This window comes from Xenopus laevis, chromosome 1S (genome assembly GCF_017654675.1).
Source record: "Xenopus laevis strain J_2021 chromosome 1S, Xenopus_laevis_v10.1, whole genome shotgun sequence".
In the NCBI taxonomy this organism is placed as follows: domain Eukaryota; kingdom Metazoa; phylum Chordata; class Amphibia; order Anura; family Pipidae; genus Xenopus; species Xenopus laevis.
Genome location: NC_054372.1, coordinates 111,152,713 through 111,296,891, shown reverse-complemented (window position 1 = coordinate 111,296,891; position 144,179 = coordinate 111,152,713). Strand labels below are relative to the sequence as shown.

At 37.7% G+C, this 144,179-nt stretch overlaps 1 protein-coding gene across 18 annotated transcripts; it reads right to left on the bottom strand.

The window, feature by feature from the left end:
- Positions 1-58,831: 58,831 nt before the first annotated feature.
- Positions 58,832-125,218, bottom strand: elavl2.S (ELAV like neuron-specific RNA binding protein 2 S homeolog). Of its 18 annotated transcripts, none has more exons than XM_041580092.1 (9): positions 124,543-125,218; positions 98,098-98,188; positions 93,138-93,375; positions 87,007-87,009; positions 79,769-79,872; positions 78,771-78,924; positions 68,941-69,166; positions 63,473-63,514; positions 58,832-61,648 (listed from the first exon to the last, which is right to left on the bottom strand). In XM_041580092.1, the coding sequence occupies exons 2-9, from the start codon at positions 98,167-98,169 to the stop codon at positions 61,318-61,320; spliced, it is 1,170 nt and encodes a 389-aa protein (XP_041436026.1). In that variant the 5' UTR covers positions 98,170-98,188; positions 124,543-125,218; the 3' UTR covers positions 58,832-61,317. The 18 variants fall into 18 exon arrangements, with proteins under 18 accessions (XP_041436026.1, XP_018099266.1, XP_018099268.1 ...); XM_018243777.2 differs by having other exon boundaries at positions 93,138-93,378; positions 124,543-125,213; XM_018243779.2 differs by lacking the exon at positions 124,543-125,218 and adding an exon at positions 121,835-122,489.
- Positions 125,219-144,179: the final 18,961 nt, after the last annotated feature.

Below are 144,179 nucleotides of genomic sequence, written 5' to 3'. Positions count from 1 at the left end.
AGACAGCTGTTGGCCTGCGATGCCGCTGATACTGAAAGGAGATGTGTGATTTTTTTTGCCCTGAAGGTTCCTTGCAGACTGTCAGATATTCAGAGCCATTTATGAAGGTCAAATGACAAGGCATCCTGGTAGCCTGTCCCTTCAACAGTACAGTGGCACAGAAATCACTTTCTACAAGGAGCTTTAATAATCCTGTCTCTTTTATCCATCCAATTCCACAGGGAGGAAACAAATGAGTTTGTAAAGATTTACATTTACTGAGAAGTTCAGTGAAAGAGCCCTTCTGATTTTAGAGGAACCCGGACAAAAAAAATCAAAAGAGCGATGATATAAAACAGAAAAAATTAGCAAAGCTGCTCTTTCTGATGGTTCCCAGGTTTTTGTCACTCGCTTGACATTTAATGAGGATCCCAAGCTCACAAGTTTTTCCTTTTATTATCCACTCTTGAAAGGCAACACAAACCCACAGTTATGTTTCACAGAAGCCAAAGAGACCTGCTGCAAAACTGCTCAATTATTTTTATTTAAAATGATAAACAGTTGTGTTCAGAATAATAGCAGTGAGTGTAAAAAAGTGAATAAAACTCAAAATCCTTATAAATAGCTTTTATTTCCATACACGCAAATGCATTTGGAACATTCCAAATCAATACATGAAGAGAAATGTATCAAATTTGTGTTATTCCTTTACAGAAAGTGAAGAAAAGGGATTAGGTTGTTCGATAAAAATAGCAGTGTCTGCATTCTTCTTTACAAAGTCAAACATTCACTGTATAAACTGAAAAATGTCTCAAGATTTTGCTTTCCTTTGAATCACTGAACTAATATTTAGTTGTATAATCAGTGTTTCTGAGAACTGCTGCACATCTGTGTTGTATGGAGTCCACCAACTTCTGCACCTGTTACGTTTCACAATTGTTCTGCATTTTTTGGTTTTGCCTCAGAAACAGCATTTTTGATGTCACCTTACAAGTTTTCTATCCAGGGATTGGGCTGACCACTCCATAACGTCAATGTTGTTGCTCTGGACCTAAAATGTTGCTCATTTACTGGTGTGTTTGAGTCATTGTCTTGTTAAAACTCCCATTTCAAAGGCATTTCCTCTTTGGCATAAGGCAACATGACCTGTTCAAGTATTTTGCTGTATTGAAACTGATCCATGATCCCTGGTATGTGATAAATAGGCCCAACATCATAGTATGAGAAACATCCCCATTTCATGATGCTTGCACTACCATGCTTTACTGTCTTCACACTGTACTGTGGTTTGAATTCAGTGTTTGGGGGTCATCTGTCTGAGGCACCTAGACCCAAAATCGAACAATCTTGCTTTCATCAATCTACAAAATGTTGCACCATTTCTCTTTAGGCCAGTCAATGTGTTCTTTGGCAAATGTTAACCTCTTTTTTTCAACAATGGAACTTTGTGGGGGCTTCTTGCCAATAGCTTGACAGTAGTCACAGGTAACTTTAGACCTTCTTTGATCTTCCAGGTGCTGATCATTGGCCGAGTCTTTGCCATTTTGGCTATTCTTCTATCTATTTGAATGGTAGTTTTTCATTTTTTTTCTACATCTTTCAGGTTTTGGTTGCCATTTTAAAGCATTTGAGATAATTTAAGTTGAGCAGCCTATCATTTTCTGCATTTATGTGTTTTCCCCTCTCCAATCAATGTTTTAATCAATGTCTGCTGTTCTTCTGAACAATGTCTGGAACAACCCATTTTACTCAAATTTTCAGAGAGAAATGCCCTATAACCAGCATGCATAACATTTGCTGCCTTCCTTCCTTAAAGGAAAACTATACCCCCCCAAACAATGTAGGTCTCTATAAAAAGATATATGTGTAAAACCCTGCTTCATGTAAATAAACCATTTTCATAATAATATACTTTTCTAGTAGTATGTGCCATTGGGTAATCATAAATAGAAAATTACCATTTTAAAAAATAAGGGCCGCCCCCTGGGATCGTACGATTCACTGTACTCACAAACATACCAACAAACCATACATGTTAGGTCACATGAGCCAATTAACAGACAGAGTTGTGTCTTTTGCTTCCTCACTTCTTCCTGTTACAGTTAGAGTTGTAGTATTTCTGGTCAGGTGATCTCTGAGACAGCACACAGACCATCACAAAATGGTGGCTCAAAGCAAGAGATGTAAAAGGGCAATATTTACTTAAATATATATTCCAGCTTGGTAAGATTCTTTAATATGCCACGTAATATGATATGAACTATCTGTTGCTTAAGTGTTCATTTTGGGGGTATAGTTTTCCTTTAATAAGGGCTGTAATTGACACCTACTTTATCACAGAATGAATGACCTGACTGAACTCCACACTGCTATTATTTAGAACAGGATGTTATTATTTTGAACACTGCTAGTATTTGGAACAAACCTCAATTAATGATTCAATGACATAGAATCAGCAGCATGCACGTCATGACTGTTGGGTCTGTTGGTTTTCTATTACTCTACTACATCTACTAGTAAATTATTTGTCATGTAGAAATATAATTTCTATCAAAAAACAGGGATTGATATTGTATACAGTATATGGTTTTTGTTTTTTTAAGTCTGACATACCTGACCCAAATGAAGGAAAAGAGGAATAATCTGGTCCTGCTCTCCCTCCCACTGCAAGATGGTGCATTGCACTCTGTTTAAAGGGCTCTGTAATATTACCTGGGAGATCATTGTTTTGAGGCATGCGCCACTTCCAAGTTGTCTGTTTATATTCGGCCACATCTGACTTCATCGCGCTTAGCATGAAATTTAAATGTTTAAAGGAGCCTCATCCATTTTTTCATTGACCAACGTAGGTCTATTCCTTGGTGCTATTCTGGTTTCATTTACTTGTCCTAGGCCCTTGTCTGTCCTTGACCATTCCTGTCTGCTGCTTTAACTGACCAATTGGCTGTTTACAGACTACTCTCCCTGATCCTGAGTCTGTATTGTGCTGACTGATTGGTTATTGACCCTGGCCTGTTTCCTCGACTACGCTTTGCTCTAACCCTGTTACTCCTGTCACACGTTCTAGTTCCCTTTTCTGCACAGTCCTCTCACTTTAGGTCCTGGCAGGATCTGAGTAGTGAAGGGCACCTCTCGACATGAAAGACGGCACTTATAGACAGACGTGTGAGCCATGACCGGAAACTTGGCGTCTGTTCTTGATTATGGGATACCAAACGTGAAAGGCTCTTTTCCACTCTGCTGTCTGTCAGCCATGATAAATGGGCAGCCTGTTACACAGGCCAAAAAAAGTAGTAGTCATAGAGCAATTACTGCATATAAGGCCACTCATTTTTCATAATGTTTTGTGCAAAGCGACTCGGTTCAGTAACGAAAAAAATACCCTTTAATCTGCCACCTTGCACAGCCATTGCAGATCCTTTGAAAATGTTCTGTACTAAACATTTTTCAGCAGCTACTTGTGCTTGGCAGCATATAATTTACTAGTTGTTAAAGGATCTTGCAAAGGTACAGTATGGTGGGCAAACCAGTATAAGCTGAGACTATAACCCACCAGGAAAATCACAAGTTTGAATTGAACTCTTGACACACAGATGAGTTATTACTGTGTAGGATTAAGCAGTAAGGATCGCACATATACTCATTCAGTAACGTGGGTGTGCTGGATTTATTTGAGCTGGGTGCTTTGTTGGGACCCAGGAATAATGCATTAAAGATCTAGCTGTCAAGCTGTTCAGCAGTATGGTAACTGCCTATCAACATTCACAGGCAAAAGCGACATATCTTAAAGAAAAAACAGGTATCCACACCTGCAACAAAGCTCAACACTCAAACTGAAGTACAGAAATATGATCAGCCTGGTACCCCATCTTGTCCATATGAAAACTTTTGTTACACAATAGATGAGTAACTAGATTATTACACATGAAGCAGCTGTGTGGGAGAGAACTGCAATGATTAAAGCATCTGTGCCCACTAGCAGCTTCCTATTTGTCAAATGCAAAATATTTTTAGTGGTAAGCCTTTGCATAGGCTAACAAGGGTGTAAATTTAAGGAAGCATCCTTTCTTTTTCTTGTGCCTTTTCATAAAATGTCAGGGTGATTCATATTTTACTTTTCATTTTGTACTTTGAAAAAAGGTCCAGAGACATACGTTTTCAAAATGCGATTATCTGTTATGTTTTTCTACAGTTTCCTCCTCTTTTTTAAAAGCTCATTTTCAAACCTCTTGCCCATTCCTTTCAAATGCGTCTTATTGTTTCAGCATGTGTGCTGTAAATTAAAGATGCAATTCATGATATTCCTTAGCAACTTCCACATTGCCTTTCGCCTACATTCTTTCCACCCACATGCCCACATTATTAATATGGTAATTATACACCCAAATACAAAACACTAGATACTGATTTTTAAAGAGCAGGTTTACTATTGAACTGCTATAATGAAATGACACTCAGTGAAAACAGACAATTATACGAGCCGAATTCTTTGTGTTGAAAATTGACAAAAGCCTACAGAATAATGTTAAATTAAGCAGATAGCTATCAATATCAATCAAAGGAAAATATAACACTACATTTTTAGATATGCGACATGCTCACAATGCAGAACATACTGTGCTCAGAGGGTGCAATGAATTTAACTCTGTGGTTTTCTCATTTTCAAAGTAGAACGCTTGTACGGTACACACGAAGTTCTGCAAGCGGCCTGAAACTCAACAGGTCATAATGTTTTTTTCATTAGTTCGATATCATGCAGGCCTGTTAACAAACGTGAGTCTGCCAGTCAATTACTGTGGCACTTGCATAAATCCAAAGTCTTATTGGACTTTTTTTTACTGCAACCTGGAATGTAAAAGGATTTAATTAGGAATGACACCATTAAATCTATACAATACGGAGTAATTTTTCCCATTCTTCCAGGCAAATTTCCTCCATGTAGCTTAGGGCAGTAGGATGATTCTTGTGAATGGAAGTGTTCAAATATTACCACAGATTCTCAGCTAAAATATACACAATTAATTCTAAGGGGCAGATCCACTAACCAGCGTAAAGTCGCCATCGACCGATTCACACCCATCAGTACACTTCGCCAGGTGAAAATTCACTCAGATAACGCAAATTCACCAAAATGCAGAGTTTCATCGTGGGCACCGAACGCTGGCTACTTTTCGCTAGCATTAATTCGGCAATGGGAGCAATTCAAAGCAAAGATGTGCTGGCGTTCATTTCTGCCTAGCACAAATTTGCTAGAGATCTTGCGCTCAGGTTAATTTGCATACGGCGGGAAATTTAAAGTTAAATGGACATCTTTATGCTATGTTATCTTAAATCTATGATCCCTTCTATCTCATGTGTGTCAGCTAAAATGCGCTCCCCCCCCCACTACGAGCTAAAATCTGCATGCCTGTCCCTGCAATACTTGTTTTAGAAACTCAATTTAAAGACTCTGTGCTTTTACTGCCTTTACAAGTCTCTTGCAACCAATCAAAGAAGTTCCTTGAGGCATATATCACTTTCTACAGCTAAGCGTACGCCATTAACTGTGAGTCTGTGTAAAATGGCATACATACTGCACAGATAAAAATACCATTAGTTCTGAGGCAAGATCCTGTAGGCTCAATATGCAATACAATTATAATATACAGTTGAAGAACAGCCAGTGCTTTAGCACTATATTATTTAAATTAGGTGCCTACGGCGTGAATGTCATAAATGTTGGACGTTTTTCCCACACACATTCCCTGCAAGAGGCTGTTCTAGAGCAACCTGATCACCCTGCATCTGTGTGCTGAAAGTCCTATTAGCATGATTATAATTAAAGGTGCATTAAGTGGACATAACGGAATGCCAGGGAAATGATCAAATAATGAGTTCATGTTTCCCTGTATGCTTGGGTAACCCAGTCACATTGAGTGAAATGCACAGTATGAAGGGAGTAGGTGGATATATTTAGAAACATCCATTAATTAAAATCATTTTCTACTCACCTTAAACAAACACCTCTGAATGACAGTGATCTGTTGCATGAAAATAAGGTGAAATCCATTATCTTGCTACCAACAAAGAAGCATTTCACCAGTGACTAAAGCTTTGGAAAATAGTTCTTTTCATATGAACATTGATGCTGGAAAAGGCTGCATTAATTATTGGCGTCTTTAGAAAGAGGAAAGCGGAGTTGCAATTTTAGAAAACAACTCTTTAAGCGCTTTACGCAAAAGCAGAAGGAAAGCATGAAACAAAGAGAATAGTTAGGCACAATGAAAATGAAAGATGCTAAACAACAAGGGCCATAATAAAGTTGAGCACAGACTATAAGGGATGAAACAATATCAGCAACATATGTGCACTATAAGAGTACGAGTTTAACAAGAAAAAAAAACTACTACTGTATTAATCAATCTGAAAGAATAAAAATAAAACTTGGTACATTCATATTGAATACAGAAATGGTTATTATACTTACTATATGATTTGATAGGTCATTCCTTGGGAAAATGTTAATGGAGTGTTGGTGCCTGATTGCTAAATATAGCTTAGAGTACAATTTATACAATACAACTAATATACAATACTAGACATTAAGCCCGTTAAATTAACGGGCGCTAGAACATATGTCGTCACATACCTCCCAACATTTCAGAATGGGTAACATTAGTAGGCAGGGACCCCTTTGTAGCACTGGTGGCCAGGGGGTTAATGCTGGTGCCCAGGGGGTGTTAACATTGGTGGCCATAATAAAGTTGAGCACAGACTATAAGGGATGAAACAATAGCAGACTTTATCCAAGGTCCACAGAACATTTTGTCACTGGCAATGTGACATAATTGCAACCGTTTCTGAAATCATAAAATTACTTTCAACATCTCTATCCCTTTATTCTCTCTTTATACAGGAGTTGGATGAAGTTTGGTCTAGTATATCGGATGTATTGCAGCCTTAAATTACCAGAAATCCTGTCTCTCTACATGCTGGGTTTGTGACAAAGTCCGTTATTTTGCTAGATTTTGTTTGTGCTGTTTGAGTCAGTTGAGTGAGCTCTAAAACATCTGCTAGGAAAGGAAGCCCATCCAAAGATATATAAGATCTAAATGTCAATGAAAATCTGACAACCAACTCCTGCATGAAAAGAGAATAAAGAAATACAGATTGCTGAGAGAGGAATAGAGGAGAGTAATTTGAAAGCTATGAATATAACCTGAATATAATCAGGACAAGATTTTTTAACTGCACCCCAACATGTATCTGAACATTTTGAAGGACATATTCTTATTGTGTAAATGTATTGTAAGGAAAACTTCATTTTTGGGAGGACACAAAAAACATAAACCTAATTTTCTTGGAGGAGGTACAGCTGCTATATCCAGTTCACTACGCAGTATATTAAATCTCCTTATGAATTAAAGAAAGCTTTAAACGCAAACATGTTAGATTACTAGCACTGAAACATTTTGTGGACCTTTGACATAAGGAGACATGTTTTTGAATATTTAACAGGTACAACCCCCTAGAATCTCTGCAGCCAGATCTTCAGGAATGTTGACCTCAAGATCAACCATATTATAGAAGACAATAGCAATAGTATAATAAAAGCAACAAATTGCTTATAGAATCTATATACAGTACAATGTTCTACATTTAGCTATCATAAAATGCCTGTTGCTCACTGGGCAAGAATAGTTTATTCCCATATGCACAAGAGGTTGAGTAGCAAACCCCAAAGTTTTTATTGTTTCAAGAAACTGATGTTTCAGGGTAACAAAGTATCTCTTCCTTAAGGGCTGGGACACACTGGGTGATTTGGGGAGATTTAGTCGCCTGGCGACTAATCGCCGCGACTTTCCACGACCAATCTTCCCCGAATGCCTCCCCTCGCTCTGCGCCTGGCTAAAATGAAAAATCGCCTGCGCTAATCATACGCGGCAATTCGTTTTCTCAAGTCACCCGAAGTTTCCTCGTGAGGCAGGCGCAGAGTGAGGGGAGGCATTCGGGGAGAAAAGTCGCTGCGATTAGTCGCCAGGCGACTAAATCTCCCCAAATCGCCCAGTGTGTCCCAGCCCTAAAGGAACTGATCAGTATAAAAATTAAAAACTGGGTGAATAGATAAATAAAAAGTGTTTTCAATTTAGTTAGCTAAAATGTAATGTATACTGGATCGATATCTAACATTATAGCCAGAACCCAACTTTCTGCTTTGCAGCTCTCTTTTTATCCACTGTAACCAATCAGTGTCTTGAAGTGTGGGGGGGGGGGGCATGGGTCATAATTGTTTGCTTTTGAATCTGAGCTGCATGCTAAGGACCAATTGCAAACTCACTGAACAGTTATGTCCCATGTGGCCCCTCTTCAAGTCGCTGATGAACTCAATGTTAGAGAGCTGCAAAGCAGGAAGTTGTGTTCTGTTATGTTCGACATCAAGTTACTCCAGTCTTTATCCATTACATTTAGGCTAACTAACTATATTAAACAAATGTTTTTTATTTTGCACAGCCTTTTTTCCCAGTTTTTATTTTTACACTGAACTGTTCCTTTAAAGACTTTTGATGCAATACAGGATTATTGAAAATTTCGCTAAGTGCCCCAGGGTTTGCTATTTGAAGGTGTAACAGTGAACATAGTCCCTCCTGACCTAATATACAATATATTTATATAAGATGACCTCATGTATCTTTACTAGTGTAATCAACCTTTTCTAATAAAAGAAATCTTTTGTTTCCAATCATTAATTCTGACCTTCTGGCCTAGATTCGGACTAGTTCAATAATTTCCTCATGAATAAAAGGACAATATTGCACTCAATTACTAGCAGATTAAAAAAAGGAGTACTTAGGTATAAATTGTAGATACAATTCATCTCTCAATGATAATGCATAGAATAAAAAACTTGATTTTGTCACTGGACATTATAGAAAATGCTCTAAATTTACTTAAGCTTAGTGTTATTTTTTTTTTAAAACCTTCCATTTGTTCTGCCTGTAATCTTTATCATTCATGTCATGAATTGTGGTGGCTTAGACATAACAGTAGGAAGAAAATCTGTTATTTAAAATAAACACAGTGGGTAATGTTTTTATTTTGTGTTCTAGTTGTCTTTGTATAAGACAATATTCTGGCATGGATGCTTTCTTCTTTGGAATCTGATTATCTTGGTAGGTGTCCAGAAAACCTTTTTGTTTTGCTACTTAAGTCTATTGAACTGCAGGAATAAGAAAATTATATATGTATGCAGGCAGAGGTTTATCTACCAAGTCCCTGTTATTGTATAAATTAAGCACATCCAACTAATACAGTAAGAAATTGCTGTTTCAAAGGTCCAGTAGAAGATGGAATGTATGGATTTTCATTAAATCATACTGTGTATAAATATATGAAAAGAGCATGTATTAAACTTTTGAAAATAATCACATTTTATATCATTACAGTTAAAGCGGACCTGTCACCTCCACATAAAAAGCTGCATAATAAATCCTTTGCAAATTAAACATGGAACACAAATTATTATTTTTTCATTAAAACATGCATCCTTGCTATAAAGGTGTTTAAATATCTGAGCTGTCAATCAAATAGGATTTTTATCAAATGTTATCTGCCCCACCTCTATGCCTGAGTCAATTACTTTCACTTTCTATTCAGTAATTCCTACATGTCACTGCACTCCCCATTTCCCAACCCTCCTCAGGCTCTATAATTATGTAGGGCACTGCACATGGACATTAGGTCCCCCATTCTGATGCATACACAAGATTTTGGGGTGATACACAATTTCCCTTAATAACCGTGTCCACAAAATGGCTCCTGTCTGCTTGTGTAATTCCAAAACTGAAGGAAACAGTTTATGGTTCTGGTGTGTGCTTATGTTTTGCTATGTAAGTTTAATTTTACCTCTCAGAACAGACTTGCTGTGGTCTATAGTGGGTTAAGATTGGTTCATGTTTATGTGTTATAAGTTATTAAGTATAAACATGATATAGTAAAGCCATTGAGAAAGAGTTGCTTCTCAGCTACTGTCTGGAGCTTTATGAGCAGTAATTATATGCTTAATTGATAGCAGCCAATCGGATGGTATATTGTAACGTGATTTGTTTCTTAATACAAAAAAGGGTTCTGTGAGCAATAGCCAGTTCATATATGTGGCTTGAATTCTATACATGTTAAATATCATTTTGCACTGATGGTAACTGATGGATCCACACTGTGGAAAGATATAGTAGCCATACCTTCTAAGGGATACAATAGATATCATCCCTACATGTTAAGCAAATTATTCATACCAATACATTTGGCTGATGGGGTACTTTAAAATAAAGTCTTGTCTCCTCCTCATCACATGGAAACATTTTTTTCCAACTTTCTACAGTTTCAATGTCCCTCTATTATACTGACACACACATCTCCATACCCTTCTCCTACACCTCTGCTTGGATTCTGGCTTGCATCACTAAATACTTTTCAACTGCAAATCTATGGATATCACACTCCAACCAAAAAAGTGACCTTTCGATAAAGCACCACCCCTGTACCTGTCCTAGCCAGTCAAAAACTTGATGTTAATGTCAGGAACGCCACCCGGAGCCCCGGGCGTCGCATCCTTCCCCACCGGCGTCGCTCCCAAAATGGCAGCGCCCATGGCCGCCACGTGGGTATCGGCGCCGGCGCAATGGTGTCAACGCGGACACGTCACCAATGGTGCCAAATTTGTAACAAAAGGGCGCCCTAGCCACCTAGACACTGCCCAAGTATAGGATCTGTTTATTAGCATTCCTCGGTGCTTTAGTATTGTTATTCTGGACTTTGAACCCCTGCCTGGACTTTTTTTCTGATCCATTCTGCCTGCCTTTGAACCCTTGCCTGGACTTTGACCTTGTATTTGCCTTAACCCTTGCCGGTACCTAGAACCTGAACTTTGACCCCTAAAGGCTTCCTCCTTGGTCCTGACTCTCCTGACTCTGAGAACCTATAGGCCCCCTGACAGTTAGGGGCCGATTCACTAACTTCGAGTGAAGGATTCGAAGTAAAAAAACTTCGAATTTCGGGCTACTTCGACCTCGAATCGAACTATTCGAAGTAAAAATCGTTCGACTATTCGACCATTCGATAGTCGAAGTACTGTTTCTTTAAAAAAAACTTCGACCCCCTAGTTCGGCATCTAAAAGCTACCGAAGTCAATGTTAGCCTATGGGGAAGGTCCCCATAGGCTTGGCTAACTTTTTTCGATCGAAGGAATAATCCTTCGATCGTTCGTACTATCTGCGCTAAATCCTTCGACTTCGATATTCGAAGTCGAAGGGTTTTAGTTCCTAGTCGAATATCGAGGGATAATTAACCCTCAATATTCGACCCATAGTGAATCGGCCCCTTAATCAGCAAATCCCCCCACTACAAGTTCTTTATGTTGCATTTATAGCATTAAGAGTGAAAGTAAATCCTTAGCAGAGGCATTTCTCATAGATAAAAATATCCAAGTTACCATCTTTATAACTTTTCACATTGTTGTGTAGTTAGAGGATATTTTGATCCAATGCCTCATTATGTACATTACAGGTAACAGACAGTTTAAAGAATTACTCAAGTTCATTAAAGAAATGAAAAGGCAAATATAAACTATTACCAGCTTTCATGTTAAGTCCCTTTACAATGGAGATGGTTTTTATTTATGTTTCCTTTTCTTTTAGCATAGATAGATTATAAGCTGTTATAAAAACTTTATATGCAACAGGACTATAAAATTAATTATTTTGTAATTATATAGCAAATAGCATTAATGTGTGAAAGTATAATGAGAGCGGTGGTGATGACTTTAAACAGTCATCTTGAATAATAAGGTTTTCTTTCTTGTAGAAAAAGCAGCGGCTTTGCTTTTAGCGGAGCCACAACTGCTGGCAGAACATGAATACAAAATAAAACCGCAATAAGAAGCCAAACCTAGTCATAGATACTACTACACACAGATAGAACAAGAGTTATTGCAAAGTGATTCAGTTCACCTTACTTTTTCCTTTTGTGTAATATTTGCAATGTGTGTTTGTGTAATGGAGTCAATAAGATGAGAAAATATAATTTTTTACTCTTTTCTTTTTATTTTAAATATTTTGGTAAAGTTCAGAGTTAAGAAGGCAATATATTCTGCATAAAATAATGTTTCCATGGCTAAACATGCAATGCCCATTCTCTCTGTGTACTCTATATAGTACATAGTCATTTGAAATAGTTTGGGAACCCCTCTCAGCCTGCCTAATAATTTACTTCACTTTCAACAAAAAAGATAACAGTATGTATGTATGTATGTATGTATGTATATTTTTATTTGTAAAGCGCTCTTTGAGGGCAAAGCATTGTACAACAAAACAATAAATTAGTAGTAACAAACAAGGGGTCATTGGAATAAAAAGTAACAATAAGTGCATTATTAGAATACAATTCACATAAATATAAAATATAATTACAATGCAGATTAAGTGCTCAGTGGTAACAGTGGTATGTCTTTCATTTCCCAGGAACATTAGAGTACTGGGGAGTTTTCTGAACAAAGATTTTTAGTGAAGCAATATTCAGTTGTATGAAATGAAATCAAATGTGAAAGACTGTCTGTGCAAAAATGTGGGTACCCTTATAATTTTGCTAATTTGAATTAATGTATTGCTCAATACTGATTACTGGCAACACCAAATTGTTTGCCACTCCCTAGTGGTCCCCATAGACGCAAAGATCTTTAGTTGGTGAACGATCGATTTCATCGCAATCCGACCAATCCGTCAAATTATCGTGAAGTTAGTGGGAATGGAACGATCGCACATCTTTCGATTTTTCATACAAAATCTGTCAGAAAATCGTTTGGCCAGGTTAAAAATTTTTTATCTATCCCAGGGCAATCTATCTATGTTTGCAGGCCCAAGCAGGCAGCTACCCTCAGTTTTCCTGGCAATATCGCCTGAAATGGTATTTTTAGTTGATGGACAAATCGTACATTTAAACGATCATTTCGAGATATTCGTGGTCTCACGATAACGAAAAGATCTTTTACAAATCTTTACATCTATGGCCAGCTTAAGACTTGAACTTCATAGGCAGGTGTGTCCAATCATAAGTAAAGGTATTTAAGGTGACCAATTGCAAGTTGTGCTTCTGTTTGACTCTCCTCTGAAGAGTTACAGCATGGGATCCTCACAGCAACTCTCAAAAGATCTGAAAACAAAGATTGTTCAGGGGAAGGCTACAAAAAGCTATCTCAGAGGTTTCAACTGTAAGGAATTTAATTAGGAAATAGAAGGCCATGGGCACAGTTGTTATAAACCCCAGGTCTGGCAGGCCAAGAAAAATACAGGAGCGGCATATGGGGAGGATTTTGAGAATGGTTACAGACAACCCAAAGATCCCCTCCAAATACCTGCAAGAACATCTGTATGGCAGGGTGATGAGAAAGAAGCCCTTTCTGCACTCAGGCAACAAACAGAATCGCTTGTTGTATGCAAAAGCTCATTTAGACAAGCCACAGTCATTTTGGAGCAAAGTGCTTTGGACTGATGAGACAAAAATTATCTGGTCATAACAAAAAGCGCTTTGCACAGAGGAAGAAAAACACAGCATTCCAAGAAAAACATCTGCTACCTACTGTCAAATTTGGTGGAGGTTCCATCATGCTGTGGGGCTGTGTGACTAGTTCAGGGATTGGGGCCCTTGTTAAAGTCGAGGGTCGGATGAATTCAACCCAATATCAACAAATTCTTCAGTATAGTGGTCAAGCATCAGTCACAAAGTTGAAGTTACTCAGGGGTTAGATATTCCAACAAGACAATGACCCTAAACACACGTCAAAATCTACAAAGGCATTTATGCAGAGGGAGAAGTACAATATTCTGGAATGGCCGTCACAGTCCCCCGACTTGAATATCATCAAAAATCTATGGGATGATTTGAAGCACGCTGTCCATGCTCGGCAGCCATCAAATTTAACTGAACTGCACAGATTTGGTATGGACAAATGGTCAAAAATACCACCATCCAGAATCCAGACACTCATCAAAGGCTATAGGAGGCGTCTAGAGGCTGTTACATTTACAAAAGGAGGCTCAACTAAGTATTGATACAATATCTCTGTTGGGGTGCCCAAATTTATGCAACTGTCTAATTTTGTTATGATGCATATTTTCTGTAAATCCAATAAACTTTGGGGCCCATTTACTTAGCTTGAGTGAAGGAATAGAAGGAAAAAAAACTTTGAATTTTGAATGATTTTTTTGGCTACTTCGACCATCGAATTGGCTACTTCGACTACGACTTAGATTCGAAGGATTTAATCGTTAGATCAAACGATTATTCGAACGAATAGCGGTAAATCCTTTGACTTCGATATTAGAAGTCGAAGGATTTAACTTCGACAGTCGAATATCGAGGGTTAATTAAGTAAATGTGCCCCTTTATGTCACTGCTGAAATACTACTGTTTCCATAAGGCATGTTATATATTAAAAGAAAGTTGCTACGTTGAAAGCTCAGCCAATGATAAACAAAACTCCAAAGAATTAAGAGGGGTTCCCATCCTTTTTCATTTGACTGTAAAATAGATATTGATGGGTAAAATGGCATAACTTTTGTTGGTTAATCTAGTATAGAAAGATCACCTTGGACATTAAAGGGGTGGTTCACCTTTATGTTATCATTTAATACTTTATAGAATGGCTTATTCTAAGCATCTTTTTTTCTTTGTTTAGTTTTCGAATTATTATCCTTTGCAGCTTTCAAATGGGGGTCACTGACCCCATCTAAAAAGCAAATGCTCTGTATTTTATTGTTACTGCTAGTTTTTATTACTCATCATTCTATTAAGGTCCTCTCCTATTCCAGTCTTTTCTTCAAACCAATGTATTGTTGCGAGGGTAATTTGGACCTTCTTAATAACAGAATTCTGAATTCCCCTTGACAAAGGCTTTAGTGCCAAAACGTTGGGGTATTCTCATTTTTTATCCGTCTCTCATGGTGGTGTTCATTTTGCCGTGAAACATATTGCTAGGTGGGATTTATATCTTTGCTTATACTGCTGTATATGTATTATATTGAACATTTGTGTTCTGCTGAATGCTTTATTTTTTGAAATATAAAGAAATATTTTTTCATACCTCCTCTGGTTTGACAAAATCTTTTTGAGTGTGCATGCCCAATATATATTTTAGTTCAATAGGCAGGCAGATAAATAGCAAAGTCAAAGTTTAGGCAGGGTCAAAAGTCCAGGAATAGAATCAATATAAATTTAGGAGCACCCAGGAATGCTTAAAACAAATCCTATAATCGGGCATTGAACCCGTGACCTGGAAGTCCTTTTATTTTCAATATGCCAGGCACGTGACGTCATTGTGCCGGCATCAAGACAAGGCGTCAAACCACGTGGGTCATGGGCGCCGACATCTTGGATGTGGCACAAATGGAATCGGGAGCGCCATCGGGCGCTCCTGACACTATGCTAGTTAAATAAGCTTTTCAATTAGTCTTATAGGAACACTCACTTGTACTGGGAATGATAACTCGAATTTGGTTGCTATTACAATATACTTCCAAATGAGAATGATCTTATTTCTTATTTGAGGATTTTATTGTTGTTCGTTTTACAAGCAGGTTTGGGTATAAATAAATTGCTTTAACAGATATATATATATATATATATATGTTATGCATGGTTTATCCTATATATCTTAGTAATGTCAATAGATTTTTTCTTTCCAAACTATTATTCCTCCTCTCCTCACTCAACCTCTTTATTCTCCTAGTCTTTTATCTTTACATACTATACTCTTCCATAAATAAGCCCCTTAAAGGAGTAAGGAATGACCATGAAATAAGCCAAATGGTTAGAAGCAAGAGGACCACTGACACCTGGGCCCACTGGGAGTTTATCCCGGTGGGCCAGTCCGACACTGAGTGACATCATATCCTGTATGCCAAAAAGTCAACAAAAATTAAAATATATATATATATATATATATATATATATATATATATATATATATAACCTACAGTATATGTACCTGTCCTATTCAAATTGAGTGTAAGTGTACTAACGTAGTTTTGCTAGGCAGAAATGAACGTTAAAAGTTCGCCATGAAATGCTCACACCGACAAATTTATGATAGTTAAACTATGCCAGCGTTCGGCTGCAGAAACGCAACTTTGCATTTTGACGAATTAGCGTATGCACTCCGAATTAAAGGCTGATGAAGTGGCACGAAATGTGGCGAGCTGGGAAGAAGATATCGGCACACAAGGCATTACCATTGCAGGGAGCACCCTGCTCGTTTATTGTGCGGAAACGCAAAGTTTCGAGGAAACGCCCCTTTGTCAAGCATCTGCGAAGTGTGAAGAAGCAGGCGAAAATTCGTCCTTTAATGAATTTGCTTTCAAGCTTACTGGTGACCCCAGTAACTAGAAGGTTATACACTTTAGTGGAGCCACCTAAAGAATAAGCATTGTGGGTGAAAACAAAAATCTTCAAGATAGTCCAGTCCAGGGTGTTTTTCCATCACTGAGGTAGGAATTCAGCAGTAGCTTGGACAAGTGCTGTTGGACCCGATACAAATGCTGTTGGAACTTTATTCATCAGGTTCAAACACAGCTAACAGGCTTCATTCCAAAAATCATTATATATTGCTACTCGTAAGACTTGAGAGATGTTTAGCATTCCCTCAGGAAAGTAATATTGCGTGCAATAGAAGGCACACAGGACTGTTTGGCAAGTTACAGTTCATTTTAAAATTTAGACTGCTACATATACAGTATATAATGGCTAATACAGAAAGTTTAACATTATATATACACACACACACGTTATTTAATCAATATATATAGCAATAGAAAGACCTGCACTTAATATGCAAAAATTACTTTATTTTAGAGCGAAAGACTGATGTTTTGGTCGACGTCAGTCTTTTGCTCTAAAATAAATTAATGTCTGTATTTTAAGTTCTGTGAGTGGGGGTCTTTCTATTGCTATGGAGATTGTTTGTAGACTCTGCACCCAGGCATACGAATGACTTTATCGTGAGCGCCGGTACTTATGTGGAATGTATGTGTGTGTGTGTATATATATATATATATATCTCTCTCTCTATATATATATCTCTCTCTCGCTCTCTCTCTATATATATATATATATATATATATATATATATATATATATATATATATATATATATATATCTCTCTCGCTCTCTCTCTCTCTCTATATATATATATATATACACATACATATACACACACATACACACTTTCAAATAAAGTAAACCACAACAGAATAAATCTCATTTCTTGTTTGCACTGCAGCAACAATTTTTTTCCTTTTTCACGCATGCTTGTGGAAAGTCCTTCCAAATACTTCATATATCAGGGTTAATTGAATTTAAAATACCGGCATGGACATAAAACACTGAGTACAGTTTAATTTAGCCAATTATTTTGCCCTGTAATTCTCTTAATTGCTTACCAAGCTTGCAGTACATTTTGTTGATATTATATCAATTAGATTGCATGCCTGAATTAGAAAAAAGGTGAATCAGAAGGTCAAGCAGTTAATATATATAGCAATGTATTATGCTTAAAATCATAAAGAAGTTTATTATTATGCACAGCCATAGTTAACAATAACAGTCTTTGACGGACAACAATAGCACTGAAAACATTGCTAAGTGTATACAAAGGGGCAGATTCACTAAAGTCGCTAGAGACAATTTGCCAGAAGTCTCATCCGTAGGGGAAATGGCAATTCACAATACAGGCGTAGAGGACAATTCGTAGCAAACGAGACTACCGATATCGTTCATTTGCACCCTATCGACAGGCAACTTTTCGCTCTGGCGAGCAGTTGTTACTCCGCAAATTCACTAAGATGTGAATTTTACTGAACGTTACCTCTTTCACCAGGGTTTACTTTGTCACCTCAGACCAGGCGAACTGATAAAACGAAGCTAGATCTTCCTCAATCTTATGTCAGTGACATGTCCTGTATGCCGGAAATGCATTAAAGGCTGGTGACTTTTCTTTTATTAAAGATTTATGTGTGAGGAATTTTTTTAAACTAATTTGAGGGACATGCACATCTGTTTAAGGGTGGGCGCTTGTTGAGGGCATTAGAGGATATCTTTTGTCTTTATTATGGCTCATTGGACGTGTTTGAAAAAGTGCCCACTTCAAGCATTTGCACCAACATTACTATTAAAGATGTCCATACGATTTTTATGTACCCGCCCTATTCAAAATAACCTAAGCTCAAGAGTGCTAGAGAAGATTCGCTATGCAGAAATGAACGCTAGCGACAACTCGCTAGGAAATGCTCGTCCTGCCGAAGTAATGCTAGGAAAAATTTGACAGCGTTCAACTGCTGAGACACAACTTTGCATTTTAGAGAATTAGCATAGTGGTAACGAATTTGCGTCTGGCGAAATGGCGCTGAGTGTAGCGAAGTTGTCACTGGCAAAAATTTCGCCCTTTAGTGAATTTGCCTCAAAGTGTCTCTTCACACTTACATAATGTTGTGTTTATTCCTTTTTTATCTGTCTTTAGTTGATCAGATCTTTTTTGCATTCCGCTGCAAATAACATGGGAGGAACGCAGAAAGAAACACAATTGTTTGATAAATGGGATCATGCAAAGGGCTGTGCTTCACGTACATACAGTTGCACTCTAGCAGTTAGGGGTTGTGATAGAAGTGGATTGCATGTTATAATCCTTCAGTTTACTGACTTCTTCCCCTTAGCTAGGCAGTAAGGGATCAGTACCCTGAATAGACATGACCCTCTGCCTGTTCCACTAGCCCTGGTCATTGTTTACTAACTTTCCCTACCCTACAATGCACAGTGTGTGGAGGTTTGGTGGACCTCTACAGAGAGCCCTCCACTACACTGTGTACAAGTAGAAGGACTCTATGGGGTATATTTATCAAAGAGTGAAGTTAATAGTGAAGTTCCGCCACTTGAGTGAAATTCCGCCACTCTCCATTCATTTCTATGGGATTTTTATAGGTGTATTTATCAAAGGGTGATATTTCACTTTCACCCGTTGATAAATACGCCTTTCAAAATCCCATAGATATGAATTGAGAGCTGCGGAATTTCCCTCTAGTGGCGGAACTTCACTCTTTGATAAATTTACCCCTATGCATCCACCTCAACTGATCTGTACAACCGATATCTGGCACATAACCAAGAAGATATCAATCAGACAGGTTTCATTTTCCTGTTGGGGTGGATTGCATCAGGTCATTGACATGGTCCTATCTATCCAATGGCCTGCATTTACTTAAGCTATGGTCTGATTAGCCCGATAACCAGTTTAAAGTGGGCATATCAGGGATATAGCAATACATGTAGGTTAATGGGCAGCTTTATATAAATAAAAAGTTTTATTCTTACATAAGTGTGTAAGAAGAAGGTTAAGGTTACCCTGATCCAATGGACTCACAAGAGTCTTTACGTTATAGACCACTACTGTATTACAAATGCTGCAAGGAAAGTGATCAGTGTATTCAATATGTCCTAATTATTTCCATTTCCAAGATACAGGTATGGGATCTGTTATCTGGAATCCCATTATCCAGAAAGCTCCAAATTACAGAAAGGCTGTCTCCCGTAGACTCCATTTTATCCAAATGGAGTCTACATTTTTTTAAAATGATTGCCTTTTTCTCTGTAATAATAAAACAGTATCTTGTACTTGATTCAAACTAAGATTAAACTAAACCTTATTGGAAGCAAAACCAGCCTATTGGGTTTATTTATTATGTACATGATTTCTAGTAGACTCAAGGTATGAAGATCCAAATTACGGAAAGATCATTATCAGGAAAACCCCAGGTCCCGCGCATTCTGTATGTCCCATACCTGTAGCAATGTTTATTCCAATAAATCTGACTTTTGCACTTTTTCTCAGTACTTATATTCAATTAAAAGTAAATTTTATGCTGAAAAAATGGGGAACTCTTCAAAATGTATTCATTTAATTTCAGTTACATTACTCGACTTTGGAGACATTCTAGGCAGGATTTAATCTCAAATATGTTGTTTTTATCTCCTGTATAACCAAAACATGCAAAAGAATACTTTTTAGGTGAATGTAAATAAAAGTTGTTGAGAGAAAATGCCTGATCATGTTTTAACTTTGTACATGTTGATATTTAAATTTAGAAAATTTTGCCTAATTAAAATAAAGTAATAACGATGACATTTAATTTTCCTTTCTATGTTTCTGAATTCTGATTTTGAAGACCTTCTGCTGTCAGAATCACTACAACTGAAAAGTTTGCTGTCTTTCTGGTACCTGTGTTCGGCATGTGGTTGATGGGGTAGACAAATTATTGGGGGGGGCTGGGCATGACCCGGCTGTCTTAGTACATGTTGGTACTAAGACAAAATTAATGGTAGATGGAAAACCTTAAGAGTGATTTCAGGGGTCTAGGCTCTAAGATTAAGGGAAATGTTTTTCTGTAATTATGCCTGTGCCACATGCAAATTTAGGAAGATGGCAGGAGCTTAATGTGTGGCTTAAGTCTTGGCGTAGGATAGAAGGGTTTGGGTTCCTAGAGCACTGGGCTGATTTTTTCCTTGGGGTACAATCTATTTAGTTTTGACAGAATGCACCTCAATGGAAGGGGGTCCACTGTACTAGGGGAAAGAATGGCTAAGATGTTGGAGGAGTGTTTAAACTAGGCAAGGGGGGGGGGAGCTAAAGAATTATTTGGAAACTAGGGTAGACAGGCAGTGGGATTAGAAAGGGGTCATGGGAGAGGAGTAAGGGGGCATACAGTTTACCAGCTAAGGAGGTCCCCCTGTTAACAGGTTATTACTAATACTAATATAATTCTCCATTAAGTAATAAATTACAAATGGAAAAATAGTAATCACTGGCAAATGCACGGAGTTTGTCAGGTAAAATGGGAGACCTAAAGTCAATTGCATGTTCTAAAAATTATAATATCATTGGTATCACTGAGACCTGGTGGGATGAAACATGTTCCTGGACTGTGAATTTAAATGGTTACGCCCTTTTTAGGAGGGACAGAGGGATTAAAAACGGTGGAGGAGTGCGTGTATGTAAAGCCATGCACTAAAGAAATAACCATTGATGGCACTGGGGAGGGGGTGGAATACCTATGGGTAGAGATTTCAACTGGGCAAAAGGTTACAAAAAAATTATTATTGGTGTATGTCACAAACCACATTGTATAAGTGACAAGAATGAAGCCCAGCTACTTTAACAAATAGAAGCAGCTTCACAACTTTGTCAAGTTATTAATGGTGTCTTCCATTATCCAGACATTGACTGTAGTGTCTTGCATAAAAAGGGGCATTAAAACATAATTTTGCCTCTTTATAGGTCCCTGGTAAGGCCTCACCTGGAGTATGCAGTGCAGTTTTGGACTCCAGTCCTTAAGAGGGATATAAATGAGCTGGAGAGAGTGCAGAGACGTGCAACTAAACTGGTTAAAGGGATGGAAGACTTAAATTATGAGGGTAGACTGTCACGGTTGGGGTTGTTTTCTCTGGAAAAAAGGCGCTTGCGAGGGGACATGATTACACTTTACAAGTACAGTACATTAGAGGACATTATAGACAAATAGCAGGGGACCTTTTTACCCATAAAGTGGATCACCGTACCAGAGGCCAACCCTTTAGACTAGAAGAAAAGAACTTTCATTTGAAGCAACGTAGGGGGTTCTTCACAGTCAGGACAGTGAGGTTGTGGAATGCACTGCTGGGTGATGTTGTGATGGCTGATTCTTTTAATGCTTCTAAGAGGGGCTTGGATGATTTCATGGATACACATAATATCCAAGGCTATTGTGATACTAAAATCTATAGTTAGTGTATGAGTTTATTTAGTTTATGTGATTGTATGGAGGGGTCAGTGTGTGTGTGTGTATGGAACCTGGGATTTATTTGGAGGTGGGATTTATTTGGAGGGGTTTAGCTTGATATACTTTGGTCTTTTTTCAACCAGATCTAACTATGTAACTTACTATGTACTATGTAACAAATAATAAACAAATTTAAATTGCTGCTATTGCACTAAAAAGTTATATTAAATTGAACAGCCCCATTTTGGTTATTTAAAGGAGAATTCAACCTGTGGAGAGAAAAACCCCATACCCCCCACCCCAGGTAGACCCCCCCTCCTGCCCCCAGGCTAACTACCTCCCCAGGAAAATGGCCCATACTCCATACCTACCCCTCGCCACAAATTCTTCCATCGAAGTTTCACGTATCAATCTTCCGCGTCCTCTGTAAGCTGACTGAGATGCGCAATTGGAGCAGTTTGCCGGTTTGCGACAACTGTGCATGCGCGGAATTACATGGGAAATTGCCGATCTCCCAGTCAGATTACAGAGGACGCAGAAGATGGATGTGTGGAACTTTGCTGGAAGAATCTGCGGCGAGGAGTAAGTATGGGGCATTTCTCCTTTAAATACTCACTTAAGTACATTATTTTAAATGACAGATTCATTTTAAATACTGTTAAAATAAGGAAAGTTTATTTTGATATTGTTTGGTCTGCAGTCCTTGTGCAGAATATTTTACATTCAAGGTGTGTACAAGTTAGCTGCAATATCTATGGCACCACAAAAGCCTTATAATTTCTTCCAATAAAGTATAGAAAAGTGCAATAAAAATATCTTGAATAATTCAGGATGTATTGAAACAGTAAATTGAAAAGGCATAGCGCCTTGGAAAATAAAATCACTCCTTAAACATCAATAAATAACTAGTTATGTTTTTTTGTGGGAGGGAAAAGGCAGAAAGTGCAAGCTACTATGTATGTATTTACAAACATCACTTCTCAAGCCTATATTCTGTAATATAGGTGTGGGATCTTTTCAGTACCATAATTGGGCTCCCACGAGAAAGGTGACAACAGAAGTTATACCAAATAACTAAATTTGTGTCTCATCCGTCCAAAGCACTTGGCTTGTCCAAAATGATTGTGGCTTGTCTAAATGAGCTTTTGCATAAACAAGCAACTGTTTTTGGCGTGAGTGCAGAAAGGGCTTCTTTCTCATCACCCTGCCATACAGATGTTCTTTGTGCAAATTGCGCTGAATTGTAGAACGATGTACAGATACATCATCTGCAGCAAGATGTTCTTGTAGGTCTTTTGAGGTGATCTTTGGGATGTCTGTAACCATTCTTACAATCCTCAACATATGCCGCTCTTGTATTTTTCTTGGCCTGCCAGACCTGTGTTTTACAGCAACTGTGCCTGTGGCCTTCCATTTCCTGATTACATTTTTGTTGCCTTCCCCTAAACCAGGATACAAAACAATCTTTGTTTTTAGATCTTTGAGAGTAGCTTTGAGGACCCCATGCAGTCACTCTTCAGAGGAGAGTCAAACAGAGGTACAACTTACAATTGGTCACCTTAAATACCTTTACTTATAATTGGACACACCTGCCTATGAAGTTCAAGAATTAAACTAATCCAACCAATTTGGTGTTGCCAGTAATCCGTATTGAGCAGTTACATGCATTCAAATTAGCAAAATTTTTGCACAGCCACTTTTTCACATTTGATTTAATTTCATACAACTGCTTCACTAAAAAATCTTTGTTCTGAAAACACCCCAGTACTCAGATGTTCCTGGGAAATGAAAGACATACCACTGTTTTGTTGAAAGTTGAGTAAATTATTATGCAGGCTGAGAGGGGTTCCCAAACTTTTTCATATGACTGCAATACACATTCATACAGTATTCCTTATTTTGTGTAAAACAAAATTCCCCTAAAAAATAATGTAAAAGCTGTGTAAAATAAATGGCAAATCAAGGTGTGTGTAGTTTTACACCATGCAAACTCCAGATTTGCTGCCATTATTTTACAATGCTCCCTGCGTTATTAACATGGTGAAGCCTGGTGATGTGGGGTGTATTATCCCGACGATTTTTTCACCACATATTAAATATACCCCACAGTGTAAAGATGAAAAAAATCGAAACATTAACGCCCTCAAACCAGTATAATAACATGTTAAAACCTAGCTGGGCAGCCAATATTGTAAGTTAGGCAAAAATGTAATGTATAAAGGCTGGAGATACTGTATGTCTAACAGCCAATACTTGTCGTCAAATCTGGCGTTCGCATGGTGTAACATTACACACACCTTCACCATTTATTTTACACAGCTTTTTACATAGTTTTTTCAGCGAATTTCTTTTTACACAGCATAATAATGATGCCCCTTAGTCAGCGACTTCAAGGGGGTCACAAGGGACATAATTGTTCAGTGAGTTTGCAATTGATCCTTAACATGCAGGTCAAATTCAAAAGCAACAGATATGACCCATGTGCCCCCCCCCCTCAATTCTCTGATTGGTTACTGCCTGGTAACCAATCAGTGGAAACCAAGAAGGCTGAAAAGCAGGAAGTAGTGTTCTGGCTATTATGTTAGACATCCAGTCACTCCAGCCTTTATACATTACATTTTTGGCAAACTAACTATATTAGAAACATTTTTTATTTTGCACAGCCAATTTACCCAGTTTTATTTTTATATTGAACAATTCCTTTAAATAAAAAATCTTTAAGCCATTCCTATCAAAGCTATTAAAGGTTGTTCACCTCCCCAACACTTTTTTCAATTCAATTAACTTCAGATCCTTCACCAGAAATTAAGACTTTTTTCAGTTACTTTCCATCTTTTATTTTTTTTCCATTTTTCCAAAATCTAAGTTTAAAATTGAATGTCCCTGTCTCTGGTGTTTGAGTCTGGTAGCTCAGTAATTCAGGGGCAGACTCTAAACTGTTACAATATTTCAACATTTGGTTGATTTTTCAAAAATAGTGTAAATGGTGAAAATTATAGGCTTATTATTATATGGATTAAACAAATGTTTCATATAAAATGCGCTTCAATTTGTATAGGGAAAAAAGTGCAGCATGTCAAACAAAACAGAAGCCACAGTAATGTCGTAGCAGTTCTTCCTTGAAAAGGTAAATACGGCTTCCATAAGCAGGGTGTTACATTAATCAGATACATCTGCGACCCTGCCATTGGAATGTCACCTGTTTGCATCAGTGCTGCAATTCACATGCAAATCTATTACTGAACTGCTGACGAGCATTAGGATCTCATAAAGTTAATCTAATAAAAGCCATAGACAATCTGAGATGTTCTTTGAGTTTCTGGAGAGAACAATTTACTGGATTTATGATAATGAGAGCACAATGATTACAAATCATCAGTTTGCAGAATTGCCACTGTTAAACAACCTGCCTTGAGTAAATTGATCAATAGAAATCTGGTAATGAATACACTAGTAACTTTTTTTTTTCAATCATACTACCATTTCAGAGATGCTGCTTACCCTAAGCAGGATCACATTTCAGCACTGGCAGCTCTCTGCAACTTATTTTGTTTGGAAAATGCAAAAGTAAGACATTGCAATTGTAATTACTATGATAGGTGTCATATGGGATCCATCAACCTGGAATCCCAATATCCAGAAAGCTCTGAATTACAGAAAGTCTCCCATAGACTCCATTTTATTTAAATAATCCAAATTTGAAAAAACAATTTCCTTTTTCTCTGTAATAAGAAAACAGTACATTGTACTTGATCCAAACTAAAATATAATTAATCCTATTTGGAAGGAAAAACAGCCTATTGCGTTTATTTAATGTTTTAATTTTAGTTGACTCAAGGTATAAAGATCCATTATCCATAAAACACCAGGGTCATGAGCATTCTGGATAACAGGTCCCATACCTGTATTGGAAATTTATTCAATAATACATTTCTATATTTAACTATTCTTCAATAAGAAAATCATCCAGTGCTTTGGGCTATGAGATATGCAAGACTTAATTTACTTTACTAACTTGGATGCTAAATGTCAGCGCTTTTTGCTTTCATTCTCAAACTTGTATTAGTCTGATCAAACTGCTGCTGTTGGTAACTGCACTCATGCAACTACTTAGTAAATCAGCTCCTTTTTTAGGAGTTGAAAGAGGTTTATATTTGTGTTTAAAAAAAAAAAACAACAACAATTGAAGTTATTGTTTCTGGTTTTCAGAAAAATGCAATCATGTCTTAGAACAAGAAAATATCTATGGAAACAGTCTTTGCATTATATCAGTGCTGTCCAACTTCTATGGTACCAAGGGACGGAATTTTTCCTATCTACATGGTGAAGGCCCGATAACGGAAGCCAGTGTTAGCCACTCCCTGTTTTTAGACCACTTTAAACCACACCCATGTTACCGCAAGACCATGTCCACATTAATAGCACATTAAAAAACCAGATGGTTGGTGCTCACTGCAGGGATCAGGGCTGGAACTAGGGGTAGGCAGAGTAGGCAGCTGTCTAGGGCGCCATCATTGAGGGGCACACTTTTTCCAAGCGTTTATTTAATAATTTGTTTCAGTTATCATGGTCACCCAATTGGGTGGAATCCATCTCCTTCTCCCTCTTGTTGGCGAGTAACAGCTCCTTCTATGCGGTGCACCGCGACGTGCATACACGCGTCAATGACGTCACTGATGTGTTGAATGACAGAGAGAGGCCTGGTCTGCTTGGTGTGGCTCTCGCTGCTCTCAGCCTTGCACAGTTGCACTGAACTGAAGACTTTCTTTCTATTACTGTCAAAGTGGGAAGCTTCCTGATTCCTTCCTGTTCCCCCTTGGGCCCATATGTTTGCTGTTGCTGCTGGCCGCTGACACAGGTACATAAATACTTGGGGGCAATATGATGTGATCAGATTTATTTTTGGCTGCTGCTGGAAAAGGTAAAGATTGGGGGCAATATGATGGCTGCAGGAGGGCTTTATGATGGATGGCTGCTGAGCTTGCTGGTACAGGTACATGGGGCAGTGATATAAATGAAATATTGTTGTACATTTTCTTGCTCTCTTTATTTAAAAACCATCATGGTAAGGAGGTAAATGGTAATGCAGGACATGAGGGCACTGATTGAAGCTCTTGCCTAGGGTGCCGAACTAACTTGTGCCTGCCCTAGCAAGGATGTCACTCATATGTGAAAAAAGCTAAGTCATATTAAGACATACCCATAAATCCATATGCCTCCTCCTCCCCTGCCCCACCCCAGCATATGGTTAAACACTTTAGGGGGCACTAACAATAATTTTCAATTGCTAACAAACCCCCAGAACAAATACCAAATGCTCACACACAGGGAGGGAAGGCAGAACAGAGCAGGAGACTAGTAAAGCTATCAGTCTAAGATGTACTACATACAGTGACACAGTACTGGTGCCCCATTAGCATTTTGAATAAGTTGTGAACAGGTGAACAATGTGGGCAGTTTCAGTCTGGTCTCAGGTAGAACAGTAAAGGCTTTAGGGGAGTGAACAATAGAGGTGTCACAATGTGAACAATACAGGGGGATCACAGGTGTGAACAATACAGAGGATTCGTTTGAATTTGAGGTTTAAACAATGCAGGGGCCAGTTAATCTCTGTAGAGATACCTTTAAAAATTTACATATGGTAAACATACACAGCAGGCAGACTTTGATGTGGAGGGCCACATGAGGGGAGGGGGTCGCGGGCCGCCAGTTGGACAGCCCTGCATTATATAGTACTAAGGGGAGGAGATTTATCAATGCTTGAATTGGGATTTTTTGTCGCAAATTTAAATGATTTGCGTTAAACCTCCTGAAATCTAATTATGCTTTCAAGAACTCGTATGAACGAAATATATTGTGTAATGCAAAAAAAAAAATTTGTAAAAACTCAAATGTAAAACTTTGGCATCTAAAAGCAGTTGACTTCATGTAGCATAGGAGTGGTTTATGGTAACGTGTTTTTTCTGTGCAAGTGTTTTTGATTTTTCAAACCATTGAAAACGGTACAAATCGGAAGTTTTTTTTTATGATTTTATCCATTCAAATCTGTTATTTGTGTATTTTTCAATAAATAAGCAAACATATGAGTGTGATAAAAATTCTAATTGATAGACTTGAAAACCTCATAAACAGGCATTCCAATGTCCTACATAATAGCTAGAGGAGGTATTTTTTAACACACAAAAACCCATTATTAAGAAAAGATGCAAGAGACAACACATCAAATCAAATTACTTATTTCTTGACTTCCTACCATAGCTTCTGAAAGTCAAAATCTACTGTACCGCTTTCGTTTTGGGAAAGCATTACAAAGGTGTTCAATTTTTTTTTTTAACTACAACATCACCTGTCCCCATTTCCCTATCAGTATTGGCTTTAGGCTCCATTTCCTTTTTTAGTAATTGCTGTCATAATAAAGACTTTTCGATATTTCCATTTTTTATTAATTAATAATAATTATTTTTTATAATTTAAACTATCCTGTGGGAAAACCTTATTAGTTTGTCATTTTTTTCCTTTTAAATACAAACATTAAACTGTGAATTTTCCCCACTTTCTTACAACAGAAATGTAATTTAACATGTACCGAAATAAACAAGTGAAGAATGGTTTTTATTTAGTAAATGTCATTTTCATTAGGTGTTCCCATTATGTTGTCATTCTGTGAGTTGTTTAATAATAGTCTCAACATGTAACAGTTTTCATCAAATTGACAATTTAATGGTAGAAAGTGAGTGCAGAATACTTTAAGAGTTAACTTTAGCAACCTTATTTACACAGAGAAATGCAAATGATTTGTTATACGAGATTTAATTGTATTTCTAAGGACTGGATCCCTATTACAGTTTATAATTTCTGCCACTATATTGTCATCACAGTATTGCCACCCCAAACCCTCTCTACCGATTTCATGCCTCCAAAATCTGTCCTCTGAAGTGGGACCTCTTGGTTGAGGGCAAAATATCCTGTACTAATCCAGCATGAAATATTTTTCTAGGGTGACAAAATAACTTGCATGCTTTTACGCTAAAGCTCCTGGTTTGTAATTTATGTATGAAATTGCAAAGTAAATGGGCAAGCAAAGAAACTTGGGGCTTTGAATGGGTATTCACAAATCAAAAAGTGTAATTCTATAGCCAGTTTAGAAATGTTCTCAAATCCATATTGTATCCTAATTGTAACAATTACTGATTGTGTCTATGTTGTATTTGTGAGCTTGTTGGCTTTGCACATATTGTATTTAATAATTCCTTACACTTGAACACATAATATCTTGATGGCAATTCATAACTACTATATTATAGCAATTTTAGCTTGGCAATTAAAATACAGATTTTAGAAAAATTACATATTTAGCATGGCTGAATAAAACAACACTCCTATGAATTGAGGCTGCTATGTTCAAAAATGATTGCTTGACCAATCTGAACATGCATTCTAAAATTGTTCCTTATAATTAGCCCTCTGGGTGGCACTTTTCATTTGGGTCTCTGGATCAAGTTATCATGTAAACAAAATCTGTGTTATTTCCAATAGTATGAATTATCAAAAATATGCCAATAAAGTGCCGAACCACAGATGACCATACTTAAACATTCATAGGATAGTTATTGGAATTTTCTGGTTTCTTTGCAAGGACACAGTTTTAGTGGAGGAGGAAAGCAGATATATGGGGGGCAAAGTAATTAAGAACTAGAATGCAACCATGCCCCTTTAAATACTAAAAAATATGGAAAAAATACCTAAAAAGTATCATATAAACCTCTTCTGTAGTATATACGTTTATCAGAAAGTTTTGTATGATGTACCTTTTAGATAAATAGGCTGCTCCTAATTTGTAGTAAAATAATCAATAATATGCTGCTTACTAAATGCTTGCCATGCTAAATTGTGTGAAAAAAAAAAGGCATAAAAAAGGTACAGTGCAATCATTCAAAATACAGCATCCACTGAAAGTATATACACTGATAGTCTCCTGAAAATATATTAAATGTAATGTTAGTCAGAACATACTGTAAATATAAACATATACATAATCATGTATAATTTGCACCCAATTAAAAATCTTACAATCCATTTTTATCATGACATTGCCTTTCATTTAACCTTTGAATATGCCACATTTCAAGTACTTTGTGGCATTTAACTGAAACTTAGTAAACACCAAAAACAGGAGTGTGCACATTCAATGAATCAGCTCATTATAAATGTGCTACGTTGAAAACCCTTGCTTGATATAGGAATGAAATATATATTGAAACCTATAACTGCTGCTTGCAAAAGGAAAATAATTTGTAAAAAAATCTTCAAAGACATAAAATGTATAACAGTTACAGAGTTCCGCTTAGGGGTAAAGAGTCTCCCATTAGCCTATTAACAAAGAGTTCATTAGGACAGTGATCCCCAACCAGTGTCTCACGAGAAACAAGTTGCTCACAAACCTTTTGGATGTTGCTCACAGTGGCCTCAAAGCAGGTGTTTATTCTTACATTCCTGAATTTGTGGCAAGTTTTGGTTGAATAGAAACAAGATGTACTGCCAAACAAAGCCTCCTATAGGCTGACAATGCTCACAAGAAAGCCTTTATTTGGCACTCCAAGAACTTTTATCATGGTTGTATTGCTCCCCCAACCATTTTTACATTTGACTGTGGAAAGGTGTGTTTCTTCTGCAGAAGTGGAGGGCTAATATTTCATTACTGTCACTTGGAAGCATGTGGAATTTTCCCTGGTGCCACTCTATTGGTTACCATCTTGGAGGCCTGTTAATGTTCTTAGTTGTGCTAAATATGAGCCTTATATTCTTTTACTCTTCTAATCATTAATAATTGCTAAAAGGCCCCCATACACGAGCCGATAAAAGATGCAGACAGACCGAGTCTGCAGCTTATTGGCCCGTGTGCGGGGCAATCCGACAGGCTTTCCCAAACGATATCTGGCCGAAAGTTGGCCAGATCTGAATCGGGCAGGTTAAAAAATCCAGTATCGGACCCTAGGGCCCATGATCCAAGGAGCTTTAGTAGCTTTGTGGACATCTTTGATTGTGTCAAGCCACACTCCAATAAACCATTTATTTTCAGCAAATGGGCCCCTTGATATCCTAGAATCATGTGTATTTGCTGAGCACATTATCTCTAATGAACAATGAAAACCCTTATATTCACATTATGTCATTAAATACATCCTAGTTGCCCCAATCAAAATGCTACATAACTGTGCTACATAATTGTGCCCTTAAACAATATCAATTTATTTCTACATTGCGGTGGCCATCGCCTACATCATTCTTGGCGATTTTTATGTGTACATGCTGTCAAAAGAAACAAAAAAGTTACTGCACAGACCCAGTATCATAAGTATTGTTTTGATTAACATTGCTCTACTTTCATTAAAAACTGTATAAGAGCAAATACAGTGTGTTGATCAGAATCCCATGGGCAGATCACTGAAAATATTTCAATATAGTAGTGGTTCCTTCTCAATGATTTTTCACAGAATCTTCCACGTGAGGGTTATACTGTATGTAATCACCACGTATGTATTCTTTAGTATCTCCTTGTATAGCAAAAGCTTACCCTTTGGAATTCTGGTTGCTTTTTCTATTTTATTATCTATGACCCCAGTTAATAAAACTTTGCATGAAGTTAGTTATAATTTGTTTTGTTTTTCAAGAATAGGATACAGCTGTACCTTATGGATAAAATATAAATTATATCGTTTTTTGTGTTTAGTGTGGAAGCTTCTCCTTCTGGTGTTAAAGGGACAGTAAATTAGTTTATAAAAGTATGCCTGGAGTTGTTTTTCATGTTTTTTCCCTGTCCAGGAGGTTGATCTCTGTCTGTGAATAGCAGAACTATGTTGGAGTTGAATATAGTCAGAGGTAGCGAGGTACAGCAATACCAAGGCCGGAACTAGTGGTAGGCAGAAGAGTCACCTGCCTAGTGTGCAACGATAGGGGGTGCTGGGCAGGTACCTCTTAAATTGTCTTCCGCCTAACCCTAGTCCGTGTTTTCTTCCTTTTTTTCGTTCTCCCATCTATCCCCTCCTTTCTGTCACTTTGCCCATCTGTCTGTTAGGCATTACAGAGTAAGAGGTGGGATCAAGTGAAAATTTAAAGTGATCTTCATTGAATAAAAAGTGGTAATTTAATTTGAATAATATGCAAAATGCACATTATTAAATTACTAGTTACTGGGCATATTGGATATAGGTCTTATCTAGAGTCATCACAAACAATGCACTGATATAATCTAAAAAAAAAAACTACTAATCTCCCGAACCACTCTAATGGTGGCCCTTTATAAGAAGAAAAATCACTGCAACAAAAAAAATCTGCAATTTCCTGTAAAAAGAGGATATTTGGAAGGAGTGAGGATTGTGTTGTTATATACGACCTGTATATGAAAACAACTTTTATTACGCATACTCATCCGGTTTACAGGCTGTGGAATACTTAAAGCTGTGGGTCAAGAGCAGAACGTGGGGCACGAATTGTACCTTCTGGACTATATTAAACGCCTTAAGGCACATACAGTCACTGGCTGTACAGGTAAAAATTTAAATAGTTTGTTTGGGAAAGCTAAATTGGAAAGCTACTTGCATGATCAAATTGGCAAATCCCTTAGAAAAGCTGTGCAAAGGAACCTGCTTTACCATGTAAGGGAAAATGAAGGTAGGGATGTAGACTGCACATCAAGGAAATTATTTTAAGCAAGCTAATGATAAGTGAGAACAAACAAAGCCTTTAGGGAAAAATGCTCTGTTAATAGGCTAACTTTTCCATTAGATCAGCATGAATTCAGATGTACACTGTAATATATATGCAAATAGTTATACCCATGCTATTTAATGCTGGTAATTTGAAAAAAAATAAAAGAACGCATAGCACAGTATCAGCTTTTCTATCGCATTTGGGTAGCATGAGAAACAGATGCAAAAGCTACTTCCAGTAAATCAAAAATACAGCATTATCTCTCCCAAGACTGGCATTTAATCATTTTGCAATGTGACAAACACAATTGGTTTTCATGCTGGTGGATGACACATATCTCCAAATATTAAATCGCAAATCTGCAAACAAAACCAGCCTGCATATAACAGAATGTTCTGTGCCAACATTCTATTATCTCAGCCCGTACATCTTGCTATTAAGTTGCTGTGCTGCTCCTTGCTTATTGATCCTGTTGCAGTGCAGCAGGGCTTATTTCCCTAACTTTTCAAAACCTGATACAGTAAGAACATGCTTGAACCTAGAGAGAACAATTCAATGGGTAATACCATATAAAAAGAAAGACATATGTACATAGATATCCATTGACTCTTGACAGGCTTTCCCTGGGGGCGAGAATATTGGATAGGCCCAATAATTGGGTAGCCAAATTGTTGAACGTTCAACCAAGAACATCAGGTTGTGTATGGGTAGATATAAAGTGGTCAATCTTCATTTGCTGATTTATAACCTTCTAGTTGTTTAACAAATCACCCTTTATTGCAGTGTTTTGTGTATATATTTTTTTTTTAAAGTGTCCTGTACATGGCACTGAAACAATTGCATATTGAAAGCTGTGTTTGCTAAATGTGACTACAAAAGTGTGTGCATGGAAAACTTTGCTTTTATATATAACATTGCAAATGTTTGTACAAAGTTAAGCTTCATGAAGCACATTCTTAGAGCTCCCAGAGAAATGCACTTCCTAAAGATGCAGGCAGCCTATGTGATTGAATATTTATAGGGTAGATGCTGACCACTTGGTCAGCATAAAAGGTTACAGACTTAATTTATTAGCATTAAAAGTAACACCAAAAATTCAAGTTGTAATTAAAATATAATGTACTGTTGCCCTGCACTGGTAAAACTGGTGTTTTTACTTCAGAAACACAACATTATATTTTCACTACGTTCTAGAGCTTCAGAAGTGTGCGTGCAGATTTACATTGTTTTTCTGCATTTGCTTAAAAAAAAAAAAAAAAGAAAGGTTTTCCACTGAAGATCTGTCCGGCTACTGAACATACACTCATCCAATGAACATGCACATTAAAATATAAATGCACATTTTTTAGATCATTTTATTCACTTGAATGCATCATATACAAAAAAAATGGTCAACTAGGGGCACATTTTAATGGGTCTCCTGGTTAGTAGAAAAGCCCAAAGTAGGGTCATACTAACTAAGCAAGGTTTGGAAAGGGCAAATATTAAAACAGCCTGACAACCAGTCAGACAGTCGGTGTAGCTGCCCGGTTCATCCATGATTATGCTTATTTATACAATTAATGTATTGAGAAAAACTTACTTGAATATTTACTATAATTGTAGCTTGGGGAACCAAATTAATAAATCTAGCAAATGCTGTATAGCATTGCAATCCTTTTCCAGTATATTAAGTTCATGCAATGGTATTGCTCAACCAGGGCCGGAAATAAGATTAGGCAGTAGAGGCATGTGCCTAAGGCGCAAAGGTGGAGGGCATGTACCTCTTCCATCAATTATCCGTAGTTCTGACCGCTGTCCTCTCAGCCTGGCATTCCAGCTCTTCCTATAACATCTCGGGTCTATACATGTGTCCAGTAGTGGGGGCAAGGTGGCCAGCCAGGTTACTTAGGGAGCCCGGCCAGCTTGGACCGGCCCTTATGAAAACATTATTTCAGAACTAGGGGTGGGCATCTGCCTATGGCCCAGTCACAGAGGGGTGCATTTCTCAGGGGGGAAACATTTTCATTTTTAATTCTAGTGGTTTATTTAATAGTAAAACATACTCTTACTGTGAGTGCCAACCGCACTCCCCAACTCACTCTGGTGCACAATGTGATTAACTTCTGGGTATCCAGTTAATCTCCCCGCCTATACTTTACTCAATGCTCCCATGCTGGCGTATGTGCAGCAGGATAAGCAGCATGACATTGTGACTGTTATAAGTTATCTGAGTGAGGTGATGTGTGCCTGCTTTGACTGGGGGGCTGCTATACTGGTAATATTTGGTGAGGTGTGCTGTGACTGGGGGGGAGGGGTACAGATTTATTTTAATTTTATTCATGTGTTGAAAGGAGTTTTTTTAAAATACTTTTTTCTTTAAATATGGTAAGACACTTGTCTAGGGTGCCTAAAGACCCTGGTCCGGCCCTGTGCTCAACCATTGCATATGTTATAGTGATCTTCATATAGTAACTGAGGGATATGTGGTGCTCCACTCTGCAGGGCAATAACATGTTGGGCAGCAGCAGTTCTTCAGCAATAAACTAATAATGAAATAACATGTGGACAAACATAAAAGTGAAACTCAATAGCAGCACAATTACAAGCGCCGGAACATTTCAGCAAGATTCCTATAAACTCATTCCTACCACAGTTGGGGCCTCAGTACGGTTTGATAATCCACTGGGTTACTAACTATACTGCACTCCTTTGATCAGGTTTAGGGCTGCTTATTTCTGACACAAGTGTTACCACCATTTTATAGCTCAGACTTCCTTTTAGACACGTTTCTCAAGCTCCTTAATGGTCCTTTTTCTTTCTTGAACTTTGTATTCTTCATTGTTTCGGATATCTACTTTTCAATGTTGTTCTTATTTTTATGTAATACTCAGTATTTTGTCTTTGTCCCTTTTACTAGCTTATTTTGCAAGATCCTGCAAGATCCCGTTACCACTCATACTCACTTTCCTCACTTTTGGCCAATTTCGGTTCTTTATTCAAATGACTTGTTGGGTCTATGCTTTTCATTTTGCCGTCTTCAAGTAACAGTCTCTCATATTCCTCGTCAATCCTCCTCTCATCATTCAAGTCATTGGCAGTCTTTTGCCTTGTTTACCCTCCATTACCCCCTACTTGGGTTCCCTTTTTTCTAAGCAATCTTCTCATGCCTTCCACTTTAACCTTCTTTATTAAACTTTCAGTTTTCTTGTACATTTCCCCCTTTACCTTTCAAGCAGACTACTTTGTTTTTAATTTTATATTGTTTTGTTTTCAATGTGATGAGGCATACTGTGTAAACATCTAATTTTAGAGCAGTGTTTTCATGTACAGATAAAAATCTAGGACCTGAACTTGATTAAGTAATTAGCCTAGCATGAACAGCAAGCCCTTCCAAATGAAACATTATATAATAGTTTTTTTTTTTTTTTTTAAATGAATGGAGCACAGAATTGCAATGCTAACTAGAACATTTTCATGCTTGTCATTTAACATTGTCCACAACCTAATTTCTAGACTACAAGTAATGTATGAGTTGATATTCCAGCGGCTGAATTGCGCTTATTACAGCAGAAACCCTATGCATTGTCAGTTGCATTGTATTGCTTTCTCTACAGAATGAGAGCTTTTTGTTGCCGTCATTTGCCTACAAACCATTACTTATATCTACCGTTTTTAACTTTAAACTTATCGGTTTTTATGTCATTAAGGAATACAGAGAAAAAAAAGCTAACTGTAACAGGGAGGCCTATTTATCAAATTTGGTCATTTTAGAGGTTTTTCAACCACAACTAAACTCACATTAAAAAAATAAATAAAAAGATCAGAATATAAAAAAGCATGAATTAATCAAAATAAATATACGAAAACCCTGAAATCCTCAACTTAAAAAAAAAAAAAAAAAAGAAAGATTACAATTTGCAAAGGACAGCCTTTGACTCCCATTGACCAGCTTTTAGATGGAAAAGTTTTGCATTGAGTTTATTGTGGGTTTTTTTTACTTCATCAATATAGATTTTGTGGTTGAGAGTAATTACACAATTTTTACCAACATTTTTTTCTTACAGATAGAATTAGATAAAAAAAAGTGCACTTTTTTGCAGTCTTTTTCTTGGCGCCCGTGTCTTTTTTTCTTGAGCTAAGAAATTAGTAAATAGCCCTCCAAGTCTGCTAAAAATCATTTTAACATTAAATATACCACCCCCTTTTTGTTTGTTTTGTGCTCTTCTTCCCGATAGATTGTAAGCTCCTTGGGGCAAGAACCTCATCCAAACTGTGTATTGAAAGCTCTTAAGCATAAATGTATCTATTGTTACTGTATAACTTAATTATTACTATAACTGTTTGTGCTCACATCTTGTAAAGCACTGCGTATAATTGTGCTGCTATATATATATATAAAAAAACAAAATACATACATCCAATAGGAATGTTTTCCCACCAATGAAGATTAATTATATCTCAGTTGGGATCAAGTACAAGGTATTGTTTTATTACATTTTGTTATTAATTTCTAATGATTTAATAAAAATGGAGTCTTGTGGGGGGGCAACCCCATAATTTGGAGCTTTCTGGGTAACAGGTTTCTTACAGTGGGTATTGGGAATCCAGTAGTGGATAGGCATAAAAATGCAGAGGCATAAAAAGTCACATAACATATAGGGGCAGAATTACATAGGGTCGAATATCGAGGGTTAATTAACCCTCGATATTCGACTGCCGAATGTAAATCCTTTGACTTCGAATATCGAAGTTGAAGGATTTACCGCAAATAGTTTGATCGAACGAAAAATCGTTGGATCGAATGATTAAATCCTTCGAACCGTTCGATTCAAAGGATTTTAATCCATCGATCGAACGAATTTTCTTCGACCTAAAAATTGTTAGAAAGCCTATGGGGACCTCGGTAGGTTTTAGGTGGCAAAGTAGGGGGTCGAAGTTTTTTTTAAAGAGACAGTACTTCGACTATCGAATGGTCAAATAGTCGAACAATTTTTAGTTTGAATCATTCGAATTGAAGTCGCCAAAAAAAACATTCGAAATTCAAAGTTTTTTTTATTCTATTCCTTCACTCTAGCTAAGTAAATGGGCCCCATAGTATCCAGTATAACCCTCATTTTATGTTTTTCAGGAGACCTGAAAAAATGGTGTAAAGCCCAGGAAAATGTCAAATGAAGGAAATGCATTAAACTGGTGGGCCCTAAAAAATTGTGTAAAATAAGGCAAAACAACATCGGGGTTATGTAAAATTGAGGTTTCACTGTACATTAATAAGACAAATGTGTAATGCAAGAACAGCCCAAACACATATCCCTATGCTATTATTGTGCTTTTATAATCAGGTTTCTGTACAGACAAGATTTTTCTGTGAAACAGTTACATGGAAGATTCCTAAATAAAGCACACAATGTATTTCCCAGATAAATTGGCTGCGTGCTTGTACTGAAAAGCAAATTCAGGTTAGGATGACCATTTGACAGACACTAGTGATGAGTTGATTGAGGTTACTGAATAAAATTTACAGCATATGCGAAGACCTGCTTAGTTTAATGAATTTATAGGAGAGATCTGAGAAACTACTAAACGTACTTTTTTTTTGTACACAGCTGGAAAGAACACATTGCAACAAAGTATATGATTTAAATCACAGCTTGCCTACACTGGAAAGAGACAATTTAGACAAAAACAGCCACCTTAATTTACCATGTTCATTAACCTGCCAGAGGAAATGATGGACCTGAGCATGACATACAAAGGAAGTAATAATTGCTCAGGCATTATTTTTAGAGCAATCACAATTACATAAGATATATCACGTAATATTCCTTCCTGTACAGCTTGCGTGTGGTTTTCTAAAAGTAAAAGTAGACTGGCATATTAATGAGCCCCTTATTATAAAAATCAGACATATGGCACAAACTATGTGACTTGGGAACCCGCACCTGGGCATTTAGCAATCAAGAACAACTCAACGTGCTTGGAGGTTAAAGTTTTGCTGAAAGCCCTATTCAGATCCTGCTGCGGAGCATTTGTACAGGGGTGATCATGTTTAATTAGAATATGCTGCTCTCTTGTAATCCACATGCGAGGAGGAGACTTTAGAATAAGAGTGGCATACTGCGAGCATAAATACACCATAAGTGTGACTGCCACATCTGTTCGCAGCACATTCAGAAAACATATCCCTGTCGTGGGTCTGAAGTGCCGGCAAAGGCTGGGAGATACTTCAGGCACATGAGAGTAAGGTGCAAATTAGAAATCACACATCCTCATTTCATTTTGCCACCACCTCCTCAAGTATCTGATAAACAACACTTAGCTTCTCTGTCTTGATGCACTTTCTAAACATACGTTTTAGCAATGGATAATTACACTTTAAAAAGTGGATACAACATTCTTAAAAATAATGCTACCAATAAAGAAAATACATAGTTTACAAGAAAAAATATCGCTTACATTTTTAAAGAAAGTGCAACAGGCCAAGGTAAAATAGTGTTTAAGTTGGTCTTTATTTTTACAGAGAAGCCCTCTGTATTAATTAGGTGTTCTTTATCATATCAAATCATACACAATTTATATAAAGGGCTTCTTAATGGACGGTTAATTGGTTTTTAATCGGGCTCGTATGAATGGAAAGTAGTTCATTGAACGGATGTTGAAAAAGGTGGTACAGGTATAGGATCCCTTATCCGGAAACCCGATATCCAGAAAGCTCAGAATTACGGAATGGCTGTGTCCCATATACTCCATTTTATCCAAATTATCCAATTTTTTAAAAAAGGATTTCCTTTTTCTCTGTAATAATAAAACAGTAGCTTGTACTTGATCCCAACTAAGATATTGTTAATCCTTATTGGAAGCAAAACCAGCCTATTAGGTTTATTAATGTTTAAATGAATTTCTAGTAGACTTAAGGCATGAAGACCCAAATTACGGAAAGATCTGTTATACGGCAAACCCCAGGTCCCGAGCATTCTGGATAACAGGTCCAATACCTGTATAATGCCGTTTTAAACAGATTGTATAAGCAGCTGTACATTCATTCTCAGTTAATATATGTATTTTTTATAGCTTAGGTGTGCTATCACTTATTCAAAGGAAACCTATACCCCCAAAATGAACACTTAAGCAACAGATAGTTCATGTCATATTAAGTGGCATATTAAATAATCTTACCAAACTGGAACATATATTTAAGTAAATCTTGCCCTTTTACATCTCTTGCCTTGAGCCGCCATTTTGTGATGGTCTGTGTGCTGTCTCAGAGATCACCTGACCAGAAATACTACAACACTAACTGTAACAGGAAGAAGTGTGGAAGCAAAAGACACAATTCTGTCTGTTAATTGGCTCATGTGACCTAACATGTATGGTTTGTTGGTATGTTTGTGAATACAGTGAATCCTACGTTCCCAGGGGGCGGCCCTTATTTTTTAAAATGGCAATTTTCTATTTATGATTACCCAATGGCACATACTACTAGAAAAGTATATTATTATGAAAATGGTTTATTTACATGAAGCAGGGTTTTACATATGAGCTGTTTAATGAAATATCTTTTTATAGAGACCTACATTGTTTGGGGGGTATAGTTTTCCTTTAACCATGTCATTAAAATTGGCATGTTAGTTAGCCTGTTTGATGGCATGTTAGTATCTCTATGGCTAGTTTGGTTGAGAATAGGAACAACACTGATTTGCAGTCCCAGATATTCTAGAAAGCAAAATTTAGGAAGACCTGAGGGGTTATTTATTAAAGTCTGAATGGCAAAAACTTTTTGTTCTTTTGTACTATAAAATCCGAATTTATAGTGGAAAAAACACTTTTTCGCGATTTATTATACCCTGAGGCTGGTAAAAGTCAGAATCCGAAAATACTCCATTTCCAATCTGTCTGGGTCCTATAGAAGTCAATACAAAGGTTCCATTTCAAATTTGAAGAATCATGGTCTGCACCGAGTTTTGCCCAAAAATCTGAACAAAAATCTGGGGTTTTTAGCGATTTCACAAAAAATTCTAGCTTTTTGGGCAAAAAACAATTTTTTTTTTTTTTTTTTTTTTTTGCAAAAGCCCACATTTTTCGAGTTTTTTCAATGATAAATAAGGTCAAATCATGCATTCTAGTTTGGTCTGACTTTTGTTTCTTAAAAAATCAGAAATTTGGATTTTTGATAAATAACACCCCTAAAGTTTAAAACATGGTTTCTGTACCAGCCAAAGCCATTACTGTAGTTTAGCAGGGAAGATCTGTAGATGACACCAATAGGCACTAAATTTCATGATTATATAGAAAATCCTAGGTCCTGAGCATTCTGTATAGCAGGCCCCATACCTATACTATAAAGGGGCCTGGAACCCAAAAAGCCTTAACATAAAGAAACTATGCCCTAAGGTGTTATTGACTTATGGGTTTGATAATTTTAGAAAATTGAATTTGATGTCACTTTAATAGATTACCGCTGGGATTGATTTCTTGCTTATGCAAGCTTATGCAAGGGGAACTCCAGCTTCCAAACCAAAATTTGATAAAGAGGCACACATAACACAGAAACCCTTAAAATACCCATCACAGTTACCGGTTTCTTCAAAAAGTATGAATAAATGCCATTTTCTATGCTGAAATCCAGCTGCTTAACAGTTCTTTTTCTGCATCATTTGAAATCCTGGCAGGGAAGGAGGGACTAAACACTGATGTTACAAATTGTAACAAGGTCTCTACAGTTTACAGACAGCATGCAGGAACTACATAACCCACAATGCATTGCACTGTGTTCTGTCCCTTATTTAGATCATGTGTGCAGGAAATTGTGGGGTTTGGAGAATGCAGGCTAAGGACAGCTGGCTGTTGATACAAAGTAACAGTAGTCAACCAGCTCAGCAAAGTAGTCAGAGAGATTAACAAGAGAGCAGGGGTTTAGGGAACTGTTAGAAACCAAAAATCATGAAAAGCAATAGCTAATTGATTCTATTATATTCTGCCTGTCTGTGCTCATGTGTGTTTATAACTGCACTTCATTGCAGTAAGGTTACTGTATTTTTTTTTAAAATGCAAAATACTGCAATTTTTTTGCACTTAGATTTATAATTCAAGAGAATAGAGAGGGCTGGCAGTAAATTTCAAGAAACCATTAAGATTAGAATTTGAAGAGATTAGATGTCTTTTGCTTCATGGTATCTTCTGCTAGCATTTCTAACAAAACTTTATAGCTAATTAATTCATTAGTAAGACATCAAAGATTTACACTTTGCAATGAGACAATGACAGCAAAGGCATAGGAGACATTTCCGCTGTGGCGAGTTCATCTACATAATCACACAGGCATGTTAATAAATTAACACATTGATTAAATCTGATGCAACACTAAATATTGACAACCCTGCTATGCAAAGCACAATGTCTTTCAAACTACTTAATTAAAAATATTAAAAGTTGAGCAACACATTTCATTAAATCCATATCCAATGATTTCCCAATGATTTTCCAAGGAAAATGCTTATTCTGAAGATAAGAACTTTGTTAAGAGTCACTCTTGAGGCTCTTACACATGCATTTCTTCATGCCACAACCAGTGATCTCCAATTTCCAACCCAGACTGGCTTAAGGGCTCTTTCACATGGGTGTGTTTCCTGCATTCCCCATGCAGTGGATTTTGTATATGTCCCATTGCAAGGAAACACATGAAGTAACATAGCAATGTCTGCTACAGGGAACCAGCAAACATGGCTTCAGATAACGAGATAAACAGGGTAACCAAATTATGGAATAAAATGACACCACCACTAGCATCACACAATACAACAGTTTTGTTAAAGGGGTTGTTCACCTTCCAAACACTTGTTTCAGTTCAGTTGTATTCAGATTATTCCCCCTCCCAGAGCTGCTTCAGAAGATGAAAAATGATACGACACTTAAATATTAGAAAAACGGTCACACATAGAAAATAGTTTTCTATCTGGTCTGATCTGGTGATCTCTCTCAAAAACCAAGTAAAAAAAAAACAAAAACAAGCAGGTCTCCTCCAGCGCTTCTAAAAACAGTTGTGTTACTATATAATTTGCAAATGAGGGTAATTAAGTGATCAGTAGAAGGTGAGTAAATAGAAGGTAATGTGAACAAGTATCCTCTTTGACTGTTACTTTAAAGTATCCGTAAAACAGGAGGACTGGAAGTTTAGACCTGGTGAAAATAAAATTGCTATACAGAGCTAGTATGGACAAAGACAAGAGGTTCTCTGCACTCACCTGTTATCAATACTGTATATAGATGTTGTAATTATGTCATTTCAGCCCCAACTTTTTTTATTGATTGTAATGGACACTGATGCTGGATCCTAACTGGCACTTGGTGTTCCAGATAATCTCTAAGGTGCTCAGTTAGTATGTAGACAGGGATCTGGGTAAATCGGGTTTGTACACCCATCTCAGCAACCCACCTTAGCACAGTACTTGCTTTGGGGGTAATGGTTATCATGCTAATCCAGGAAGAGAGTTTTTCCCCAGACTTCTCACACAGTAGAAAGCATAAATTGTCAAGAATGTAAGGTTTACTCTTTACTGGAATTTAAAACCGATGGACAATGAAAACATCCCCAGACATTATATTTCTTCTACCAAACTTTATAGCTGGCCTTGCCCATTCAGCAGTTATCTTGGTATCCCCAATCTCAGATCCATAAAGAGCTATTTATATAGACAACCCATTTCTGTCTCTCCAAAATCTTTACATCACTCCTGTCAATGTATCAAAATGTTATGCTTGTGTGCGGGCTCACAATAAAAAGGAAAAAAAAAACCATGCAATATAAAGTGATCTGCTAAATACTTTTTATATTGGGCTTTGTTATGCTTACATTCTTGAAGTCAAGTTGTTTGTGTAGGGTCTTTATTATATTTTACATTGTGGGAAATTCAACATAATGCAAATCTATAAGAAAAGGTTTGGCGAAAAATTTTTGCAACCAGTCATACATCTGCTCCTTAGAGAACATATTCGTGATTAATCAGAAATAACGGACACTTTTCAGTGTAATTTTTTTTCCCCACTGGTAACATGAAGAGATACATATATGTTTCCAAATCTGCTTCCAAAAAAGTGGGAAAAAAGTTAAATAAAGATAACGTAATAAATAAGAGACAGAAAAGTAGGGAAGGAAAAAGAAAAGGGTGGCAAACCACTGCAAGCAAAACTTAATAATTATTAATATTAATGAGATGTGACCAGCTGCAGTTGAGATGTTTTGTCAATGTGAGATTTTCACACCAATTTTTGCAAAGAAAATGTCAGCTATTGTTTTATAATCAAATTTTCCATGCTCAGATAAATTTGAGTAAAGGAATGATGGCAACTAGCACTCTCTGCCAGTCTGTGAAGTACAACAGAGTATTAATAATATAAGCCATGCTATAAAATTAATACATTCTTTCTGCAGTAAAAAAAAATCCACTATTAAAGGTGACCAGTCAAACGTAAACATAATTCCAAATAGTTTTTTTATGGTGTTCGTCAAACCTATTACACTTTACTTACACTATACAAATTATTTAAATCTGGATCCCTTCAGTCTAGGAATTTTAAAGTCACAAAAGGCAGGCATCGCCATTTTTTGAACACTGTCATTAAGGCAAGTTTTGCATTTTACCCAATTCATTTCCCCAATGTTTCTGTACCAGAATGGGGGACCTGATGCCTATGCTAATGCTACACAATTATTGATGATAGTCATGTTTAAATTTGAAAAGGATTTTTGTCATTCACATTTTTAAGGCTGGGTAACAAGCCCTCTTTAAACTTTATTCAAACCTTTAGAAAGCCTGTTGGCTTTCCTCCTTAAAATTATATAAATATACCAAATGCCAAGTAAGGACAATTGCATACTGGCACATTTTAAAGGTGCGGCATATGTTACTAGCCTTGGTGCTCATCAGGCAATTCCTCCCTGAAAATATGTACAAGAGGCAATGAGTAACTGCCTAGGTAGAGCACAACTGCACACACAGTGTAGCTACACCTTTCTTATATAACACATCCTTTTTGGAAACAAATACATTCTGCTTAAAAATTTTACATAAAATTAAGAATTACATTTTGTATATTAGAAAGGGTTCTTTGTACAGAATGTACTATAATTAGTGTTTCTTGTCTAAATTGTACCTTGTATTACTGCTTTAGGGCTCTTACACACGGCCGTTCCGACCTGCGCTCCCCTGCGTTCCGTTTTTTGGCGTTCAGCCGCAGGGGAGCGCAGGAATAGACGCCACATAGAAGTCATTATTTGAAATGGGGCTGTACTCACTCAGGCGCGTGTAGGCGCCGAACGCAGGTTCAGACGCAACATGCTGCATTTTTCCTGCGTTCAGCGCCTACACGCGCCTGAGTGAGTACAGCCCCATTTCAAATAATGACTTGCGTCTATTCCTGCGCTCCCCTGCGGCTGAACGCCAAAAAACGGAACGCAGGGGAGCGCAGGTCGGAATGGCCGTGTGTAAGAGCCCTTAGTGTAAACCCCAATGACAGGAAAATTAACAGTGTAATGCTTGGGCAGCAGGTGCTATAGATTTGCTACAATCAAACTACAGAGGTGACCAAATAAGATCTCCCAACCATTTAATTTGTGTTCCATTTTTTTTTTTTGTTCTTAACTGATAGAGAAAATGCCCAAGTAAAAAAGAACCCATTAGAGTATCTGCCTGAGAATGCCTACATGCAATCACGACCTTTTCTAAGCACTGCTGGAGCAGCCTCTAACAGCTGTGCCCATTCCAGCTAATTGCTCCCGGCATTACAAAGAATGAACACAATTGCTACAGGAAGAAAATTTTTTGGCAGCTAAACACGAATGAATTTCAGAACAGCTGGTTTGCACCATGATGCTAAGCAGTTTGATCCAAAGGTAATTAATGTTGCTGGTCAGATTTTGTGTGTTGTGCGACAGGTGTAACATCTATAAAACTGCCACTTTCTTTATTGTGGGGATGGGATTGTTCCAAATAACTATATGACTAGTTGATGGGAAAATACAATTTATCACCAGATAATTGTTTTGCTTTGTGTTATAAATAGGTGGGAAAAACAATGCTAGCATTAACCATCCATAAATCTGCTTTTCTGTACTTCAGATTAGTACATTGTAAAAAGTTACACTATTAAATGGGGCAGACCAAATTTTTTTTATAGTCTGAGGGCACTGCTATACAAGAATGTACAATAAAATATTCAGTTGCTATTTTCCAACATAGATTAAAAAATGAACACAACAGAGTTTACTTAGGGTTTATGTCACACGTTGCATGTTCAGGTGTCTTTATGAACTACAGTTGCACTCTGGCTTAACACATTATCAATAAACATGTACAACTCTGATTTCACATTCTTGCATCAAATTCTTCTTAAACCAGTTTTTTTTTTGTTGTTTTGTTTTGCTGTTCTGACAATTCTAATGCATCTGAACGGATGCTTTTCATCTTTCCAGGTTTTTCTTATGACTAGTCATGGTCTGTAAATGTTGTGTTTATAGAAATCTAAAACACTAACACTACTGTGCTTTTATCCTTTGAATACTCAGAGCTTAATTTGCTGTAACACATTATATTCATTTTTAAACTTTAACATGTGGCTAAAAATGCCTGTATAAAATGGGACTTACAAAGACAGAAATACTACCAACACAAACTTAGGGCTTGTACTAACCAGTGATCAGTTGTAAAAGCCAGGAAGAAACGCATCTAATTCTTTTAAAAGGGCAATCGTGAAACGGGGTGCATGAAAGCATCTAACGCAGGTCGAACACAGCATTTTGCATCCACCTGTGTTTGGTGCTTACATGAACCTATGTCAGTACAGGGCCATTAAAAAGAGCTGTATGCTTTCATTCCTGCGCTCAACCCCCAGCTAAAATTGACATGTAATATCATGAGATATTGGCAACATTACTTTTTTTTGGTCATACAGAAATTTAAAATAAATAAATTTAAAAAAAAAAAATTAAGAATCAAACCATTTTAGGACACAAGCTACTTGAGAGCAGGCCATTTGGCCAGATTTAGAACAAATATACAGAAATGTGGTAATTTATATGAATTTATAAGCATTGATAAAGCATCATCTTAAAAAAGGGGTTTTGCCTATTTCCCACTGCATTCCTGTCTGCTGTTATTTCTCTGAATTTACACACAGTGAAGGTATAAGTAAAAGCTGGCTGGTATTCATTACAGGACTTGGCAGAACTGAGTTCCATAGTTCCAGTGCTAATGCTACTATTCTAAAAAATAAATAACACACACCATGCAGTCACAATTCAGACCCTAGACAAGTTTATTGCATAACAAACACTACACTGAAATTCTGCATTGATTTTTATTTCAAATCACCCCTGCGCAAAATTAGTTTTAATTTGACATGTCAGGAAAAACTCTGCTGCAAATAAAATGTTTCTAATATTTGAGACCCCACACTCTAAAAGCAGAGCCACATTTTAAGCAATAACAGCTTTACTTTTTTTTTTTTTTTTGGAGAAATTTTGGTTCATCCTTTAATACAGTTACTCCAGACTAAGTTGCTCAGATGACACTTGATTGGATGGAGATAAAGGCTTTCATAAGCCTATTATAGGGCATTCACCTATTTGTTTTTGCTACTCCAATGAAATATCACCATTTTAGTTGTTTATGTGAATAATACAGGCGCTACTGTTAATTACATTCCATTGTATTTTGCACTATCCATTCTCCTATTTTAACAGATGAGCAGTGCAGCATCCCCACAACATAGCACTGCCACTACCAGGATTACTATAGATATATAGTGAGGTATAGGAAATATCAGACTTGCACCGTGTTTGAATTAAACTAAACTCATCATCTTGCTTGACCATCAACCGGTTTTCCACTTTGCAAACTTAAGATGTGTTATATATGGGTTTTTGAACAATAACCTTTTCTGCAAACTTCATATAAAGGGCAGTGTTACAAAGAGATTTCTGTATAGTTAGTTCGTATTTTTTTACTTTAGTTGAAAGCTCCTGAACTTTGTGGCTCCTTAAAATAAACAAACATACATACATACATACATATGTATGTATATTTTATATACCATAGGATTATTAAATTCTGATGCAAATGGCAATGACTTCTAAACTGCCATGTAATGTGAAATCTGAATTACTTATCAGCATTTTATCATGACTTTTATACTCTTGAGTTTATCGCAAAGCTCAGGTATGGACAGAAGAACAGAGCATGTGCCATGAATCTGCAGAAGAGAACATGGGAAAGCCAGTGGCATCACTTATTGGAACCGCCAAGCTATAAACAGACCCAGCCCCCCAGCGGTTGCAAAATCGGCTTCCTCTGTAGTTACATTACTGTGGAAAGATACCAGGTTTATCTTTGGAGATACAGATCTCTTCTAAAGGGCTATGGTTGCTTTGAGCTGGTAAAGAATCTTAAAACATATTAAACAGCATTTACAGCCCATTTCTTTCTTTAGCTATCCTTTATAACTGGCATGTCTGTGGCTTCTTCCAAGTCTCCTTGTCTGTATAGAGTTTTGAGGAATTGCATTTTCTTGGCAGCTTCATCTATATTCTTTGGAATGATTTTAATCCCTTATTTCCCCAGTTGTCTAGACTCAACCTGACCTATGTTATCCAAGAGTTTAAGTATTCAAGAGACGTTGGTCAGATAGACATCGTTGCCCAGACAAAATCTCAACATTAAAGTGCTACAAAATGTTGTTGGATGTTCAATCTGAATCAAATGAAGCCTTATAGTTTGTTTCCATGCATCTATAACCAACAGTCCATGCATTTCAACAAGAAACATACATCATTCCAAGAAAGTCAGAGAAAAGTGCGGTTCCACTATTGTTCATACATGTCAAAGACCCGCAACAGCAATATTTCTCCTGTAAAAAATATCTGTGCATTTAAAACAGTATGAACAGCCAACATAAACTTGAATTCCCATCATCAAAGCCTTGAGAAAGGTCCAAATGGGGACAGAAACATTACATTGGCTGTTCATGCTGATTTAAATATATACACAATTTCATAACAAATGTGGGTGTTGCTGGACTTTTTTTGTTTAATAAAGCACTACAAAGAAAATTGCAATTATCCTGGTTTATGCTCAACTGAAGTCAGTATGATGTCCCAAACAAACAGCACTCCAAGGAATTTAAATATAAGGCAACATTAAGACCATTTATTGAGAAAGAAAGGGACCTCCTAAATTGCCTAAATATTTTAGAATATATTATTTTTAAAGTAAAAGTGCATTGACAATCTTTCGCCTTCGTGTACAAAAATTGGCTTTTTATCGTTTATAACAGCTGATCAACTCCAGATTTTGGTTGGACCAAGCACTGGCACAAGGGTGTTTCTAGAAGCTGGTCCAACACCACAGCGTTTGTTAGAACAGGCACTGGCAATTTCTTTGTGTTCATGTAATTTGGATATTGTTGGGCTAAATATTTTCCTTATTTTTAAATCCCTTGGAGAGCTGCTTGTTTGGGACTGGCAGGACTTTCTACTTAAAAGTACCAATGTTTCGGTCTCCTTTGACATCTTTTCAAGGTACCTACATACACACTCTGCCCTTCTCCCATAGACTATTTTACACAATTCAAACATTTGTAAGGATTTTCTTTTTTCTCTTTAATAATAAAACAGTACCTTGTACTTAATGGTAACGAAGCAGCAAGAACCTTTATTGGTGACAAAACAATCCTTTGGGGTTTATTTCACGTTTAAACATTTTCTTAGCAGACAATGAAAATGTATCTGGAAAACCCCCAAATCTCAAGCATTCCAGAAAATAAAAGATCCCATAGCCGTATGTTAATATATATATTATCTTGCATAATAAATCACATTCAAGTAATGTGTTATGTCTACCGCTCACCCGCTACTTCACTTTCCAGCAATTGAGATTGGTTTCTGCACCAGACCGGGGGGGGGGTGGGTGTGTGATGTAAAAGTTCACAAACTTTCACTGTGTTTGTGTATGTGTGTGGTTCCCTGCAAATAAATCCACTCTACACTGCTAAATGTAGAGTACTGTATATAGCAGTGGAAACCATCTGTATCAAAATCTGACAATTTAAACACTACTACTACTACACACATCTACTGCAACCCCACTGTCCAGGGCCAGATTTACCTTTTGTGCTCCCCTAGGCACAGCTGCTGTGGCGCCCCCCCAGATCCATGGCTCGCTCACTCCAACCTTACAAATGAGAACTGCACGACCAAGGGCGGCGTGCAGAGTGACGTTGCGCCGGTGTGTGCGCATGCGCGGCGCAGTCGCGCAATGATGTCATTACGCGCGCTAAAGGAATAAGTTGTTTGCGCTCCTTTTCCTTTTGGGTCACAGTTATATAGATGTTAGGGGCGCCTGCTTGCCGCCCCTAAACATCTTGCCGCCCTAGGCCCGGGCCTAGGGGGCCTCTCCCTAAATCCGGCCCTGCCACTGTCCAAATTCATATTTTATTATAAACCACAATTAGATATTTCCCACGATCTGTCCTTCTTGAATGTGATCTTTTAAAGGTAATATAAAGGCAAAAAACACAAAATCCCATTTTTACTTTAATGAAAAAGAACCCTATCTCCAATATATTTTAATTTAAAAAAAAAAGTACAGTTTTTATAAGAAACCTGACTGTATGCAGTGAAATTCTCCCTTCATTTACTTGCTGTGACTACTGTGGATAGGAAACTTGAGACGGTTCCTTACTGCTCTGCAGGGAAACGGATACTTTAAAACAGCAGGGGAAGCCCTTCCCACCATACTTCCCAAAACACGAGCAGCTTTGTTTGTTTCCTTGCAGCCGGCGACCATGTAGAGTTTCATATCCACAGCTGGTTATATAGTAGTAATGATTTAATATTTACACAATATCTTTAGTAGTGGAAAATATAATGCCTCTATGAACTGATGTATAGATAAGTCACTAAAACATGAATTTGTTGCTGCAGTTTAGATTTGCTTTTTGCAGCAAACATTAAGGCAATGACGCTCAAGACTACGATCGCAATCTACCAGTAGACCACTTCAATGTTCCTGGTAGACGGTGTTTAGTTTTATTTATTTATTTATTATATATATATATATATATATATATATATATATATATATATATATATATATATATATATATATATATATATATATATATATATATATATATATATATATATATATATATATATATATATATATATATATATATATATATATATATATATATATATATATATATATATATATATAGGGATTTGTAATACTCACCGATAAATCCTTTTCTCGGAGTCCTGTCAAGGCAGCACAGGGACAGATGGGTTAATGCACACTTCCCTTCAGGAGGCAGGATGGCTTTAACGAAGTGAAACATTCTGTTCTGCCCCTCAGGTCCTCCTCTTCCCTGCATTAGCCCCTCCTCTATTAGTTACGTTTAGCATAGCTGGAGACTTTTGTTATTGTTATATACTTAAATTTGTTTTTTTTTTTTTTGTTTTTTTTTGGGTGGGGCTCCCTGTGCTGCCTTGACAGGACTCCGAGAAAAGGATTTATCGGTGAGTATTACAAATCCCCTTTTCTCCGGGAGTCCTTTGGCAGCACAGGGACAGATGGGTTAGTCCCAAAGCAGATAAAAAGGGTGGGCAGAAAGTAAGCAACAGAGGTTAGTCACCAAGTTGGCCTAACATGGCAGTGACTGGTAATTTAAGAACTTTTATGAAACAACTGTTTGAAGAACTTTGCGACCAAAAGCCGCCTCAGAAGAAGAAAAAATATTGAACTTGTAAAACTTTGTGAACGTGTGGAGTGACGACCATGTGGCCGCTTTGCATAACTGTTCTGCTGATGCTTCGTTAGAGAAGGCCCAGGACGTACTAAGTGCTCGAGTTGAGTGAGCTGTGAGTTTGAAAGGAATTGGCTTTCCTTTAATTTGATACGCTTTGGTGATTGCAAGTTTAATCCACCTGGCAATAGTCTGTTTAGATGCTTTCGCACCTTTGCGTGAAGATCCATAAAGTACAAACAATGCATCAGTTTTCCTGAATTCCTGTGTTCTATGTATGTAGAACTTTAGCGCTCGAGTAACATCTAGAGAGTGCAGACTGCGTTCTGCTTCCGTCTGAGGTTTAGGGCAAAGTGAGGGCAATACTATCTCTTGGTTCATGTGGAAGGCAGAGTTAACTTTGGGTAAAAAGGTTGGCACTGTACGTAGAACCACCTTGTCCTGGTGAAAAATGCAAAAAGGTGGTTTGTGACTCAATGCCCCCAGTTCAGATACTCGTCTGGCTGAGGCAATAGCTACTAAAAAGACTACCTTCAATGTTAAAAGTTGTAGACTGGTAGTGGCTAGTGGTTCAAATGGCTTTGTCTGTAGTACTTTGAGCATAAGGTTTAGGTCCCATGGTGGTGTGGGTTGTCGAAATGGAGGATGTATGTGTGAAGCCGCTTGTAAGAAAGTTTTGACTTCTGGTTGCAATGCTAGCGGTGTTTGAAAAAACAGCGACAGTGCCGAGACTTGTACTTTGAGTGAATTGACTCCTAATCCCTGGTCCAGACCAGCTTGTAGAAATTCCAGCAGAATAGGTAAGCTGTAAGTGGTATGAGATAATGAATGACTTTGACACCAAAACATAAAAGTGCGCCAAATCCTGTAATAGGATGATGCCGTTGATGTTTTGCGAGCTTGTAAAAGGGTTTTTTGTCACTCTGTCCGAGAATCCCTTGCTCTTCCAGATGGTGCTCTCAAGAGCCACGCCGTTAGTGAGAGTTGTTTGAGATTTGGATGTCTGTACTGGTCCTGAAGAAGGAGATCCTCCCGTAGAGGTAGATGCCATGGTTGAGTGATCGACAGATTTAGAAGGTCCGAGAACCAGGCTCTTCTGGGCCAGTATGGTGTGATCACAATGGCCGTTGTGTTGAACAGCCGCAATCTCCGCAGAATCGGATGAATCATGGGAATTGGTGGGAAAATTTACACTTTGTCGAACGTCCACGGGGTTGCCATTGCGTCCAACGCAACCGCCTGATGGTCCCGGTACCTGGAGCAATATCTGGGTATCTGATGATTGAAGCGGGACGCCATTAAATCTATTTGTGGGTTTCCCCATCGCACTGTGATCTGTTGAAAAACTTCCGGATTGAGAGCCCATTCTCCTGGGTCCAAGAAGTGTCGACTTAGTCGATCTGCCTCCCAATTGAGTTGTCCGGGAATATAGACGGCTGACAGAATGCAAGTATGTAATTCTGCCCATCTTAGAACCCGCTGAACTTCTTGCCACGCTGTCACACTTCTCGTGCCCCCCTGATGATTTATATAGGCGACTGCTGTGGCATTGTCGGATTGTATTTTTATTGGACGTTGTTTGAGTAGATGAGTCCAGTGTGACAGCGACAAGTAGACTGCCCTGATCTCGAGGACATTGATGTGTAGTTTTTTCTCGGACGGTGTCCATTTGCCCTGGACTTTGTGATGCCCGTAAACTCCGCCCCAACCGATTAGGCTGGCGTCCGTGGTAACGAGGGACCAGTGTTTGACCGAACAAATTCTCCCGCTTTTGAGGTTCTGTGTTTTTAGCCACCACTTCAGGGATTGTTTGGTTGGTTGTGATAGGTTGATGTTGGCTTCTAAGTTGTGGTGAAGCCTGTCCCACTTCTGTAAGAATTCGAGTTGGAGGTAGCGCATGTGAAATCGGGCGTAAGGCACAAGTTCTATAGAGGCTGTCATCAGCCCTAGAAGATGCATAGTACGTCTTGCTGACATCTGTCTGTGAGTTATAGCGTAATTTGCGGCTGCCCTTAATTTTTTTGTTTTTTGGTCTGTTAAAGAAACTGTGTGTGTTCTGGAATTGAATTGTGCTCCTAAGAACACAATTTTTTGAGAAGGGTTTAACATACTTTTTGTCTGGTTGATCACCCAACCGTGATTTCTTAATATCTGGAGACACCTTTGGGTGTTGTAGGTAGCCATTTCGAGGGATGGTGATCGCAGTAGCAGATCGTCGAGATAGGGTAGAATGTACAGCTGTTGCAGTCTCATATGCGCTACTAGGGCCGCCATGATTTTTGTAAACACTCTTGGTGCTGTAGCGAGACCGAATGGCAGTGCTTGGAATTGGTAATGTCCCCCGAGTATTGTGAATCGCAAAAATTTTTGGTGATCCCTGTGGATTGGAATGTGCAGGTATGCGTCGGTGAGATCTATGGATGTGAAGAAGTCCCCTTCTTCTACATTGTTGATCACCGACCTGAGGGATTCCATTTTGAAGGTTGGTATGTGAAGGTACTTGTTTAGAGCTTTTAGGTCTAGTACTGGTCTTGATTTCCCTTCTTTTCTGGGAACAAGAAAAAGATTCGAGTAGAACCCCCGTTGTCTTTCTCGTAGTGGGACTGGTACAATGGCTTTGTTGGCAAGCATGTCCTCTAAAACTCGCTGTAGTATCACTCGTGCCGTGGCAGAAATTGGCGGCCTGGAACGCATAAATCTGGGAGGGGGTAACCCTGTGAACTGCATTTTGTATCCCTCTGAAATGACTTTGTGTACCCACTTGTCTGGGGTGGTATGGATCCATACTCCTTTGAACAGAGAAAGGCGCCCCCCTACCGCCATTACTCTGTCCGTAGGAGAGCAACCTTCATTGTTCTTGTGGTTTGTCGGACGCTCCTTTGAAGGAACGTTTTTGGTAAGACCAGTTTGGCCTTTTGTTGGTCCTAAACCCCTTGGAGGAGCTTGGATATGTGTTTTGGTATGTGCTCTGATACGAGCTCTGGTTCTGGGAGCGTTGAGGAATCCTGCGTCCAAAGTTAGATGTCCGAAAGGACCGTTTTTGCGATGGAAAAAATGGTTTGTTTTTCCTGTCTTGTGGGAGGAAGTTACTCTTACCCCCTGTGATTTTCGAAATTAATGAATCTAACTCGGGCCCAAATAGTGATGTTCCTTTGAAAGGCAAGGCTACTAAGTTTTTCTTGGATGCTGGATCTGCATTCCAGGTCTTCATCCATAAGGCGCGTCTAGCTGCGATGGATAGGGCTGAAGATCTAGCTAATAATTGAGTGTCCATGGAAGATTCGCAAAGAAAATGTACTGCGTTGGTAACTTTTGATAAATGAGAGTGCATATCAAAGTCTGGAGTGTCTGTCGCCGCTAATGCTTCCTCTAACCAGAGCACTAAAGTGCGGATGACACAGGCTGAAGCTACGGTGGGTTTAAAGGCTGACGTAGCACATGAGTAAACGTGTTTCATTAGGTTTTCTGCTTTCCTGTCCATTGGGTCTTTGAACGATGTCCCATCTTCAAGTGGGATGGTAGTTCTTTTAGCTAGACGTGCGACTGGTGCGTCTACTTTAGGTACAGTGTCCCATTTTTCCTTTTGGGAGTTTTCAATGGGGTATAATGTGTCTAATCTCTTGTCCTTAGAAAATCTTTTATCTGGTTTTTCCCATTCTCTCTGAATGGTTTCGGTAATTGTACTGTGAACAGGAAAACTCCTTTGTTTCTTAGACGTGGAACCGAATAGTTTATCTAAGGTTTGGATCTCTTTTTGTTCTTCCTGTATACCTAAAGAATGGAACATGTCAGACAGCAGAGCGTTGACAGCTTCGGCCTGTGACTTATAAGAGCGCTCAGTGGCTGGTGATTGTTCCGAAGCTTCGTCCTCCCAGTCACTGTCTGCCTCTTGCAGAATCCCCTCCTCTTCTGAGGAAATGTCCTGCGTATGATCTGGACAATTTGGTGACGGGGGGCAAGAAGTTGCTGTGGCTATGTGTACCCTGTCCTGAGTATGTTGGGTTGACTGCATGGCTGTCAATTTTTCAATTGATGCCGTCATGCCTAAGATTGACGACTGAAAAGCCTGAAGCCAGTCTGGTATCTGTTTTGGTGGATTGCTGGCTTCTCCCATAGCTACCGACTGTTCTGAGTCAGCTGAGGGTTTACGCTTCTTAGAGGTTTGCTCTAAGTCTTTAGTGCGTTTGTATGACCTTTTGGCTGTTGCGCCACTGGGTTCTTTGATTTTGGACCCTTCTGCATCATCTGTGAGCGGGTTCTGGGCCTTTGACTGCTCAGATGCCATGTTAGGTCAAAGAGTTAGAAAATAGGTAATACAGCAAGTGGAGATAGGTGCCCCTAATATATATATATATTGCCAATATATTTAATAGCCAATTAAAGCAATCGTAGGGTATCTCTCTGTTTCCCGGCTATGCTGTTACGATAACTAATAGGCGTGGGGAAAAACAGTTGGGGCTGTGCGTCCTGAAAGACAAATAATCACATTGTGTTGATTTGTACTCCCCCACCTGCGGAGTATATTTTACCTTCCAGCAACTGAAAAGGTTACATACCCGATGTTAGTGATTAACGGAGGTAGTACAAGGTACCGTATCTCCTCGACCACCTTTGTGCCAGCTGAGCTGCTGTGTGCACTGCGATGGCGTGTGCCGTTGATATCTCCGTTGTGCGGCTTAGTGCGTCAACTTCCTGTGTAAGGCGGAAGTGCGTTTAGCCTCAAGCGCGCCAACTGAGATGGCGCGAATTTTCAAAACAGCTGCTAAGACCATAATGTCCTGTGAGTTTGTGGATGTAATCGGCAGCGCTAAGGCATACCTTTGCAAGTGGTTACTGGCAGCGCTTTCGCATGCCTTAACCCGCAGCAGGGAATAAGACAGCGCTGAAGCATGTCTGAAGAAAGTCCTCTGCTGGACTGTGGGGATTTGTCCTCTGATTTACCATGCAGCGCTGTAGCATGCGTTTGTAAATTACCCCAGTATGGCTATAGGCAATCCTCTGATCTGTAGTTCCAGATAACTTAAAAAGATAATAACGATGTGGAGAGAAAGTAATAAATCAAATAAAATCAAAATAAAAGAAGAGAAAACTGGAGAGCGAAGCTCTCCCATATCCTACCTCCTGGGAGCAGGATGGCAAAAAACTAATAGAGGAGGGGCTAATGCAGGGAAGAGGAGGACCTGAGGGGCAGAACAGAATGTTTCACTTCGTTAAAGCCATCCTGCCTCCTGAAGGGAAGTGTGCATTAACCCATCTGTCCCTGTGCTGCCAAAGGACTCCCGGAGAAATATATATATATATATATATATATATATATATATATATATATATATATATATATAAAAATTGACAATTACATGAGTCCTCAGTACACACACAGACCTATAGATATCTATATCTCTAGATATCTATCTTTGCACATTTACTAGTATTTTATTTTTTTCTATATTCATACTATTTACGTGACCTTTTATCCTATGTTGTGTCTCATGTATTTTTTGTCCTTGATATTGTTTTTATAATTAGACACGCAATGCTTTTAAATCTGGACTAGATTTGTCATGCGTGGTCTCTTTTTTCCCCTTTCCTCCTCCCCCTCCTTTTTGATTGGTGGTTCAGCCTTTAAGTACTGTTCTATGTTTGTAAATGCTCAAGCCTATGATATAAAAGTGTCCCTTGTGACATGAAACATGTCAGGCAAGAGATTGTATAAATAAAGTATCCACTTTTTATCTACAAACCTTTGGTCTGATCTATACGCGAGTTACCTGCACCAACATTTATTATTTGCTGACTGTGACCTGCACACAGTTACCTGCACCAACATTTATTCTTTGCAGACCGTTACCTGCATACAGTGATCTCTCCGGGCTTGGAATCCTCTTCCACGTCACTACCTTTGGGAAGCCATTGCTAGGCTGCATTCTCCCTCCCCGACCCAACCCTGTCATAGCAGCTGTGGCTGTTACCGTGCTGCTCTATTCATAGTGTGGGAGAAGAGAGGAATGGGTCTTTGTATTGCTGCAGGTAGTTTCTGGTATGTGCCTGGATTTTAACCCTGTGGAGTAAGTCTGCAGGTCAGTTTATACACAGGATCTCTGTGCTGCAAGCATTACGAGTAGAAACTTTACCGCACATACACTCCAATGCATGTAAGAAATCGCTACAAACATTTAGCTACCCTACTTGTGGGTCTATGGAACATTGGAGCAGAGTTCAAATAAGTCTGGGCAACAATCACTTAATCATAATACATTGGTAATCCCAGGAAGAAATTGGAGTTGGGGTAACTATTGAATCAAAATATGTTCCAATATGGTATCTGTGTAATGCACTTACCAAAAAAAAAAAACAATGTTTGAGGCAGTATGTTACCTACATGTTTCTATGGCATAGACTTTTACCGGTGCAACCAAGCTTTTTTTTTTTTTTTTAATAATCTAATATTATGCCCACTTTTTTTTTTTTTTTTAAATTAAGGTAGGCTTTATGATGGAGGCCAGGTGGCATGAGTAGATCACAGGGTGACCAAGTCTGGGCATTAAGGGATATAGCAATAACCTCTCCAACTTAAGTGCAATATGGGCTAGTTTAGAAATGGACTAGAAAATCCCATTCACAAAGTACAACAATTAAGTTTTATCAAAAATTTGTGGTTTTGACATGTGTACAAACAGATCTAATACAATAAATTTTTTCCGCAAAAATATATTTTCTATAATTACCTTACTGTTTATTGGCTTTAAAGGGAAAGTGAAATGTTCACATTTTAACAGGAAGGTGTCATTAGGTCTATATAAACCCTAGTGCTCTATGCCTTTCTATTTGATGTACCCCCAACCCCCCCAGCTCACCACCTATTAACCTCTTTATGTACTTTGGCTTGAAGTTGAGCATATTATGGGTTTCTGTTGTGTTTTCACAGCACACTGCTTACGTCATTAAAGGGATAGTGGCAGTTTGTATTCAATATATTGATATCACTAATTAAATTGCCTTCACATATATGGTGCTTTGCACCAAAAATGTGAACAATTAGAAGATCAAAAGTTGATTTCAAGAAAATTCTCATTTTATAGATTTGCATGTAAAAGATATTTACATTTTTCACCTGAGAATGTGTACTGTACAAAAATGTCTTGGTTAGATTTTAGGGATGCACCGAATCCAGGATTCGGTTCAGTATTCGGCCATTTTCAGCAGGATTTGGACGAATCCTTGTGCCTGGCCGAACCAAATCCTTAAAATCATGTGACTGTTACGAAACAAGGAAGTAAAAAATATGTCCTCCTCCTCACTGATTTGCATATGCAAATTAGGGTTCGGATACAGTTCGCCAGAATCTTTCACGAACGATTCGTGGGTTCGGCTGAATGCAAAAAACTGGATTTGGTGCATCCAAGATTTAAACTAGAAACACAAAAGTAATCCTTGAGCTGAAAACTGTATACAAATATGTAAATAGCTATAGCAAAATCTCTGTATAATTGGTACAGGACAAATAAAACTTTAAAAAAAATAAAATTGCAAACAGTTTCCCTTCAACTTTTGTTTATTGATGTACTGAACATGGAAAAGTACAAAGGATCCAAACACAAAATAAAATGTACAGCCTGTTTAATATTCAACAGAATATATATTCTATTTCAACAGATGTGTTCATCAAGTCATATAGTACAATTCAAATAAATACCAGCCTCACATTTTGTGAAGTGCTCTGACACACACTGCAAAGCAAGGCCCAATTTCCATGCTCTTTGCACCTTACTGCTACAAGCAGTATGACTTTGTATTTGTTAAATAAAGTAAAGTAGTGCATTGGAGAAAATTTAAGTTTTAACAAATTAAACTCAAGTTTAATCATTTACTTTCCACTGCTTTACAAAGATTCTGAAAATATTTCTAACATTTCCTCAAATAAGAGGAAACAAATCTATCAGCATTTTCAAAACCATAGTGGAAAGAGCATGAAAATTTACCATAACACTTTGAAACGCACGTTTCACAGTATATGTACTGGACTACCATAGAAGGTATATATATTTGATGAGCTACAGATTAAAAAAAAATATTTTCAAAGAATTTACAAACATGTAATGCATAGCACATTGCTAATCCTGGGGAAGCCTTTTCATTTGTACAAAAAAAAAAAAGGTATGTAAATAATTACGTAAAGTAATGTAAAATAATTGAGTAAAGTGTAAAACTTCTCACTTTTTAAACTAGATGCAAATTATAAACTAGATGCAAATTAAGAATAATTTTTTCCCCCCCAACAGTGATCTATGCACCATACCAAAATTTCCAAGAGCATTCATATAGTTCAACTAAAAGGAAATCAAATCTACAGATTCTCATTTTATACCACTAACATACGGTTGGTGAAATCTGAAGCATCATAAAGTTAACATTAACTACACAAAGAATTAGGAAACGTAAAAAGTGGGAAATAAACTAGCAACAAATCTGATGCATCATAATTGGGGTGCTAAATTACAACATGAAGGAGATATAATATAATTCCATATATAAAGGGAAAAAAATAAACAAAAACCATTACACAAAACTATTAAAGTTTCAACATCACTTAGCAGAAGGAAAAACAAAGTCAGTTTGGTTAAACATAAAAAAAAAAAAAAGACCATTTGATAGGCAGAACTAAATATATGCAGTATCTGGCAGCAGTAAAACATGTAACTACCATTAAAACTGCACAATTCTATTTAGCTATGCTATTACAAAAATGATCTGGATCTTATTTACAATACATAAAGCTCAGGTGCTAGAATTAAAACAGAATCTTTTAACAGAAATTATATATCACTTTACAGATTGGCAGTACAACCATGTGCGTAACTTTGTTTCTTCGACAAAAAAACATTTTGCATTCAAAATAAAATTGTCAAACAATACTGCAAGTACATCACTAAACACCATGAGCTCCTTTTGAAGGGAATGCTTTTGGAAGAACAGATTTAGTGCTTCCCCCAAAAGTACATTTGGCAATTTACTTTGCTTGCCAGAGGCTGTTTATGTTTAAATGATTGATTTTCCTGTCCATTTAATTGGCTGAAAATTTCACAAATTGATGTGAGCACTTATCACATAATAACCAGGAAGATAAATATTAGAAATAGTTGGGCCCTATTGATAGTGACCCTTATAAATAGAGCAAGTTAAATGAAAAGAAAGGAAAATTACTCCTGTATCAGAAATGTCTTCTTTCCCTCCCACTGCTTGACTGCAGCCGCCCCTTCAGAAAATATTGATTACACACAAATATCCTGGTAAGTTTTAAAAGCTCACAAGGCTGTCATATGAAGTAGATTTTGCAAAGTATTCAAGTCAAAATATTTTGTTCCAGGACCAGTAAAAAGTTTCTTGAACATTTTTTCAATTTTTTATAAAAATAGATGCTTTTTTTCTTTTTTTAAACCTACATCAAAGAGGTTCGTATCTCTTTGGCAAGGTACTGCTTTATGAAAAGTCTCCAGTATTCTTACAATAGGCTTTTATAGTGGAGTCCCCCAATCCCCTAAATAACAGCAAAATAAAATATGGTTTTACACATTTAAAAATTATAGTAAATGAAATAACTTTCATACACTGAAACCAGTTCAACCGAACATTACAAAAATCCTTCCAAATCAATTTTTTTTTTCAGGTTTGAAGGTAAGAATGTTTAAAAAAAAAAAAAAAAAAAAAAAAAAAAAGGAACATAAATGTCTTCGCACTGCTGAAATATCTTAAAAGAACCCCCTCCTCAATAGAAGGCATAATGTAATGTGACAGGTAAAAACCCTGTTACCTAAGGTCCACAAACAAACAAAATAGAAATCCAAAACCCAACAATAAACTCACATATTGTAAAGATGCTAAATCATGTTCGCATTTTTCCTTAGCTCCCTTAAACCCACACACTTTGGTGTAACACTTACTTACAAAGACAATTTCAAAAAGTATAAAGTTTATCAACTTGCCTTTGTTGCACGTGTGTGTATAATGGGAGAAGTTAGCTTGTTAAGCTTTGTGTGTTTTGCTTGTTTTGAACGACACCTGCAAGACTCTGTCTCCCAGGCGGTACCCATTGAGGCTGGCAATAGCCATTGCAGCTTCATCATAGTTTGTCATAGTCACAAAACCAAAGCCCTTGCACTTGTTTGTATTGAAGTCTCGAATGACCTTTACATTAGTGACTGCTCCAAAGGGACCAAACATTTGCCACAGGATACTTTCATCCGCATCAGGAGCCAAGTTGTAAACAAATATGCACCATCCTGTACTAGCATGTCCAGGAAAGTTAATCCCAGCCAAACTAGTCATGCCGTCGATGGTCATCGGAGAGAATCTACTAAAAAAGTAAGACAGAATATTAGTTTCTTCAACTTGTGCCAAGTAATGGGTAGAATTTGCTTTGGTGACAAACGGATCAATGTTAGGGTTCTTGTAGCGATGAGTAGCTTAATACATAATAAAGCCCATTCACTACTGAAACGTTCAAGCCACAAACAAGAAAGCACATCAACAGAATCATAAAGAATCACAACTTAACATAAAAACAAAATTTGGATACATACAAAACATGCCATTTCACGTCATGCAAATGCACCCACAGTGTAGTACAATACACAAAACAAGACGACCAAATAGATTTAAAAAAAAAAAAAAAAAAAAAACCTGAAAGACATGCCACACAAGAGTTCAATAAATGTTACTTGGAAGGGTAGTAAACGGTTCAGTATTTTTTTATATGTAAAAATAGAACTGCATGGCATTGACAAAATCAAATGTCCAGTATCAAACAGTTTACTACTGCCATCCCACTCACTGTCAAAAATGAACATGATACAGTAAAATGATGCACATCTAAATTCATAAAGTTAAACAAGTTCAGTAAACATATCAGTAATCTGGGACTGTCAGAAATGTGCACTAAAACCAACTGATACAAACCTCAAGTGGACATGCTTTTGTGTAAGATATAAGCACCAGCATTTTAAAAAAAAACGGATTCATATCAGACCATACAAATTTAATATGAACAAGACTAAAGGCTACATATATATTGAAGAGTGTATTCACTTGCATTTGCCTCGCATCTGTTGACTTTCATAAATGGCAATGCAAACTTTTTTTTTGTTTTTTTTAAAAATTTGCTCCCACTTAATTTGTGTGTTCAGAATTGGCATCTCCCATGGGTCCAAATTGAAAACACTATGAAATGGGTATGTACCCTAAGTCCAAAGTTCCAACCTAAATTGACTATTCGCTAAAGGACTTTGGCCCAATGAAAGTATGTGGAAAGTTTCCCACAGGGGCATATATATTATATAAAGAGAATTTCTTTTCTTCCTGTAAAGAGACCCATGAAATATTGATCTGCAAGACTATTAAAATAAAATTTGATCGACTGGAAATATGCCCAGCTAGAAAGGGGTATATATTAGAGCTAAAACTAAAGATGTCACACTTGATATTCTAAGTTGTTAAATTACTTTATATTGCAGCATGTTCATTTAAAGAAAGTTTTTTAAAAATTCTAATCTCCAAAGGGGAAACTCCACCCAAAACCATTTTTGCATAAATGAAATTAATTCTAAGCAACTTTCCAATAAGTATTAAAATGCTTACATTGTTTTAAAAGTTATTTGTAAATGGAGCACTGGTAATATGCATGCATCCCTCTCTGGCTCTGAAGTTACCAACATTTACAAATAACTTTCAAGTGTCAATGATTTTACACATTTGGAAAAGGCTCTTAAAAATACTTGTTTCACACAGAGAATTGAAGGAAAAAAAAAAACCACCAAAACACAGGTTTCTGGGTGGAGTGACTCAAAATAGGCCCCTGAATGAACAAACCTTACACAGGCATTTATTTTGTGTTCCCGTGTGATGGCTTTTTTCTCCACATGAGATGCAATTTCCCACTGCACTGTGGTTCCATTGGTACAGGCCTCAGGAAAAAATAGGCTCTGTTAACTAAATTGTCCATGTTGTGAAATGCAGAAAAAAAAGCCAACACATGTAAATATGCCTGTGGATGAGGTCCTGTAGATGAACAATCATATCAGGCACACAGACATAGGATGGTGTGAAAAAAGAAAACCTTCCGAAAACAATGTAACAAGGAAATACATGGGGTGGTGGTACAGGGGAGATTACTACAGTTTACCTCTTTATTCCTCCATAAGCCATATTGAGCAGATTGTCCAACCTGCAAAACATTTAGCAGATTGTCTTAGAATATATTGCTCCCTTCATATTTAGAAAGGAACAGAAGGGTGTAAATTATTTTTATTTTAATAAAAATGTGCAGAGTGTGTCAAGGCAATATGGAATCAATATCTTGGCCTACCATCCCTAAGTATGCTTTACTTCACTTTGGATCGCTAGTTTTTTTTTTTTTGGTTTTTTTTTTTTAGACAGACAGCTAATGCATCTGAAGTCATTAACCAACAAGAAAATCTAAGGGCAATGGGACAATTAGAAGCAAAATCATGCCTTAAACTTCAGTGAGAATGAACTATAAATTTTCACTATTAGGGCCATTGGACATTTTTAGGTGTTTGGGTCACAAAATAAACAGCATTTCATATCTTGGAACAAAGGATTGTTGGTGAATGCGAAAGGGGACCGGTAACCCAGACATAAAATCTTCTTACTAAAAGTACTTTTAAATTAAATACAAAGCTGAAAATCTTTATCAAAACACACACACACACATATATATATATATATATATATATATATATATATATATATATATATATATATACATATACATATATATATATATATATATATACATATATATACATATATATATATATATACATATATACATATATATATATATATATATATATATATATATATATATATATATATTTATCTATATCTATATAATACACAAAAGCCATGAATATTCTGTAAATTATATCCTTATAAACGGTGAGTTCTGATGTCATCAGTTATAAACAGAGAGTTCTGATGTAATTTCTGTCACATGACTCATTGAAATTTGCGTATTATAATAAATAAAGTACCCCCAGTTCTAAAATATGAGGATATTAGAAGTTACCTCGGAGTTCCATGACCTGTATAAAAACACTCGGCCTTTGGCCTCGTGTTTTTATATGGTCATGAAACTCCTCGGTAACTTATAATATCCCTATATTTTACAAAAGGGGGTACTTTATTCACTATATATCTTTTATAAAAGGTATATAAAAATCTCCATTGTCAATCTTATATTGTCTGCCCCACCTCCATGCCCCCTTCCTCACAGTTTAACCGTGTTGCTAGTGCATGGGTATCAGGTCCCCCATTCTGGTGCATAAACAAGATTTTGGCATGATGCAAAGCTTGCCTTGATAAGCATTCACAAAACGGCGCCTGTCTGTTTGCTGTTATTGTGTAAACAAGGTTTAAATAATATATATAGTGTAACTTTTGCTCTTCTATTTGCCTGATTAATAGAAAATAATTTGGAAATATTTCTTAGGATGACAGGTCCCCTTTAAAGGGTCGGGGATTGGTGCCAAAATTAAGTCACTATTGTCTCCTATTTAACGCATCACATTTAGAAGAAGAAAAAAACCTAACACATTTCTGAAACAAGCCAGTCAGTAAAGACAAATTGCAGCATTCAACTATATAAACTATATATACACTTGGTTGTGTCAGCAGAGGGAAGAACACACAGAGTGTCCATTTTTGTTTAGTGCTTTTGCCAGTACAGAACATAAGACATATGTATAGGACTGCACCAAGTCTTGTTTATTAAAATGTACAGTTACATTTTCAATATTGCTGCATTATGACCTAAAATATGTCACTAGCAAAAAAGGTAGCATGCGGAAAACTAGAATTTAACAAGGAAATGTAATAAACATGCTTAGAAAGTCAGAACGACTAATCAAATGTTTCTTGAAAGACCAGTACATTTTACTTTCTGATTGGCTACTATGGGTTACTGGACCTGTAGGCAAAATTGTGCCTTTATTTCATTAGCCTTTTGAGAAGTAAACCCAATCAGTCTCAATCTTTTGTGTGTGCTGGCTCCCATAGGAACAAAGGAAGAATCTCAGGTTATTTGTTCAATACTGATCAGATGTAATTTCCACATACTGCACAAGTAAAAAGTCATTCTGCTTATTTGCAGAAGTTTGTCAGGCTTCGGCATTTGTGAATCTTGGCAATTCTCAAAACTTGCAGAAGTTGAATGGGCTACAGGACAGTTGAATAATGCAGTGTGTCTGTGGACTATCACAGAGGAAGGGTCAAGTCTTTGTCCAAAGCCAGACAGTTAAGTGAAAATTTTTATGATAGGTTCCCTGTAAGCAGGGTACACTTATATAAAGACACTCATTTGGTGAACATGGCTCTACCTTATGTCATTGGACAAAGGAGGTCTGAGTCTTGAATGAGGTTTCAAAAGTTGTCAATACTTGCTGTTGTCTGTTCTAAAGGAATATGCCTGACCCAACAATTGTTTTAGAATCAGTTATGCACCTCAGTTTGAATGAATATTTTCTATTGTAGGAGAGTTTAACTGTGTTTTTTTTGTTATTTAAAGGTGTGGTTCACTTTCACATTAACTTTTAGTATGTTATAGAATGACCAATTCTAAGCAACTTTCCAACTTAAAATTATTTTTTTATCGTTTTTGAAATATTTGCCTCTCTTCTGACTCTTTCCAACTTTCAAATGAGGGAAAATTACCCCATCTAAAAAAAACAGATGCACTATAAGGCTACACCTCTACCGTTACTACTACTTTTTATTACTCATCTTGATATTCAGGCCTCTCCTATTTATATTTCAGTCTCTTACTCAAATAAATGCATGGTATTCAGGCCTCTCCTATTTACATTTTAGTCTCTTACTCAAATCAATGCATGGTTGCTAGGGTAATTTGGACCCTAGCAACCAGTTTGCTGAAACTGCAAACTGGAGAGCTGCTAAATAAAAAGTTAAATAACTCAAAAACCACAAGTAATAAAAAATGAAAACCAATTGCAAATGGTCTCAGAATATCACTCTACTAATTATCTAATTATCTTGTTTTATAATATTTTTCCTGTATGTTCATCTTTTAATTAACACATCCATCTATAATTCAGTTATGCCTTGATAGCAGATTTATTAAAGGAGACACATAGGATAAATGAAAAAAAACAAACCAAATTTTGTAGGCAATTATGAGCAATATATGATGTTGCTTTTACATGGTGCTAAAAATGTACACCTTTAAATATAGCCTTTTTATTGGAGCTCCCTATAGATGTTCACTGGTCCCTGTTTCAAACGAGGGCTGGGCATGTCCTAACTGTCCCTGCCAGAAGCACAGTCCTGCAGTCAAACAAGCAAAGACAGGCTTCAGTTCCCCATCAGGTCCTGCTAGCTGCTGATTGTTTCATGTCCTACAGTGCAGTCGCCAGCTCCCCTGCACAGCCTGGGAATTCAGGGAGTAGGAATTGGAAGAGAAGGGAGGGATTATTAGGCTTTTTGCAGAAATATTCAATAATCAGCCTGAAACACGACTTTAAGAACAATTCTTCTATATCTAAATGAGTAGAATCCATTGTTATGTTTTTTGGGGTTTTTTGTTTTGGTTTTTTTTTTTTTTTTACACAACAACATGTCTCCTTTAGATGCAATTAGATTTTATATCAAAAACTACAGTGAAACCCATTTTATATTCCCTGATTTTAAGCTTACCCTCATTTTACATGTTTTGTGGTCCCACCTATACATTATGCATACATTTTTCTCATTTAAAATTTTCTAGGATTTTACACCATTTCAGAGGAGCTGAAATGTAAAATGGGGGTTCTACTACGCATCAATCCTTTTCAGTTTATTTTACTATGTTTAGGTGTTGTAATTTGTGGGTTTACAGCACACCATGTCTCATTTTTGCACTGAGAATGGCTAGAAAAAAAGCTGAAATGCTGGCTATGTATTCAATGCATCTTTATGAACAAGATATAATCATTTTCTTCAACACACAGGTAGCTGTATAACACGTATTAAAACATTGAATAATAAAATTATATCGATTTACACAAACATCTCCCACATAGATCTGAAGAAGTTATTGAATAAAAAGTCAGCTATGCAGAATATTTTTAACTACTTCACACTTGTCTTGAGCAGTAAAAGTAAAAAAAAAAGTAAAAAAAAGTCAACCTATAGGTGCTCCTACTTGAGCCAGTTAAATCTCAAGCAAATACAGTTCTACATGTCCACACCGATGCCACCGGACCGGTGATCCAGATTTCAGGCAACAAAAATCCAGTGCATGAGTTGCCCATGCGGACAAGTTGAGATAAAGGTATATCCGGCGTCTGAAGTCTCACACAGCAGAATTTTTTCAACCATCCTGATCGATTTCTGATTGAACTCCAATCAGATATTGGCCATAGACTCGAATTTTGGCCCAAATGCAAAGATAACTCACCACTATTTAGCTACCATATTTACTGTATGAAATACATGGCAGACAATATATACACTGCAACATACATGCGAATTTGAAAAAAGCAAAGATATATGTAATAAAAGAAAATAAAATCGCTCTACATTAGTAATCTGGTTAATGGATTTTCAATTAAAATTTTGATAACTTCAGCCTTGAAATTTTAATGGTTATTTGGTTACTATGGATTTATCACCCTAATCTTCCAGTTTGGAAAGCAGAATGAAGAAGAATAGTAGTAAAAAATCTGAACATAAAGTTTAAGTAAGAAAAGATAAAAACTGAATCAACACTGAAGCCTTAAGAGATCTAGTAATTTTGGGTGCTGGGGACCCAAGTTAGCATTTTTCAGTTACAGGAAAGGAGAACAGTTAGGCTATTAATTTAGAAAGCCGTCGACATAAACAAAGTGTTACTTAGAATAGGTCATTCTATAAAAGTTTGATAGACCAGATATTGTTTTATGGGCTCTTCCACATGAGCATTCTGGGCTGCGCTCCACTTTGTTCCGTTTCAATCCACAGGGGAGAAAAAGCCCAGGCACACTCAATTCCTCCTTAAAGGGCCCTCCTCTAGAGGACGCAACATGCTGCGTTTCAACTGCGTTTGACACTTACGCAGGTCATTGTGAGGATGAGAGAATACAGAAGAATCTGGCCCTGCACTCCCCTGCTGTTGAACGGATTGCTACGGAACGCAGGGCAATGCAGCCCAAAACCCTTGTGTGGAAGGAACCAAAATCAATAGTGTGGTGCTGTCTGAGTAGCTAAAATAATGGAGCTAAAATTGTAGTGCTTTGCATCCTTTTAAAGAGCAAGACATTTTTAAAACTTGAGATCACGTGATACAATGCATTTATTTTAAAAAATTTATTCTCTCCAACTAACGAAGTATAAATTCCCAAAACAAACAGTGGAGCCAGCCGAGGTGCTCCAAGCATTCCTGGAAGATTGGCAAGAGCAAATATCAAATATTTTTCAATTATAGAAGGAAAAGTTTTATTTTCATCCAAAAGTTGCTTTGAACTCATCTGAAACTACTGAATTAGAGATGCTATTTTAAAAGCACAGGCTTTTTAAGCTTCATTACACTTCCTCCCCCACCCCAAAACATATAAAAGAGACATTAACTTAAAATATTTTACACTGCATACTAACCTAAAACGTTGAGCCTGCTGAGCTAATGGTCCAGGGTACCTCCTGTTAGGGGACTGGTACAACTGAGATAGAATAGTGTGGTTTACTTTTTGGCTTGGATTGTTGGCAAACTTAACAGTTATTGGTTCTGTTGCTCCAGGCGGCTTTTGTCCATTCATCCCTTTGATTGCTTCTTCTGCCTCAATCCTCTTGTCAAAGCGTATAAAGCCAACCCCCCTTGAGACACCTGATTGTGCAAGATGAGATAGAATATTAAAAAAAATATCAAAATACAGATGTAGGGACACAGACAAAAAAAAAAAAAAAATCAGATAAATACAGGTCTTTCTTCAGTGTTGTATAAGCAATTAGCCATAAACGTCCACTACATATCACATACATATTCTCTTCACACGCTCAACATACCTTCGTCTGTGCTTTTAGTAATGTCAAAATGCAACTAAAGCAACTAAATTACAAAGCAATTATAGCAATTTATTAAGCATTATGACAGAGGGCTCAAAATCTGTTTGGACACATCTGGTATACAGCTTGATAGAAATGACTACACAGAACAGTCTTTTAAAGAGTATGGATGGTCTTCAAGAGTAAATGTGTAAAGAGCTTTATTATGCAAAGGGATTAATTCTTCATGTAAAAAAATTATTTTCTTAAAATATTTACAATAACTTTTTAAAGAAATTCTACCCATAATGAATTTAGAGTATATGCAAAATGTATACAAATTACACTTAAAATATTTAGGAATTTAAACAGTTGTATGCAAGGAATTGGGTGAGATAAATGCGGACAAATGCAATATTTTTAGATTTTCAGAAATTTCATAAAAACTGCTGCCTTTATTGTAGTTTTGCAGTAAGGTAGTTTGGAGTAGAAAGGCATAATTACCTATTTTTGCTTTGTCAGAATGTGTACTTTCCAAAAATATAGTTTTGGGGGTCTTTGTGCAGTTAGGTTGGTCTTGTGGCACATAATACACAGTCACGCGACTTTGATCATAGAAGGCGAATCGGCAGCGGAGAAGATTCATATGCACTATTTTTATTTGGGGGCCGTGCATGCCGGCTGCCTTGGTATATCTATGCATATTGGGCATCAAACTGTTCCATAAACCCTTGGCGTCAATATTTAGGGTGTTTTCCAGTTATATGTAAGAAATTGGGTGAGAAATGCGGCCAATTGCAATATTTTTAGGCAAATTTTAGAAATGTAAAAACTGCTGCCTTTATTGCCAGATTTAGGAAAGGTTTGCAGCTTGATGCTTTGAAGTAGAAAGTCATGCATACCCAATTTGGATTTGGGGGAATGTGTACTTACCGAAAATATATTGTATGGTTTTCTGGGATGAACACTATATTCTACTTTTGCCAACCACAAAACTATGTAAATGTGTTGATTTTGCAGTACTTGAAATGACAGACCATATGGGGTTTTTCATTTTGGGCCCCATATAGGGTAAACCTATAAATATTAGGCATAAAACAGTTCGGAGGACCCCAGGCTTTCATATTTGAGGTGATTTGTCATGCTATTTAAAAGTATATGTGGAAATACAATGCTGCAGGGTGAAAATTTTGAGGTGATTTTTGGAAATCACCACATTTAGGAAAGGTTTGTGGCTTGGTGCTTTAGAGTAGAAAGACATGCATACCCAATTTGGATTCGGGGGAACGTGTACTTTACAAAAATATATGGTTTTCTACGTTGAATATACTTTTCTCTACCTTTGTCATCCCAAAACTATGTAAATGTGTTGATTTTGCAGTATCTGGAATTACAGAACTGATAACTCAAATGGAGTGTCTACATTTTGGGGCTCCTATATGCCACATGCTAAGGTATACATACATATTGGGCATCAAACTATTTAGTGGACTCAAGGCAATCGTATTTAGGGTGTTTAACATTGGTACCAAATGATGTGTGGAAGATACAATACTATAGAATCTTTGATGTCATTTTTCAAAAAAATTAACCAATTTTTATAAAAAATTAACTTTAGGGAAGAATTGCAACTTGGTAGTTTGGTGTACATAGATATATTTACCCTTTCTGATTTGCCAGAGTCTGCTCTAATCATGCATAGTTTTCTAGGCTAAACCTTTTAGTGGAGTGTATGCCATTTTGTGGAGCAGTGCAGTGCATAGTACTTAGAAGCCTATAACTTTTTACAGAAGTGGAATTCTAGCATATTTAGAAAGCGGAGATTGTCCAGAAAAAAAAAAACACTAAAAGACCGCCCCCCCGGAAAGGCCCTTAAAGTAAAAGAGTACATAATTTCTAAAAACAGTAGATGTAGCAGTACATGTTCGCATTTAGGAAAAAATCGGTTGGCAGGAAAAGGGTTAAGTATAATATCCAAGGCTATTTCTAAAGCCATTAATAGAATCTGCTGTCATCACAACATTAGCAAACCACAGTGCCCTGTTAAGCATCAGCTTTGCTGCTACAAATGAAAGTTCAGTTTCATAAGTCTAAACACATGGTCCTAGGTTGTTTTGTTTGAAAATAAATAAAAAAAATAAAATCAATCCCCTTGTAAAACATTCATATTTAAATTATATTATTACTTTTTACCAATCTTGATGCACATCTCTGCACGCTCTCCAGCTTAATATCCTTTTTTTAGGATTGAGGCCACAAACTGCACTGCATACTAGAGGCGAGTCCTTACCAGGGTTTTCTAAAGGACAAAATTAGGTTTTTCACCTAATTTAGGTTTTTATTTAAATAAATATTTTTGAACTGTTTTTGTTCTCACTCTTTCTAGCTTTCAAATGGGAGTCATTAACCCCAGCAGCCAAAATACCATTGCTGTGAGGCAACAATGCGATTCTTAATTTTATTAATCAAACTTCCTAGGAAGTTCCTTACCTATCTAATCTCTTATTTGCAAACCACCTGCTGGGGTGCTAGCAACCAGACCCTTGATATACCAAAACGAAGAGATGCTAAACAGAAGATTAACAATTTAAAACAAACACACAATAGAAGAACTGATGTAAAGTCTCTGAATATCAAGGTTTCATTCATATTAAGGGCAGAGACAGTTTCCTCGTGAGGCAACTTCGGAAAATGAAGTGCTCAGAGTGGCATCCTGCCGGCGATTTAGATACTAGCTGGTGGGAAGGCAGTTCAGGGAGATTAGTCACACGAAGAAGAGGCGACTAAATCTCCCCAAATCTTCAAGTAGTCACTGAGTGAAACAGCCTAGAGTTACATTTATATTCTACCCATGTGCATAGCCTCGTTTCATCATCACTGAACCTCATTTCCCAATTTGTTGCCCCAGCAGTTGTAGTCAGCAATAAAATCTTGACGTTAATTAAGCCAGTAACAAACGGCACAGAGCTGTGTGAAGTACTTTATTGTCTAAGTTTATATAACTAAATGTAAGATTACCTATAACATGAAGCCTCCCTTTTCTTTCCATGTTAAAAATGTCACTTTCTACCCCAGTAACGTCAAGCGCTTGGGGTTTAGACAATCTCCCATGTCTTGGGAGTAGTGTAGTCTTTTAGTACTTGTAGATTATCATGGCGAGACGTAAAAACACAAAATAATGCTGCCACTAAACATTAATAATGTTTCCACTATTGTGATAACCATAGTTTCTTGCACAGGTTTGTCTTGGCCATTCAGTTTTATTCATCAATATGGACACTTTACATGTGCTTGGAAGCATACACTGTGTCCTCTAAAGATGGCCATAGATGTAAAAAGATCCGATCGTACGATCGGACTTTCCCATCTCCCGACCCGCCACTAACCATTCAGATCAAAAAGTCTTACCAGTCAGATTAGTTAAAGAACAGATCAGCAATGTTCTGCCCCTGACAGCAATCGTACAATATCTATGTCCAACCAAAGCTAGTGACAGTCTCCCACTGAAAATCGTACGATTGGCAATACACGCAGAGATATTATTGGCAGCCGACAAATTTTCTAACCTGTCCGATCGACCGATCTCCGCCGGACGAAAAATGTCGGGACTCTCCACACACGGTCCGAAAATCGTACGAATCCTCGATTCGTACGATTTTCGGACCGTGTGTGGAGAGTCCCGACATTTTTCGTCCGGCGGAGATCGGTCGATCGGACAGGTTAGAAAATTTGTCGATTCGTACGATTTTCGGACCGTGTGTGGAGAGTCCCGACATTTTTCATCCGGCGGAGATCGGTCGATCGGACAGGTTAGAAAATTTGTAGGCTGCCAATAATATCTCTGCGTGTATTGCCGATCGTACGATTTTCAGTGGGAGACTGTCACTAGCTTTGGTTGGACATAGATATCGTACGATTGCTGTCAGGGGCAGAACATTGCTGATCTGTTCTTTAACTAATCTGACTGGTAAGACTTTGATCTGAATGGTTAGTGGCGGGTCGGGAGATGGGAAAGTCCGATCGTACGATCGGATCTTTTTACATCTATGGCCAGCTTTAGAAGAAAAGGGGAATTTACAGATGAGATCTACTTGCATCAGTTATTGGTAGTATTGTATGTGGTCAGTGTGCGCAATGTATATATTTTTTTACAGTACTGAGGAATATGATTTTATGGTTATTAACACTACTGTATTGTGGATGCAAGGCATTATTATACCGGAGAGACTTTGTAAAGCTCGAATATAAGGGGCTGTCTCAAAGTCTGTAGGATGCAAAGAAGCTACGGTTTTGTCATTTCTTTGTTCTCTGCAATAAAACCGTATATTTGAGTTGATGGTTACAAATATGTATAAATCCATATTGAAAAAAAAAAAAAAAACCAAAACAAACATAGTAAAGTAGTCTTTCTGGAAAACCCCAGGAACCATGCAATCCAGATGAAAAAAAGATTTGTATTGATTACTCACCAAGTCTTTTCTCGAAGTCCTGTAACAGCACAGGAACATTAGGGTTAATGTGAACTACCCTCTAAGAAGCAAGCCAATTACATCATCCAAAAGACCAACAGAAGAAAGCCAAAACTTTTCCAGATGGTGGTGGGGTAACATTGGGAGGCACATTTATCAAATTATTATTTAAACTCCCTGAAATTCTAATATACTCTAAATTCGACTGGAGGGTTATTTAAGAAAAAAATCTAATATCTCAAATTCAGACTCATTTTACCGACCCGAAATCTCAAATTCAATCAAACTTGATTTGAGTTTTTTCTCTGAAAACAACTAATGTCAGGAAGACTCGAAACAGAGTTTGGATAATTCCCTAGTTGTGTTAAAAAAAAAAAAAAAATGCTTTAGTTCCTCATATTTATGGACCTAACTGTAAAACACAAGAGCCATGACTATCCTGTACATCCTTTTAAACATTGCTTAGTAATATCAGTTATAATCTGTGCTTAGCAAAGTAGTTTGTGTCACATGACAACTAAACTAGCGTAAAGTATGAGGATAACAATTCACCAGTCACGACCTGTTTAAAAGCATGAAAGTCATAGAACTTCTAAAATGCTTAGAACTTTATTTTCTATATCATTTACAATTTAGTACATAGGACAAGTGTTAGAAATCTGTTTAAGCTTCAAGTACTAAACAGGAGTGGGTTATTCTTTGGATCACGGACTAGGTTTTAAGAAGTCCACGTATAATGTTTAACGTATAGGGATTGGACAGCATTTGGCAGATCTCTCTGAAAGTCAAACTAACCAATAGTAACTATTCACATGGGGACGCAGAAACATATGCATGAGGTTAATATGCCAATCGGCTTGTTATTCACAAAAATCCAGTAGGGGCACTCAATTCAAAATGGATAAAAAGCGGGACTGTAAAACAATGTTCATGACATCAGTTATCAGACACGTTTGGTTTTCCAGACAAGAGATTTTTATTTAATTGCGGATCCTTGTGCTACCAATATGGATTTATGCAGTAAATACATGGTAAAAAAAATGCTTAAAAGTAGAGGATGCACCGAATCCACTATTTTGGATTTGGCTGAAGCCCGAATCCTAATTTGCATATGCAAATTAGTGCTGGGAAGGGGAAAACATTTTTTTACTTCGGTTTTGTGACAAAAAGTCCCGCAATTTCCCTACCCGCCCCTAATTTGCATATGCAAATTCGGATTGGCCGGGCAGAAGGATTCGGCCGAATCCCGAACCGAATCCTGGATTCGGTGCATCCTTACTTAATAGGATATGACCTTCCTTACTGAACATCACTGTTATAGCTAAACAGCAACACCAAAAAAAGAAAAAAAAAAAATATATAATATACTGTTGCCCTGCACTGGTACATCTGGTGTCTTTGCTTCAGAAACAATACTATAGGTTATATAAACAAGCTGTGTCACCATGTAGGCAACCATTCAAAGCTGAAAAAGGAGAAAAGGCACAGGTTAACAGATAAGCTCTGTAGTATACAATGGGATTCTACAGAGCTCATCTATTATCTGCTGTGTATCCTGTGCTCGTATGGTTGCCCCTATGCTTACAACAGCAGTTTTAGCAGTGTTTCTGGAACAAAACACCAGTTTTACCAGTGTAGGGCAACGGTACATCACAAAATCCACACCCCCCCCCTATATTTTCAGAACATATGACATTAGCCCAATATAGAACTAGTTTCAGGTTACATCAATTTAAATTCTACCCCCAACCAACTAATTTATCGACTATGGCACACAACTCCCAGCAAAAGTGAGCAGACACAGACAGCACTTAGAACAAAGAGCAAGTAGTTAGAAAAGAAGGGGATGCCAGAGAGATATGAGCGGTGAGGGTTGAGTGCAAGCGATACACAAATACATCAGAGCAGCAGTGGGAGTGGTGAGGAAATAGAGAGCAGGAGAGTGATGCATGGCAGCTGGCCATGCCAAACCAGCAGAAGTGTATGCTAGGAGAGCTATGCCAAATTATGTTCCATGTTTCAAAGTTATAAAAAGCTCATTCTGGAGTTCTTTCGTTAAAACATGGGGGACAGATTTATAAAAATGTGAGTGTACCACAAATTCACCCATTTTCTATGCATTCCAATGGGATTTTTTAGAAGCGTATTTATCAAATGATGACCTTAAACTTTCAGCCATTAATAAATAAGCTTCTAAACATCCCACAGGATGAATAGAAAGTGGGAATTTTTTTTGTGGTAAACTCACATTTTGATAAATTTAGCCCTTACTTTCAAAAAGCCGATACATTGGAAAATTTCCATTAATTGTTTTAGTTCTGAGAAGTATTGTAGCCAAAAAAATAAACGGAGAAAAAATAACTTCATTATGGGAAATATAACTGTAGCTTTCAATGGCTTATACCAAAGAACTGTTAAGTGAAACAGAAAGGTCAGTTAGCATTTGACATCTTTGAGTCTTCATACATGGAAAATCAGTGAAGAGTAACCAGATTTTACATGATCTTGGTTAAGTAGCTACAGCAATAGGAACTTCAAAGAAGCCAATTCTAGTGATTGCATGACATTTTCTGTGCATAGGATGATAAGAGGAATAGCTTTGCAAAAAAACCAAACAGCAACCAACCCTTTTCCTCATTTAAGACATGCCCAAAGGCTAAGACAGTGAAAAGATTTTATACAGCAAGAGTTCAATCCTAGTTATTTAAAAGAGTAGGGCATACACATAGTAGAAGCAATGTATCTTAACAGAAGCAAATACACATTGCAGTGTCTGCACTGCATAGGGGGAGGTAGGACCCTGCTCAAGAGAGTGTACAGTGCCTTCTCTTTATCCTATCATCCAACCAACTCAAGCCCTGCAAGAAACACTCCCTACTTTAGAAAAGTCAGATAAAATATCCTAAGTTTGCAGGACAGGAAAGTTGCGAGATGTTTCCAAAGGTGAGGGAAAGTAATAAAGCACCTTACATGTCGAAATTCTTGCAGATATATTCAAATGTTGCATTAAAGCAGCCCAAAAAAGACAAGACAGACTACTTGTCCCTCTCTAAGGGTTTCATACAAGTCAAGCCAACATAAATCGGTACAGTCCATTATTTTAAAGGTCCTGTAACTTTGTGTACTGGTACCCTAAGTTCTGACAAAGGCAACACCTGCAATATACCACACTAATATTCCCAACACCAATAATGTAGCCACTTAATTTTTCTGAAGCCGACCAAAGTTTCCTCTCAAGGTATGGGTTTCCTCCTCATGTGCCAGAACCCTAACAGGATATTTTCTTTTCATTGTCCTATTTGTTGTCTCCATCAATGATTCAGGCTTAGTTGAAAAAGCTGGGGCAAAAACAACATTGTTACAAAAAATTAACATGACTGAACAAAAAAAAAAAAGCCTTAGGGTAGAAGTTGACTGTGCGGCTCGAGCTCCTCCACTTCCTGTATATTCAGGACATCCGATACGCTGCATACATTTCGTCGTACTGTCGAGTCCTACCCTTAATGCTTATATTACAAGCCTGCACACTAAACGCTATATAAATCTAAAAGAATGGTAAGGGTAAAGTTTAACAATTGGTTGGCTAACTGTGCCTACTCTCAAAATGGTGATGGAGAATATGCTAGGAGAGGACACTAAACAAAAACTCTACAGAAATGGCTAGAGACACCAGGAATCAGGCAACAGTGGATTCTATGATCTGTATCACCCGCTTCAAGAGAAACAACAGCATTTTTTTAGCACAGAGTGCTGCCCTTTCAATGAAATAGAAAGCAATGTCAGAGAGCGTGAGGGGAGAATTTTGACTGCTGTGGGTCTCCTGTTAAATCACTGTACAAAAATGTTTTTATCTTTAGAATGGGTGCGCTCATGCCCTAAAGGTAACCAGTAGGGGAGGAATCCTAGTAGGTTGGCAAATCTTTGAAGAGATTCAGGTATGCACAATAATGGAATACATAATACCTAAAATTGAGTTATGCGCCTAAACTGTAAAATTACCGGCATTCAGCTCGCTATGAACACCATTAAGATGAAAAAAAATGCCGAAATGTCATAGTGAATACAATTTAAATAATCTTTATATAAAATAAGCCTCAAATCAAAATTTAAAAAAAAAATATATATTTCTTTAAAAATAGTTTTAGCTTTTTTGAATGTGCTGCACAGTATTTTTATGTAGAAGGCTTATTACTAAAACAACTGTAAATGTATTATAGCCCATAAAACTCCTTTCAAGTCTGTACCCTCCAGGGTGGAAATTACTCATATTTAGATGCCCTGACGTGCACTTGATAGACCTTAAAATAAACACTACACAAATACATTGACATTGTGTGCGCCAATATAATAAATGTGACCTTTAATGATAGATTAGAAAATACATTTCCACCAATACATGCCACTTCTTTGAGGATTAGGGCAAACTTCTGTGTGGAGCTTTGATCAGTTGCTTGCAATGTGTGAAAAACCCTTTAATAATCAATGCCCTCTGTGTTTTGAGAAATAAAGATTTCTGCTGTGGCTTAATTTAAAGGAACAGTGGTTGTGTGTGTGACCAAGCATAATTTGTTAATTAAGATTACTTACAAGAGGAATTAAGGTATGGCATTCTAAACAAACATTAAACAATGTATTTGTGACCTTTCTACTGTGTTAATTTACATTGGTTACCAGGTACTGTATCACAGAAAACCTGCAGATCAGGCAGGAATTGAGGTTCATATAAACAGTGCACCATTCAGTACAACACTTTCTGGATGCTAAATACTCATGTCAAGTTACTTCTGGCAAGCTTTATAAATGTTTAATTTAGAGTTAACAGTTATAATACGAACAGTAACAATGTAGCCGGTCATTCACAACTCTGTTTTAGAACAGTACACTTTCATACATTGGAACCAAAGCAAACTGATTACTATGGTATAAGGAAAAAATGTTGACAGACATTACTCACAACATTAACCAATACAAACTTACCAGTAACTTGGTCAACTAGAATTCGAGATGTAATAATGCGACCATATTGTGAGAAAAGCTGTTCCAACTCCTTTTGGGTCATGGTTTTTGGAAGCCCACTGACATACAAATTTGCATCCCTTATTGATGCGGAACTTGGTCTGGCATAAGATACCTATTGGATGAATGTGTTTTAAAGGTTTATCAAAAACACTGTTAATACTAAGTTACTAGTTTTAGTGTGGCACAATGAGAACAAATATCTTGTCATGAAAAGATTATGGGGGAGGGAACAGAACTGTGGGAAAAAAATGAGGCTATATCTTAAATATATATCTTGCTTTCAGATCACAGACCTTTATACAGAGACTATTTAAACTTTTATACTGTTAACCAAAATGTTTACTCTAAAAACCGTGACCTAGAGTGGCTTTACCATGAGAATATTTTTGCCACCAGTGCAGGGATATCCAGAAAAAACATTATCCAGAAAGCTTCAATTTACAGGTAGGTCATCTCCCATAGACAATTTGAATTAGTTTTTATATAGTATTTCCTTTTTTTCTGTGATAAGAAACCACCTAAAAGATAATTTAACATACACTGTTTCATATAACCAAAAAACAAAGTATTGTTTTTTGGTTACACGAGATTATAGTGCTTGTGGAATTGCTGCTATTTGTTGCGTTATACAGGTGTAACGTAATATATGTATAAATAAATAAAAGTTTGGGTTGTCAGCAGGGGGCTCTATGGTTCCTGATAAAGTGATACTAAGTCATGAAATGTGTGAAGTCTTGTGATCTTGTGATTTTAGCAAACATCAAACATGATTACATGACTAGTCCGGTGTATATACGTGACTACAGCAACATTCCTTCGTAGTTGCACATGAAAGTGTCTATGTGGTTACTTCCTCATCTTATACTTCTAATGTACAATAATCACAAGTCTTTGCCCACAAAAATGGTAAACGGGAATTTATCTAAAAATAAAGAAAAAAAATAATCTGAACCTACTTTAATTGTTTTGGTCTGGAGTCTCAGTCCATTCAGCGTACTGATAGCCTTCTCAGCATCCTTAGGGTCAATGTAGTTCACAAAGCCATAGCCCAAGCTTTGTCCTAATTTAACAAAAAAAATAAAAAAAAATTAAAATAAATAATTTGTTGCTACAAGCCATTAGAGGGAATAATGTACACTTACTATAAAATACGTAAATCTTTTTGAAAATGCACAAAGCTAGGTGTAAAGTTTAGGTCACTAAACTTTAAGGTGACCTTGAATATCTTTACTTCAAGTTAAGAGAACAATATTTCTTATGGTGTGGGACGAATTATCCAGAATGTTTAGGACCTGGTGTTCTCGAACATGGAGAGCAGAGATCTGAATAAATCATAAAAATTCAGCACATTTTGCTTGGTGAGTGCCATCTGATTTCTCTTTGTTATTGCTACATGTATGGAACTGAAGAGCAGCAAAGTTCCCAGATAGAGAACCACAGTATTTAACCCATGGAGGTAGGATTCTATTGAAGTTTGTTCTCAAACATGGAGCCTGATACCATGAGGCTAAACATATTTAAAAAAAAAAAAAAATAGAATTTTATTTTATGATAGCTAAGTAGTCATCATGTACAAATCTTATTACAGATAAATAAGTGTAAAGTAAAGGTTTGTTTAATTAGGGAACAACAGGAATTCCCATTCCCCTATTTTCTGAAAAAAGCTTTCCTGAGAAAGTCAGTTATAATGCAAAAGTCTTCAGCGACCTTGCAAAGTACCAACCGTAAATACATACTGTATAATTATTTTTTTTATACAGAGTTTAGTCACAAACATAACCAGAAGCATTACATTTGAAGCTAAACCTAGGTGGCTAATAAAACAATCAATGGTATAAGGTGCTGCACTGGAAAAAAATGGTTTAGCAATGGTAATTTGATCTAGACTTAATTTCAACAGTAAATCTGAAAACAGCTTTAGATTTGTGGTGCAGTTCCCTTACTGGCTGCTCATGGCTTGTACCAAAACTACACGGGCAGATTGTTGGTGCTCTGAACGATCATTTCAGCTTAAAGGACAGGTCAACCCAAAAAAATTTGCCTGATAAAATAATTCTAAGCAACTTCGCAATATACATGACTACCGGTACCCATTTTCTATGTTTTTTTTTAGTTATTTGTAGACGCATTGCTATTCAAAGCAATGTGTATCTGTCCCTTTCAATTCTCTGAAACAATGTAACATAAACCAACAGATTAACAGCCCTGTCTTGCTGGGGAGACTGGCTTTTGCAACATTTATATACTATAAATATAAAACTATAACCCTGAACAATGTAGGTCTCTATAAAAATATATTGCATAAAACTGATATGTAAAACCCTGCTTCATCGAAAGAAACCATTTTCATAATATACTTTTTCAGTAGTACGTGCCATTGGGTTCACTGTGCACACAAACAAGCCATACATGTTCGGTCACATGAGCAAATCAGACAGAGTTGTGTCTTTTGCTTACACACTTCTTCCTTTTACAGTTAGATCTGTAGTATTTCTGGTCAGGTGATCTCTGACGCAGCACACAGACCATCACAAAATGGTGGTTCAAGGTAAGAAGTGTAAAAGGGCAATATTTACTTATATATTATATATATACCAGTTTGCCAAGATTTTGTAATATGCCACTTGGTTTGATATAAATTGTTGTTTAAGTATTCATTTTAGGGGTATATATTTCCTTAAAAAAGTAACAACCAGGAGTTAAGCAAATGCTGTTTTCAACAGCAACTACATTTACAAATAAAGCACTAACAATAATTAAATTCATATTATAAAGTTGCTTATAATTGTGTTTTATTAGGCAAAAATTTGGATTGACATGTCCTTTTAATCATTTGAACAAATGATTCACACATCCATGGTATATGTAAGGAAATCTTGGTCATATCTACATTAAACATCAAAAAAAAAAAAAAAAAGTTAGTTAGTACACATTGAAATTTTTTTTATATCATCACATCAATCAATCAAGTCCCGGGTGCTCTTCAAAAAAGAGCATGTATAGATGTAATTAGGAGCACTCACGGGTATCGTGAAATAGAGATTTTTATTGTAGTTTTACAGACTACCCCACATCAACGCGTTTCGGTTCTCTCTGAACAGTCGTCAGTTTCCGTTCTCTCTGAACCATGGTCCGGATGCATCCTGACGACGGTTTAGAGAGAACCGAAACGCGTTGATGTGGGGTAGTCTGTAAAACTACAATAAAAATCTCTATTTCACGATACCCGTGAGTGCTCCTAATTACATACATATACACTCATATATATTGATAAAGGTCTTAGAGAAAGACCGAAACGTTGGCCGGTTCCTGTTTTAAAATTTATTTAATAAACATGAAGTTTTAATTGTGTGTGTATGTATGTATGTATATATATATATATATATATATATATATATATATATATATATATATATATATATATATATATATATATATTTATTTATTTATATTGGATAATGTACCCCCTATGGTAATTTATAAAGATATTATGTTACCGAGGAGTTATGTGACCATATAAAAGCACGAGGCCGAAGGCCGAGTGCTTTTATACAGGTCACATAACTCTGAGGTGACTTCTAATATCTTTATAAATTATAGCAGGGGGTACATTATAATCTACATTTTCTGGGTGCAGTGTCTTGATTCCTAAAGATGTCTGGCTCTGTTCTGCCCTTGCCTTCTTGCCTGCCACAGGTGATGTAATAGGAGAAAGGACTGGAGACTGAGGTAGGAGTGTAAGTTGAGAGGGAGGTTATGTGAAAATTGGGAGAGTTGGTGAGAAGGAATGGAGAGAGACCATGTGAGGGGGAGGGAGACCCAGCGAGGGGGCTAGACAGAACCGACACAGAGATACAGGGAGTCAAATGTGAGACTGTGTCAGTGCAAAACGCTTCCCATCCCTCCTGCCAGCCCCTCCCCATCGGCAATGAGTTTCAGAGCATCACCGGTTAAATGGGAAGGAGCTAGAATGAGCCTGTCAGCCAGCACGGACTGACACAGAAAACCAGCATACCTGCTGCAACCGCTCCGCTCAGCACCTCTTTGATAATTACTCCTCCCCCTCCCCAATGAATTTCCCCGCACTAATAACAAGGGGAGGGAGATAAGAGCAGACATGGATCAGCAGGGGGAGCACATGAGACGGAAGCTATGAGGGGCCATATCTGAGAGGGAGTCAGAGGAAAGGAGCGCACTGTGCTGTAAGTAAAATCTGAGCCTGCGAGTCAGACTGGAGGGGGGAAGCGTGTAGGGAGAGCTGCAGGGAGAGAGCAGCGGCGGAAGTGATGTAACATATAAACGGCGCGTTCTGATGTCAGAGCGCGCCGTTTATAGGGATATAATTTACAGTCTGGTCCCATAGGGAAATGACCAGACTGTATAAAATAAGGAGCGGAAGAGCAAGTTATTTCTAAGACTTTGCGATTTTCCAGTTTAATTTGTCTTGGTGTTTTTTATTTCAAAGTATACCATGGATTTTATTTTTTAAAAGAAATTTATGTTACTGGTCCTTTAACCGATTACCGACTTGCTCAAAAAATTAATAGTTAATTTCACACATGAAATCTGCCCATAAATGGCCTTCCACTTTTTATATACCCATTTAAAAATGTTCAAAGATCTCTGCACATATATATTCCTATTTACTATTTTGTCCTTTTGACACAAATTAAATTAGAATATATGGGAATTTTCTTTGTGGCACCTTTTTTCTGCTTTGGGGCTACCAATAAAACATGCTTTCCCTCAATTTCAAGTCAAATGCTGGTTCTAAAAAAAAGCCATAAGAATGTATAGAAAGTGTTTAGTTTGTGGTTAGCTCTAATTTCACGCTTTAATAAATCTGTCCCGTAATTTATAGGCGCTCACAAAAGTTAAAATTTAACTCATATTTTTAAACTTAAATTTTGTAAGAACAGCAAAAGAAGAAAAAAAAAAGTCTACTCTTAAAATTTTTTTAATGTCCAAATCACCAGACATTTGACACAGGTATTCTGTTGTGTTTCCATGACTGGTGTGCCATACTATTCTGGGGACTTCTCATGCAGTTTTGTAATCTAATCCACATTAAGCCCTCTAACTCAATTTCTCTCTTTACCAAGGGACATGAGAGGAAGATACTATAATGTGCAAGTTTTGAGCAGATTTGCAGCTTGGTCTCTGTATGCTGCATAGTTGGTAATACTGTTCATACAGATTAATGATTCACAAGATGTCCAGCATTTACTTTGCTCCCAGAAAGAAACATGTGGCACAAACTACTTTGAAGTGGAAATTTCTAGTCAATCTTCAGAAATCCTGCAAAAATTTGAAGCTTGATCGTTTGAAGTAGAAAAGACCTTTTCCAGTTTTCCAAATAAAAGCTTTGTTTCCACTGCATGAATGGTACAGCTTTTCTAGTCAAACCAAGAGCTCCCCCAAGAAATACCACTAAAGCTAAAGAGCAGGCATATTATTAAATAATAGCTTGGAAGTTAAAGTAACAAATGTCAGCTAGTAACTGTTGAAATGTATTTATTTGACCAACAATATCTGGAGAAATAAGTTATTTTGTAAATCATTATGTAAAAATGAAAATAAAACGTGCCAACAGAAAGATTGCTTACAGGTAACCGACCAAAAAAACTGGAGGAAAATGACTTGAGGGGGAGGAGAAATTGTATTCAATATTAATTCTTAAATCAGGAATTGCCTCAAAGATTTAAAACATGGAGCATGCTTTATGTTGAAGGGTTAGGCAGGCTTCCTTTCTGCCGTTGGGTTTAGCTTCAGTGATGTCATGTGGATAACCCTTGTTAAACTTTATATAACATTATCCCCTTGTCTTTAAAACCGGTAACAAAGTCAAAGTTGACATGGGTTAAACACATGATCAGCACAACACTGATGTCACCTCTCTGAAGAGTTGCAATATACCATTGTGATTGGATTAGTGGAAGAATTTATACGCGGAGGACTTCCCATACCAGTCAGTTGAACAGAAGACCGTGCTCAGATGAGTAATTAAAACATCTACAATGATTACTTTGCAAGTAGAGTTGCTCTAGAATCACTTATACTAGATATTTGTCACTTAATAGGTCACTGCTTAAAATGTTGCTTCTAACTTATTGTAGATTTTTTTTAAAACATTTTTTATATAAAAATGCATCATTTAAAGTTAAAAGCATACTTCCTTTTTAACACTGCCTAGACAGTCTCTAGAATACTCATGCAAGCACTGTTTTAGTGTATCATATTGAGCATATTTGGGCAAGGCATGTGACAATATGACAACTGCTATTCTGTGTCCAACCCAGCATAGGTTACAAACAAAATACTGCAATTAGCTCAACAATCATTCTGAAATCAAGCACTATAAGTCACTTGAAGAGAGAATATACTCACCCAAATGTTTATGCCATTCCTTTATTGGATGGGTAGTTAATTACACAGCATGGTGGAATAGCAACAACATTTAACTATGGACCTCTTTTCAAATAGATTAATTCACAGGGGGAAGTTGCACTGGGATCTTGTACTAACTGTATAGGCTATAATACAATTACTGAATTTAGCACAGCTTTTAAAGGAGAACTAAACCGCCACTATGTTAAGTCCCCACTGGCCCCCCTCCATTGGCCCAGCCTCCCCTCTGCACAGTCTTACACCAGAATTCTGTCCCCTCTTGAAATAGTGACTGCACATGCAGAGTGAGTGCAGCGGAGCTGACAGGCACCATCTTCTCTTTAGTAATCTTTGTAAAGTGATCGGTGTAATGGCACAGTTGGAGGACTCTTTCGGTTCACGACAACTGCGCATGCGCCGAAAGACAGAATTTGCTAAAGGGGATGGAGAGGACACAAATTTTACACCCATGAGCTGGGGACTTAGAGATACTGACACCAATTTTGCCATAAAGTATTGCTTTTTCATTACCTATCCGACTCCCTGTGTTTGTCTATGAGGGGGCTGCCATATTTGTGCAGCAGGAGTCAGTTAACATTAAAAACTTTAACAGACAGGCCGAGATGGGACAGTCAGGTTGGTAAAACAGTCAGGTGTAGGAACTTCAACTAACAATTACTTACAAAAACAGAACTCTCGGCAAGAAACTATCAACATGACCTATAGGTAACTTTACATGTACATTCATATTTTAAAAAGTAGTTTTTTTTAGTGTCCGTATCACTAACATTGCGGGGGTTTAGTTAGTTAGGGGCATTTCCCCGGGGGGAGGGGAAGGAGGGTTTTTTTAGGTAAAGTGTTAGTTTCTCCTTTAAGGATATACAGGTATGGCACCTGTTTTCCAAAATGCTCAGGACCTGGGGTTTTCTGGATAATGAATCTGTAATTTGGATCGCCAAATAAGGATTCATTAAATCTTTAGTTTTGATCAAATACAAGGCACTCCTATTAGTACAGAAAAAGGAATTTTTTTTAGAAATTTGGATTACTTGATTATAATGGAGTCTATGGGAGGCAGCATTTCTGTAATTCAAGCTTTCTGGATAATGGGTTTCTAGATAACCGATCTTATACCTGTAACCAGCACTCCTGCTACTTTTCACCACAAAATAATATTTCTTTGTGCACTCAGATGGTATCTTAATTTGGCACCACCGTTGGCTCTGCTGGCTGTCTCCAGTACTATTAATGCTGTTAAATATATATAATGTATCATTAGTTGATTATTGTTGCAGTTAACAGTGCAATATATAGACTTTTGGATTGACGAGGTCATTGCATATAGCAATGATTGCCATCCAGTGTCTTGTGAGCAACATGTTGCTCACAAAGCCCTTGGCTGTTGCTCCTAGTGGCCAAAAAGACCTTCCTTTAGTCTGCCAGTGCACATAGACACTACCAAATAGCCAACCACAGTCCTTAGTTTTTTACATCCCCAGAGCATGCTTGTGTTGCTCCCAAACTCTTTTTACAATTGAAAAAAAAAAAAGTTGTGCAGTGTGAGGACAAACCATTTTTATATAAATATTTTATTATAAATTTATTTATTATATAGGAGGGAATGGAACTGTATAAAGATGGGGGCCAAAGTCAAATATCTATACAAGAACTAAAGAAGCATGCTAGTTCAAAAGTAAAATATTTTTGGTTTTGTTAAAATATACAGGTACACAGGGGTAATGTGACAGTTAAAGAAAAGGAGCAGTTCAGGGGAACAGTAGTGTGCAAATATTTGATAACCACATACCTTCTATTTTAGTGATTGCCAGTGTTTGTAAGTCCGCAAAGCATGGCAGAAAAGAAAATGCAGGTGAATCAGCAGGGGTGGACAATGAAAAGGGGGGCACACATTCACAAGGGCAGCATGCACTTTAATGTATAGGCATTAAAGTATTTTTACTTTAAGTTGACCACAAAATAAGCTCTGACCTGTGCAGATAAACCTCTGCACACAGGACAGCCCCTTTGAAAGTTAATGTCAGCTTAGGTCTTACTTAAAGATGCTGTGAGGACGAAAGAGAAACATACAATCAATTCTTAAATTTTTCAATTAAAATACAATTAAGACATGACAGCCCTTTAAGCATATTTTACATTACATTTTATGAAAAATTGGACATATTTTCCTAATACTGTTTAAATTAAAATGGAACAATATAGCAGCAGCTTTATATGGCTTTTAAAAAAATACTTTCCCATTTGAGCGAAATTCTTAAAATTTTAAAACATACCTATAAATATACACAGTGCTAAGAAAATCCAACATTATAAAAGAAAAAAAAAATATTGGAATAGCAGAAACAAGTAGTGGAATGGGCATGAAATACAGTTCTCTGTAACATATTCCTTCTCTAGACTGCATACCATAGGCCAAGAAGATAAAGGGTACACATACACACTAGTGTGCTTTGGAATGCTAGGTTTACATTACTTTAAAAGAATCATTTAGACAGAGCTAGGAATGTCAAATTCACAGAGCTTATCAGATATTCCTATGGCACATTTCAGTACAAATTATGAGCAGCAACTGCAGAAGTTAAGCTTTTTTTGCAGGCTAAGAGAAGCAGTTCTACTTCCTTCCTCAGCTTCCTTCCTCAGCTTCCTTCCTCAGCTTGTTTATCTCAGTAATCCCCAAACAGTGGCTCATGAGGAACATTTTGCTCACCAACCCCTAGGATGTTGCTTCCAGTTGCCTTTCTGGCTTGGAGGCAAGTTTTGATTGCATAAAGCCAGATGTACTGCCAAACAGAGCTTCCTTTAGACTGCCTGTGATAGGGGCTACCAAATCAACAACAGAACTTGGCACCCCCAGGAACATTTTTTTCATGATGGTGTTGCTCCCTAACTTTTTACAATTGAATGCGTCTCCTGGGTAAAAAAAAAAAAAAAAAAAAAAAAAAAAAAGGTTGGGGACTGAACTGGCTCTGTGCATGCCTTCCTTCTCCTGTTTCATTTGCATATCTGGTGGGATTGGCTGGCAAGTTTTAGCCAATAGCATCAGTGAAATGCAAATGAAGCAGGAGAGGGGAGGCATGTAACCAGATCAGTGTCAGCTTCCTGTAGGGGCAGAATGTAGAGTGTCTGCAATCCCTAGCGGAGAGGCAGAAGAGATCAGAGGAGAGAGACTTAGCATCCGCGATCCACATCTTATATGATCTGTAGCTCAAAACTAACCATTTTAAATAATAAAAATAAATTACAAAAATATTTCTTCTGATTGGGGCAATTTCAAGGTGAACCTCCCCTTTTATGACCTGACTCAGGACAATCAAAAAGCTTGTCGCTTTATGGATATTTTGGGTGAATAACTCAACAGGAGTGTTGGCTTCAAAGGATTCTGAAATTTGGTATGGAGCTTGACAGTTTCCCAAGTGCCCTCAGTCATGTGACTTGTGATCTGATAAACTTTCGTCACGCTTTACTGCTGCACTGCAAAGTTGGAGTGATATCACAACCCTCCCCCTGCCCCCCCAGCCTATCAACAGAACAATGGGCAGCTAATCAGACAGCTACTTGATACCACTGCTGAAATACTTAGCTGCCTGAACGGATAGTGTACTGCTACTGTCCTTAATTTTAGCAAGTGGGTAAACAGAAAACTTCCCAATTTAGGCTTCTAATAACTCCAGATCCTATAAAATGGGGGGGGGCACCCAAAATACATTGCAGACAATGAGAAGCAGTAGAAACTTTAGCCCCACATACAATTAATACAGAGGCATTGGGAAATTTAGGCCATCAATTTAAGACATCAATGCAGGGAGAGGCAATGATTTTTGCCGCTCAGACGCCCTTACCCTTTCAAAAAACAAGTTTCCTGAAGGCTACAGAAGATTAGAGCATTGTAGAGATCAAATTAAGTCATATCTTTTGGAAAAACTCCCTAGTGGTAAACATGAGAATAGCACCCAAGCAGGAAAAACTCTGCTTTGTTATTGCATGATTTGGGTCTTAATGAAGTACAAGTTCTGAGAAAGTGAGAAATAATAGCTGCCTCATAAGTTCTATTGTGTAGCACTGGCTCATTCTCAAAGCTCAGAATCTGGCCCCAATGCACCAAAATGGCTGCCACCACACCAATATTACAGCTAAAAAAAAATTATTTTTTGCAATGTAAACAGTGTAGTTTAGAAATAAAAAGTAAACCATAAAAATCAAGACTCCCTAATTTATCATATATTTAAGTTCTCATTTTCTCCAATAGAATGCTTCAGAAAATCTGGGAATCTTAATAATTGCCACATTTATCAAACCAAATACCTGTATTTAGTTACTAACTAATGTGAACTTGTGCTTAAACTATAAAACTGAAAAAGTAACCACTAACATGTCTAAATGTTGCCTTTCTTACATTGTATTTTTATTTTATAATACATAAATGGTCATTTCTGTCCTACTGCAAAAACAAGGATTCTTTTAAAGGAGACGGAAAGGTTAAAACTAAGTAAGCCTGATCAGAAAGGTCCACCTAAATATACCAGTAAACCCTCAAAGTAGTGCTGCTCCGAGTCCTCTGTCAAAAGAAACACTATTTCTTTCCTTCTATTGTGTACACATGGGCTGCGTTCGGCTTAAACCTCCTTGCCCCAGGCGTGAGCATGCTCAATTTGCTCCTCTCCCCACCCCTCCCTTCTGTGCTGCAATCTGAACCCAGAGCTATAAGTGAGCAGGGAGAGACTCAGACAGGTGATGTTACACCAAGCTAATACTGCAACTGCTATCCTAAACAAAGCTTCTAAAAGCTTTTTACTCGGGTATCTTAAAACATTCTACAGAATAAATATTGCATTCTAGCTTGCACTATTGCAGCTAATCTATTGGCAATAAAATGCCTAAGTAGCTTTCCTTCTCCTTTAAAGGAAGAAAAGTGCTCAGGCCCGTCACAGTTCCTAGAAAACAGCAAAAGTAGTGGCATGAGTACAAGTGGCAGGCCTTTAAGATAAGTAGGTTTTTGATTTACTGGCTGAAATATGTATGCAGACCATAAGAGAACAAGCAGACCACTTTTGGCTATCCTGCACAATTTTTGGGTTATCAGCTTATGTCGAAATACTCATATTTTAAACTAGCATTATGTTTTGTGCTTTGCAGTGCATACCTGTTTTTAATCAAAGGAAAATGGCAACCAAAATGTGTGGTGTTTAATGGGCATACCCCTGGAAGCATGGTCTCCTCTCGAGTGCAAACAGACGTGGCGAAATTTGGCAGAAAAACGCTGGAGTTCACATTTAACAGCCGATCTCTGCCATGTCTGACTATACCTGGGTACAGGCAATGCTTCCAGATGCAGAAGTTCACAACTTCTGGCCCTACCCTAAAACAGATTGAAAGACCTCGAGGAGATCTGACCAGTTACATTGAGACTTAAAATTCCATTTTCTTTCATTGAAAAAAATAAAAAAATAAACACTTTTTGGGTGCACTCCCCTTTAATTGTCTTACATTTACTTTTAACAGCCCTTCAGTACCTATAGAGCCGGTGCATGAAAGTAGTTGACTATCTTCCTTTGATGATGTTTCATGATATACTTTAACCCATTGAAAGATTGAGATTGTCTGGGGAATTTAAGTCACACTGTCCACAATATAAATAGTAGCTTTACCTTTTTGTTTTAGTATGAAAATAAAAGCCAGAGAGGTTTCCTCACACTCAATTTCCCCAAGAACAATAATAAAATCACTAAATATGGGATCCAGAGTACCAAACAAAAATACATGTATATGTGAATATATAGAGTTGGATGAAAAAGCTTAGGCACCCCTTACAAAAATGTACATATTTAGTTAATTTTTTAAGTGAAAAAGTAAACAATTGCTGCAATTATCCATAGTTAGAATAAAAATACAGGTATAGGACCTTTTATTGGGATCTGGGGTTTTCCGGATAAGGGCTCTTTTTAATTTGGATCACTATACCTTGTATATTATATATAATTTAAACACTAAATACACCCAACATGATTGTTTTGCCTCCAATACGGATTACTTATACCTTAGTCGGGATAAAGTACAAGGTAATGTTTTATCGATATAGAAAAAGGAAATCATTTTTAAAATATTTAATTGTTTGATAGAACATATCTATGGGAGACTGCCTTCCTGTATTTTGGAGCTTTCTGGATAACTAGTTTCCAGATAATGGATCCCATACCTGTATTTGCCAATGTTACTGCAACATTTTATTGAACAAACTTTAAAAACATTGAAAAAGAAAACAGTCCTTGTGCATTTAGTAACACTCAGTACATAGCCATCTTCTGTATTGCTTTTAAGATACCTAAACGTTCAGCTTTCTTTTCTTTAAGTAGCACATGGTAGCTTTTGAGGTATGTTTAGAATCCTTGTTTTGTTGTAGGACTAGGAACCACCCCCTTTTCAGTTTATTGGCTGACTGTTTCGCTCTGCAATCCAGAACTGCAGAATTTTAGTGGTTTCAGTTCTTCCTTTTACATAAAAAATAATGTTTCTTGTACCAAGAGCTGCCATAAAATCCCAAAGCATAATGATCTACCCCTGTGTTGACAAGGGGTCTTTTTCATCAAATGGCAATTGTAATCAGATTTACTTTTACTTCATCTGTCCTGAGCACTTGCTTCCAAAACACCTCTAGCAAGTGCAGATGCAGATTGGTATGCCTCAGACCTTGACATTTGTGCTAGCCAAACCTCCCTGTATGTTCTCTGTAGTCATAGGAGAATGTTTTTCTGGGCAGCAGACCAGCAGTTCTCAGTTCTGGCTCTTCCAGATATTGCCTTATTTTCACTTTCCTTAACTGCCCATTTATTTAATGACATTATAGAGAGTGGAAATTGTAAGCTTTGTAATATTTTCTTTGCGATCACCTGCTTTGTAGGCATCAGTTGTCTTGATTTTCAGGTCCTCACTTATTTTTTAGGGGAGACTATGGTTGAGTGACAAAAGTTTGAGTGTCAGATTATTTTAAACTATGCAACTGTCAACAGGTTGCAAAACCTAATAGCTAGTCTTATTAGGTCATTGGGGTCAGGGCCCTATCAAAAATAATGTTGATCAAGTGGCAGGGTATCCAAACTTTTGTACATCCTCCTGAAATGATGTTTAACACATGGATCCCAGTAGTATACTACTTTTGACAATTACTTTTCACAAAATTAACTAAAAACATATAATTTGGCAACGGGAGCCCATTCAACTGTGTAATGCTAGTACCACCTTTTGTATTATTGCTTGCATATACTGTACTCATATAAACTTAAACATTGATGTGTTGCTATATTGTGGTTTTCATTACACAAAACAAAACAAAAAAAGTTTAAATCTATCAGTGTACTGTAGCACACAGAAGGCAAAAGCATGAAAACAGAAAGTATATTAAACTGAACAGCCATTCTAAATTAGTGTTTTGAGATATAATGCAAGAGGGCATATTACCTATTAACATATATCCTCTGAAAACCAGTGGGGGTCATTTATCAACACTGGGCAAATTTGCCCATGGGCAGTAACCCATGGCAACTGAATTGTTGCATTCACTGTTCTACCTGCAGCTTGCTGAAGAAAGCCACTCACTGATTGGTTGCTATAGGTTACTGCCCACAGTGTTGATAAATGAGCCCCAGTGTGTACAAAATGAGTATTTTTATAAGCATGAAACAAGATCCTTCTCAACAAGGAGGTGGTCAAAAGCTGCAATTGATTCATCCCTAGAACATTGATTGGATCGGATCTCTGGATTCCTGCATAGCTATCAATCAAGAGTCCCATTTTAGGCCTTAGCCATTACATGAATACTAAATAACTTATTTGAGGTATTTATAAATTTATAATACAGCCCTGAAAAAAAAATCATACAATTTTAGCAATCTGCCATGCAGTAAGAAAAATATTATTTAAGCATACCTGTAATTTTGTCCCTCACTAGTTTACAGGACTCTATCTCACCAATGCTCCCAAACAAACTTTTCAACTCTTCCTGTGTCATGTTCTGCGGAAGGTAGTTCACTATAAGATTGGTCTTGCTGTCTTCAGTGTTGCTAGATTCAACTGGAGATGAACAGTTGTTTATGGTGTTTGGACAATTTGTTGTGTTATTACAAGTGGGTCCATTGGACAGCTGTGTTTCCATGGCAGCAATTACCTGCTAAAATACAGAGGATACAGGAGAGGCTCGTCAGAAAGATCTTTAGCATAGTTTTCAGATCCCCCCCCTATTTTTTCCTTTTAAATGCAGATACCTATTTGCACCTATATAATCAGAGGGGGATCAGGGATTCTCGCTATCAAACAAAAATGTTTGCAGTCTCTGTCTACAGTTATTTTAATGTCAGATAGTTTAACATGAACAAATCTTGATGTCTATAGGAAGGACTAATAAAATAATTTTATTGGAAATAATATAGTAATAGGCTGTGTTCAGAAAGTTTGGCTTAACTTTAATGTGCCAAACACAGAATCGATATTCTAATCTACAGAATAAAATGGAAACGGTTTTCCCCGTCATTCTCTTACAGGTGTCCCTAAAGTATTTGTGTAATGTTGTGTTACTGTATGTAATCTGCCTTCATTGTATTTACACTGTATACCACAATGGCTATTTGCAAGAACCTTGCAACCTCTAATGAAATCATGCTAGGTTCCAAATACGATTAAAAAGTGGGAATTTTCCACACTTATTAAAATAAATTAAAACAGTTAACATTAGCAACGTACTATTACTTGTCACCAAGGCACACCTGTATAGCAGATCATTTCCTTTTTAGAAGATTGCAGTATTTTCATTTGGTAGTGATAGATAGGGGTGAAAAGGACAAGTCTGATGAAGGCACCAAACTGGGCCTTTCACCGCCATCCACCAAGTTGTTTATGTTTTTTACATAGTTCTGCATTATACTAATGAGCTAGCCACACAATAAAGGTCAAGACAGCTGCAGGTTACTCTCTGGTCCTCAGACAAGCCATGGGTTAAATAACATTCCCCTAGTGTTCAAATTCATATACACAAGAGAGATTTTCTACTGTAAAAAGCTAGACCCTCATTTGTTTTAAAATTGCTGCAGATGTACTCCCCTGATCTATACGGACACAACAAGAAATGTTTTTGAGCTGCCATTCCTATTTTATGCCTGTAAATTCTGGACCCACAAATACCATTTTAATGTTTTACGTGTCAACTGGCCTTTCATGTTAAGAGCCATAACACTGATGGCAACATTCATTAATCCACAATTACTGCGCACAATGCATGGGACAGCATGTTACCGTAGGACATGGCGGGTAAGAATAGTTCTAGATAATTTAACAAGAAGCAATAGGAAAAAAAAAAAAAAACTTTCTTCTAGAAAAGGCTGCAACCCTAATGACAGCTAGTAGGACAGCTCTGCGTAAAGTCTGCCCAGTCACATCACCCTCGTTCAGTGAAAACAATCCCACTGTGGGAGTCAACAGCTCCAGCTGGTTGAGTGGGGGGGGGCTCCCTTTAAACTTTATTTCTTTCCCTTGTTCCATTTTTGGTTTATTCTTTATGCTTTAAACAAAATTTGCCACAAAAAAATGGTGTGAAAATCTGTGTAAAATACATAGTAAATTTATCAAGGTCTTTACGCCATGAAAACGGCAGATTTGCAACTGTTATTTTACACTGATTCAGACCTTTTAAATGAGTTTCAGTGAAAGTTGCTCAAAGAAAAAGTGTGTAAATACCGGTAATTACGGTATTTTTAGACTTTTTTTTCCCCAGCATAGCCTAGCAATGTGTGGCAAATTATTTCAACTTTTTTTCTACCACATAATAATCTGCCCCTTTGTGTGCAAATAATTTAAAATGGTACAAAAAAAAGGTACAAAAAAACTGCAGTATGGTAACTACCGTATATACTCGTGTATAAGCCGACCCGTGTATAAGCCGAGGTACCTAATTTACCTAAGAAAACTGGAAAAATGTATTGACTCGTGTATAAGCCTAGGGGCCCCATGTCAGATTTCAAAATGTGAATGTGTAAATGTGTAATCATGTTTTATGGCATAGAAATCTATCTAAAACTATTTAAAAGAGCCTCCCCATAATTCCATCAGCAGGAACATGACACTGCAAAAATATGCTTACCCTGAGAAGGATCAGTGTGGGCCAGGTTATAAATAGCCATTGAACCTCACATACTGGCACCCAGTACATTTGAATGTTGGAGTTCCCTGTGACTCCCACCATAAGTCACAAGCTTGGCATGTTTCTATCTGACAACAGCAAGAACTTGCCAGGCAGCATTGTTCTCCGCCCTATGTACCTGGCGTAATGATGACAGAATGAAAGGGGAGTGACAAGGCAATTTATATGTACATGTACAGCTCCACAGATAGCACTCTGCTGCTGGCAAACTTGGAATCAAGCTTTAGGACCTTTTAACAATGGCCGCCAGGGGCCCTGTGAAAGAGCTGCAGGACGGTTCACTGTGTCCACTCTCCGGGCGGCGCGTCCTTCCCTGCCGGCGCCGCTACCCACGTGGCGGCCATGGGCGCCGCCATTTTGGGAGCGAACGCCGGCAGGGAAGGACGCGCCGCCCGGAGCTCCTGGACCTGCTCCGGGCGGCGTCACAGACAGTCCTGCTGGGGCCGGGTCACAGGGGGTCGCACTGCTGGGCATATCTACGGTATGACCCGTGTATAAGCCGAGGTTGAGTTTTTCAGCACATTTTGGGTGCTGAAAAACTCGGCTTATACGCGAGTATATACGGTACATGCTATGCTTTGTTGCCTATTTGTTCCCCTCATCCAAACTTTGATCGTGATAATGTGGAAAATATATAAAATGTACAGCATATATAAAACTTTGCTGTAAAACAACCAATGTTTACACACATACAGATTAACTACTTCGTTAGGGTGTGAAGTAGGGTTAACCTATGCTGAATCCAGCCAGAATTTGTATTGGCTTCTTATTTAATGTACTTTACTATGGAACACAGGACCATTGTTAAGCCTCAAAACATGCTGTCTGAACTATTTATATTGTTATTACGAGAGTTCAGGAATAAAAAAAAACTGTAATAAACAGCAGACAAAACAAACAGCGCAGACAAAACAAACAGCGCAGACAAAACAAACAGCGCAGACAAAACAAACAGCGCAGACAAAACAAACAGCGCAGACAAAACAAACAGCGCAGACAAAACAAACAGCGCAGACAAAACAAACAGCGCAGACAAAACAAACAGCGCAGACAAAACAAACAGCGCAGACAAAACAAACAGCGCAGACAAAACAAACAGCGCAGACAAAACAAACAGCGCAGACAAAACAAACAGCGCAGACAAAGGCAGCAGACAAAGGGGTAACAGCAGACAAAACGGTAACAGCAGACAAAACGGTAACAGCAGACAAAACGGTAACAGCAGACAAAACAGTAACAGCAGACAAAACAGTAACAGCAGACAAAACAGTAACAGCAGACAAAACAGTAACAGCAGACAAAACAGTAACAGCAGACAAAACAGTAACAGCAGACAAAACAGTAACAGCAGACAATTTTTTTTGCAAAAATATTGGCTATTATATGAAAATCACATATTTAAGATACTGAACACAACATACTAGTTTTGCACTGAAAACTATTTGGGGAATGCTATAACAATGTACTGGATGTCATATCAATTCAAAAGTAATTCAATACAGAACTTCAGAAGGATAAATGAATCAAGTTGTCACAACAAAAGTATGCACATATGTAAACCAGTTAATGTTTTAAAATGGGAGAAGAGGTTAAATCGGGGTATCTATTTCACAATTTGTAATCATGCATGCCCTTTTAATTACCATTGTGTAAATATACTGCAACACAAATTTTTTTTCAGTGTAAAATTTTCCTATAAAATACAAATAATGTGTAATATTTCGTATTTATAAATAATTTACTAAATATGACTATTTGTACACAACTGAGAATAGATTTCAGGGCATTCACATTGATTGTTTTTGTGTGTCCACTATTCTTTCCCTGGTTGCATCTGGGCCCAGACGGCTATTTGGCACAGAATTACACTTTTGTAAAATTAAATTATCAATAGGACCATTTTTCCTTGAGTCATTTTTAACTACTAGTAGAATGGACAAAATGCTATAGCAAAAAAAAAAAACAAACCAAGTGAGCACTCCACTCTGAATTTGGACAGAAAAGAGATGAAATGTAACCAAGCATTAAATAAAATAGAAAAATATTCAACTACTTGCTACAGAATGGACACAATTCATAGTATCACATGGCTATTAATAAGGCGCAGAAAATATCACTCCAAAAATAAGAATGCACGGATTCCTTGAATACTTAATGGAAAAATTATTCTCATTCAGCTGGCACGTGATGTTGTAAGACAACACTCAAGTGAACAGCTGCAGAAGCCGGAGTGCTCATACATAATAGTGTTGCTCAGCTAAAGGTCCCTCTGCACTTACTAAAACGCTACTCATGTTCAGCTTTAAATCCAATGCTAGGATTAACAAAAATGCAAATATTGAATGGGCAAAATGTCTTATTAGGCAGATCTCTCTCTAAAGGTACCGTATGAGAAAACTGCACAGCAATGCATGTTCAAAAATGCAGTGATAATTATGGGATAATATAAGAAATTGAGACCATACCAAAACAGAATCATCATGAATGGTAACCAATGACCGCAAGAATGTGATGCTATTTAACCAACTTGAACAATGGTGATTTAAAAAACTTGTACTTGTGTTAAGTGTACTTGTGTTAAGTGTCCAACAGGTTGCTTTATCAGATTGTGAAATCGTTTATTGGAATTTTGGTATGACCTCATTACATTAGCAAATAACAGCCTATATAAAATATGTAAGAAAAAAGCCCACAGACCCCAGTCCAAGGCTCTGCTGCCCACGAGCCACTTCTAAGCAGAGAAGCCACATCACACAGTCTGACTGCCATGTTAGTTTGGAGTTGCCGTCTGCAATATGGACACAAAAAGTACTGCATGTTAGATTGTGAAGTAAATACAAGCGTACTCATAAATGTATACAATCATCCTAAATCTTACATGAAGGGAGAATGTGAAAATTCCTACCTAGATAAGAAATTTTAAAGAGGAGTTATACACTAAACAGCAGATAGGGAACTTTAGAGGTGGCGCATTGCCATAAGTTAACACTAACATATTTGGTCCATACAAAGACCAACAGAACCCAGTTTCATATTGAGATTATTACAATTATTGTACAAATGTAATGGGAATAACTAAGAAAGTATTATAGAAACGCCAACATAAGTTTAGTCACCTTTTCGTACATCGCTTTATTTGCGTTAAACGGTTTACAAAACTGGTTTAAAACCATTTACAAAACTTTAGGATGCAGCCAAAGTAAAGCAGAATCCAGACACTTTTCTGTTGTCATTCAGAAAAATATAGGTGCCATGGTTACCTGGCTCGAATTTATTTTTGAATTCAGGCCTGGACAGGCAAACTGTCTATTCTGCCAAATGCCAGATGGGCTGCAATAAGATGCCACAGACAGTAACTTTTTTAGGACCCTGTAGTGGGCTGTTTGAGTCTCCGTGCGTTTTGAAATGCCAAGGCCTAATTTGAACTGCTTGGCTTTACAAGATAGCCACCAGCAATTAAGAACTTATGTAAGAAAGGGCTAGATACATATAAGCTAGCTGAAACCTGAATTTGCAACAAAATACAACAGAAAAACACAGCGTATGTCTTCGAACAAATATGTTTTTAACCACAAGCCTCTTCGTACCATACATACCACTAAAATCTGATGGCAACAAATTAAAACCACTATAGATTAAAAGCGTTGATAGACTAAATCTCAGTCTATACAGAGAACGCTGTAGCTAATGAGTAGTGGCATGTGGACTGACCAAAATTCACAGACGGGCCAACTTTAGGTTTTGGGCAAGCTGCAGGACAGGTGACTGATCACTATACTGTTAATGCCCTATCCCCAGATGTCCCAAGCTTCCCTGGATTTACCCCAGCTCGCACATTTAAAAGTATATACTCACACTGGTCCTATTATGAAATATCAAATATATGCAAGTAAAAGGGAGACAATTTGGTGACCCGTGCATCATTACTAAAAAGGCACTGCAAAGTGAAACAAGGTTCCAGCTGACACACCTTAGCAGAGCAGAAGGGAATGAATAAATGAAGCAGCACAGCCTCATTCTCTCTGTCTGCATTTTCTCTGCAGGCAGATAGAAGCAGGCGTGCTACCCTCAGCACAGATAAGCACAATGTTTACCTCTTAGCATTTTCTCACCATTATCTGCTGTGTGTGTAAGGAAAGTGTTTTGTATCTGCACAGATATCCACTCCAGGTGTCAGCAAATGTGATGATAGAGTTAATAAAATAAAAATATTAACAACAAAAGCCTGCAAGTTTCTAGTACAGAGTGCAAGCATGGGGGGGGGGGTTACAGGATTTATAGGTGATCATACTGCAGATAGGAAGAAAATGTGAATGCAAAGGTTTGCAACCTATATGCTGGCCAGACAAAGACAAACCCTCATATGTCAGCAAAAGACCATCAGGAAGGTTTGGCTGACTCAGGAGTGGTGTTTCATGATGCAGCACTTGCTTGCACAAACAAGATCTGCATGACAAACCATCAATCTTTAGGAGAAAAAGTTGTGGACTGATTAATTAAAAATGTAACTCCATGGACCCTCTAATCTTCATGACCTCTTGGTAGTATTTCAGAAGCCTGCCATACATATTTTCAGGTCTAACCCAACAAATAACGTAAATATGTTTACGTTATTCAGAATACATTATTCTGCCACAGACATTATTGAAACCTGTACTCGAGAATTTTTGGCAATCGGCTCTAAAATACAAAACCCAAGAAAAAGGTCTCCAGATTTTGTTAAAAGGTCTAACTTTCGAGGTAATGGCTGGGGGAAAAAAGCTGAATAATAGACCTAACATAACAGCTAATCATGGATTTAAAAGTATAGTATCAAAAATAGGTATTGACCTATTTTTCCAGCATTCCACTATAGAGTAATAGACATCACTGTGAGCCACTCCTCTGCTTCCCCAGCCTGGAAGTTTTAAGTTCTCTGGCATTTTAAGGGTTAGTAACAGATTTAGTCATGACCAGCAGCGCGGAGCCTAGAAAGGCACATGCATCATATTTACAATTTTAATATTTGTAAACAATATTGGAAAGATTATCTATGCTGCTTGTTCACCTTCTGGGATATACAGAAAATGTTGTAATCAATTCAGAAGCCCTGTTCCAACTTTTGCTCCCTTGTGCTCTTGGAAACTACCATGTCCTAAATAAAAATCCCACTTAAGTAAAAACATATTTATAGGTTTACACAAATAGATTGCCTCCAACCCACCCAAACACTATAGTAAACAGACTATGTATTTTTATATCCCACAAGCAATAGAATGTTCACCTTTTGCTAAATCCTAAAAAAGTAGTAGGACTCTGCAAAATAAACATTTGAGGTGGAATTAGTTATCCAAAATTCTTGAGACCTGGGGTTTTTCAAATAAGAAGTCTTTGTAATTTGGATAACCATACATTTAGTACAACTCAGGAGTGAACGTTAAAAAGTCTATTTTCCATAGGTTACAAAGCATCACGTTTGTCATTGCCACACACTCTTGCACGCTGACATTTCCTAATGCAATCCTGTGCCCCGTTTCACAAAGCACAGTAAAACATGGGTTAACAGACCACATCCAACCAAGTACAGGTGTGGACCATCTCCCATAGACTCCATTTTAAACAATAAGTCTACATTTAAAAATGGATTTCCCTTTTCTCTGTAATAATAAAAACAGCACCTTGTACTTGATCCCAACTAAGATAGAATGAATCCTCATTGGAGGTAAAACAATCAATCCTATTGGGTTTATTTTCTGTTTAGATGGTTTTTAAGTAGACTTAAAAATATGGAGATCAAAATTATGGAAAGGTCCCTTATCGGCAAAAACCCATGTCCCATAACTGTAGTAAAATGTACAAACAAAGATCGATTTTCCCACCACTATACTGAACCAACAAATGTAAAGGTTTTTCGATGCAGCAATTTTAATGCAAACAAGAGGGAAGGTATCCGCAGGCATCCCTTACAGGACATGCCCTGTCTTTGTAACTCATCAGCATATCATTAAATCATACTGTAGAGATTTAATGCTATGCTAATAAAAGTGGGGCATGCCTAGTCCTGTGTTTAATTTTCACTCCCTACATCTGGACCTAGACAGATTGTGCTATTTAGTTACACAGGTACTGGACCGGTTATCCAAAATGCTTGGGATCTAAGGTTTTCTGAACAAGGGGTCTTTCCATCATTTGGATCCCATACCTTAAATCTGCTTTAAATCATTTAAACACTAAGTCGGCAGATTTATCAAGGGTCGAATTTCAAAGGTTAATAAACCCTCAAATTCGACCCTCGAAGTAAAATCCTTCAAATTCGAATATCGAATTCTAAGGATTTTAGCGCAAATGCTTCGATCTAACGAATATATAAAAATCGCTCGATCGAACGATAAAATCCTTCGAATCGAACGATTTTAAGCGATCGATCGAAGGATTTTTATTCGATCAAAAAAAAGCTTAGAAAAGTGCAGGGGAAGGTCCCCATAGGCTAACATTGCACCTCGGTTGGTTTAAAGTGGCAAAGTATGAAGTCAAAGGATTTTTTAAAGAGACAGTACTTAGACTATCGAATGGTCGAATAGTCTAACTATTTTTACTTCGAATCGTTCGACTCAATCGAATTTGACCAATTCGATGGTCGAAGTACCCAAAAAAATACTTCGAAATTCTAATTTTTTTACCATTCAAATTCTTCACTCGAGCTAAGGGACAAATTTATAAGGGTCGAATTGAAAATTTACATTTTTTTTATGGTCAAAACTGGCAAATTCAACTAGTGAATTATCCAAACTCAATTCGAGTTTTTAAAAAAAATTTGAATTCGATTGTCAAGATTTATCAACTCTGGCCCTTTAAAAATTCAAATTAAACTATTCGCCACCTAAAACATGCTGAATTCATGTAAATCAATGGGCGAGGTGCAGTGACCAATTTGGAGAGGTTTGTAGTTTTCCTGACATTGGAGGTTTTTTCAGAGAAAAAAACGCAAATCAAGATTTGGTCGAATTCGAATGGAGTTTTTGAGAAAGTAAAATTTGTCAGCTTTTTAGATATTCTATTTTTTGTTAAATAACCCCCAGTAGAATTTTGAGTATATGAGAAGTTAAGGGAGTTTAAAAAAAAAAAAACTCGATGAATGTGCCTCCAAATAAACCTATTAAGACTTTTGCCTCCAATAAGGACTAATTGTACCTTAGTCTGGATCAAGCACAAGGTACTGTTTTAATATAGAGAAAAATGAATCATTTAAAAATGTGAGTTGTTTAAAATGGAGTCTTTCAGAAATTTGGAGTTTCCCAGATAACCAGTCCCATACCTGTATCTAAAATACTACCTTGATGTCCGATTTCACTTTCATGAAGATACAACTAGATAAGACCAGGTTTTTAATTGATAGCGGTTTGTGCAACTCCCACTATATGGTGCCAAATTATGATTTTGAATTAACTTAATTCATGAGAATAGAAAGGAAACAAACATCTGAAGATCGGAGGACACAGTCCACCTCAAAAAGAAATACTAAACCCGTGTGCATAAGAAAAAAAAAAGGGTAAATAACTCCTTTTTCACCTGCTTAGGTTACAAGAACGTATGGGGAGGGGGTACTAGGTACACTTGAGGGTTTTCTGGACACCTACAATTGGCCTTTAATTTTTTGGTTTGCATGAAATGTTGGATAATTGCTGGTATGATTTGCAGACTTTACCCTATTCACTCACAAAACCAGTTATGTCAGGCATAGCTCACAGTCCGTGATCTAATTTGCTGGGTTCAAGGCAGGCCATCACATCTATTTTCTCCTCACCCCTCCATAATCATGCTTGGCCAACTGGGTTAAAAGCAATTTTTATTCATAACGGCAAACTTTAATTCAAAATACAGTCTTTTTAACACAATGATGTAGTTTCATGCCTCTTTCCACATCACGAGCAATAAAGTTGCATATAAACAATTCCCACCTTTAAATAGCCTACAAATTAACAATATCACACACTATGATAATCTAGTTATCTTGCAAGAACCAGTCATTATTCAGGTTATAGTTCATTATGTAACTTTCCCTATAAACTACAGAATTATGTAAAAGTGAAAATCAACTGAAGATTTTCCATTACAGCTGAATTCTGCATCCATGCAGAATAGAGAAAGTTTTTAAATATAGCCAGTGACCTATTTAAACAACTCTCCCCCCCCCCACATTCAAGCTGTAAGGCTTCCAATTGTTTCATAAATTAAAAACTAAAATTTAAGTAACAAGAAAAATGCATGTTTAAAAGGCTGTAACCCCAAATAGGGCTTAGTTTTCATTATACCGTTAACATATAAAATAATGTAAATTATTTGAATGATGTTATGATACATAGAATATTCCAAACCTGTAATATGGGGATGCACAATATTTTAATAAGGCAGATACAAACAATGTTCATTAACAGCAGCATCTATTTTATAGGGTGCTTTTTGCTTTCAAGAAGCAAAATTGAAATACAAACATGGTTTTTTTAACATATTAAAGCCTTATAAAAGACAGATTTCAGGGTTTCATAATCACCTCTACTGTATAAAGTTATAATCTGCAATTTTAACTCCCAGAACACATTTCATAATTCCGCGCCACAAATACAGAACATCCATCATGTTCAACCTGTTAAGTCTATATAAAATCCGCCTAACGGCTATTCCAAAGGAGAGCAAGAAATACCCATTTAAAGCCTCTCCAATTTGCCTCAGACAGGAAAAATATTTCTTCCTGACTAAGATAGCAATTGGACCAGTCTCTGGATCAACTTGTACTATGAGCTATCTTCTACAACCCTATATTCCCTCACTTGCTTAAAAGTAGCCCAACCCTTTTTAAAGCGATCTTAAAATGGACCTGTCACCCAGACACAAAAAGCTCTATAATAAAAGTACTTTTCAAATTAAACATGAAATCCAATGTCTATTTTTTATTAAAGCATTCATACCGGTTGTAAGCTCATTTAAAAATCGAATTTGCCAATCAAATTTTGTCTGCCCCTCCTCTATGCCTTAGGCATAGAGGCAGAACAGACCATAACTTTTACTTTCCATTTAGTACTTCCTAGATGTCACTGCTCTCCACACATTCTCTTGACTGTTTAACTGTATAGCCAGGGCATGGGGATGGACATTGGGTCCCCCATTCTGGTGCACAAACAAGATTCTGAGATGATGGAAGACTTGCCTTAACAGTGTCCACAAAATGGCTCCTGCCTGCCTGCTATAATTCCTAGGAAACAAGATTTAAATAATTTATAGTGTAATTAAAGTTCATTTTGCTTGACTGATGTGATAAAACAGGATTTTGAATAGTTTAAAGCATAAGCCAACACGACAGATTTAGGGAAAGCATTCCACATAACAGCTCACTAAAAAAAATATTCCTTCCAAATATTTAGTAGGAACCTCTTGTCTTCTAATTGGAATGGTGCCCATGTGTGAGCTGAAACAACCAACTGGTAAATAACACAGATATTATGTGATGCCCATATATATTTATAGATACTTATATCACCCCTTAAAGGAGAAACAAACCCATTAACAACCCCCCCCCCCCAAGGAGAAATGCCACTAACTTTACTTATCCCTCGGAGCAGAGTCACAGCATCTGAGTTCAACGCAGCCATCTTCCGGCGATTCTGCAATTTGTCCATTTCAGTTGTCGCAAACCGGTAAACTGCTTCGCCAGTCTCCGTCTCCACTTACCAACGACCCGGAAGATGGCTGCAGTGAACTCTCCTCCGAGGAGGGGTAAGTAAAAAGTTAGGGGTATTTCCTGAGGGGGGGGAGGCTAGGCTGGGGGGGGAGGAGGAGGGAGGGGGTCTACGTGGGTTGGGACCCTCAAAGGGCCGTCTCTATTTCAATAATATCCCATTTGAGTGATTGAGACCAAAACTGTACTATATATTCCAGAAGATACCATGCAAGCACTGTATAGTAGAAGAAACCCCCTCCTCTCGCAATCTATGCCCCTTTTAATTCAGCTCAAGATCTTATTTGCCCCTGAAGCTTACTTGCATTGATTGCTACTACCAAATTTATTATCTACAAAGTCTCCAAGGTCCTTTTCCATTATGGATTTCCCTAGTGAAGTCTGATTAAGGGTATAAGCGGCTAACATTTTTACATTCCAGGTGCACTTTACATTAATCAATATTGAACCTCATCTGCCAGTTTGTCAAATCTGCAAGGATGCAGTATCCTGGATGGAATTAATTGGGCTGCACAGATGTGTCATCTGCGAACAGATTCATACAATACCCTCCCCAAAGTCAATAATGAACAAGTTAAATAAAAAAGGACCCAATACAGAGCACAGAGGAACCCCACTAAGAACCATACTCCAAGTAGAGAATGTACCTTTAACAATCACCCTCTGTACCTGATCCTGTAGCCAGTTTCCTATCCATGTGCAAATTACTTCATTAAGCCCAACAGCCCTTAGTTTATGAAGCCGTCATTTTTGCCGTACTGTATCAATCGCTTTGGTAAAATCCAAACAATCACGTCTGCCCTGCCCAGCATGTCCAGCATCTTAAAGGGATACTGTCATGGGTAAAAAAATTTTTTTCAAAATGAATCAGTTAATAGTGCTGCTCCAGCAAAATTCTGCACTGAAATCCATTTCTCAAAAGAGCATACAGTTTTTTTTATTTTTAGTTTTGAAATCTGACATGGGGCTACACATATTGTCAATTTCCCAGCTGCCCCAAGTCATGTGACTTGCTCTGATAAACTTCAATCACTCTTTACTGCTGTACTGCAAGTTAGAGTGCTATCACCCCCCTCCCTTTTTCCCCCAGCAGCCAAACAATGGGAAGGTAACCAGATAACAGCTCCCTAACACAAGATAACAGCTGCCTGGTAGATCTAAGAACAACACTCAATAGTAAAAACCCATGTCCCACTGAGACACATTCAGTTACATTAAGGAAAAACAGCAGCCTGCCAGAAAGCATTTCTCTCCTGAAGTGCAGGCACACGTCACATGACTTGGGGCAGCTGTGAAATTGACAAAATGTCTAGCCCCATGTCAGATTTTAAAATTAAATATAAAAAAAAAAATCTGTTTGCTCTTTTGAGAAATGGATTTCAGCGCAGAATTCTGCTGGAACAACACTATTAACTGATTAACTGATTCAGTATCCCTTTAAATATCATAAAAAGCTATCAACATTGTCTGACATGACCTATCCTTCATAAAGCCATCCCAATCCCACAATGCCATTCACCAGGACACAGTTTTGAATGTGATCACTTAACAAGCCTTCAAATGATTTGCCACCAGAGATGTCAAACTTACTGACCTATAATTGCCAGGCTGAGATCGTAATAATTTTTTAATATAGTAATTACTTCAGCTTTCCTCCAATCCAGAGATACCATACCAGATATAAGAGTGAGTAAATAAGAGGCCGGACTAAAACAACACTAAGCTCTTAGTACCCGAGGTAGGGAGGGTCTGGCCTTGGCTCCTTGTTCATTTATTATAAATAAAGCATTATGTACATATCCTGAGTCAGCCACTGGCTAGTTTGAGGTGAGCCAACAGTGCAGCTATGAGGTGGGTCTGGGAACGCAGACTCCTAATTTTCATCTATTGATAGATATCCTTCTAAAATAGAGAACTCCCCATTTAATAAATAGTGTTCCCATAGGTACTAATAGAATGTGGGTTCTTTTTTATGAAAATCTGACCTTGCATTTTTATAAATCTGCCCCCTATTGTGTTTATATTCATTGAGTGCAGCTTCTGTCCCCAAAGCCTTAATTTTTAAATGCTGCTCTCTTCATTTATATCAACTTCTTTACTTCTATTAAGCCACATAGGGTGTCTCTTTCTGTTCTCAATTTATTTCCTTTAGAAGTAAATGTAGAAACACTATTTAATATAGTTTTAACGACAACCATTGCTGTTCTGTGTTTTTAGCATAAATCTATGCTCTAAAGGACAGCCCTTAAAGGAGAAGGAAACCCCCAGGGCGCTAAACCCCTCCCCTGTGCTGCCCCCCCTCCCTCCTCCCCCCTGGCCTACCTGTCCCCCTGGGCAAATGCCCCTAACTTTTTACTCACCCCTCTGCGCAGGTCCTGTCCACGGAGTACGCAGTCGCCATCTTCTCCCACGCGCGTCTTCTTCCTGCTCTGATCGGCGTTTTCTGGCGCATGCGCAGTAGGAACAGGTACCGGTACGGCTCTACTGCGCATGCGCCGAATGTCACGAAGTGAAATCGGAAAACTTCGTGACATTCGGCGCATGCGCAGTAGAGCCGTACCGGTACCTGTTCCTACTGCGCATGCGCCAGAAAACGCCGATCAGAGCAGGAAGAAGACGCGCGTGGGAGAAGATGGCGACTGCGTACTCCGTGGACAGGACCTGCGCAGAGGGGTGAGTAAAAAGTTAGGGGCATTTGCCCAGGGGGACAGGTAGGCCAGGGGGGAGGAGGGAGGGGGGGCAGCACAGGGGAGGGAGGAGGGGTTTAGCGCCCTGGGGGTTTCCTTCTCCTTTAAAATGTGCTTTTCTGAAATTCAGAAATTCTGAATTTTACTTTTTGCATCACACATTAAAGGGGAAGGAAAGGCTAAAATTAAGTAAGCATCATCAGAAAGGTCTATATAATTACACCAGTAAACCCTCAAAGTAATGTTCCTCTGAGTCCTCTGTCAAAAGAAACACAACATTCCTTTCCTTCTATTATTTTCACATGGGCTTCTGTATCAGACTTCCTGTTTTCAGTATAAACCTCCAGGGCAGGGCATGAGCATGCTCAGTTTGCTCCTCTCTCCCTCCTCCCATCCCTGCTGTAATCTGAGCTCAGAGCTGTAAGTGAGCAGGGAGAGACTCGAGCAGGAAGTGATGTCACACCAAGCTTATATGGCAGCTTCTATCCTAAACAAAGACGGTCTCTACAGCTGTTTACTCAGGTATGGTAAAGCATTCTGCAGGAGAAGTATAGCATTCTAGCTTGCACTATTGTGGCTAATCTGTTGGCAATAAACTGTCTTGGAGCTTTCCTTCTCCTTTAAAGGAAAGGTTAAAACTAAGTAAGCCTCAGAAAGTTACACCTAAATATACCAGTAAACCCTCAAAGTAGTGCTGCTTTTTTTTTCTTGTGTTCTTTGAGTCCTCTGTCAAAAGAAACACAGCATTTCTTTCCTTCTGTTGTGTACACATGGGCTTCTATATCAGACTTCCTGCCTTCATCTTACACCTCCTTGCCCTGGGCGTGAGCATGCTCAGTTTGCTCCCCCCCCTTTTCTGCTGTACTCTGAGCAGGTAGAGACTCAGGCAGGAAGTGATGTCACACCAATATAATACTACAGCTGCTATCCTAAACAAACAGAGGTATGATAAAACATTCTACAGAATAAACATAACATTCTAGCTTGCACTATTGCAGCTAATCTATTGGCAATTAAATGTCCCTCTGGCTTTTCTTCTCCTTTAAATAAGATCCTATTATGGCCACTTTTAGCCAGGAGTTCAATTACTTGCACATTTGCTATTATGCATTGTGCAAAATATGAAAGCAGCAAATTGACAACGTGTCACTCCGAATTTATTTCTTCTGTGAAAAGGGCCAAGATTGTGGTTCAGCACAGCAGTCTGCCACAGTATGTTATGGTGTATATATGGTGTTTCACACAAAAGTGGATATTTGCAGGAGATTTTGATTTCTTAAAGAGATAAGGATACCAAAAATTAAACCATTTTTACATCTATCATAGTAAGGATAGATGTTTTGTTTGCTACTTTTAATTTTGCCATGAAGTATTTGCTCAAAGCTTTTTCATTACCCATATGACTCCCCGTGTTCATCTATGAGGGGGCTGCCATATTTGTGCAGCAGAAGTCTGTTAGCATTGGAAACTTTAAATGACAGGTTGACATGGGACAGTCAGGTTGGCAAAACATTTAGGAACATCAACTAGAAATTTACAAAAACAAGACCCTTTCAGCAAAAAAACAAATCAACATGACCTAAAGGTAACTTTGAATGTACATTAATATTTTAGAGAGTATTTTTTTAGTGTTAGTATCACTTTAAACATAGGAAATACTGACCAAATTAAGATTTGTTATTACCCTATATCTTCCCTGCTACCATATTTTAAGCATTACTGGCACCTGGATTGACAAGTACCTATAACACACACAAGATAAGAAAAAATGTTCTATTTATGTGGGGGGGGGGACAACTGCAGAGGACTGCCCCAGATAAAACATTTTCTTTGCTATCCTTTCACACTAGTAAATAGCCCTCCAACCAGCATATTAGCATTTGCACACACAAACTATTTTACACAAGTGATTTGCCCTATCTAAAAATTTGTAAGAACTATTTATATTTTTGGAGTCTGTACTTTACGTGTGTGGAGCTATTGTCCACCTTTTCAGAATTTTCATAAATACACCTATTTTAACAAGTGTTTGCAGTGCGGTATATTCAAGTAGAAATACCGTAATCTACTCATAAGGCTTTGTTTATTATTGCCCAGTAGTGAGCCGACCCTCACTCCACCAGCGTCCAAGTTCCTTTTATAGACCCTCGCCGACCCACCCGCCGAGGAGGTCACAAAAGGGGCGCGTGGCTATATATGCGGAAGCAGTTAGTATAAGGTGTGGACGAGGACAGCAGGAAGAAGAGCTCAACCCTGACCCACCCACAAATGGGGGTGCGAGGTCAGCCCGAACCCGACCCACCTGCAAGTAAACCCACAGGCCAGGCAGGCCCGCACATCACTATTGCCCAGTCTCAAGCAATGGATTATGAACTTATGTTTTGTATCATTTACTTTGGATTGCTTCTGACTGGATTCCAGAAAAGAACAGGAATTTTTTCCCCCACAGCCGGTTTCGGAAAAAATAAAAATCTTTGACACCTAAAATCTGCCTCGTTTATTTTTTTCACTAAACATGCTTGCTAAAAAAAAATAAAAAAATAATACCATTTAGCAACAAACCAAAGTAATTATAACACATGAGTAAGCTCTATAACCAATTGTTCAAGCAATAATAAATCAAACCCTAAACGTAAGAAACTTGTACCTTCCAAAATATCTTAATTCTTGTTGGCACTGCCAAACTTGCACACAACACAAAACTATTTGAAAAACCCCTCCATAAGGTCTAAGGGAATATAAACCCTAAAAACCAATATGGCCAAAAATGCCATATTTTATATACTGAACTTATTGCACCAGTCTAAAGCATTAGCATCTCAATAGCAAAAATGACCCATAACATAAAACTTGTCACAGGGGGTCACCATCTTGGTAAGTGTCTGGGACACCCACATGCTCAGTGGGCTCTGCGCAGCTGTTGAGAAGCTAAGCTTAGGGGTTGTCACAAATGATCAAGCAGAAAATGAGGTTGGTCTGTAATACAAGCTGATGCTACAGGGCTGATTATTAAATGCTGGTTTCTGTGCTGCCATGTAGTAATTATCTGTATTAATTACTAATCAGCCTTATCCTGTGACATTTCTATTCGGTGTACTGTATATTGTGAGTGGGTCCCTAAGCTCAGTAAGTGACAGCAGCACAGAGCATGTGCAGTGAATCAGCAGAAAATAAGATGGGGTACTGGGGCATCTTTGGAGACAGATTGTTACTGCTAAAGATCTGTGGTTGCAATGGGCTGGTACAGAAGCTCAAAACATGTAAAAAAAAAAAATGTAAAACATTTCTATCTTACTTTTTTAGTTAGGCTTTATTCTCCTTTAAAGGAATTTTCAGCATAAAAATAAAACTGGTTAAATAGATAAAGCTGTGCAAAACAAGACATGTTTACCATATAGTTAGCCAAAAATCTCAACAATAAAGGCTGGAGTGACTGGATGTGCAACATAATATTCAGAACACTACTTCCTGCTTTGCTGCTCTCTTGGTTTCCACTGATTGGTTACCAGGCAGTAAACAATCAGCGACTTGAGGGGGCCACATGGGTCATAACCGTTTGCTTTTGAACCTAACATGCATGCTAAGGATCAATTGAAAACTCACTGAAGTCCCATGTGACCCCCCCTTAAAGTCACAGAGTAACCGAGTTAGAGAGCTGAAAAGCAGGAAGTAGTGTTATGTTAGACATCCAGTCACTCCAGACATCCAGTCACTCCAGACTTTATAGATTACATTTTTTGCTAACTATATAGAAGCAGTGTTTATTTTGCATAGCCTATTTACCCAGTTTTTATTTTTACGCTTAACGGTTCCTTTAAATTACAGATGTATATCTGAAATATTGCTGAAAAAGCAATGTGCTTCATTTGTTTAAGGTAACTTAGTATGATCTAAGGAATGATTTTCTGAGAGCATTTTTTTTTTAGTTATTTAGCAGCTCTCCAGTTTGCAATTTCAGCAATCTGGTTGCTAGGGTACAAATTACCCTAGCAACCATGCATGGATTTGAATCAGAGACTGAAATATGAATAGAAAGATAAGTGAGAAAAAGTAGCAATAACAATAAGGGGCAGATGTATGAAGGGTCGAATATCGAGGGTTAATTAACCCTCGATATTCGACTAGGAACTAAAATCCTTCGACTTCGAATATCGAAGTCGAAGGATTTAGCGCAAATCCTACAATCGAACGATTATTCCTTCGATCGAACGATTAAATCCTTCGAATCGAACGATTCGAAGGATTTTAATCCAACGATCGAAGGAATATCCTTCGATCAAAAAAAACTTAGGCAAGCCTATGGGGACCTTCCCCATAGGCTAACATTGACTTCGGTAGCTTTTAGCTGCCGAAGTAGGGGGTCGAAGTTTTTTTTAAAGAGGCAGTACTTCGACTATCGAATGGTCGAATAGTCAAACAATTTTTAGTTCGAATCGTTCGAGTCGTAGTCGAAGGAGCCCATTCGATGGTCGAAGTAGCCCAAAAAACACTTCGAAATTCGAAGTTTTTTTTAATTCGAATCCTTCACTCGAGCTTCATGAATCGGCCCCTAAATGTGCAGCCTTACAGCCTTGAATTTCTGTTTTTAAAAAGCAGGAAATTGTGTCAAAAAAATAAAGTAGAACATACAAATAATGAAGACTGATTTTAAAGTTGCTAGTAATTGGACATTCTATAACATACTGAAAATTACCTCAAAGGTGAATCACCTCAAAGGAAAGTCATTTTATACTTGGGGGTGCCAAAAGTTAGGCACCCCCAAGTGATTCTATTTACTTACCCAACACTCCGGGACGATGCTCCTATCGGCAAAAAAACTGCACCGGCCCCCGGTTCTTCCAACGAGCACCATGGAGTGATTGGCTTCCTTTTTCTTTCTTCGAATTTTTGGGGGCAGACTCATATGCAGTAGAACGAAATAGCTGGGTTTTTTCGTTAAAGCACGGCTATTTGCTATACTGCACATGCGCAGCCACGAGCTGAAAGAAGGACAAGGATCGTTCCGTGGTGCTCACTTGAAGAAAAAAAATATGTTTTCCAGAACAAAAGAAAAACAAATGTTTTCCTAGATAAACAGAAACGCCCCCCCCCCGCTCCGGGAAATGTTCAAATCAAAACATCACAAAAAAGAAATGGGTTGACATTTAAAAACAAGAAAATTTAAAAATTAAAAGCATTAAATGTTTTGTTCTACAGTGCCAAATTCAAGTGATACTGAAGGTCACAACCTTCTTTGTCATAAGTGCGCCCAAGTCACCCACAGTAATTACTCCAACATGGCCAAGGCAAGGTGCTGTGAAGCTCAGGATCCCTATCAGTCATTCAGGGCTGGAGTATACACATTTATTAATACAGCCTATGGAAGCACTGTACGCACAACAATCCAAAAGGAAACTTCTCACTGCAGGTCGTGTCTTCAGTTAACATTGGGCTGAAGGCAGCCCAGGGGCACTATTGCTATCGCAAAACGTTGCAGATGTTCCATACCTACTAACACTGATGCAAGTACATATCAGGAACATCGCTGACAAGCTAAAAACATTACCACTTCATTTAAAATGAACCAACAATAAACTATTACAGATATAGAATCCGTTATCCAGTAGCTCCCAATATGCCAAGGCCTTTTCCCTTAGACTTCATTTTAATCAAATAATTCAAAACAGTTTTAATTATTTCTTCAAAGGGTCTTTAAATTAACTTTTAATATGATGCAGAGTGATATTCTGAGACAATTTACAATTGTTTTTTTATTTTTTATTTGTGGCATCATTTGCAATTTCAGTCATCTGGTTGCTAGAGTCCAAATTACCCTAGCAACCATTCACTTATTTGAATAAATATTGGACTATGAATAGGAGAGGGTCTGAATAGAAAGATGAGTAAAAAAAAAAAAAAAGTTGCAATAACTATACATTTGTAGCGTTACAGAACATTTGTATCTAGATGGGGTCAGTGACCCCCATTTGAAAGCTGGAAAGAGTCAGAATAAAAAGGCAAATAATTCAAAACTATAAAAAAGAAAAAAATAAGTCCAATTGAAAAGTTGCTTCGAATTTGCATTTCTATAACCTACTAAAAGTTAATTCAAAGGTGAACCAACCCTTTAATAATAAAACTATACCTTGTACTTGATCCAAAACAAGAATTAATCCTATTGGAACCTGCTATGGTCCTCAAAATTGCAGCAATCAGCGCATTCTGACAGCCACTTTCTATTCACACACCAGAACACAAAACACAATTGCAGTCATTAAAATCTCTTAACGAGTTACTTGGCATGGCTTGCTGAAAATGATGATCACAAGGCATGTAATGTAGCTCAGACACTTTTCTGACACATGATTTAACAAATGAGCAGATGGCAACACCTTTATTACCCTTAAAGAAGAAGGTAACCCTGTAGGAAAAAAAAAAACCCTTACCCCCCTCCCTCCTGGCGAACTGCCCCATACTTTATACTTACCCCTCGTTGCAGATTCTGGCAGCGGACTTCAAGGTATCCATCTTCCGGGTCCTTGGTAAGCTGACTGGAGATCGGCAATCTCCGTCAATTTAGGCGCATGCGTGCGCAGTTGATGAAAACCTACTAATTGCTCCAACTGCGCATGCACCCGACATACTGATCTCCCAGTCAGCTTAGCGAGGACCCGGAAGATGGATGCCGCGAAATGTAATCAGTGAACAGCCTCTTTGAAATCTTTAGATAACTGCCACTCTGGTTGTTATGGTTCACAGTAAGGCTGCAGGATCCCCTTAATCACTTAAAAAATACTTCTACTCCTCTAACCCTCTCTGCCCCTTCCCGCAGGAATTTACGTTGGCTGTTGGCTCATGCGCATGTTCAATAAAGAAATTCCTGTGACGGATGGGGGAAGAGTATTATATTGGTAGATAATGCACACCCTCAATCCCCAAGGTCCTATTGGGTATAAAAACCAATTACGAAAATAAATAGAAGGTGGACTGCAAAACCAATATATTAAAAGAACAATTTATTATATAATCACAAAAACACTGGCCGGCCAGAAAACTCACTGAATTTAAAAACAGTATGGTTGTGCGTTGTAGTTCAACAAGATAGAAAAGTTATTTCCCAGAAGTTGGAGCTGGGATTTTAAAGTAGTGGAGTGTGCAGAGTATTTAATTAGATATAGCAAACAGGCTGGCTGAATTTAGAGAGATTATAAAAAGGGGTATATTGGGGCCCCCCCCACTCCCTCCTCCATGCCAGCTGCACAGGCCCCCCCAAAAAAAAGTTGGAATAATCTCACCCGATACACAGTTCCAGAATTTCTCAAGTGCATGCTCAGTTTTTCTCAGCTCAGATTATGAACACACCCTCCAGCCAATGAAGAGATATCATTGCTGGTTCCCATATAAACTAGCTGTCTGATACTATTTTTTTTTCTCCTAACCATCTCTCCTGAGCTCAGCTTTACCATTACAGTGCTCAACCCCAGCAGAACTTTTTATCTATGCATGTTGCGCCTCCGTTAACCTGCATTCTACATTGTATTAACTTTACAGCAAACATGTCCTGTTTGCAGATGTCAATGTTACTCATGTGTCAGAGGGAAAACGGCTGACGGGTGAAAGCTGTTTTAGGAAAATGTGATGGCGCTGGCAAATGATGGGGTATATGCAGTACAAATGAGGTGGCTTGGGTGAGGAAGATATGACCAACTTCGACACATGGTAGCAACATGTAGGCTTTACATGTCATTTAAGATATACATGAGTCAAAAAGTTTGTTAACTATAATAAAATCCTTAAGTGGCATAGATAAAAAAAAACTATAGCCTTTAGAAAAAGGGACCCAAGTATGAGAAAATGTAGATTTTACTTTGTACCCAAACACCTAGACAACTAGTTGACTGAGGCATGATCGCCTCAGGGTCCCCAGATAAATGAAAAAACACATGCCTGTTCTCCCTGCTTGAGCCTTAGCTCCAATCAGGTAAGTGCACTTTTTACAGTAACAATATTGGGGGGGTTGGAAAACTCACAGCACACATCTGACAAGTGTAAATACCTATACAAGCTTTTCTGCTCTTTTGCCATCATAAGTTTTATTGTCCTGTTTGACTGGCGTTTGTATGCTAATCACAATGTTCATTTCAATTGTTTTTTTGTTTTTTTTTGCAACTTTAGTTAAATTTATGTAACATTCTGCGTATGCATTACTGTCGATTCCTTGCTTATACCTGTAAAACTAATTGCAAGTGTAATTGGGACCTATATCACCATCCACTGTGTAATATTTTTATTACTTTGATTAAATTAGATTTTAAATTGTTATTGCATTAGGCACTGTTCTTAATTAAATGTTTTTCTGTACAGTACGCAAGACTTAATTTTGTCTGTAAATGTAAGCGAGGATAGATTGATCAGAACATGCTTAAATGGCTCCATGTTGGGGCACTCGCATAGTGATTGAATGCAGTAACCCGCTCATTATACGTGACGCCAGAAGCGTGTTACGTACACTAGCTCTGAAATGGCAGCTCGCACCAAGAGCTCCCTCCCAGTGCAAGTGTCCTAGCCCTGGTGATGATGGTGGGGGTGGGGGAGGATTAAAAAAAAATATGGGGATAATATTTTGGCACCCCGCCCCAGCTAATTAAAATGCCACAGCAAATTAAAATGCAAAATCTATTCTTCGGGCTGTTGCTCCTCTTTATGAAAAAAAAATGCACCAGCCTTGGAGATTTTTTTAAGCATCTCTGTGCCTCAATCTTACCTGTATTTTACAGGTATTACCTGCGCAGGCTTTAGACTTGGAACTGTATACCAAAATCTGAAAAGTTTTAGTATACTAGGCAAGTTCAAGTCTAAATCTAGCTACAAATGCCTGGCCCTGGGAACTGCAAGAAAGATGACTAAATATCTGGCAGATGTGGACTGAACTGAAAAAATTTAAAATGTTTCCTGGTCATATATATTCATTTTACAAAATACATTATAAAGCCAGCATATAGCACATATGCACACCAACTCGACTTCAAAATATTCTATAGAATATAAAATTCTACTTCACAAGTACCGGTCAAATCTTAAGACAACTCATAATAGCTATATGCAATACCATTGTAAAGCAGGTCTGTGTTTCTTTTGGTACTGTGTAGAATAATCCTTTGCATTGGTTAACAGGAAGCAGTTAGCAAGGTGTAAATAGGTAATTTAAAGGTGAAAAGAATTCCTTGCTAATGTCACTTGTATTTGTGTCTTAGACTTGTTTCTCAAGCTTGGCTCCCCATATATTGCTGAACTTCAAACACCCAGAAACAAAAAAAAATCTTTCAATACCAGAATTTAATTATTATATTTTACAGTTCAATATCTTTGGGAGCCAAAGTTATTAAAAAGAAAGTCAATGGCTCAGACAAATTCAAGTTCATCTACGGAACTACAAAAATACTAAAAATATACAATATATAGAATGAAGTAATTCTGCAAATATGACAAAACCTTTGAAGAAAGCAATTAATAGGACTGAAGACTTGATAACACAGCAGACTCACAATTTTAATAGATAAACCATGCCCTGTACTAAATGAATCATTGGCATTTGCAAAGAGTCCAACACCCCATAAAAATGGGGCATGTCGCACAAAAATAAAAACGCATGAGTAGATCAGTATAAATATCATAATAAATTTCTGAAACCAGGTTTTTCAGAAAGGATCAACTTTTCCATAAAGGCCTGGGAAATGCCTTATACAGATCAATAAGGAAAGGCTTCATACACTTAGGGGTGCCAAATGTTAGGCACCCCCAATTGATTTTATTGACTTACCTGAAACCCCGGGCCGGTGCTCCAATCAGCAGAAAACTGCACCGGCCCAGGGTTATACCACTTCCGTCTTCCTCTTTCCTTCACGCGGTTGCGCACGCGCAGTAGAAGGAAAAGCCAAACTTTAACTAAAAAGTCTGCTATTTCGTTCAGCTGCGCACTAATTCGCCCTGGGAAATTTTAAGAAAGAAGAAGCCAGAAGAGGATCACTCTGTGGTGCTCGCTGGAAAAACCACGGGCCGGTGACGATAGGAGCACTGGCCCAGGGTTTCAGGTAAGTCAATACAATCACTTGGGGTGCCTAACATTTGGCACCCCCAAGTGTACAAAGCCTTTCCTTCTCCTATAATGCATTACATAATTGCCAGCAGGCTAAAAACAAAACTAAGTTTTGCAACATTTGAAGATCTTGATACACTAAACTTAAATATTTTGGCTGGATTATTTACTATGTAAGGAAAGCTTCTATATAGTAGGGTCACTTGATAGTAGTTACTCACCACGTCAATGAAGTGGCCCAGGTGCACCGCCCTGGGCCCTCAGCACAAGGGGCGGATAAACCGAAATCTCAAATTGGAGCAGGCACTCAAGGGCAAAAACTTCCACCAGGCAGATGTTCAAATGTGAAGAAGTTTATTGTGTCAGAGAGCCTGACGCGTTTCGTGTTCCAAACACTTAATCATAGGCATAGTTACTATGTAACAGTGGAATGAAATGCCTGAGCAATGTGTTTTCATAACTCAGGAATTAAAGGCTAGTGATATTCTACTCTGCATATTAAAGAACCCAATTGCTATTTTTATACTTCGAAATTAGTGATTTCAAAAGTTCCCCACGCTCATCTTTACAGATGAGGTCACCAATACCCTAGCTTAGTTAACCAATGTTTCCTGTGGCCGCAGACAGTCTATACCCTTTAACTCAGGGGTGCCCAAAAGGTAGATCGGGATATACCAGTAGACCTTTTTAGCTGGTGATCAGTATATCTCAAGACACTGTCATCAGTGTTTAAATCGCCCTTCTGTTTCATGCTTTTCATTCAGATATTTAAGTTAAAGGTTACATAAAAAAATAGTAGTTTGTTAGCAATATACATTTTCTCAAATCAATATTTAAGTAATATTTTCCATGGAACATAATTGTAACTGCTTTAATGGATGTAGATCCGATTATTACATCATCACTAAAAGTAGACGATGCATTAATAAAGTATGGGCACTCCTGCTTTAACTGGTAACACCTGCCAACCAATTCTCTACTTCACTCAACTCACAAGCCCCTTCTCTGCAAGTACCTTTCTACAGGAGCCTTCTGCACATGCCCCCACCTTACCATGCTCATTTACATGTCAAATTATGCCAATTAGATCAGTGAAGTAGTAGTGCTTCACGACAGCCCTGACTGTGTGACGAGATCACAACATAGACAACTACTGATAACTGTAGCTGATCGGTCCCATGGGGCTAACGGATTGATACCATACAAGTGGCCATACTGCCAAAATAATCTTAGGAGAAGGAAGACATGTGGCATACATTCACTTTCTTAACTGGAACTACATTGTGCACTAATGCAGTGGCACAAAATGTTTTAACATATTCAACAAACAAGATATACAGATGTCTATTATATAGAGCTATTGGACAAGATCACCTGTGCTACTTAATTGGTACATATATCACCAGCTTGTCTCAGGGCATCTGTGACCCTTTGTTAGGTTACAGAGTGGGAACAGGGGGTTCTTAGAAGGGATACTTTCAAAAGTATATGGATAGGTACTATTCATTTAAAATAAGTGTGATCATTACATAGTTAAATCAGATTGAAATATACCAAAGCCAATCAAGTTCAACAACTCCAAATGAAACCCAGTGCCCATACATACACACACTGACCCCTCCATACACTCAAACCATATGTACCAATATCTATACCAATTGTAGATTTTAGTACCACAATATCCTATGATATTATGCTTGTCCAATAAAACATCCAAGCATTAACAGAATAAGCCATCTCATCATCCGGCAGGGCATTCCACAACCTCACTGTGAAGAACCACCTATGCTGATTCAAATGAAAGTTCCATACCTCTAGTCTAAACAGGTGGCATCTGGTGTGGTGATCCTCTTATAGGGAAAAAATGCAACCTGCCATTTGTTTTTAATGTACTTGTAAAGTGTAATCAATAACCGCAAAATCTTCTTTAATACAGGACTAATCTTGGCTATACTAAAGGTACCGAAAACCTCCCAGCAAAGGTGTCACTGGAAGTTGTAGATAATATCTTTGAACAGCCTAATTTTATATATAAACTTGATAAGATTTCAGAAACGGCATCAGTGAGAGGTAAAGAAAGGCTGCATGTCTAACCTCTTTTCAAGTACTCTGTGCCTCCCTGGGACATGAACTTCAGGTCCAGGATACTAGAATGGCATCACTTATGGACAGGACACCAGTTGTCAAATGAAGTCACGTGTATGAAAGTTTAGCATTCGTAAGGCTACCATTATATATACTTTAATTTTTTTTAAAAAAGGTTAAAAGCACATATAATCATGATAAATGCTTATATAGCCTTTTACCCAAAAAAAGGGGAAACCGGAAGTCAAAAACATAACAGAATAAAAGTTAGGTTATGGTTGTACACGGTGCATATTGTAATTTTGACTTGGTTGCATTGTAATTTATTCTGTATCAGTATCGTCTTTGCTACTGGGGTAAGATTGGTGTGGGGTATGCTTTTATGTATCTTGTACAGGGTACCAAGGATCCCAAATTTGGGCACATTTGGTTTTTACCTCTGGTATATATACTTTAATCTTAATTGTACCTGAAGCCTTCCCACCTACTGCCGTAACTGAAAAAAAGCAACATATACGCTACATTTATGACAAATTATTTTATGGGATGGGGGGGCTTTATTTTGATCATAGTAAAATCCCCTAAATGTAATTAAAAGCACAAAAGTTTGCCCGGTTACAGTAAAGCTGCCCATACACTAAAAGATCCACTCGTTTGGCGACATCGCAAAACAAGCAGATCTTTCGCCCAATATGCCAGCCAAAATATCGGATTATAAGGAGCAATGGGCTCAGACTGTTCGATCTCCTTAAAAATTAAACCTCCCCGATTATGGATGCATCGAATCCACTATTTGGGATTGGCGAAAGATTTCGGCTGAATACCAAACCAAATCCTAATTTGCATATACAAATTAGGGGCAGGAAAAAGTGGCAAAAATTCTTTTGAGATGAAAAGTTACATGATTTCCCTACCCTCCCTTAATTTACATATGCAAATTAGGATTCGGATAGGCCAGGCAGACGGAGTCGGCCGAATCCTACTGAAAAAGGCCGAATCCCGAACCCTGATTTAAGTGCATGCCAATTCCCAATCGATATCGTGGCCAAATCTCAATCGGGAAGTCCCCATACAAGGGCAGATAAACTACAGAATTGCGCTAAAAGACGGATATCGGCAGCTGTAATCTGCCCGTGTATTGCCACCTTAACCCATAGCAACCAATGAGATGTTTGCTTTTAAGTAGGTGGTACCACCTACTGATTGGTTGTTGCAGATGACTAGCAAGCCTTACACCCTATTACATAACCCTCTATGACTACTAGTCATGTCCTTCCACATACTTTTAGCAAAGTTTCCTTCACCGTGTAGTTTGGAGACGGAGGGAATGACATAGAAGTGGAATGGCTACAGCCACATAAAGGCGTTGAGGATATCACTAAGGAATAAACTAGTTCGTATCACACGCCAGCTTGTCGGACACCACGTAAAGCAGCGTGAATCCCGCCGCCACACCCATGGAAAAAGCTCCGTTGTACCCAGCGTTTTCGTAAACAACGTCGACCTGTGGTGTGGTTTTCTCACCATTTAACACAGCCCTGCCACCAAACCTAAAAATGGAGACCGCAAAAACGACAGGGATTGTAGCGTACAAAACGCGCCATTGGGTGGAACGCCGAGAGAAAATGGGCGGGGCACACTACGCAGAGGGAAAGTCGCATTAGAAGCGGATAAGCAGGGAGACCGCGTCAAGTTACTACAACTTTGGGGACCATTTCCTTGAAATGCCTCGCTTCCCAAACCAGTATGTGAAAGGACACCCTCTACATTGGCAGTCACTAAAAAGTCGTGCGTTATTTAATACACTTGTAAAGAACAAAGCAGTAGTAGTATTTCAGTTGTGTTCCCTTTGCAGTATTTAATGTTCACACTCACTTTACTCACGCGTCCAAAGTTAGCCTGTCGCTTCGTCATTCGTAAGGGGATAGTAGTGTTCCACTCCGTCAAAGGAAACAGGAGCCGACCACGTTTCTAAAGAGAACGCAAAGGTGCCGGTCCGCCTGCTCTCTGTGTGCTCCCGCGCAACAGCAGAGGCCGCCAGCGAGCTCCCGCTATCCGCGTGGGCAAGATAAAGCTTCCTCCAGTGACGTCAGCAAGAGGGTGGCGCAATGAGTGGAATAACCCTGACGAGTGCGGACGCGATTTAAAGTTTGTGGTAAAACGTTGTAGCTGGTGCCCAGTCAACGCCTATCGACAGTAGAACAGATGGAGATTTCCTCGGTTAAAGGTGATACTACCCATTTACTACTGAGTGCAATACAACATTCAACCTCTCCCTTCATCCAGCAACAGATGATCGCTTTGGGTATTCCCAACACCTGCGTTAGGGGCGGGGATCAGGAATCTGTGCTTCAGCAGCTGCTCCAATAGCCGCACTTTTGGGACAGTAAGAGAAATTGTAAAACACAACATGAACGATTTACCGGCCAGTCCAGCCTGTGGCCGCCCATACTACTGGACTACAATTCCCAGAATGCTCATAGGTGCTCGAGCTTCACAATGAGCCCTGACCGTTTATAAAAGGCCAATTAGTTAACCGTTTGCGTTATACTGATCAATATTATTTCATTGATAACTAGGTTTTAACCACTTATGCTGCTATAGTAATTTAAATGTTATTTAACCAGACCAATTGTTATTAAACTTAAAGTGTTGGTGGTTTACCTTTAAGTAAACTTTTGGTATGTAACAGAATGGCCAATTCTAAGCAACTTTTCCATTGTTTTTCATTATTATTTATAGTTTTATAATTATTTGCCTTTTTCTAGCTTTCAATTGGGCGTCACTGACCCCATCTAAAAAGCAAATGCTCTGTAAGGCTACTAATTTATTATTGTTCCTTTTTATTACTCCCATTTCTATTCAGACCCTCTCCTATTCATATGCCAGTCTCTTATTCAAATCAATGCATGGTTGCTAGGGTAATTTTGGACCCTAGCGACCAGATTGTTTATAATGCAAATTGAGTATTTGCTAAATAACTCAAAAACATTAATTAATAAAAATGAAAACCAATTACAAATTGCCTCAGAATATAACTCTCTACATCATACTAAAAGTTATTTCAAAGGTGAACAACCCCTTTTAAGTGAGGTGAGAGCTCCTGGCAGCAATCCATCCTCCACCAATAGAAAACACCTGCTGCTAGAATGTTTCTCTATTCTGCTATTCTACCATACCACGCGATCTTCTATGCTCCACTTCTATTATTACATCAAGGCTACTGATAGTATGCTCACACAGCCGCTATGCTCATGGTTTATTATACTGGCTCAATAATGGATTCAATGGTGGACACATTTTGAAAGAATCTCCACTCATTTTCATTTATTTATATTTGTTTCATTCTATACATATGTCCAATATACATAACGTCAATTCTCTTTTTCTAATTATTTGCAAATCAAAGTACTATAGAAATCTGTAGTCTCTGCAGTCTGCACAACTTGTTCTGACTTCTGCAACAGTGTAGCTGGTTAGAGACCTGGACTTATGCTAAATAATTCCAGGGGTCAGAACCAGTGAATAGAAAGGGGGGTGACCGTTTTCAGCAGCAATTGTTCTTTACAGGCACGTTTAATACCACTGGAAATGTTTATAATAACGTTCTTTCATTATGGGGAAAAAATGTTTTGGTGGATATTTGTATAGTTAAAGAGTAACTTTTGACAGTGCAGTGATTCAGACCTTAAATGCAGTTTTGCTTTGTGATCGTATCCAGTGGCATGCCTTTGCTGGTTAGAGTTCACTGCCACAAAGTATTTGGTTTGAGCGAATGTGACTATGGCACTAGGAAAGCAAAGTACAGGTAGACACTTTACAGGGAGGACAGATTGCAGCACTACGAAAGTTCTATGCATGGTCTTATGTGGTTGATCCACATCACTTATGTCTTACCTACAAAAATCTTTCCTCAGATGTATATTACCTCCATCTACATTTTCTATAACGTTCCCACAACCAAGTGCTCATTAAACCTCAAGGGCTAGGGTACAAGAGAAAGGATTCATCATCATCAAGAAATGTAACTAATGCAGCGGTTGCATCTTTTAACAACACCCAGGCACACACATGTGACAGATTTATTTAAACTACATTCATACAAGTGATGATTGGCCAATCGATATCAGTATCCCAAGTGATCCACTTATCCCAGCCCTAAGCAGATCAAGGTAAAACTACTGAGTCCTTGGTGGATCCCATTCAGTAGCCTGTCATGAAAAACGAAACTGTCATTATGAGAAATTGCCAGTATAAGTATGTTTGTGGTTTATAATGTAAAATGACTGTCGGTGAATTGTGCAATGAAAACCTGTTATCTTGCATTGGATTTTCCACTGATTAGTTACCCCATTATCTATTCGTTAGCCACCTCTGTGCCTTTTAGTCAATGGTAACACTCCAGGCTGACATTTGCCCTTCAGCAGTGGCAGGGTTAAACGTGTGTGCCCAACACCTAAGTGTTTGCAGTGCTAGCAGCACCTAGCTATGGACAGTAACTGCTTTGATGGAAACTCCCATTCACAATGCATGCAGTCCTGCATCTCTTAGGGAAATAAATGGACACAAATGATCCCACTTACCTTCTTCTGTCAGTAGAGCTTAGTCTTCGCAAAAATGGGTATAAAGCAGATGATGGAACCAAGTCGGTTGTAAAAAAAAAAAAAACAATGGTTAAAAAAAAAAGCAGCAACCGCCTAACTGAGCGGATCTGTAATCGCAACCCACACAACGAGACCGGCCAAGGAATATTACACAAAGAAACCTGCGGCCGGGGAAAGAAAAGAAGAAAAATGGAGCAAATAAACAAGAAAGGGAGAAGATACTGCAAGTGAATGGGAGCAGCCCCTGGCTTACTACTCGATGGTGCTAATGAAAAAATGAAAGGGTTGCAAAAACAAAGAGACGGGGAGGGATGCCAATGCGTGTGTACGTGTGCCTCTCTTTATTATTAGCATTTGCTTCCCTTGGAACCCTTTAATTGGGCGCTGCAAAGACGATCTGCGGTATCCTCTAGCACTAAAAAATGGGTGGAGGGGGCTCATAAAAAAATAAAAAAACACAACAAAAAAACGAAAAGGGGAGAGGGATTTAGGAAAGAGGGAGGATGGCCGACTTCTAATAGCCCCTTATGGGTGAGCTTTAATGCAATAATCAGCTTGCCCGCTCCCTTTGCTGTGCTGCTGCAGACACCTGCCCGCTGTATTGGTGCTGCTCAGGGCTCTCAGGTCTCCTGTTGGCGAGAGCGGGCCACGCCCACTGGGGGACGCGGATAAGGCGATGGGCGTGTGTCCGCTTCAGCATTCCCGACCAGTGCTAATTGCTGACCTATAAAGTTTCACTTGTTCAAAGGCACGGGCTACTTGACTGTGTGCAATGCAGAAAGAGATGGCAGCAAAGGACTGAGCCAAGGTCATTGAGAGAGATATATATATAAACACTGCACCTTGTGCGGGGCTACAGCCAAAGGTCTACCGAGCCAACATTCTATCATCCTGCAAACGGCCCTTCCCCCATGAAAAAAAATGCTTATGTTTGAATCACCTGTAATGAAAGCGTTCGTGATTCTACGGAAGCGGGTTTGGTTAGCTAAATGATCCAATTCTATTAGCAGAATGTATGCCTGGTTATATGAGTATGGCATAAAGATGTTTTCAGACTATACTGCAGTGTGATGCGAGCCTGGCTTTGTTAGGGGAAACCTGATGTGCTGGAGTAGCTGTTACTCAACGCCAGTGGATCCCAGCCATCCCCTTTATACCAATCAGTCCTTAGCCAGAGTCAGTCACGCTTCACTTAGCAAAAATGGACCAAATGAAACGAGTAGCCAATTATCCTATTTCACAAAATATTAATCTGTCTAAATCCCATCTTCCAGTTGGATTGTTTGATTGCTCATAGGGGGTGCTGGCTAAATGAATCCAAAACATACATTGGTATTGATAAGCGACCCTGCAATGATCTGCGATTATTAAACCTTCCTTTCAGGTATTGTACTACAACTCTCATAAATTGGAAATCCACCTTTGGTTCCAAAGTAAAGTTTAACCGCGTTATGAAACTGGCAGGTATTTTACTACGTTTCGGCACGTTCTCTTCGGGTAAACAACGCTGTGAGCTATACGATTATCCCTCAACGTGTCCACTCTGTTGTGCTTCTGCATCAATACTCTTGTTCATTTTTGTACTCCAGACTGAGCTACTTCCTTATTCCTAAGCGTTCTAATATCCTTAAAAAATGAGATGGTCTTGAGGATTTAATTGTTTTACCCATATTTATAGCCTGGCAGTCAGTCGTTTGTTCTGATTTGAGTTAACTCCATCCCAGTTACAGTCACTCTAGCTCAGGGATCCCCAACTTTTTGAACCCGTGAGCAACAATCAGAAGTAAAGGGAGTTGGGGAGCACACTAGCAAGGCTTTGTTTGGCAGTGCCCTTGGGTTTTATGCAACCAAATTTTGCCTCTGGGCCTGGAATTCAAAACTAAGCTCCTGCTTTGAGGCCACTGGGAGCAACATCCAAGGGGTTGGAGAGCAACATGTTGCTCATGAGCTATTGGTTGGGGATCACTGGTCTAGCTTGTGTAGCACAAGTTACACATGCATATATCCAATTTCTGCCAATATAGTTCTCATTTCATGTTTACATATTTACTGTGTATTTTTAAGTGCCTTTTTGTGATATGTACTAGCTGGAGCCAAGTCGTCTCGTCTCCCTGTTTATTCGTATACTGCTGAGATGACAATAAAGTTTACTTTGACTTTGACTCAAGTCAATTATATTATATAAGGAGGTAGCACACATTTATCAACAGTCTCATGACACCTATGCCCATTAATATTGTTCAAACCGTGGCTCTTCTAGAAATGACATTAATTAATTAATACTTCTAACACTTTGACGATTAAAGTTGAACCAAGAAGAGCAGGTACTGAGGAAGGTATAGGGTAGTGATGATGACAGTGATTTTATGGTACAACACAGCAGAGTCATACTGTGCGCTACAGACAGATGGCACCGGTATATTTTTCAATTCAGTCACTAAAAATCATTCAGTCTCAACCTCAGTGCGTCCAGAGGCCTGTTCACTACGTACAATACACGTATGTACTTATTAAGCACAACACTGGCTGCCCCTTGTTTAATTAAGGCTTGCGGTACCTGTAGCAATGATGTGCGTTGCATTGATCATTCATCCAGGATGAATCCTAATTGCTCACAAAAGTACAATTTTTAAAGCCACCCGTCAACCTTTCTAGAGTAACGGCTAATACCAATGTAAGAAATAATATATATACAATAGCTAGCATCCCAAATCGCCATTACAGTGTATTGCAGCTGTCGTCTCCCCCAAGGTGCCTGTTCCTTCTACACAGCTGGAGGCGGACTTTCAGGTTTTTACCTAGGAATGAGCGCTGCGAATTTCAGCACTGCGGACAGCGCGCTGCACTATACAAGGCTGCCTGGTACTTAGTAGAGCGCTCTCTCTGCCTCTCCTCGCAGCTAAGGACTCCGGCCATGCATCGGGATTTTTACTTCAGTAACGACTCGGTGAGCTAATTAATTAGTCAGTGGCAAACGCAACCCTTTGTCAGTAAACGCAGCGACTGAACACTGAAATAAGTCGTGTGCACTGACACCGGTCAGCTTCGCTCTAAAGGCAGGTAAAGTCAAACCATGGCAACTGTCTCCGAGTTTCAAAAATACTTTCATAAACACTCGATTATACATATTTAATTAAGAGAGAATACTTCATATCATGACACTATAATACCGATGTTTCCTTGCATGTAAGTAAACTTTTATACTTAACTAGTTACAGTTACTTTTACAGTAATCTTTCACTGTTATTTTCTCTTTAGGCATTTGTTGAGTTCACTTATACAACTATGCCATATAGTTAGTGTTTTTTTTTTAAATGTAATATCATTTGCATGCATTGTGCTAAAGGTCTTCTCTGCCTGCATAATTATGTCTGAATTTCAGATTAATGAACTTTCACCCCCCTCCTTTATGAATTCATATAGTCATACACAGTATGTTTTCCTAATAATACAAACTGTACAGTGAAGGCTTTACTACCATCATTACTGTATTTCTTGTACAAAATGTATAATGTATGTTCCAAACTATTGCTGACGGAATATTTTGGATCTGTAAAGGAGGGAACACTGACCTTGATTGGTGTCAATATATCTTTCTAAAATATGCAAAATGTAGATTATCCAGTTGTTTTCTTTGGTGTATACCACAAATTTCCCCATAAGTAGATGAAGGAGCAAAAAAAGCATCATCAATACAGAGACATAATGAGTGACTTCTGGAACTTCTTTAAGTTAATGTTTGTCAGTAAACACCCCCGCCCCCCCAGAGCTGAGTTGCATGTAACTTCATCCTTTCCTGAAATAAAATTAAATTCATTATATAGTCTTTAGGCTGTAAACACTTGCTAGCAAACTACCACGAGGTGTTTAATCTTAATCCTGTACTCATGCTTTGTCATAACAAGGTGCCAGGAATCAAAACTGATTAGAGATAACATACACTTTAAATTCATTAAAGGGCATGTAAAGGCAAAAAAATAAGATCCCATTTTTACTTTCTTTAATGAAAAAGAAACCTATATCCAATATACTTTAATAAAAAAATTAGTACCGTTTTTATAAGAAACCTGTATGCAGTGAAATTCTCCCTTCATTTACTTGCTGTGGATAGGAATTGTCAGGCGGTCCCTAACTGCTGAGCAGGGTAACAATCATACTTATGAAGAGCAGGGGGAGCCCCCGCCTTACTTCCCAGCCATGCAGAACTCAAGCAGCGTGGTTTTTGACGATCCCTAAGCAGCCCAGACCACACTGAGCATGTGCACAGTTTTAGTCTTGCAAAGATGTTTAACAAAGTTACAAGATGGTGACCTCCTGTAGCCAACTTTGAAAGCATAAATTATTTGTTTGATTAGGCTTGTGGTGCAGTAAGCTCATGTTTATATTTAGTATACAAAATACAGCATTTCTAGCCTTATTTTATTTTAGACTTTACATGCCCTTTAATGTCATTTCTGGAACCAATTAAACTTATATAGACAAATATATATTTTCAATAGCTAGATTAACTTTATTACCAAGATATATAGGAAAGAATTCCTTAGTAAGGAGGGAGTCTAGTTTGCCAGTCCACACAGGGCAATTGAGTTTTAGGATTTTGCCCCAGTTCCCAGGGCACCCTCCTTATGTACTATTTTAATATAGACAAATACAAGAGGTCCTCTGCACTCAACCCATTATCAATATATTTAAGACAGAGACATGTTGTGCATACTGCTACTAAAAAAAGGCCTTACCCTTTAAACAAAACAGGGATTGTTTGTCCATATATTGCAATATATTTAAGCTGGCCAACTACGTCAAAGTCATCCCATATCGGGCCAGTCCTACTTTCAATTTTCATCTGATTCATTAAGAATTCTATTGCTTCATTATACATTTTACAAAGGGACTAAGTTTTACCTGCAATTTACTAGCTGCTTTCAAAGTAAAACTCCCAAACTTGGCTGCCCTTTTATTAGACACCAGTGGGATCACCTGACTATAGCTGGGAGGGGTGGGAGCTACAACATGGAGCTGGTCACTGCTCCTGTATAAACTATACCAAACAAGGAAAAGTTGTGCTTACCACTAATTTTTAAAACCATTAGGTGGGAGTGCAATGAGGCTGTGACCACAAAATACATATAGACAAATAAAAGAGGTCCTCTGCACTCAACCCATTATTAATATATTTAAGACAGAGACATTTTTGTGCATTCTGCTACTGAAAAATGCCTTACCCTTTAAACAAAACAGGGCTTGTTTGTCCGTATATTGCAATATATTTAAGCTGGCAAACTACGTCAAAGTCATCCCATATCTGGCCAGTCCTATGCTCAATTTTCATCTGATTCATTGTACTATTTTAATATGCTAATGTAATAAAATTTTGACTAGTAGTTCACAGGATAATTTTGTAAATTAACTTTATTACCAACCACTTTCTAAGTTGTGTGGAATGATGTGGCTTTATGGGACTTGCACTAGAGTACTGCCTTCATTTTGGAAATGCATTTCAGCCCAAAATAAAACTAGAAATGCCAAAGAGATTAGTTTCTATGTCCTGATTGTTAGAAGAACAAACATGGAAACAGCGAGAGTGGCTGAGAAAAGAACGATAAAAAGAGAAATTGCTTTGTAAAGTTCTAGCTCTTATCAAGGTCATGCAGAGATGTGAATGCACAAACCTCTTTACAGATAATAACATGAACAGGATCATTGTGTTGCTCTTCAGTCATAAGTTATTCTCATATAGACACAATACTATTGTTTTCAAACTATTATATCCGAGTGTGGTGGTTAGATTTATACTGGATACACACAGGAACTGGTATGACAATTGAACATAGTGGTAAATCAACTTGGCCAATAATTTTGTGTCTTCTATATGCTCGGTAGATACACCATCAAACAATAAACAGACCTTGGCTTGTGGAATTGTATTTGCAAAACTCTATGCACAGCTTAAAGGGGCAATATATACATGCATTAAATGAACAGGGCTTGAACAAACATTTTGCCTGTGGTTCTTGTGATTTCCTGAGCAAAACAGGGAAAACTGGAAAATTTAAGCTACTACATGTTTGGTTCCTGCTAGGTAGGTGATTGGATTACCAGAGCACAGACCAGTGGCGGAACTACCAGTGGTGCAGCTGCACCAGGGTTCGTTACCCCTGCACCCTTTATGGGACCCACCGTGTCCCAGCAAATAAATGAAAAGAGACTACATGATGCTTCCAGGCGTGCAAATCACCTCATGTATTTGAACTTCCGGTTCCAAGTCCGTGCAGAGAGGAGACCCAGGGGAGGAGTAGGCAGGCACAATGAGTTGTGGGTGGAGCGGAAAGGCAAGGCTTGTGATGGGTGGTCCACTGGCATATAGGCCCCACTAAAATCAGAACAGCATCAGTATGTGATTGGGCAGTGGGACGGAAACATCACTCTGCCTCCGTCCACGTCACTCTGCCTCCGTCCACTTCACTCCGCTTCTGCCCACAGCTCATGTAACCCAGTTGGAGCCAAGAGGACCCTGCTCACATGATCAGTGGACCCTCATCCTTTGCAGCTACCGGTTGGCCTGCACGTAAACCGTACAGGCAGGAGGCAACCCTGCATGCGCACTTCTATAGGTATGGCTCTCTTGGTGTAAGGCTGCAGGGGCCAGTCTGGGTCAGTCAGTGTACAATCAAGCTGTGGCAAACAAGCAAAGCTTGTCAGTGGCATCTGTGGCACATCTCCCTGGTGGCACATCAACTTGAAGGCTACCCTTGACTTGTCTGAACTGAAGCCTCCAATTATGAATCCCTTTATGCATCATGGTGGCACAGGCACTAACGATGGCCTATCTTTTGAATCTAAAGAACCTGGGCTTTCTCTTGTCCTAAGATTGTTAACAAAAACTTCATGTTTGCTAAAAATACATTTTTATTCATAAAACAAAAATTAAAAAAGTTATTTTAAAAAACTTGATGACGAGTAGACAAAAAATGTTGTGTTTTTACCTTTTAAACCTTTAAGTTAACTTGTATTCGCCAATTCTTAACAACTTTTCAATTGGTTTTCATAGTTTTCTAAGTATTTGCCTTTTTATTATATCCCCCAGTGACTTCTAATATCCTTATCATTTACAGTACATTATCCCTTATAATACATGAGTGATACTTCAAGTTCCCTGTATAACTCAGCCTGCAGCCTTGTGCCTTTATATGGTCACATAACCCCTCAGTGACTTTTATTATCCTTATCATTTACAGTAGGGGATACATTATCCCTTATAATACATGAGTGATACTCAAGAGTTTCCTGTATAACTCTGCCTGCAGCCTTGTGCCTTTATATGGTCAAAGAATAACCCCTGTGTCTTCGAAATTTTTTTATCATTTACAGTATGGGGTACATTATCCCTTATAATACATGATGAGTGATACTGTATAACTCAGCCTGCAACCTTGTGCCTTTATATGGTCAGAGAACAACCCCTCAGTGACTTCTAATATATAGTGACTTCTAATATCCTTATCATTTACAGTAGAGGTACATTATCCCATATGTCATTATAATACAGTGAAACCTCAATTTTACATGTCCTTTTTACATGTAACGGTTAAATTAACTTTTAGTATGTTATATAATGGCTAATTCGAAACAACTTTTCAAACAGTCCATTATCTATTTTTTTATTGTTTTTTGATTATTTTCCTCTTTTACATCTTTCCAGCTTTGAAATGGAGAATATTATTCTAAAAACGAAATACTCCGTAAAGCTACATATTTATTGTTGCTACTTTTTAATGACTCATTAATGCATTTAGATCCTCTTCTATTCATATTTCAGTCTCTTATTCAAATCAGTGCATGGTTGCTAGGGGAATTTAGACCCTAGCAACCAGACTGCTGAAATTGCAAACTGGAGAGCTGCTGACTAAAAAGCTAAAAAAAAGCTAAATAACTCAAAAACCACAAATAATACAAAATGAAAACCAATTGGAAATTCTCTCTCAGAATATCACTCTCATTCTACATCATTCTAAAAGTAAACATACTTAGGGGGGTCCAGTTGTAAAGTCTGTACCGGGGCCCTTAGGGGTCTTATTATGCCACTGGCACGGACTGTATTACCTCACAAACTTCTATTTCTCTGCCCTGTGTCCAAGCAACATTCTATCTATAGAGAAATGACATTGCAAGCAGAACTGGTGGAGTGCAGGTATTTACCTGTACTATGCATGCCTCATTCATGTGCATATTCTTAAACCTATTAATCGTTACTATTAAGCCAATAGGATCAATAACTGGCACAGGAAACGGTAAAATAAGGCCGTGCCTGTGCCTCCTGTTGGACTGTGTTGAGTTGCTGGGCGAGGGGGGTAAGGGATGCCCCGCTTGCTGGCAGAGGGAAGGGGTCTTTTCTAGGTAAATTTTTTTGAAAACAGTACAGATTTGTAGCACATGTTCTTAAAGGGTGGTTCACCTTCAAGTTAACGTTTAATGTGTTATAGAATGGCCAATTCTGGGCAATTTTTCAATTGGTCTTCATTATTTATTTTTTATGGGTTTTCAATAATTTTACGCCTTCTTCTGAATCTTTCTAGCTTTCAAATGGGGGTCACTGACCCTATCTAAAAACATATGCTCTGTTTACACTTTTGTGTTTGTGCGTGTGTTGATAAGGGAGATCCACAATATGTCCAAATGGAATAGTTGTGCTATTTAAATGTCAGCACTTATCAAGTGTTGATAAAGGGAAATTTTTCTCAAAACATATAGGGGGCTTATTTGTAAAAGTCCGAATGCCAAAAATGCAAAAAATCTGAGTTTTTTTTTTTACTATTAAATCCAAATTGTTAACTATGTAAGTGTGTTAAGCAGAGGGCTCTCTTGCATTTGTCACAGCTGTATTCGGCAGCACGACTAACCATAAGACAAAGGTGGTAGAGGCTTATTTATCAACATTCTTTGTTTAGTGGTTTTAGAGGTTTTTGAAACTGAAATTATCTAAAACCATGAATTTTTTTTATGGTCAATACTGTCACTTTTGACGAGGGAAATATCCAAACTCTATAACAGTTTTAAAAATAAATTTTAATTCAGTTTTCGCGATTTATCATACTTTGGCCCTTTAAGATTTCAAAATCGAAAACCTGCTGAATTACTGTATAAGTCAATGGGAGAGGTGCAGTGACCAATTTGGAGTTGTTTGTAGCCTTCCTGACATTCAAGTTAAACTCAAATCGAGTTTGGTCAAATTTGATTCGAATTCGATTCGAGGTTTCGAGTCAGTAAAAATCACCTGAGTTTTACAAATTGAATTTTTTTAATAAATAATCGAATATTCAAATTTTGAGTAAAATCGAATTCATGTGTGTTTAAAAAAAACTAACATGAATTCGAAATTCGACTCTTAAAAGTATGAATGAAAAAAAGCACAGACAATCTGAAAAAATGCAAATACCTCTAAAATTTTTTTTCAAAAACCTCACAAAGTCCGAATTGATTAAAAGAGTTCCAATAAGATCAATGCAGCTCCCATTGACTTCTACAGAATCTTGACAATTTTTACCTGGCAAATATATGCATCATCAAGATTTATCATCGGTTTTACACTTAAAAAATCTAGAGTTTTTAGAGCTTTTAAGAAACTGTATTGAAAAAATATTGTGGGCTCCAATGATTAACATTGCACCCTCCCCTATCCATGATTTTTAGGTTAATTCCTAACCTTACTGAATGCCCTCTTACATCCTTGTCCAGTGTTGGACTGGCCCACCGGGATACCAGGAAAACTCCCGGTGGGCCAGGGTGTCAGTGGGCCTCTTGCCTCAAATGTTTGGCCTATTTCATGATCATTCCATATTTCTTTATGGGAACAAGAGGCTTAATAAAGGAAGAATTGACTATAGTATGTAGAGAAAAGAGACTATGAGAATAAAGAGGTTGAGTGAGGAGAGGAGGTATAAAAGTTTGGAAAGTGGGCCCTCAGCCTAAGGTTTTCTGGTGGCCCTCTGGTATCCCAGTCCGACACTGTCCTTGTCTGTTTAAAGGGAAATATGGTTCAGATAAATTATTTCTCATTCATTTCTTTTATAATCAGTAATGACTGCTTGTTAATTTCCTGGGACTTAACTATGTTGTGGACTGATATAGTTAAACTTTAGCACAAAAGAAAGTTTGGCTGGTTTATCAAGTATTCAAACACATCCTGACAAACCAGTGTATTAAGCAAAGCATTTAAAGCTTTGCATATTGTATATCTCAAAATCATGCTTAATACTGAGAACTAATGCACAGTAGACACTTGGATGGCAATTATGTTGCATATTGTGGCAAGAGTATTTGTTTTGATACGTGTACATTTAGGGGCAGATTTATCAAAGGTCGAGGTGAATTTTCGAATGAAATACATTCGAATTTTAAGTTATTTTTGTGTACCTCGACTCAGTGTTGGACTGGGATGCCAGGGGTCCACCAGAAAACGTCAGTCTAGGGGCCCATTCTCCAAACTATTTCTCCTCTTCCTCACCTCACTCAACCTCTATTTTTCAAGTCTCTTTTCTTTCTATTGTATTATTTATTATTCTTTATCTATTTAGCCTCTCTTTTACCATATAGAAGTAGGTATTGACAATGAAACAGGCCAAATGGTTATAAGCAGGAGGGCCCACTGACACTTGGGCCCACCGGGAGTTTTCCTGGTATTCCGGTGGGCCAGTTCGACACTGCCTCGACTAGGGAATAGTCCAAATTCGATTTGAATTCGCAAAAAATTAAACATTTTGAATTTCAAAATTTATCATGTACTGTCTCTTTAAAAATTCGAATTCAACCATTTGCCATCTAAAACCTGCCGAATTGCTGTTTTAGCCTATGGGGGACCTCCTAGAACCTATTTGGAGTCAATTGGTGGACTTTGAAAAATCTAAGTTTTTTTGTGGAAAAACTTTGAATTGAATCCGATCGAATGCGCTATTAATTCGATTTGAATGATTCAAATTTGGCTGAATATGGACGTATTCGATCAAAAACGGACCTAATTGACCAAAAATAAACTTCGACTTAATTTCGGTTGGCCTTTTTGAATTAGAATTTCGAAGTTAGGGGCATATTTATCAAGGGTCGAATTTGAAATTTGACCCTTGATAAATATGCCCCTAAATGAAAACTACAGGTGATGAAAATGAGTAGGACTTTAAAACTGAAACACTTATAGATCATCTTCAGTGAAGTTATCATTGAAGAAAATGATTGTATTTGAACCATCAATATTTGATACAGATAACAAAAAAAATTCTGTATTAGTGTACCAGTATCAATAACTCACTACATAATACATTTCCCTGGTTTAGTTTCTGAGCAAGTCTAACTGTGAAAGACTTTTAAATTACTAATGAAATATAGTATTTCTGAAAACCTGAACTTTTCCTGTTGTTGTATAAGTTGCTAAAGCAGCATTACTGAATAAATATCATTCTCCGATCTACTCTAAGGGTGTTATTTACTAAGCTCTGAATACCTGAAATTCCCTGGAATCCGAAAAATTCGTGATTTTTTGTGTTATAATAGGCTTTTTTAAATTTTTGTAATTCATTAAACCCAGAGGGCTAAAAAGCCCGAATATAAAAACACGGCATTTCAAACCTGTCGAGGTTGCATAAAAGTCAACAGTCCCATAGATTTTTGGCTGTGTCTGGGATTTCCAGCAATTTCATTATGTTTTCTGCGTTTTCAGGTGAAAACTGCGAAAAATTCTGAGCTTTCGGGGATAATTCACAAAAAAATCGTGAAAATCTGAGTTCTTCCCGCAAAGCAAATTTTCTGGAAAATGTAGGAATAAATAAGCGTTAAAAACCCGAGCGGCTTGGAGTATGTAGCAGCCGATACTGAGATAAATTCGGACCTTGATAAATAACCCCCTAAATGATATATTCAAAAATGTGCTAATATGGTGTGTACTGAAATTCTATGATTGTGGATGCCATTTTTTTCACTGTATATACCTGCGTTAGGTTTTCTAACGTCATGCAGTTTTGTACTATCAGTAATTTTAGTCTATATTGTATTAGATATAATAGGCAGGAATAGTATAAGCAAATTACCATATAGCAATATATTTGTTGGACTGCATAATTATTGTTTTTCTCAAGTGTTTCTTAGAACCTGCCACCTACCAGAATTTGCAAATGATCCGCGAGCACTCCAAAGCCACAGACTGAATATATTTAAGTGGAAAAATAAGTTGTAGCTTTAATATTGCCATTTTATAGACACCACTTTTACTATGTGAACAACACATTTTGATGTTATCATCTTTCAGAAGTAATGAAAGGTATAAAGTGTTCAAGAGATTGTGCAAAGACCACTTCCAAAAAGCAACATCATTCTTAGACTAATTTGGTTAGTTACAATAGTTATTTTTTGAACATGCTGAGATTAACTGTCCATAGGCTTTGGTAAATTGGAACTAATTACTTTGTTAATACATGTTATTGATAATTCCCATAATCATTCATTTGTGTTGCCTCCTTGTAATTGTTATATTTTGGTGGCAATAAATATGCAAGCTTTATAGCTGAAAATTGATATGACTTAAATTGATACAAAAAGTGCAACTTGTCCATTAACCCTTTAAGTACCAGTAGAATTTCGCATTTCATTTGCACTCAGTGCCAGATGCTTTTTGTACATTTTGTGCTCTCTCATTTTAGGGACATTTCCTGAGGGGGGGAATTTTAATTTACCTAGGAAAACTATACATTGTTTTTTTTGGGACAACCTGAGCTTTCTTAATCTGCCTGAGTTTATGTGTATTTTCACTTCTGGAACAAGATTTAGAGGTCTAAATACCAAAAAAAAACATTTTTTTCAGGCTATAAGGATGTAAGATAAAATGTTTTATACTTTTTGTATTTGTTTTTTTATTTATAAAAAAATATGAAATTCTGAGAAATCATTATGTGCCATAAGACCCCCTAATAGTACAGAGACCCTAGAAAACCATATAATTTTGGAAAGCACACATTCTGACAAATCTAAAATGGGCAAATTAATTTTTCTATGGCAAACTACCAAACTGCAAAGCTGTGCTGCCACATTTTGCATCATACCAACAAAAGCATCCTAAAGATGAATTCCAGGGGTCTACTGAGCAGTTTGCCCAATGTCTGAATTTACCAAACTATGTGGCAAACAAAGGCACCCAAAGGTACCCAAATGGATATATAGAGGATCAAAATTTTCATGGGCAAGAACAAGTAACAAAGAAAAGTGTGAAATGCAATAAAATCCAATAAAACCACTAAAATCAAAAACTTTTTTTCTCGCCTAGTGTAATCAGCAGTCAGAATCGCAATTGGATTATTTTGAGTTGGACAAACAGGTTTTATGGACAGAAACAAGCAAACAACAGAACTGAAAGTGTAATAAAATAGGTAAAAATGCAATAAAATTGCAAAAAATGCAACAAAAACACCAACAATTTTATATAATTACAGCAATAACATTGCACACTGCGGTAAGAGAATACCACATTCACAATGGCAATAAATAATTTTTTTCAAGCAAAAAAAAAGATGAAGAAAAATTGAGATAAAAAAAGCCTAAAAATTGTGTAAAGGTGGCCATAGATGTTAAGATTTTTGAAATATCTTTTCATTATCATAAGATCAAGCTCACCTTAAAACAATTTGTACGATTTGTCCATCAACTAAAAAGACAAGTTCAAGCAAAATCATCTAGTTGAAGCCAGAAAAACTGTAGGTAGCTGCCTGCTTAGCCCTGCAAACAATTCGAAAAATTGTTAGCTGTACGACCGTTTGGTGTCTCATGATAATATGACTGATTTGTCTGATCACACTAAAATTGGTCATTAAGGAGAGAAAAATCGTAATGTCTATGGTGAGCTTTAGTGTGCATATATGCATGCATGCTTGGCAAACTGTATGTTTTTTGTGTGTGTGCAAGCCCCCTGATCCCCCCAAATTATGAGTATGTGTGTAAATGTAAGTTTGTGTTAGAGTAAAAAATGAAATGTGTTTGAGTAGTTGTTAGTGTGTAGGGTCAATTACTTGTGCAAGCAGGCAGGCAGGCATAATGACACAGGAGGGTTGCTGGTCTTGGCGAATGCGCCATCCAGTAGGGGAGGTGGTCCTAGGGGCACAGTTAGAGTAGACCCACAGCAGACACGCAAGACAACATAGGCATATTTCACTTTAGTAGACAAGGGGGATGCATTCGATTTGGCAGTAAACAATTTACAGTGTTAATGGAATATGAAGTAAAGAAAATTTAAATACACTTTAGTAAACAAATGCAATAGTATAACATTAAAGGGATTCTGTCCTACTACTACTATATAACACTGTATACATTGCACATAATTCATACTTCCATTTAAAATGTTATTCTTGAACCAATTAATGTATTTTTCCATTTTAGTTGTAATATTGGCGTGTAGGCAGCCAGAATTTTGCAGGTGTCAGGGAGCTGGTATCTGGTTACCTTCCCTTTGTTGTGCTGAAATTTGTTTTTAAAAGTATTTTTTTAATGCGTATGGTAAATGTTATACAGGTATGGGACCTGTTATTCAAAATGCTTGGGACCTGGTGTTTCCCAGATACGGGATCTTTCAAAACTTTTAATCTCCATACCTTAAAGGTACGGTAACACAAGCAAATCAAAGTTTATTAAATTAATTAAAATAACACTGTGGCCTGCACTGGTATAACTGCTTTGTTTGCTTCAGCTGCCGGGTAGCTGTGGGGGCAGCCATTTCAATTTGAAAAAGGAGAAAAGGCACACGATATACAGCTGATAACAGATAAGCCATATGATATACAATGTGGTTCTACATAGCTTATCTGTTATATACTATTTGTATTGTGCTTGAATGGCTGCCCCTGTGGCTACACAGCAGCTTGTTTATATAAACTAAATTGATCTTTCTGAAGCAAACACCCCAGTTTTACCAGTGCAGGGCAACATTACATTATTTATTCATTATTCAAAAACACTTTAATTTTTTGATACTACTGTTCCTTTAAGTCTACTGAAAAATAATGTAAACATTAAAGGGCAACTATCGCGAAAATGGAAATTAAACATAATGTTCATCATACTGAAATAGGAAACTTTCTATATACAATCAATTAAAAATTCTGTACAGTTTCTGAAATAATCAAGTTCTATCCCTCTTTCAGCATCATTTTCTCTTGCAGTAGTTGGGTGTCAGATAGTCATTAACGGTTAGAGCCAATATATCTTATAGGGGGGCTTCCTTTCCTAGTAGATGAATTAGAGCTCACTCAAATAACTGATTCCAGTACAAACAAAATCTAACAAAATAACTGCCTTTTGCACACATTCTCTATGTAGAGAGACAGGATGTCTGGTGTTTTTAATAGAGTGAGCTCTAATACATCTTCTAGGCAAAATGAGCCCCCCTATAAGGGATCTAACTGTCAATGATTATCTGACACCCAACTCCTGAATGAAGACAGAATCAAGAGAAACAGATGCTGAGAGAGTAATAGTGAAGATAAACTTGATTATTTCAGAAACAGTACATAATTTTGAATTGATTGTATTTAGAAAGTCTCTCTTTTTAGTATGCTAAAGTTTATAATAAATTGCAACTTTTGCATAGTTTCCGTTTAAACAAACCTAAAAGGTTTGCCACCAACATGGGTTAATGCAGCTTAGTTATCATCAAGAATAAGGTATTGTTTTATTATTACAGTGAAAAAAGGAAATTAGATTTACTTACCTATGGGAAATGGCCTTCCTATAATTCAGATCTTTCTTGATAATGGGATTCTGAATAAGCAAACCATACCTGTACATGTAATTGAAATATTATAGGGCTTAGTAGGAGAAACAACAGCCTGTCAGAAAGCAGTTCCATCCTGAAGTGCTGGCTCTTTCTGAAAGCACATGACCAGGCAAAATGACCTGAGATGGCTGCCTACACAACAATATTACAACTTAAAAGATACACTTGTTGGGTTAGGGATTCAATTTTACATGGTAGAGTGAATTATTTGCAGTGCAAACAATGTAATTTAGAAATAACACTACACCATAAAATCATGATAGAATCCCTTTAAGGGACCACAATGGGATTAATTTATGGACTTATTCCTGAAGCTAAGGAACGTTATTGTCAGGGGACCTATTGGCTCCCAGAGGGAGTAGTCAGAACCAAGGAGGAAGCTTTTAGGGGTTAAAGTCAGAGTTCATGGTACAAATGGGAACAGGCAAATTCGTAATCAAAGTCCAGGCAAAAGTCCAAAAGGCAGGCAGAAAATATCAAAGTCGAGGTTCAAGCAGGGTCAAAATCCAGTAATCAATACAAGAAGAATTATCAAACACCCAGGAATGTTCCAAACAAATCCTACAATTGGGCATTGAACCTATGACCTGGAAGTCTTTAAGAAATCAAATTTTGCGCTGGACGCCTGACGACATCGCCCACGTTGGTCATGGTCGCCGCCATCTTGGATGCGGCACTGAAGATGTGCGGAGAGCCATCGGGCACTCCTGACAGTTATCATATAAGGAAATTCCCCCCAATTCTTCCAGTTGCTATAACAGTGGGGTGATGGGGATTAAACTTAGTTATTGGGTTAGTGGTTTTGGAGCAGAACTAGGATTACAACACATAGGTTATGAATGCATTGTATTATGTTTTTTTATAGTATTGGTCGGGATTAATGATAACATTTTATTAAAGATTTATACAGTATACTTTAATCATTATCTGTATAAATATACCTAAATAACAGCAAAGCATTAAAGAACCACTGTCCCTTTTTCATTTTCTCCTTGTATGATTGTAATGGAAATATTAACAACAAAATGTATCATTGTTGTTTTCTTATTTCTTTTCCCCCTCGGTTTCTAAGTGTTACTGTCTAAGCTTAAGGTTTTATCTTTGTCTAGGTTACCATGGGGAAGGAGTTAGCATGACAGTAATGCTATATATTACTTTTGTTGTGGTGGCTGAATATGCTAGCAGTTGGGTTCTGTTTCTTGACAATTTTGCAATTACAATAACACATGTGATATCATTAGACATGTTCGATACAACAGTGACACATGTCAAGGTTTCCATATTAGATATTGTTTTCTTGCTTTACTGTTATGTGTTAGGGATTCATGTAGGATTTTCCTGTATCCATTCTTTGTCTATCCTCATGACACATCTTGTTATGTAAGCTGTGCCCTGTCCTCCTCTGTGCTGGTTTACCCTTATAACAGTTTCCCGTAAGGTTTTAGACATAACCACTCTGCGTGTTTGCCCTGGACAGAGTCAAAGGTGCAGAAATATGACAGTGGATGAAATCATATTTTCAGCTGTTTTATAGCAATCTTTCTCTATTGTGACAATCACATCTATCAATCGCACTAGTTTTAGACCTGGCAATACTTTAGTCATTTTAAGCAATTTAAACTGGTTGTTTTCTCTTGTAAATGTATGGTAGTGCTCTGTACTGCAGAACGCATTCCCTGTGTGCTGACATTTTGTTACTCTCTGCTTCTTTACTGGATGAGATTTGATATTCCCTGTCATATGCGCATATCTATGAGATCAGTTTATTTGTGAAAAATAAAAAATGTGATGGAGAACTATAACAAGGATATTTATAAGAAATGTCTGTTGTTGGTAGGCTTCTGTATATTTATTTTCAAACCAATAAATGGCATTTATAGAAAGCCATTGGTTGTCAGTATTAAACTGCCAGTGCAATCTCTTTTTGCACTTTCTTTTTAATGCATCTTCAATTACAAGGACACTCATGGGATAAAGGGCTTAAGAAATCTCGAGCGGACCCAGAGCTCTCAATGATAGTGTATTTATATATTGGCTAAAAGCATTTAGATTGCTTGTCATCTATATTACAAGCTTCAAAGCCACATTTAAATGGTAAAAATAGAGACGACTTAGGCAGTTTAAAGAACCATGACAACAAAATAGTGCTTGTTTATATATTAAAGGACCCCTTTCTTCTTCTGTATTCAGCAACTGTCACTAGGGAACATTACTGCAATATATATCTGCAATATATATCTGGAGATAGTGACAGACACAAGTTCAAAAAATTTTGGATCAGTGTGAACTTTGTATAATGTTTGTAAAGTGCTGCAGAGTATGTCGGTGCCATATAACTAATGGATAATTTTCAGACTTAGAGTTATTTAATTGCACCGAAAAGCTACTGACCTGACCAGAAACAGCTACAAACAGACACAACTGGAAGTGTATATTCATAATTTTTTAAATCGCTTTTCATTAAGACAGTTTCTTTTCATCCTACATACTTTTCAACACTAGGGTTCTGGGCCACCATCAGGGGGGCACAGGGGGTACAGTTGTTCCAGGAGTGGGCCTAAAAGGACTTAGCTGGGCCCCCCTTAAAAGCGTTACAGTTGAACCCAAAATCCCAAAGCGACGAAGACCCTAAGCACCGAACAGAAGCAGCGTAAATAGTCGAAGCTGCAGAAAGACCGGAAATGACCCGAAGCAATAAAAGGAGACGAAGAAAACCAAAGATCACCAATTGTATTTTTACTTGTAAGGGGGGACTGGCCACCAATATTTTGTTTATTTTTTTTACCTTATAGGGGGGACCCTGGCCACCAATGGGTCTTTTTAATTTGTAGGGGAGGGGGGCTGGCCACCAGTGAACTTTTTTTTAACTTTTATGGGGGCTGGACCACCAATTGTTTTTTTAAATTGTAGGGGGAGATTCTGACTACCAATGGGTTTTTAGCGTCCATGTTTTTTTGGCTTTTTTACTGTGGTGTGTGACGTATAGGGTAGGGCTTGTGGTGGCTGTCGGGGCCCAGAAATTTTTGTTCTACGGGACCCTGTGATTTTGGAAGATAAAGAAGCAGGGCTGACCGGCACTCAAACGGATCCACAAGACCAAAGATGCTCAGTTAAAAGATAAATTTATTGGTAGAAAAATTAAAAATAAAGCTTCATCTCCATCCACCCAACGCATTTCACACCCTTCAGGGTGCTTAGTCATGGGCTCCCTGTGATTTTGGCCCTGACTGAAGTACGTATATGGTCATAGAATACAAAGTATACCCACATTTTCTGGTGGGTCTTCATTATTTGTTTTTTTTTAACCTTTCCATATTAGAAAAATATTTTTCTTAGGCTCACAATACTCATTGTTGTAAACCCTACTCTGGAAATGGGTTGACCAATAATTTGTTGAGTTAATATAGTAATCAGGGTTTTTGCAAAGCTGACAATACATGGAAATGCTCTCTCTCCCTTGCCCAGGCTCTCATCACGTGTAGCTACACGGCTATCTCTTTTGCAGTACTAACCAGTGCTTATAAGTGCAACAATACCAAAAGTGAAATCATGAAATTGTATGTATTTTGTATCTGCATCACCTTTTTAAATTACTACCTCTGAGCCTTGGCAATTTAAAACTCAATTAATTTGCTTGCTTGACATCACAGTTCGCTGAGACAGGAGAATGAACTTAGGGCTTCAATTACTTTTAGCAGGTGCAAGCCTATGTGTGAAATGCATAATAATTTGTTTCTTTTAAAAAACCATATGACTAAATTACAAAGTGCCACTGCTTTTGCATATAAATGGTCAATTGTGCAAAATGTTG

Coding starts and splice junctions, on each gene's coding strand:
- elavl2.S (XM_018243777.2), bottom strand. CDS start 98,169: ATGGCAGTCAGACTGTGTGATGTGGCTTCTCTGCTTAGAAGTGGCTCG. Junction 69,167..78,770: donor TCTAGTTGACCAAGTTACTG/GTAAGTTTGTAT, acceptor TTGCACAATCAG/GTGTCTCAAGGGGGGTTGGC. Junction 63,515..68,940: donor CAGCAGGCTCAACGTTTTAG/GTTAGTATGCAG, acceptor AATGTTTTGCAG/GTTGGACAATCTGCTCAATA.